The sequence below is a fragment of the Gigantopelta aegis genome, chromosome 8 (assembly GCF_016097555.1).
Source record: "Gigantopelta aegis isolate Gae_Host chromosome 8, Gae_host_genome, whole genome shotgun sequence".
Taxonomy (NCBI): domain Eukaryota; kingdom Metazoa; phylum Mollusca; class Gastropoda; order Neomphalida; family Peltospiridae; genus Gigantopelta; species Gigantopelta aegis.
The window spans coordinates 13107503-13212841 of NC_054706.1; the positions used below are offsets into that span (position 1 = coordinate 13107503).

Genomic DNA, 105339 nt, shown 5'->3' on the forward strand with positions numbered 1-105339 from the left:
AAATATCACAGAATTTTACGGATACTGAATCTTACTCAAAACTTAAATTTTGTGCTGTATTGGTCATTCTCAAAGAGAATGTTACACCCCTGCACCACGGTGAGGTTACAGCACACGCAGGGGAAAAGGGAACCGATGAATTGGAGTATAATTGTAAAAGTATATTTTTCAGTTTTTAATCCTTCCAACTCAAATAACGTGTTTTGTTTTTTTAAACTTATATGTAGTATTGCATTATCGATTATTTCAGTGACAGTACAAGCGAAGCTGCATACATTGGCTTTTGTAGCATTGTATCTCTACCCCTACATTAAAAAAAATATCTATATATATATATATATATATATATATATATATATATATATATATATTAAAGGGACATTCCTGAGTTTGCTGCAATTTTTAAGATGTGATCGACTAACAGAGGCTTTTCAACGACTGTAATTACATACTAAATATATTTTTCTGCATAAAGTATTACTGGCTGTATATTAAACGTGTTTCTGATCGTTCTAATATTTGTACTAGGTTAAATTTCATTTTATTTTCTAAAATATATTTTTTTCGTACGTACGAAATTATTTGAAGACAAAATCCAGTTTAGGCTTCTTATAAATATTAAGACGACCAGAAACACATTGAATATATAGACACCGATATTCTAAACAAGAAAATATATTTAATATGTAAGTTTAATCGTAGAAATGTTTTATTAGTCGGAAACATCTTACAATGTAGTAGACTCAGGAATGTCCCTTTAATATATGTATATAATTTGATGGTAATTTGCTAAGAATTTTTTTTTTTACGTAGAATTTTATTCTCAACTCCCCCCCCCCCCCCCACCAAAAAAAAAAAAACCCCAAGAAAACAAACAAAACAACAACAACAACAACAAAACAACAAACAACAACACATACATAATGGTGTTTTTTTCTTTACAGTCGGAGTCGTTTTAGATTGTTTTGATGATCATCCCTAGAACTATATTAGACCAGTCATGCATCCGCCCCTTCTAAGTGAATATCTGTAATATGTAGTTTTATAGGCGTGCAAATTGAGGCTCATTTTGCGGGTCAAATGGCAACTAGCGTACTACCAGCTAATTTTGGTATTTCTTGATAGTATATGTCCTGACTATCTCACAGGTGAAAATTACCCGGAATTCCTGTCATGCTCAAATGACGTCATCAAAATGGCGACCGTGTTTAGTATATTTTTCAAGCAGCCCAGTAAAATGATGTAGATGTTTCAGATAAAAACATCAAATTCTGTCCACAAGTTGCCCAATGCCACAATTTTCAACTTTTAATATGAACCACCTGCCCAAATTACATTATGGTGGCTAAATTGGATTTTCAAGGTGGCCGCCATAAAAAAAACACACATTAGTACCAATATCTCAGCACCCATGCCACCTAGGATCGCAATTCTTTGGTCTAACCTAACACTTTTTAGGGGCAAGGAATGCAATGATATAATTACAAATATTACTAGCTAGATTTGTATAAAAGGAATGAAATATAGAGAAATATTATTGAGGACAACAAACGTCTGTTGTGCATTTCCAACTTCTTGCTGTATTATCGTTGTTTTGGATAGTCTTTAAGAAGAAACTGTACAAAGAAAAAGGAAATGGTTTGTTTAACAACGCACAAAACATTATGACTTCGAAAATATAGTTAAGAACCACAGAGATAATTAGAGAAGAACCCCGGTACCGGCTCTATATGGATTACCTTTTTTGATATGCAATCAATTAATTCATGAGAACTTACTTGAAATAGAGAATATATTGTAGTCACGGCATAGATTAACACAATTAATAATTTCAGTATGCAGAGGTATATAATATTGAAGATGCTTTGTTGATTTCATACGCCACTGCACGGCATAGATTAACACAATTAATAACTGCAATATGCAGAGGTATATATTATTGAAGATGATTTGTTGATTTCATACGCCACTGCACAGGCATTGTATTTTTATTGAAACCATAATCATCACAGTTACAAATACATTTCAGTACACTCCAATGCAGCACATCTGTTACCGTATCCCTTTAGACTTGAAATTATACTTAAAGGGACATTCCTAAGTTTGCTGCAATGTTTATGATGTTATCGACTAACAGAGACGTTTTAACGATTGTAATTAAATATTAAATATATTTTTCTGCATAAAATATTAGTGGCTGTATATTAAACGTGTTTCTGATCGTTCTAATATTTATACTAGGTTAAATTTCATTTTATTTCCTAAAATTTAATTTTTTCGTACGTACGAAATTATTTGAAGACGAAATCCAGTTTGGGCTTCTTACAAATATTAAGACGAGCAGAAACACATTGAATATACAGACACTGATATTCTAAAAAAGAAAATATATTTAACATGTAAGTTTAATCGTAGAAATATTTTATTAGTCGAAAACATCTTACAATGCAGCAAACTCAGGAATGTCCCTTGAACGGTTCACTTCCATTTGGTTAAAATACCATTTGGTCGAACAATAAAATAAATTATAAACGAAATAACGAGTGAATCGCTACATCCGTTTGGACCAGTCAATATTTCTTTAACAGAACAGCGAGAAAGATATAACAATAACATTTTATAAAACTATTAGAAAATATCACATTTTAATTAACATTTTAGTGAATAATACTCGAGGAATAGTTTGAATGTCATTGCGTGATTAGTGTCAATGTTATCAGAGTTTAATATTAATATGAGTTAAAATAGTACTGGAATACACCTTTCTTAACATCATTATTAATCAGTCACAAGGCATTTTAAAGGGACATTCCTGAGTTTGCAGCAATGTTTAAGATGTTATCGACTAACAGAGACTTTTTGACGATTGTAATTACATATCAAATATATTTGTGTGCATAAAATATTAGTGGCTGTATATTAAACGTGTTTCTGATCGTCCTAATATTTGTAGTAGGTTAAATTTCATTTTATTTCCTAAAAACTATTTTTTCGTACGTACGAAATTATTTTAAGACAAACTCCAGTTTGGGCTTCTTACAAATATTAAGACGACCAAAAACACATTGAATATACAGACACTGATATTCTAAACAAGAAAATATATTTAATATGTATGTTTAATCGAGAAATATTTTATTAGTCGAAAACATCTTACAATGCAGCAAACTCGGGAATGCCCCTTTAAACAAATGCTAATCAAATTAGAGATATCTCATTTAATATATTAGTTACTATAATTAAACACTTTACCTATTTTACTATTATTACTAACAGACCCAAACGAATAGAAGCTTGGTCGTGTAATTTTAAGTAAATCCATTGATTAAGCACCCAAACGTCCGAAGTAAAGATTGTACCTACTTGTCCATTATTACGCAGGTAATCCTATGATCTTATCTTATAGACCAACTGCAATGGAGACGTAGATGTAATGGGACGTCAGATCATGACACCCACTTAACTTACTACAGGCCTTGGAGGCCACAGGTGGAAAGTCTGTTTTTATTAAAAGTCCATCCCCACCCCTCTAGAGTGGGTGCATTTTGGTAAACGTTCACTGGTGAGTCATAATTCATCTTGGTAGACAACCTGTTTTTGTGTGCTGCGGTCGGGTATCCTGGTGTAAATGAAATGGTTTCCAATATCTTCCCCTTGCTTCGCTGACAATTTTCAGGTCGTTGAACGTATCATACAAGATAACTGTAATGCGTTTCAGTAGCTGTAGATATGGACCATCTGCATCTGCTTTGGTGTAAGAGTTGAGCGCCATATTGGTAAAGATACAGGTCACATTAATGTAGCTGTTCCATGCACACCAGACTGGCCATCTAGTTTTTTTGTGTGAGGAGAGCAAAGTGGTGTAACGTCCTCTGAAGATGTTTGATGAGCGGCAGGGCCTGGGATTTCACTTTAACCAGGATTCCTGCTTCCTTGAATACATTTTCTTTGATTTTTTCCCGTGGATGCTTTGATTACTGTTCATGATGTATGTGTCCTATACCAACGCAAGGAGGTCGGCATCGGGTGCAATTATGGATTTCTCCCGAATGTTTGACCCGACTTGGAGAATGATTACTCGACAAACACTGTAGCATTCGTGTATTCCGGGCTCGGGTAACACTGAGATAGCTCATCTGACAGAGAACATGGGACACGGTCCTGTCAATAGTCCCATACCGAAATGGAAGTACTGTAGATTCACCATTCATCTTATCGTCATCCATATAATTATGTTTATGTCAAAAAAGAAAAAAGAAAAAAAGAAAAAAGAAACAGACATGGCCAGCATACTCATGAAATGTCCGGTTACTGGTAAAACAAAGTTCTATGAAACTGGACTGACATTTTACGTGACCCAACCAACAAAAAGAAACTTTTTGTATTCCACACTACCAAGATTGCCACCGTGGACTGTCACGAAGAGAAATAACCATTACGTTTGGTGACACAGTTATTCTTCGAGAAAATATTCGTTCAATGCCACCATGTGACTACGAGGAATCAGACACCACACTTTTAATTTATGTGTAGGATTTTATCATGAACGGCGGTACCAACTCTTTTGTGCTCACTGTTAACACAAATGTATATATCGTCCCAATTGACAAGTTCCATGATTTGTTTACCTTGGGTAAAAGAAATGTGAGAATATGGTTTGCCTGTGGTACAGGTAAATACTTTACATATCATCACATCAATGGTATATATGACGTCCTGGGTAAAGAGATATAATTTCTTTTCCATAGCTTAACAGAATATAATACTACCTCTGCTTTCTTTGAAAAAAGATAAAAGTACCGCACAGGGTGCATGGAACTGCTACCCTGGTGTGACCAGTGCCTTTACCTAATACCCGTGTCTTTGCCTTACACCGAAGTATATGCAAATGATCCACCTGGAACATGTTGACGTAGCAAGGAATGTGTTGTACTGCCAGAATGGAACAACGATGAAACCATTTCATCACCTTAGGATGCCTTACTACAGCACCCACTATTGCTCAACCTGTGATTCATCAGTGGATAGAATGAATAAATTGCATATACTCCAGAGGGTGGGGGTGGTCTTTTGATAAAGGCAGTCCTGAGTTCCTATATGCAGTACCAAACCTGAGACCCTCAAATACTGCAGTGTTGTTACAATAGTCTAGGTGGACGTGGCACTAGATGTATACGATAAAATAAGCCCGGTGTGTGTGTGTGTGTGTGTGTGTGTGTTGTGTGTGTGCGTGCGCGCGTGCGTGTGTGTGTGTGCGTGCGTGTGTGTGTGTGTTTGTGTGTGTGGTAATAGTACATGATTGCATGTGTGAGAGTGTTTGAAAGAAAGTTATTTACATACATAGTTAGATATCTTCAAAAACACAATTAAAGAAATTAACACCAGCATATTTCTTGTGAGGATTCAATCAGACTAAATATCAGGATCAAAAATATAAAGCAATGTTTTTAAAGTGAATTTGTATTGGTAATCAAGGCATTGCATTAGCTATAATCAGACAAGTTGCTAGATGCAAAAATATCAAAATCGAGGCGGCCATATTGATGACGTCATTTGACCATGTTCCCCCACAGGTATTCTGGGTAATTTTTATCCGGGAGCTAGTCAGGACCCATCCTTTCATAAAACCCATAATTAGCTGGTAGGACGATAGTTGCCACTTCGATACTTTTTAGAGCACTTTTGGGCCATCTCCTGCACGCCTATTACCAATGGTTAATTAATGAACTAGGCAAGACTTCCGAACGTTTAGGCTTAGGTTTAGGGTTAGGGTTAGTGATAGTACATGTATTAGCATACACGCTGGAACGTTCGGACTTTAATAAGGCTCACTTATGTTTTACTATCCATGCATTGGAAAAAATATTTGAATCCTACTGTTGTTCAGACTTTACTGACCATGGTATACATGCAAGTGTGTAAAACGTTGGTAACACAACGATGCCTACATTGACGAATATGACTAGGGGAAAAGTTGGACCGGTAAACCAAACTCCAACGTCATGCTCAGAGAAACAATGACAGGTGTCCGTTATAGTGATAAAATACTTCATAGGCAGGCGCTATATATACAACTACGTGGACGTCAATGGCTGCCACGCTAGAGTCGATAATGACTATATTCAACAGAAAACTTTAGTGCATCAGTCCAATTGAACATGTGTGAAACAGCTAGATTTAGCCACAAACGATTTTTGTATTTTTGTAGGAATGAAACATTCCATAGTAGAATTTCCCAGAATTGGAAAAAGGCCTTAAAATAGGTTCAAGGTGAACCCATCTGCTATACTTTTTTAATTAACATTTTTAAATAGCTTAAATATTCAGAATCAATGTTCAACTGGTCTGCAAGTCAATTTATAATGCGAAAAATAAATATCCTATGTGGAGTGGAGGCTGGTAGGCTTCAAAAAGGATAATATTACGCATTTGAATTTAATTTTGTTTTCTTCACCAAATTGTTAATTCTTAAAATAATAGCATGAAACTTTCGACACCCATAGAAAACATCATTGAGAACATTTTAAAAATGAAAAGAACTCGAAATATTTCCTGCATCAATAATGGCGGCCATTTTCCAAGATGGCGGCTGTGGAGTTTTTCTTAATATTCTGCCGGTTTTTTTAGAAAAATACTATGAATGTCATATGAAATGTCATGAACAATGTCCATGCTGTTAGTGCATTATATACCAAATAAAATATTATATGGCACCACCTTCTATAACCCATACGGGCCATGTAATTCCAATATGGCCACCATTGGTAAAATGTTACATTTTACATATATTCAATTTTACGTCTAAAATCTTAAAACATCACGCTTTAGTTCTTTCTATAATTGAAACAAACATTATTTTCATATTACAATAATGTATGGTAAATTGTTTATGATTTTTAGTCAATTGTGGTTTTTTAGGCTACACTTGTATGAGTATTTAATAGTAATATAAATTCAAATGGCACCCCCCCCCCCCAACTATAAATACTACATGCATGTGTTTATTATATTAACAACAAGACTTTTAGATACATAATAATAATAATAAGATTGATTGAAAAGCATTTACATTTTTAACTCCTTACTTATTTTCCATTTAAGATATTATTTTTACTTTTGAATGTGAGAACAGTTGTCTTAACATTTTGACATTTTGATTAAAGAAGAAAAGTTAAAAGCAACTCAAATAGCATATAGGCCAGTATTCCCTCAATCTCCTACAGATCCTGCCGTTGTTAATGCATCCTGGATTATTGCATAAAGGTTTCTCAGAAAGTTGGGTAAGACAAAGCTATTGTCACCTATGACCAAGCTATTTATGAAATAGCATTAGCACGATAGAAGCTTCCTGAAACGTTTGATAGACTCATTCTTCGAATGGGTGGTTTTCACATTGCCTCCATTTTTCTAGGTGCTATAGGATTCTTCATGCAATCAAGTGGTATAGAAGATATACTTGCTCAAGCTGGGGTTTCTTTTCCAGGAACAGCTAGAAAAATACTGTCTGAAAAAGATTATTACTTAATGCTCAGGGCACACAGCTTGGTGTACACGGCGCAATTTCTGCTATTTTGGGAGTCTTTTAAAAGCTGGTTATTGCAACAATCATCTGATCTGGAAAGGGAAATGTCTTCATCTGTGTACCTGTGCAAAACAAAATCTAAGATGTGCCATTTCATGTCTTTGTGGTGCAAAACCAGAGAAATGTGAACGAACTGCAGCTTTGACTATCAGTGAGGACTCTAGTGATGATGAGTAACATGAACACATAATCTGTAAAAACAAATATTAGTTTTACAAGTAACAGTGTATTTATAGGTTCAAGAAAGAAAACTATTCTACTGGATGTTAAGCCTACAAAATGACAATGTTCCTTGTATGATCCTTCCATTTTCAAACCTATATGCAGATCCAAAATATATTGATCGTAAATCATTTAGAAGCAAAGTTATGGTAATTTCTTTGTTTCATGATCATTATGGCAGCCTTCTTCAATTTTTACATTTGATCAGTGTTCTAAATATGATTACATTATTTCATACCCATAAAAACATGATATAGATCTAAAAATAGTTGTCCTGCAAAAATGAAATATAAGTAATTTGGAAACAAAGTTATGGTCAGTGATTTGTTCCATGATAATTGTGGTGGCCATCTTGAATTTATGCATCTGACATTGTTCTATATATTATTATAATATTCCCTACCTCTTAAAATATAGGTCTAGATCCTAAAATATTCATCCTAAGTGATTTAGAACCAAAATTATAGCCACTTCTTTAACATATGGCTATTATGGCGGCCATCTTGGATTTTTACAGGAAGTGTTGAACGAAAAAAATTGAAAACATTATTTTTGCTTAATTATTTATATTCCTAGAAGTGAAAAATCTATATTTTTTATTTGTGCATTCAATTCAGATGGAATTCTATAATCTAATAGTCGAAAATGCTGAAACAGCTCGTCTCAGAATAGTTGTTGGGTCCCCATAGTATATACGTGTTTTATAAAATTCGCAAAGGAATTCGCAGAGCAGACAAGCTTTTCCTAACACCTAAAATGATAAACTTGCAATAAAAAATGCTTTAAAAAGTATAGCAGATGGGTTCACCTTGACCAAAATTTTCAGTCTTGGGTTCCAGACTATAGATGTTCATTTAAAGAATGATTAAAAGAATAAGACGATAATAATGCTAGTCTGTTGTTGTGGCAAAGAGGTTCTCACACATGATACGGACATTATTGTTCATCAGTCGGGAGATTATTATTATTATTGTTATTCCTCATGTGTACTGATATTCAGATGTGATCGCCGAAAAAAAAAAAAAATCAGGGGTGCGTTGAGCCGGTCTTGCAGTTTATTTCCCACAGTTTGTGACAATTTTTCATTCATCAAACATTAACCTTTCTCACATTTGTAGTATCTGGCGATTAATGTCAAAACAACCGCACACCCTTCACTGCTGGTATCAGTGTCTAAAAATTCCAACATCGTCCAATACTGCTGGTACCAGCGTCTAAAAACACCAGCATCATTCCAACACTGTGCCGATTCCGACCATTTAATCATTGTTTTTGCTAAACATGATAACACAAGTTTGTAAGTACCAGTGTTTCCAATCACAGGTCGCATCACATCTTAGCTTCTTCTATATTTCAACCTTTATGCTGTGCACCTTGTCCAACTGCGTCATCCCATATAACACCCTCCATTTACCATCGGCTTAGTCCGACCATTTCGTGGAGTATTCAGTTGATTTTTGCACGGTTAATGTATGGGTCGGGGGCCGACCATTTCGTGGAGTATTCAGTTGATGTTTGCACGGTTAATGTATGGGTCGGGGGCCGACCATTTCGTGGAGTATTCAGTTGATGTTTGCACGGTTAATGTATGGGTCGGGGGCCGACCATTTCGTGGAGTATTCAGTTGATTTTTGCACGGTTAATGTATGGGTCGGGGGTTGATGTTTGCACGGTTAATGTATGGGTCGGTGGCCGACCATTTCGTGGAGTATTCAGTTGATGTTTGCACGGTTAATGTATGGGTCGGGGGCCGACCATTTCGTGGAGTATTCAGTTGATTTTTGCACGGTTAATGTATGGGTCGGGGGCCGACCATTTCGTGGAGTATTCAGTTGATTTGTGCACGGTTAATGTATGGGTCGGTGGCCGACCATTTCGTGGAGTATTCAGTTGATGTTTGCACGGTTAATGTATGGGTCGGTGGCCGACCATTTCGTGGAGTATTCAGTTGATTTGTGCACGGTTAATGTATGGGTCGGTGGCCGACCATTTCGTGGAGTATTCAGTTGATTTTTGCACGGTTAATGTACGGGTCGGTGGCCGACCATTTCGTGGAGTATTCAGTTGATGTTTGCACGGTTAATGTACGGGTCGGGGGCCGACCATTTCGTGGAGTATTCAGTTGATGTTTGCACGGTTAATGTACGGGTCGGGGGCCGACCATTTCGTGGAGTATTCAGTTGATGTTTGCACGGTTAATGTACGGGTCGGGGGCCGACCATTTTGTGGAGTATTCAGTTGATGTTTGCACGGTTAATGTACGGGTCGAGGGCCGACCATTTCGTGGAGTATTCAGTTGATGTTTGCACGGTTAATGTACGGGTCGGGGGCAGACCATTTCGTGGAGTATTCAGTTGATGTTTGCACGGTTAATGTATGGGTCGGTGGCCAGTTTTAATAAACATCTAAGTTTACGTTTGCGACTAGCAGTTATACCGAGCATACATTTACGTGTTTGGCATCTATTTCATGCAGAAAATTACATCATTACAGAAGATAGAGCATTTTAAGGACCAAAAGAAATGAATTGTGTGTATTCCCAACTATATTTGTTGTACTATAACAGCCGTAGGAATTGTTGTTTTGCCGTAGATTTACGTTTACGTGCAAGACTAGGCTTACAATATTTTGTGAAACTGGGTCCTGACCAACAAAGGATGTGCATGCTAGGCGGGTATACGGATTCTGTACCCATTGAGGAAGTTGAGATAGGTAGGGGATGGCGTAGACAGATGAAAAAGAGAGAAATGGGTCGAAGCAGATTACAATCACCGTTGTCAGCTTGGCAGTCTAGCAACTTATCCAATGGGCCAAATGAGCTCACCAACACAAACGCATTTGTTAATATAATAATTCATTTATTTTATAAATATATAGAATGCACATAAAAGTAATCCATCTATGTATATACTTGGAATATAAATATATCCACTAAATGACATCTTTTATTTTATTCTGCATAGTCCACACATCTGTCATAACAAACAATTAACAAGAACCGATCCCCGGGGTCAGTAACACCATTTAAATGATAAATAGAGCTAGGGCAAACTTTCACCTCATTGAAGATCGGCAAAAAGTCGAAGAGTTGCTCTGCGCTTAGAATATGCATTAGACCAATTACTATGCTTAATCATACTAAACGATCTCTCCGTAGTCAATATAAATCATATCTTGATGGTAATGGCATGAAAAGGTTCATGAAAAAGAACCGGTATGAAGGGAATAGACAAGACAATCATAAACAAAAATTATAGCCTTTTGTACTGAAATGTTATCACTGATACTGTATAAAAAAATATTTTAAATGTCAAAGTACTAGTGTTTCATGCTTAATATCGAGGACAGACGATCACAAATGGTCGTGTTCAGTCTTTGCAAACAGGAGAGTAGTCCATTGTTCTGAATTATTTTTCATTTTTTGAGGGTTTTTTTGTTTGTTTTTTTTTGAAAAAAGAAAGGTTTTATTTAATGACACACTCAACACATTTTATTTACGGTCATATGGTGTCAGACAGATTTTGAGAGGAAACCCACTGTCGCCACTACATGGGCTACTCTTTCCGATTAGCAGCAAGGGATCTTTTATTTGTGCTTCACACAGGCAGGATAGCACAAACCATGGCCTTTGTTGAACCAGTTATGGATCACTGGTCGGTATAAGTGGTTTACACCTACCCATTGAGCCTTGCGGTGCACTCACTCAGGGTTTGAAGTCGGTATCTGGATTAAAAATCCCATGCCTCGACTGAGATCTGAACCCAGTACCTACCAGCCTGTAGACCAATGGCCTAACCATGACACCACCAAGGCCAGTTTCTTTCTTTTAGGAGAGAGGCGGGGGAACACATAATAGGAGCAAAACTGGGCTACATAATCACAATTAAAAAATAGCATTTGGTTGTTTTTTTACACTTTTTTTGGTTGTGATTATCTGAAAAACATGATTCAGACAGACAGTTTTGATAAAATATATAAAGGGCAAATTTTTATTTTAGACAAATTTTCAATTTCACCAACTGCTTAGACATGGTTCAAAAACACTTAAACTAAATACTACAATTAAAGAAATCACTAGAAAAAAACATATTTCTTTAATATATGTATATATATATATCTATATACATGTATATCTATATATCTATATATATATTTTCTTTTCAATTCTGAGTTGTAAATAGACAATTAAAATAAGCTTTTGTTTAGTTAACATATTTGAAGGTTGCCAAATTGTTTTGTCACCTTGAGTTTGTACCGATTGTACATGACTATTTCTTTGGCCAATAAAGCATTTGTCTAATTATTAAAATTAAATATAGTTTGGTTGGAATACTTCAAAACATTTTTGGCAATAGTAATATATTATTATGGATTTTCCTTATAATAATTTCATACATACTTTTTTCTTCCATCTATTTAACAAATGTATACTTTTTATTGATATAATATATACTGATGGAAAGAAATAAAGGAACACGCGAGTAGTGACATCAAATGTCGACTACAACCAAAATCCTCGTCCACAAGTATCAGGAAATTAACTGTGTTACTGGACGTCAACCACACAGTACTGACATGCAGTGCCACAATACATCTCTATATTTTATACAGACTTAACTACTCCAGTGGTGAATTACATTTGGTCTCAAATACCATGCGTTCCCTTATTTCTTTCCATCAGTATATTATATTTGAAACTTTTTGAAAATCATAGTTACAGTACAGTAGTATCCTATTATGGAATTTTCCTTATAATAATTTCATACCTAATTTTTTCTTCCATCTATATTTTATTTGCAAATTGTGAAAACCATTTTTTTTTAAATATGAAGCCCAAACTCGATTTTGTCTTCAAATAATTTCGTACGTACGAAAAAATCTTTTTTTAGGAAATAAAATGAAATTTAACCTAGTACTAATATTAGAACGATCAGAAACACTTTTAATATACAACCACTAATATCTTATGCAGAAAAATATATTTGATATGCAATTACAATCGTTAAAACGTTTCTGTTAGTTGATAACATCTTAAACATTGCAGAAAACTCAGGAATGTCCCTTTAATGTTCAAGCACACTGTCCTAAGCACACTGTCCTAAGCACATAGCTCAGCTATCTGGGCTGTCTGTCCAGGACAGTGCGTTAGCTGATAGTTGTTAGTGAGTGTAAAGTGGGTGTAGTGGCCTTACACCTACCCATAAAGTTGTTAAAACTCACTCTGGGTGGAGCCGATACGAGCCTGTACCTACCATCCTTAAGTCTGATTGTTTAACCACACCTAGTGGTGTGATTTATTACCTGCTGGTCAAACGAGAATCTACACCAACACCAAGTACAGTGTACCACACAACACACTGAACTAAATTCTCAGTAGATCACCTGTCCTCATATAAATGACTTATCGTGGTAAAATACCGTCAAATAATCCAATCCAAGAAATGCAAACTGGTCGGATTCCATTTGTGCTAAAAGCCTAAGACCATTTGGAGACTAGGGTCAGCCATCCAATAAGCTATTTATGACTCATTGTGATGTCTTTGACCTTTATTTCACAGAACTGTGAAAGGATCTTTTGCAGATACATTTTTGTAAGTCTGCTGTATATTATGTTCAGTGACGTTATTTGTTCCTCTCCAACCCCACCAGAATGTAACATAGTAAATGAATAATGGTATGTTGTAGTCTTTTTTGTTTCGTTCCTCTCCCACCCCTCCCAACCAGAATGTAATATAGTAAATGAATAATGGTATGTTGTAATCTTTTTTGTTTCATTCCTCTCCCACCCCTCCCAACCCCAACCCCACCAGAATGTAACATAGTAAATGAATAATGGTATGTTGTAGTCTTTTTTCATGTGCACATACAGGTTCATGTGTGCATACAGGTACATGTGTGCATACAGGTACATGTGCGCATACAGGTACATGTGCGCATACAGGTACATGTGCGCATACAGGTACATGTGCACATACAGGTACATGTGTACATGTACATTATTATTTCTTTTTTTGTTTATTCCATTTTGCACCCAAATCTAACAAAGTAGCAAATGAATACTTATTTATTTATTTGTAAAACTTTATACAATAAAAGATGTTAATGTCTCCTGGTAAAGTCAAAAAGTCATGATTCTTTAAAATATAAAAAAAATAGTAATAAAAATGGTGGAAATACCTACTTCATTTCAAATGTTTGCTTTAAATACAATGCACAGTTGGTTCTGCCACACACCAAATTTGCTAACTGCAAATTTTATGAAATTATTTTAATTTGGGGGGGGGGGGGGGAGCAAATTGTGTAATAATTAATATTTTGTTGTAAAATAACTTTAGGTTTTGCATTTTTGCGAACATTTGGTGAAATTTTCTGATCTAATTATTAGAGAACAATGGACTGCTCTCCTATTTCCAACACAGGTGGCCTGAGCATGGATCAAAAGCTATGTCTAGATGAAAAATAAACATTATTAAACTTCTACCATATATTAATAATTTGTTAAAGATGTTCATGATTTGTTAATGCATGGAGAGAGAGAGAGAGAGAGAGAGAGAGAGAGAGAGAGAGAGAGAGAGAGAGAGAGAGAGAGAGAGAGAGAGACAGAGAGAGAGATAGCAACAAATTTCATAATTTTTCATACTCCTAATTTATGTTGATGAGATATATGTAATATATAATATTACACTCTATAATGAAAAAAAAAATTCACATTGCATAATAAATAACATTTTTTCTTATGTATCTGGCTAGAAACATATTAAAATCAAACATTAAGTAACTATATTCACACAAACTTTTAACACACAGATAAAAACTATTAATCTGAAAGAAATCATATCTTAACCATCCCAATGACCATTAATAAATAGATGCATAGAGCCATCATATGAAAGGTCATCTGGTAATGGGATTAACATCGACTTTGCTCAGATCTATCAAGACAAAGAGCGTGGTAAGATCTGACACCAATAAGATTGGCCTCATGGGAAATAAATATTTACACATGATTCATTTGAAGAAAATGATTGGTAACCCCCCCCTCCCCCCCAAAAAACCCCCACTGTTCTTTGGAACCAAAATAGAAAGAAAGAAATGTTTTATTTAACGACACACTCAACACATTTTATTTATGGTTATATGGCATCAGACATATGGTTAAGGACCACACAGATTTTGAGAGGAAACCCGCTGTCGCCACTACATGGGCTACTCTTCCGATTAGCAGCACGGGATCTTTTATTTGCACTTCCCACAGGCAGGATAGCACAAACCATGGCCTTTGTTGAACCAGTTATGGATCACTGGTCGGTGCAAGTGGTTTACACCTACCCATTGAGCCTTGCGGAGCACTCACTCAGGGTTTGGAGTCGGTATCTGGATTAAAAATCCCATGCCTCGACTGGGATCCGAACCCAGTACCTACCAGCCTGTAGACCGATGGCCTACCACGACGCCGGTCTTGGAACCAAAATGTACATGTATTCAAATAAAAGAAACAAACACCATTATTATGTGAATAGAATGGTCATAAATTAAGAGGTTTTTTTTTGTTTAGTTTTTTTGTTGTAAAACACAAAAAAGGGCTAATTAATTTTGTCTTCACCTTGTTAAGCAATAAAGGAATGAGTTTTTTTTAATGTCATTCACAGGGGTCGAAATACTGCCATTCTGACCAGATTTTTTTACCTGTTGTATTGTCGAATTGGCAGTTATGTTTACATTCACAGCTTAGTTTGAGTCAATCACATTTGGCCCGGCAGATTTTGTCTGTATAGCTAGCCGAACCAAATGTCTGCAGGAATTTCATTCAATTTCGACCCTTGCTTGAGCACATTTTAAACAACAGTTATTAAATCTCTAACATGTTATTACTGTAACACTTGGTCTAGAGTGAAAGAAAGTTAAAAGTTTGTTTTATTTAACAACACCACTAAAGCACATTGATTTATTAATCGATGTCAAATGGTAATTTTGACATATAGTCTTAGAGAGGAAACCTGCTACATTTTTCCATTAGTAGCAAGATCTTTTATATGCACAATCCCAAAGACAGGATAGCACATACCACGGCCTTTGTAATACCAGTCATGGTGCACTGGCTAGGACGAGAAATATAGGCCATTGTGACCACCAACGGGGATCGATCCTATATCGACAGCACATCAGACTAAACTCTTTACAACTGATCTACGTCCCGCCCCCTGAGTGAAAGAAAGAAACCTGCTGCACAACATAGGTTACGCCCACTGACTAGCAGCAAGTGCTCTTTTTGTAAGCACTTTCTTAAAGATAGGACAGGGCGGGACATAGCCCAGTGTTAAAGCACTCGCCTGTTGCACAGTGGGATTGATCCCCATCAGTGGGCCCATGCATGCATTGGGCTATTTCTCATTCATGCCAGTGCCCCACGACTGGTATATCAAAGGCCATGGTATAGGTGCTATCCTGTCTGTGGAATGGTGCATATAAAAGACCCCTTGTTCCTAATGTAAAAATGTAGCGGGTTTCCTCTCTATGATTATGTCAGAATTACCAAATGTTTGATATCCAAAAGCCGATGATTAACAAATCAATGTGCTTTAGTGGTGACATTAAACAAAAGAAACCAGTGTTATTATTTGATAATAAGGAAATGACTTGTAATTAATGACAAGAAAATATGCAATTCATGACAAAACAAGACTACCGGTGAGGTACATGATACGCCCGTCAGGAGTTTGATGGAAAACCATATGATGTTCAGAATATAGACAAATTATTTGATTTATTTGTATCACAGAGATCAATTGTATGTGACACACCACCATCCTAAGTTGTTCATATATGTGAGGTTTGATGGTCCTGTATGCATCTGTATGCAAGATATGGTCCAGACAAGGATTTACTGTTATGTGCAGTAAACCATGAAAAGTAGGTCACAGTGACCTAGTAATAGTATGCGACACACCGCCATCCCAAGTTGTCCCTAAATATGAGGTTTGATGGTCCTGTATGCATCTGTATGCACGATATGATCCGGACAAGGATTTACTGTTATGTGCAGTAGACCATGAAAAGCAGGTCACAGTGACCTAGTAATAGTATGCCACACCGCCATCCCATGTTGTTCCTACATGTGAGGTTTGATGATCCTGTATGCATCTGTATGTAAGATATGGTCCGGACAAGAAAAAGTTAACAGACAGATGTACGGATGGACGAACAGACAATGCCATACCATAATACGACCCATCATAGATGGGCATATAAAATGACTAGTAATTCATGACAAGTAAATAACTTGTAAATCACAACTCATGACAAGTGACTTCAATTCATGAAAGTGACTTCAATTTATGATATTTACATGACTTGTAATTCACTTCAAAATACTCTTGTTAAAAAGATGCATAAAAAAGAAATAATCATGTAAATATTAAATAAATATGTACAACAGACGTATTTCACTATATACAGATGTGATGTACAGTCCAGTTACACATACAATGTATATTAATCAGTTGAAAAGGAAGGCAAGCAAGTTCAAAACATGAGACCTCAACACAATGATTATTACTGGCCATCAGAAATCAAACATATAGTAACAACACCCCTATTTAACCCTTTCACCCCTAGGCGTTTTCGCTGTGCTAATCTTCGGCTTCTGTTGTAGTTTCCAAAATGGTTTACAGGCCTGAACGAGTTGATGATGCCCATTCCTTCCAGCATAGGGCCTTCTATATCACTTTCCAAGACAGGACAGCACTTACCACATACTTCAGTTGATGTGTAAGTCATGTAGCAGTAAATGGGATGGTCAGAACAGAACTGAATGGATCAATAACACAGCCTATCAATTCAAACAAGTACCCTTGAGCTACATGCAGCTGCCATTTCTAGTTGGAAGGAAGGGACATTTTATTTATTTATTAATATAATTATTATTTTTAGAGCTGTGCTAAAACTGATCACATGGGGCAGGCTGGCTGCACCATAATTATTACTGTATGCCTAGTGTGTCTGCTATATCTTTTTCTCTCCATTCGTTTAAATACAATTTTATTTTGCGGGTGATGGGTACATTAAATTTTTTTAAATCTAAACATTTAATCAGTTCTAGGCGAGCCTTTCCTAATAGGTTTTTCACAAATGTGCATGATTTTATGATACAAAATGAAATGAAAAAGTGGGGTTGAATACAAATTTGAAACACAAAACTTTCTGCAAGTCCATCAGAATACTGCAGATACATGTATATCAGGAATTATTTAGAATCAGTATATCTACAACAATAAGCTTTCAGTAAATACAGGTACCTGTAAGTTCTTCTAGGTTCGACTAGAGATAACAAGAATATATCATAACTAAGCATTATAAATAGTACACCAGAGATGGTGGAAGTCTTGTCCTGATGACAAGATTTTCCCATGCATGCAGTCCCCTTCACCCATTCCCCACCCCCTTCACCCATTCGCCACCCCCTTCCCAGTCAAAGTTCAACCACCAAGGGTCTACGTTTCATATACAATTTCATATTCAACCGTCGTTCTGAGCTGACCCAAATGAAAAATATACCGGAAGTAAAATTCTCGTATGACCTCATGAGCAACGGCAAGATTTTATCATATTTCCCTGCTAGGATTAATGTGTATAATGCTAGCCTCTTGCAACATATATTTTTATGACACATCCAGATGTCGGCCACGTGGGTAATAAACACTGTATTCCACATGAACCGATTCCATCTTGCATAAGCAGGTACGAAAGAAAAATAAATGAATAATTATACAGAATATACACAGCACAGGAACGTATGAATATGACAATAAATAAATAAAGAGTCATGGAAAGACAGTGGGTCAGCTTGCTGGGCTGTCACTTTCTAAATGCTCTCCTCCTCCTTCTTCCAGAAAGTCCTGCAGTGGTAATGGGTCAATTTCTGACTCCAAAAGCTTCAACAACCTGACAACGACGCTTATTTCCTTGCTCATTTCCATCAGTCTTCTGCTGACACTGCGGATGGAGAGCTCCGTGTACTTTCGGCGAGCGGCGGTGCCCGTGTCGACGGTCGACAGCAGATGCATGAGGGTGCCCTGAAGACGTAACCGCCGCTGCTCGAGATCGCGGCGAGAGCTCCTTGCGTAATCGCGGTTCCTGCGAATGCAGGTGACAGAGCAGACGGCCAGTGCAGCCTGCAGACGCAGCTTGTGATTGGAATGCTGGAGGACAAACCGGATTAGATTAGGAAGTGACATTTCAACGCTCCTGGGAAACACAATGCTGTCAGCTTTTCTGAAAAAGAAAATAGAAGAAAGTGAAAAAAAAGAAAAAAAAGAGAAAGATGTATATACATCATTAGGAACAAACAATTTCATTGATTTATTTGTCCCTTGGCAAATCATTTGATTGGTTAGTCAATTCTTTTAGGGATAATTTGTTGTTGTTTTTCACTTATTAAAACAATTTGATTGAGTGTTTGATTTTGATTTTTTTAAATATCCTACTCAGATCAAATTCCAAATGAGCTGTAGCTTGAAAAAACAAGGTTTGTGTAATGATGGACACAGGGTTGAAAATTAGCAGACGCCCAGTCGCTCATGGCGATCTTTATTGGCTAAGGGCGACTAAGAATTTTACAAAGGTAGTCCATTGGGCGACCATCGATTTTAGGGTCTGGTGAGTATACTACCAGTTGAAAAAGAAATGCACTGACACTGAATCGAATGTGACAAAACACATCACGTCTCTGCTGGCAGCAGAAGATTCAAATTATAGAACATGCTCTAGATTTCGACAGCACCTGACTGACCAGTCTAAGCTCTAGATTTCGATAGCACCTGACTGACCAGTCTAAGCTCTAGATTTTGACAGCACATGACTGATCAGTCTCAGCTCTAATTTCGCCAGCGCCTGACTGACCAGTCTAAGCTCTAGATTTCGACAGCACCTGACTGACCAGTCTCAGTTCTAGATTTCGACAGCACCTGACTGACCAGTCTAAGCTCTAGATTTCGACAGCGCCTGACTGACCAGTCTAAGCTCTAGATTTCGACAGCACCTGACTGACCAGTCTAAGCTCTAGATTTCGACAGCACCTGACTGACCAGTCTAAGCTCTAGATTTCGACAGCACCTGACTGACCAGTCTCAGTTCTAGATTTCGACAGCACCTGACTGACCAGTCTAAGCTCTAGATTTCGACAGCACCTGACTGACCAGTCTAAGCTCTAGATTTCGACAGCACCTGAATGACCAGTCTCAGCCTCAACTTCTGCAATTTTGGCCCGAGGCTTTCTAAACATAAAACTCACAACGTAGTGCAGACACTGCATGCATTTTAAAAAAACAAAATTTGAAGTCGTTGGCTTTTTTAAATGGACTGTATCTAGTAGACCTTTTTTTACATTATTCCATGTTATGGTAAAAATGAATCATATTTAATTAGCTTATATTATTCTAGGACAAAATCAAAATCTATCTGTAGTTTTAAATCACATTAATTAATGACTAAAAAAAACTGTATAGGATACAGGTTTTAAGGCAATTAATGGAACATACAAAATAATCAGAATGAACAAACTGCAATACGTCGAATGGGCCTTTGTGATTTTTGTCATGGGCTACATCCCTAGGGATGAAAAATTAATGATCGTATTGCAGGACTCACAGCTTTCTATGTGTATCCACCCATTTTGTGACCCTACCCCCATTTCCATGAGTGTTATATTTTTACAGAATTGCTAAAGGGTGACTATATTAAAATCAATGTAAAATCAATGTAAACTAGAATGGGGCTCAGATCAGTCTACTTTATTGGGTATCAACTTTTCAGTAAATTTAGACTGAATTATTGAACTAAACTATGAATCGAAAATAATAGAAATGGAAAAGTTAACCAAAATATGGTCAGTTAGAAAGCTTACTGTTTTAGGAAGGATAACTGTTCTAAAAAGTTTAATAATTCTTAAAATAATACACCTATTTATAGTTTTACCTAACCCAAGTGAGCCACTAATCAAATATTTAAATACATTATTCTTTAAATTTATTTGGCACAATGGTATTGAAAAGTTAGCACGCAGTTTAATAACTCAAAACTATAAAGATGGCGGAATTAAAATGATAAACGTAACTAATTACATTATAGCACTTAAAAATGCATGGATTCGATGAATGATTATTAATAACCCAAAGTGGACTAATCTCTTTAAATCTATTACAGGTATGTCTATACTCGATTTAATTATACATGGCGACTATTTCATTACTTTTAAACTTGAACAAATACTAAACAAATTTTGGAGAGATACATTACACAGCTGGTTACAGATACAACAAAAACAACAACCACATAATATAGATGACATTTTGGGTATTAATATTTGGTACAACAGTAAAATATGTATAGATAAAAAAAAAAAATTACATAAAAAATATCTTAAAACTGGTATCATATTTATAGGTGATCTATTGAATGAACAAGGAGACTTCATAAAATACGCAGATTTCATAGCAAAATATCACATACCTACACATTGTTTGCAATATGCTTCATTAATAAATGCTATTACATCCTTTATACATAACTTAAACAACTTAAATGATGATATTTTTACATCATTAAAAAATCCCATTTTCCCATTTAAACTAAGCATGTTGTTAAACGACAAAAGTGGCTGCAAACATATATACGATATACTAAATACTAACATAATAATATCAAAAGGGTTTATATATAATATACAGGAATGGGAAACATTTTATACTCTCCCTTTCCATATAGCGTGAAAGATACATCCTTAGCATGGTTTCAATATAGAATTCTGCACAGAATCCTGGCGACTAACAAATTCTTACATGCGATTCATTATATTGATTCTAATGCTTGAAGCTTTTGTAGCAATTATCCAGAAAGACTAATACATTTATTTTTTAAGTGTGAAAAAGTTCATAATTTATGGAAAGAAGTAAAATCATGGATTTTATGTAAAACAGGAAATGATCATATTTGGTATAACTAATAACAAAAACAGTAGCTTCATAAATTGGTTAACTATAAATATCAAGTATTATATCTACAGTATGAAAATACAGAATTAAAAAAAAAAATATAAATAGCGTTAAAAATATGTTAAAAACTAAATTTGATATCGAAAAATATATTCTTTTTAAAAATTGTAGCTATGAAACTTTCCATAAAAAATGGAATCCTTGGTTTGACCTTTTTATTGAATGAAACTTAACAATACCACTTTTTACCAACAGAAAAAAGCAGAAATTTAGCGTATCTCGAAATATATTTTGTCCCAGGCAAACCTTCTTAATTGTTTTAGACAATACTGCCTTCTTTCAATGTTTTTTCTTCTCTTCCATACACAACATATTTCTTACCCTTCCAAGCACTCTTTTTTTCCATCCTCTTTTACTATTCTGTTTTGATTTTAAGTTAAAATACATCTTATACATTATCCCTATACGTGTGAAATAATAATACAGTAGTAGTAATATGGTAATGATGGTAGTGGTGATGATAATAGTAGTAATGATACATGTACTATTTTCTATTGCAAATTAATTTAATTTTCCTTTCCTTCAATCTTTCAGTCTTCTTTCTTTCTCTCATTCCTTCTCTTTATTTCTATTATTTCTAGCTTCTCTGTTAACCCCATAAAACTATGAACTATGTTTTATATGTATCTATGTCCATTATTACTGTTTGATTAATGTGCTATATACATATATATATATATATATGTACAATGTTTAACATATTATCCGATTGTGAAGTAGCGATACCAGGGCCCCAACCCTGGCACTACTATATTTGTTTTTTGGGGTCAATAAACTTTATTAAAAAAAAAAATCAATGTAAAATATTTATCATGGCATTTAGGAATACAAAACTTGGGAGGATTGGGAGTTAATGGATTGGAGAATTCAGGTGTGTTACCAATATTGAAATCCTTTGAGGATTAGGGTCTCATATAACACTTTTTCTGTAACGTTACAAAATACAATTCACAGTGTTTTATTTTTCAGCAGAAATTTAACAAAGTTTAGGCACAGCACCTCAAATATTCTTTTTGAAGGATCATATTGCAGCAGAAGCTTGTTTTGACATCTAGTTAAATTTATATCCTATATATAAAGTTTTCTTGAAAGCGGTTTTGTGTAACGACCCTTTTGATAATGCTATCCCTTTTCTCAAAAGCAGTATTTCAAAGGAATTGTTAACAGGATAACTAAATAAAAACATCATACAATATTTATTAAGATATACATGGCAAACCTAAATGTAGACGAATTAATGGGATATAAATCTGAAAAATAGAAGCAACAATGACATCATAAGAAGGTTAGGGTCTCACATAACACTTTTTGTTTAATGTTAGGTAATGCAATTTTGCTATTTTACAACAGTAATTCCAGTTGAAGCTTAGGTTTACACTTTTTCAGGGCTTTAATGTATCTGAATGTTTGTTGGACTCAAAAGCATTATTTAGGTCTTCCATAAAGCATTTGTTAAGCTATTTGCTGATGAAGTTATTAACATGAGCATTAATTCATATGGCTTTACAAAAAAAATAAAATATTACATATTAATACAAATTTTATTATTTTCTAATATAAACCCATTCCTGTTCCTGTTAACTTAAAATGTACTTTGATCACATATTTTTTGTTACATGCAGGTAATAATAAGATTATTGTTTAAAACCATATTGTTGTACAAGACAGTCAAAACAATAAATCAGTTGGAAATGCATACATTGCCTTGATATATTAAAAATGTCATGATAAAGATGGATGCATATTTTGCAGATATCAAACTTTCTGTGCTACATTGCCATCACTGTTTTCAACCTGGTTGTCACAGTCTTCAATTACCGACATTATACCAGTCTATATAGATGCTATATATAGTGTATTCTTCTGTTTCTGGGGCAGGATGTAGCCCAGTGGTACAGCACTCGCTTGATGCGTGGTCGGTCTGGGATTGATCCCCGTCGGTGGACCCATTGGGCTATTTCTCGTTCCAGCCAGTACTCCACAACTGGTGTAACAAAGGCCGTATGTACTATCCTGTCTGTGGGATAGTGCATATAAAAGATCCCTTGCTGCTAATCGAAAAGAGTAGCCCATCTGCAACAAGGTCCATGATGGAGGTACCAATGAAAGTTAAAGGATATCTGGGAATTGTACCTTGTGTCAGCTCAGTGATGCACTCAAACAGTGATTGATCTTCAATTCATTTTCCTGGCACAAATGGCTAATGTTTCTGCTTTTCATATTCTGATTTTGTCATGATATTTATTGTTATATATAGTCACTCACCCTTGAAGGTTGCATAAACATTGTTCTTCATCAAGTCAAAAGCAGTATCCACTGAAACTGCCTATACAGTATGGATATTCTCAGCAAATGCATTCAATCAACATTGAATGAGGCTGACTACCAGTACTATGGAATATATTCATAATCCCTTTAAACGTTTAGCTTTGAAAACCTTTTGTGATGACACATTGATGTTCTGCTGTATCTTTTTAGCACCAGAATTTAGCGTTAACTCTGTTGTGACCTCTGGAGTCCGGGCATCTTTGTTTACGTTAACTTAGTGGTTTTTTGGAATGCATCCACAAATATTGTTGTCAGACATCTGATAAAAAAAAATGTTGCCAATCTGAAAGGCTTCAAACATATCAGGGTGTTCAATTGGAAGATGGGTTTTATGCTTAATAAGTTGGTGTGTATTTGCCATAATACAGCTTGTCAAAGCAGAGCACCGCGGAATCACTAACTTAATAGCCCAAAAGTGCAAATTTCAGATGAGATGCTCATAGAAGGCTAAGCAATGCATCTATGTAACTGTGAGGTATTAAAAATGCTGAACAAACTTCATTTCTGTGGAACAGACATTTGAATAAATCTTTCCAGAGATTGTTTAACTAAGCTAAAACTTGGCAAACTGTTAGGCTGTCAAATTCCATTTGGCGCAAGTCTTTAACTATGCTTGGTCTTTTCTTTGGTTCGCTTTTTGCCCAAATAGTAAACTGACCATTCTAGTCTCATACGACTTTTAGAGCTTCATAATATACTTGTACATGGTTATACATCTTAACTTTCAAGGACTCAACTAATTTCGTCTTCAGCAATCCTATAACCCTATACCTATGTACAAGCCTTGAAATCACCATCATATGATGCCTATATAGCATTAAAAATGATTCCATTCTTAAAATAATAATAATAATAATATAGCCATCGTTATGCCTTTGGAAAGTGATTGATTCATCAGTACGGCAATGGTTTGTAAAGGTAGTTTTATTGTGATATATGCTCTGGTTCACAACTGCAGATATAATAGTCGGCTCGGAACATGATGTATTGATAGTATGCAGATATCTTTGAGATGATTCATATTGAATTCTCTGGTACTCATACTGAATTTGGTCCAACTTTGGATTTTCCATTCATCTGTGTTTGTCTGCCTTGCTAGACGTCAAATGAGGTTATCTGTTTTCAAGCAACTTTAGCTAAATGTTTGGGGTTTTGCTTTATCATCGGTACAATCCATTATCAGTGACTGTGGCCCAACACATGCACCAGAAACATAAAATTTCAAATATTTGCTCCACCAGTGAATGCCACCTCCAGTCTAAGAATGTTGTCTAAAGCTAGATTCGTCTGTATTAAGCTAAATGGTGGTTGACACATACTGAAGTGCTAACTCGTGGTAGCCTCTAGTTTCAGGAGACATAAAGCTCTGTCATTTGTCTTCAGCAGGGAGTATGTTATTTTCAATGTCTGGAATAGTTCAACACAATCATGAAGGTAGTAAGGCATTAATATTAAATTTTATGAAACGTATACAGCTGAATCACTTACCAGTGTATTAATGCAATTAATAAATAGGTAAACTTGAATATAATAGAAATGTTGTTTTGATTTCTTAAGTTGTGGAGTCAACAGTATGCCTATTTGGGTGTGGTCAAGTTATAATATGTTAATATCTTCCATGGACTCTGTATAAAGATACAATTTTAAACAATAATACTTCTGTAGTCATGGTTATATTACAAAGATAACAATAAATACATTATCAATATGGGCTGTAAATCAATAACGTAGACTTTTAATAAGTTTAGTCTAATGAGAGATCATTTTAATGGCTTCTCACCAACATATAACGTCAAATTCACTTTAAATGCTGGACCTAAGTAGTATTTAGCAGCCTAATATGGATTTGTGTGCAATACAATTCCTGAAACAGAACATTTGAGGATGTTACCCTAAACTTCAAGTGAAATTACTGTTGAGAAATGGTGGAAATTGTATTATATGTAATATAAAACAAAAGTGTTACTTGAGACCCTAACCCTACAGGGATTACACGATTGCTTCTATTTCTGAAAATCATATTCCACTAACATGTTTTTCTCTTATTTTTGTCTCGCCCATCCTAATAAATATTTGTTGTTTTATTTAGTCACTGTTAAATATTGCTGTTGAGTAAATAGGGGTAGGGTTATAAAATGTGTAATTTTATAGCAAATCTTGCAACAAAACTTTATTTATAGGATGTAAATAATAAATGGATGTCCAAATGAGCTTCTATTATAATTAGAACATTTAAAGATAATATTTGAGGTGCTGGGCCTAACTTTATGTTAAATTTCTAGTGAAAAATAAAACTGTGTGAATTGTATTTTGTAACGTTACAGAAAAAGTTATACGAGACCCTAATCCTAAAAGGATTTCAATATTTGTAATATATCTGAATTCTCCAGTCCATTGTTTCCCAATCCTCCAAATTGTGTATTCCTAAGTGCCCTGAGAAATATTTTACAATATTTTTAATATAGTCACCCTTTAGCAATTCTGTAAATATAATATAGCTGTTGAGGAAATAGGTGTTGGTTATAAAATGTGTAATTACACAGCAAATCCTACACCAAAACCTTATTTATAGGATGTAAATAATAACTGGATGTCCAAATGAGCTTATGTTGTAATTAGAACATTTAGAGAGAATATTTCGGGTGCTGAGCCTAAACTTTATGTTAAATTTCTACTGACAAATAAAACTGTGTGAATTGTATTTTGTAACTTTGCAGAAAAAGTGTTATATGAGACCCTAATCCTCAATGGATTTCAATATTGGTAATATATCTAAATTCTCCAGTCAATTATCTCCCAATCCTCCAAGTTTTGTATTCCTAAATGCCGTGACAAATATTTTACAATGCTTTTCATATAGTCACCGTTTAGCAATTCTGTAAAAATATAACTGTCATGAAAATGGGGGTAGGGTCACAAAATGGGTAGATACACACAGAAAGCTGTGAGTCCTGCAATGCGATCATTAATTTTCCATTCCTAGGAATGTAGGCCGTGACAAAAATCACTATGAGCATTTGTCCCCCAGATGGTACCGACCGACCCCTCTGGCTCATGGACTAATTAAGAGTAGTTTATTAACGTGGAGTTCTACAATGCCAGTGAAGCTGTATACAGGTACCTTACAGGTAGCTGTTCTAGCATTTTGTTTTCACCCCTGTATTAAAATGAGATTTAATTGGTATAATTTAATGGTAATTTGTAAAGAAACTTTTTTTTATATTTATACTGGATTTCCTTCTGGTGGTTTTTAAATTGTAATTTGAGTTGGCATGAGTTTAAAACTTAAAAAATATGGTTTTATATGAAGTTTAACTTTATTCATTATGAAGTTAAATACCAATTCATCGGTTTCCTTTTGACGCAAACAGACTATGTACATGATTATTATTCAACGAAGAACATTGTACATGTAGTTTTCATTTTGGATGTGCAGTTAAATTAAAGGGCTATTTGAATTTGAGAAGGGCCAGTAAGATGTTTCGTCAACTGGCCCTGCTGGTGACCATTGTTTTCATGTTAATGTTCAACCCTGTGTATATGCATTAACACACTGCTTATTCAGCAACTAATAGTACTAGCTATTTTAAGCCTCTGGATTTCATAGCAACGATAATTTTCGGTAGTTGGTCAGTAGCATGTTGGCAAAATCATGTAACCAAATGAATGAATGAATGCTTAATGACACTCCAGCATGGAAATACATCGATTATTGGGTGTTAACAAAACAAAAACTTGTTTTTGATGGGTTCTGGTGATCATAGGGCACAAAACTGAAATTGTGTTGCCCACAAGATTTAAAAAATAAATAAATAAATTCTGGAGTCTACTGTCTAACATAACTATATTGCTACATCTGAAAATTAAATATTAAACCCATCATTTGTATTACTCCCAACAATATTAGGACGGGACGTAGCCCAATTAAGTGCTCGCTCAATGCTTAGTCAGTGTTCCCTTGCTACTAATGGAAAAAATGTAGCAGGGTTTCGTCTCTAAAGACTAATGGGGGCAGGATGTAGCTCAGTGGTACAGCGCTCGCTCAATGCGTGGTCGGTGGGCCCATTGGGCTATTTCTCGTTCCAGCCAGTGCACCACGACTGGTATATCAAAGGCCATGGTATGTGCTACCCTGTTTGTGGGATGGAGCATATAAAAGATTCCTTTCTGCTTATCGAAAAGAGTAGCACTGACCAGCATCTTCAACCCAGTCGCACTTGTATATATCACAGCAATCTGACAAGATAAGAAATCTCCAAATTCAGCACTGACCAGCATCTTCAACCCAGTCACACATGTATATATCACAGCAATCTGACTAGATAAGAAATCTCCAAATTCAGCACTGACCAGCATCTTCAACCCAGTCGCACTTGTATATATCACAGCAATCTGACAAGACAAGAAATCTCCAAATTCAGCACTGACCAGCATCTTCGCACTTGTATATATCACAGCAATCTGACTAGATAAGAAATCTCCAAATTCAGCACTGACCAGCATCTTCAACCCAGTCACACTTGTATATATCACAGCAATCTGACTAGATAAGAAATCTCCAAATTCAGCACTAACCAGCATCTTCAACCCAGTCGCACTTGTATATATCACAGCAATCTGACAAGATAAGAAATCTCCAAATTCAGCACTGACCAGCATCTTTAACCCAGTCGCACTTGTATATATCACAGCAATCTGACTAGATAAGAAATCTCCAAATTCAGCACTGACCAGCATCCTCAACCCAGTCACACTTGTATATATCACAGCAATCTGACTAGATAAGAAATCTCCAAATTCAGCACTGACCAGCATCTTCAACCCAGTCGCACTTGTATATATCACAGCAATCTGACTAGATAAGAAATCTCCAAATTCAGCACTGACCAGCATCTTCGCACTTGTATATATCACAGCAATCTGACTAGATAAGAAATCTCCAAATTCAGCACTGACCAGCATCTTCAACCCAGTCGCACTTGTATATATCACAGTAATCTGACTAGGTAAGAAATCTCCAAATTCAGCACTGACCAGCATCTTCAACCCAGTCACACATGTATATATCACAGCAATCTGACTAGATAAGAAATCTCCAAATTCAGCACTGACCAGCATCTTCAACCCAGTCACACTTGTATATATCACAGCAATCTGACTAGATAAGAAATCTCCAAATTCAGCACTGGCCAGCATCTTCAACCCAGTCACACATGTATATATCACAGCAATCTGATTAGATAAGAAATCTCCAAATTCAGCACTGACCAGCATCTTCGCACTTGTATATATCACAACAATCTGACTAGATAAGAAATCTCCAAATTCAGCACTGACCAGCATCTTCAACCCAGTCACACATGTATATATCACAGCAATCTGACTAGATAAGAAATCTCCAAATTCAGCACTGGCCAGCATCTTCAACCCAGTCACACTTGTATATATCACAGTAATCTGACTTGTGTGCAAAAAAACATTAACACTGTATGACCCAAAAGACATGATTTATTAGCCAACCATAAAAAAGTTTGCATGAAGTATAGAAATCTCGCCACTATAGGTTTCAATCATGCTAAAGAATTTGTTTTGAAAGAAACAACTTTTTCAATCTTTCTACAGTAAATTGACTGTCAGTGCATCATGATCTATGAGCGGGACTGTGGGCAGATCTATCTTGATGCTGGTATTACAGATTTTAATATGCAACCATTACTTTCTAGATTACAGATATGCACCAGCTACAGGCCCAACTGAGAGAATTTTAAACTATATATATAGGCAGTTGGGTGTGTGGAGGATATACATGTATATACGGACAGCACATATGATTAATATTGATAACAGAAGATGTCAGCAGGTGGGGCCGATGCTATTTCCTCTTCAGTGTTTAAATTACAGAATGAAGAAGAAGTTTATTTTGTTTAATGACACCACTAGAGCACATTCATTAATTAATCATCGGCTAATTGGATGTCAACCATTTGGTAATTCTGACTCGTACAGTAGTCATGAGAGGAAACCCACTACATTTTTCCTAATGCAGCAAGGGATCTTTTATATGCACTTTCCCACAGACAGGAAAGCACATATCACGGCCTTTGACCAGTTGTGGTGCACTGGTTGGAACAAGAAAAACCCAATCAGTTAAATGGATCCACTAAGGTGGTTCGATTCTGTGACACAAGCATCTCAAGCGAGCACTCAATCGACTGAAGTAAATCCAGCCCCAAATCACAGAATGATGCTCTCAGGTACATTCTTGGATATCTTAAATTGGCTTTAGGTTCTTTCATTTGAAAACCGAGATGAGGCAGGGCAAAGGGATATGATCGAGGTACACAACAACTACATCCCCCTATCAATGTAAAGTTAAAGTTTGTTTTCTTAAACGACACCACTAGAGAACATAGATGTCAAATATGTGTTAATTGTTTACCGGTTCTCATAGTCTCTGAGGAAACCCGCTATATTTACCCATTAGTTGCAAGGGATCTTTTATATGCATTTTCCCAGACAGGACAGCACATACCACAGTATGATATATCAGTCATAGGACGGGGAAAACCCAATCAGAGAATGAGTTCACTGAGGTGGTTCGATCCTACAATGCATGCACCTCAGGCAAGCGATCTACTGATTGAGCTGGATCCCGCCATCCTCACCCCAACCCCCATCAATGTAAATTAATTACATGTAAGTAGCACTGTTTAAGAATAAGATGCTGCTACAGTATTGTAACCGATACTCCATATTGTTTGATAAAATATTAAATACATGGCTACTTCAGGTGCCTTGTATCTGTTGCAATCTCGTTTTGTAATTAACTACAGGAAATGAGATATATAGGGCCGGAGTCATTCCATGCAAATAGCTAGATGTCGTGCAACATGTACAATATAGAATCGCCCCCAACCCCTAACAAGGAAAGGACAATTTATGAATCTTAAAACATTGTTAGATGCATTTCATTTTAACTTATTTGCATACTTATATCCAATTATGGTTCAAGCATGCCATCCTAGGCACTATCTCAGTGGGTTAGTTGTTAGTGGTTAGTGAGAGAGACGAGGGTATATATAATAGTGGTCTTTCACCTATATCCACTGAGTCGTTAAAACTCGCTCTGGGTGGGAGCCGGTACCGGGCTGTGAACCCAGTAACTACCAGCCTTATGTCCGATGGCTTAACCATGATACCACTGAGGCTTTGTTACAAGCAGGGCTCAAGATACATGTAGCTGCCTGATAAAAACAAACAGCAGTACATTTTTTGGACCTAGCAGGTGGAACAAAAAAAACATCTAAAAAATTGCAGTTAATTTTTCAAGACGGATGCAAGTACAATTATCTCATACATGTATATCTGCTACTTCCATGTACAATGTAGCTTGTGATTTTGTTATAATTTAATTCCATTATATTCCATTATTATCAAAAGTACATCTCAAAGGTCCCAATTTTTCACACACTATCCCTCACTCCTCACCCGGCCTGTTCTTATTTCCAGCAGGATATATATAATTTTTTTCTGGCATATTTTAAAAAGAAATTAACAGCAGGTCATATTTTACTTCCTGTTTAGAAGCCAGAGATGTCATACATAAGATGACTGGGACACAGTTCAGTGTCAGAGTAATAGAACACAATTACATACATTAATAGGCTAATCTGATTAGCATACATGCATCCTCCAATATATCAAAGTTAAAGTTTGTTTTGTTTAACAACACCACTAGAACCACATTGATTTGTTAATCATCGGCTATTGAATGTCAAACATTTGATAATTTTGACATATTGTCTAAGAGAGGAAATCCTCTACATTTTTCCATTAGTAGCAAGCAGAGGTGGGAATTGGTGAACTGTAAAAAAGAGAAAATCTAGAGGGGTCCCGGAAAATCTTGAAATCCTAGGTTAAAATCTGTGCCATCTGACACATTTTGGAGGAAAGGACGATTAAAATGTGAGAAAATGCAATGTTCCATGAGAGGAAAACAGCTGATCCGAGGAGAATTCCTACCCCCGAGCAAGGGATCTTTTATATATGCCATTCCACAGACAGGATAGCACATACCACAGCCTTTGATATACATGTACCAGTCATGGTGCACTAGCTGGATCAAGAAATAGCCCAATGGGCCAACTGACAGGGATCTATATCGACCGTGCATCAGATGAGCCCTTTACCACTAATCTGAGACCATGGTATTGAAGCGGCCCCTGCCAGCTTTAGCTCTTGCTGTGTATTCCATGTAGTTTAACATGTTCATTTATCACCTTTAAACACTTGTATTCTAATTATGAACTATTAAGGATGTTTCGTTGGAATATAAGGAATGACGGAACGTATAAAAGTATTAAAACGTGAGTACTGTTCTCTATATAATAAAATAATAGAAGGTTTTTACCCATGCAGCTCCGAAGACTGGAACTAACAACAGCAGAGTGGAGACCAGAATGCAAGGGATGCAGCACAACGCAGTGCTAACGCAAGGGACGCAGAACAACGCAGTGCTAACGCAAGGGACGCAGAACAACGCAGTGCTAACGCAAGGGACGCAGCACAACGCAGTGCTAACGCAAGGGACGCAGAACAACGCAGTGCTAACGCAAGGGACGCAGAACAACGCAGTGGTAACGCAAGGGACGCAGAACAACGCAGTGCTAACGCAAGGGACGCAGAACAACGCAGTGCTAACGCAAGGGACGCAGCACAACGCAGTGCTAACGCAAGGGACGCAGCACAACGCAAGGGACGCAGCACAACGCAGTGCTAACGCAAGGGACGCAGCACAACGCAGTGCTAACGCAAGGGACGCAGCACAATGCAGTGCTAACGCAAGGGACGCAGCACAACGCAGTGCTAACGCAAGGGACGCAGCACAACGCAGTGCTAACGCAAGGGACGCAGCACAACGCAGGGTTAGCGCAAGGGACGCAGCACAACGCAAGGGATGCAGTGTTAACGCAGCACAATGCAGCGTAACACAAGGGACGCAGTGTTAACGCATGGGACGCAGCGTAACACAAGGAACGCAGCGTAACACAAGGAACGCAGTGTTAACGCAAGGGACGCAGTGTTAACGCAAGGGACGCAGTGTTAACGCAAGAAACGCAGCACAACGCAGTGTTAATGCAAGGAACGCAGCACAATGCATGGAACATAGTAGATGTTCAGCGTGTATATGTGATATTGTTTTGAAATATGTTAGCATCTGGGAACCCCTTACTTTCTTGTACTTTGTAATGTCTCAGTGTCAGTCATCAGCAGCAACGACTACCTCATCACCATTGGTATTCTAGGATTGTGAACTTAGTGTATTCTATAATCGTGCTAGTGTATTCCAGAATTGTGGAATTAGTGCATTCTAGGATTGTGAACTTAAGTGTATTCTAGTGTTTTGGATTACAGGTTGAGGTTTCCCTGAATTCTCGCTACAGCTCGTGGTGAGCTGTGACGGAGGAGCGGGACAGGAACTGGAGGTAGATGCAGGTGTAAGGCGCGGCGACGCATCCATAAGGCATCCAGGTAACTCGCATTATCGCTGTCACTCCTCAGAGGTGACTTTGATGTACCGTATATCTTCGCCTATAAGTCGAATTTTTTTCACCCAAAAATTATTTTATAACTTGGGGGGTCGACTTATAAGAGGGTTAAAAAAATTCACCAAAAAATATTACTGTATTGGGGATTATTTACAAGTTTTATTGTTGAAGTATGCCATGTATTTATACTCAAATATGTTAATTTGACACATTTATTTTTTATAACCTATTTTTTTTGGCATTATAACGGTTTTGGTTATGCGAAAAGGCGTACGATCTCACTCGCATGCCAAGACAACAGTCCACTTAGTTAAATTAACAGTCATCACTAATAGCAAAAATGTAAACAATACTAACTACCTGTTGTCCGAGTTTATTTTGAAATCTGGTCACTGGCATTAATGGTTGTTCAAACAATGTTTTGTCGGTGATTAACTTCATGAATATTATTGAGCTTTCCCTTAAAATAGACTGATCTCTGCAGTTCACTAGAGTAATAGGGACACAGGGACACACATCATTTGGTACAAAAACCAGTGTACTTTCGAGAGTTATCCTCCTTACATGTATTAATATGGCGGCAAAACGTGATACTTTCAGTTTTATCGTAGTGATCTGTTGTCAGTGTTTATAAATAAAGTTGTTGTCTGTGCACAAAACCATCTGTACAGTGCCATACAGTAACAGTCAAACAGCTTTCACTCTCTACTAAGGGAATATTTCGTTTTGATGCTATGTAATAATGATAGTTTGATTGGAATAGTCTGATTATATTGCGATGTACAAAACGTGAAAACCGAAGTTTGTAAAATAATTTTCTTTTGTTCAAATATTGTACATTATTGTTCTCATGTGCTAAAAATAAGAAATATTTCAATATTTATAAGTTGTTTTTCATGGGTCGACTTATAAACGGGTCAATAAAAAAAATATGTTTTCAGGGCTTGAAATTAGGGACTCGACTTATAGCCGAGATCGACTTACAGGCGAAGATATACGGTACTCCAGTTGTTGAAGACCGTCACCACTCTGTTGTTGGATGTTTGACCCAGACCGGTACTTCTGTTGATGTTTAATTCCCACCAGAGACTCAAGACCTCTTATATTCTCGGAGTGGACCCACAGGGACAACAGCTTGACTACGGGCACCAACAAGGTGTTGCCTTCTCTCCTTGTTAGCTTCACTAGGATATTAGACCTTGGACCTCCTGTGGTTCGATAACGTTTCCAGTGTACCAGACCGATGCCCCACCCCAGACAAAATCTGAGTGGATTTGCACATGGCCAGTGCAGTTCCAATACACTGTAAATGAGCAGTGTATACTATTAGACACAATAATTGGACAATAACACGCGTCGCGAAAATAACGCGATCGATCAATTCCATGTCAACCATTTGCTTTATTTGTGTTTTGTGACATAAATGTTTATTCTCCAACTTCTGTGTTGTGTTTTAATTTGAATTTCTAGTGTTATCTAGTATCTTGTTATATCTGCATTTTAACTGGACCTTAACTCTTCTAAGACCCTGAAGAAAACGCTTCCTGCTCAGTTACGTTATTTCAAATTATCACTGGCGGGGCTCGGAAACATAATTGTTCATGGTGCCCGCTACCAAATTTAAAGCGCGAGCAATTGTGGACATGAGCCGCCCCGTTACAGTATAATATGCTGTCCTGTGGGAAAGTGCATACATCGTAAAAGATCCCTTGCTGCTATAATGCACCTGATATGGCATTTACACGTGATTTGTGAAAGGGTACACTTAAGAGAGATGTACATACATGTACATGTAGCTTCCTGTACATGGGTGAATAAGTAGTTCTATGTTTTCTGTCAACTAGAAAGGAAGGAAGGAAATGTTTTTTATTTAACGACACACCCCAGACATATTTTATTTATGGTTATATGGCGTCAGACATATGATTAAGGATCACACAGATGTTGAAAGAGGAAACCTGCTGTCAGAACTTTATATGCAACTCTTTTCGATTAGCAGCAAGGGGTCTTTTATATGCAACATTCCACAGACAGGATAACACAAACTACGGCCTTTGATATACCAGTCGTGGTGCATTGGCTGGAGCGTGAAATAGCCCAATGAGCCCACTGACAGGGATCGATCCCTGACCAACCATGCATCAAGCGAATGCTTTACCACTGGGCTACGTCCCGCCCCCAAATGGGGCCAAATATACAAAGCCTGTTTTTAAGTTCATGTAGCTATAGATATATCTACAATGCTTAAACACCTACTTTTATAACAACAGACTTTGTAAATTTGACCCAACATGTTTAATTAACTCTTCACTTCTTCACAATACACTATTTATTCTTTGGCAACTGTCTAGTCTGTGATTCAGTTAACTGAAAGAGTTAACAACTAATTATAATAGCAGATGATAAAAACAATGTCCTGAGGTGTCAATTTCCAAACATTCCCTTCATTTCCTTCAGCCCTCTCTTTGAACTTTACCAGTTTCAGGAGGCAGGTTGTCAGGATCAATTGCCATTAATACATTCAAGGTTTTTCCACTCTTAACCCTTTTCTTTTGGAGTTAATACTCTAAAATGTCCCCTTAATTTATTCTGTCCTGGTTCGGGTCCCTGGCTATCCAGGGACGGGACCCGGGACAGACATGCTTGAAACCTTAGTGGTATAAGAGCATTTTAAAATATATCTGCTCCGCTCCAATCCTAACCATAAGACGTTGTATGTACTGTCCTGTCTCTAAGAAAGTGTATATAAATGATACCTAGAGAGGAAACCTGTATTGCCACACAAGTTACCAATATACAAAAACCCAGCAGAAATAGTTCTTTTATATGCCTATTCTTGCAGACAAAATAGTACATACCACAGCCTTTGATGTACGAGTCAAAAAATAAAATAAAAGCCCATTGAGGGCAATAGATCCTGTGACCCTTCATACCTCAGGCAAGCATGCTAACTCACTATCAGCCTAAAAGTTCAAAATAATGAAGTTCTGTCCTTCGAAAACAATTAAGTTAGTGCTTTATTTTTCCTGCCCAAGTCTTTAGGGAGCCACAAAACTCCAGTAACTGCACTTTGCCATTAAAAGCTGCATATTTATAACATGAAATAACCTTTGGTCAACCACCTTGGGTTTTAATTTGTTTTGTGGAAATGAAAGGAAAGGAGTAAGAGAGACAGGGATACACAGAGAAAGAAGGGAAAGGGAATTTAAAGCAAAGTTAATTTAACCCCTGCAACTAAGAAAAGAAAAGTCAAATGTAGTAAACAGCAAAAAAACGTGCTGAAGAGAATTAAATCTCCATTTCATATTCTCCACAGCACTGCAACCGTGGTGTTAGAATAGTAGGGACTGGAAAGAATGGAAATGAAATGGAAAACAGAGAGTGAAGGAAAATGGAAAGTGATAGTGAGATTTAAAAAGATTAACAGGAAGGAAAGTGAAAGGAAAGGTACAAGTATAAGAAAGGGATATAGAAAGGAAGTGAAAATTGAAATGTTAAAGGGGTTGGGGGTGGGAGAGGGGGGGGGGGGGGGAAAGGGATATACGCAGAAAGGAAAAACAAATTCAGAAGGGAAAATTTTAAAAGTGAGACTAAAATGGAAAAAAATAAATGGAAGGGGAAAAATAACAATGAATGGAATACATGTAGGTGAGAAAACGTGAAATGACTTTCAATTTTGTGCCATTATAGGCCATTTCTCTTTCCAGCCAGTACTCCACAACTGGTACAACAAAGGCCATGGTGTGTGCTATCCTGTCTGTGTGATGGTGCATTTAAAAGATCCCTTGTTGATAATTAAAAATAGTAGCCCATGGTGTGGCAGTAGCAGGTTTCTTCTCTAATTATCTGTGTGGTCCTTAACCAAATGTTATATGCCAAATAACCGTAATTAAAATGTTTTGAGAATGTTGTTAAATAAGACATTTCTTAGAATTAATTAGTACCATCAGGAATAAAAACAAGTAATCATGAGCATGGGTTCTTTTCAATCTGATTAAAATTAGCTCTACTGGTCTGCCAGTAGATCTAACAGCATTGTGTGGACTCCCATGTCCAGGTGACATTTCATCTATAAACAACAATTTAAATATCAACCAATTACACTTCGCCTTTTATAAAGTTTATTCGGGAGCATACAAATTCTAAAAATATTGGGCAAGACTATTTATGATAGAGGCGAACTTGTTGGTCTATTTCAACATTGGGAAAAACAGAGGGAAAAGAGCAGTAATAAACTCTGGATTGTACACTAATATAAACAGATTTTATGGCTATACCATCACAGGTTTTGTTTCATCTTGAAAAATTTTTATATAAAATTTTATATTGCAATTACTTTCCGGCATATTTCGTAATTCACGTGAATCATTTTGTATACCCTCGGCATAATCCTAAATGTTTTCAAATTCTTTTCAAATCACTGGCATGATTTTGCAAGTAAGGTTTTGATTGGTCAAATGAAAGGTCAATTGGACATGAGCTCTAACGGGCTGCTGTTAGATCCACATGTAATAGTGGAGCTCATTTTAATTAGATTGGGGGTTCTTTCATATGCATTATCCCATAGAGATAACAAGGACACAACATCAAAACCGATTTTGTTCCAAAAACAAAAACTGTAATTATACATTAATGTATACAAATTCAAACATTACTTTTGCATCAAAATAATTGAATTGGGGATAAAAAAAAACCAACAAGTATCCAGGGATGAAAATCAACTTGGATATAAATTAAAAAACATTATATAAAAAAACATTAGTGTCTCAAAAACAGCAGTGGATTATTGCAAGCTTTTCATCCCAGAACGAGAACATAACACTTTTCTGGCTATAATGCTAAAAATAAGGAATTTCAAGAAAAATCCCAAAGCTTTTTCATCTTCCAACCACCATCTCGGCATACCAGTAATAAACAATCCCTCATGACCTATTATCTGTTAAAGCACCATGGCTTCCCGTCGTCTAAGCCGTTCCGACAAACCGCTTGTGACTCGTCTCTGAAATTTGTTCTCGATGAAACGGGTCCCTACAGACGCCGATTAACCCTGCCGAATACATCCTTCACGTCATATCGGGCGACGCGGGTCAACATGGCCAATAGCATCATATTGACTCGCGTAGAATTTATCAAGTACCAAGAATATACACATTTCTCTAAAGAAATAAAAAAAATTCTATACTCGGCTTCATTAGACGAAACATTAATTGGCAAAGAGTTTGTAAGTTTAGCAACTTGAAACCCAATATTTCTCACGGGAATGGAGAAAAAATTGCCTATGGCTGCGAGCTTAATGTAACAATTGTAATCGACATGCCACACGGATCGAAGAAAGTTATCAGAGGAGTTAGATAAATCATATGATAAATTACTGCTTTATTCTGTGCAAATGTTTATCTATAAGAAGATTTCAGTGTAAAATTCACATTGGCAATATATGTATCAATAAATCAAATACTAAATCAACAAATCGTGTGGAAATGTTTATGCATAAAGGAAAGGAATGTCAAACATTGTTTGTTTTGTTTAACGACACCACTAGAACATTGATTAATTAATCATCGGCTATTGGATGTTAAACATTTGGTAATTCTGTCACGTAGTCATTAGAGGAAACCCGCTACATTTTTCCTAATGCAGTAAGGGATCTTTTATATGTTTTTTCCCAAAGACAGGAAAGCACATACCATGACATTTGACCAGTTGTGGTGCACTGGTTGAATTGAGAAAAAACCTCAATCAGTTGAATGGATCCACTGAGGAGGTTCGATCTTGCGACGCAAACACTTCAAGTGAGCACTCAACCGACTGAGCTAAATCTCGCTCCACGATATTCAACAATGCTTCTGCTATCTATGATTAAATTGAATTTGTTACAACTGAAAGAATTTATTTTACATAATTCTAGACGCTAGAGGTTTTTAGTATTAATCACCTATACTACTGTTCTCTTCAGTTTTAATTTTCAACCTTTTATTCCATTTTAATTTATCAGAGCTAATATCCAATTAAAGGGACATTCCTGAGTTCACTGCATTGTAAGATGTTTCCGACTAATAAAATAGTTCGACGATTAAACTTACATGATAAATATATTTTCTTGTTTAAAATATCAGTGTCTGCATATTCAATGTGTTTCTGGTCGTCTTAATATTTGTAAGAAGCCCAAACTGGATTTTGTCTTCAAATAATTTTGTACATTGTACGTATGAAAAAATTATATTTTAGGAAATAAAATGAAATTTAACCTAGTACAAATAATAGAACGATCAGAAACATGTTTAATATACAGCCACTAATATTTTTTATGCAGAAAAATATATTTGATATGTAATTACAATTGTTAAAAAGTATTAAAGGTTAAAGCACGGTACTCTTAGCCCACACCACAGATATCTAGACTGTCTGACCAGGACAGACGTTAATGGTTACAGTTGTTAGTGTTAATGATAGATCAATGGCAGCCAGTGCTTACCACAATTACGTGTTTCAGGTTTGTGGGACAGGACTTAGACTGTCTGACCAGGACAGACGTTAATGGTTACAGTTGTTAGTGTTAATGATAGATCAATGGCAGCCAGTGCTTACCACAATTACCTGTTTCAGGTTTGTGGGGCAGGACTTAGACTGTCTGACCAGGACAGACGTTAATGGTTACAGTTGTTAGTGTTAATGATAGATCAATGGCAGCCAGTGCTTACCACAATTACCTGTTTCAGGTTTGTGGGACAGGACTTAGACTGTCTGACCAGGACAGACGTTAATGGTTACAGTTGTTAGTGTTAATGATAGATCAATGGCAGCCAGTGCTTACCACAATTACCTGTTTCAGGTTTGTGGGACAGGACTTAGACTGTCTGACCAGGACAGACGTTAATGGTTACAGTTGTTAGTGTTAATGATAGATCAATGGCAGCCAGTGCTTACCACAATTACCTGTTTCAGGTTTGTGGGGCAGGACTTAGCCCAGTGGTAATCTGCTCGCTTGATGCGCGGTCGGTTTGGGATCGATCCCCGTCTGTGGGCCCATTGGGCTATTTCTGGTTCCAGGCAGTGCAACACGACTGGTGTATCAAAGGATGTGGTATGTGCTATCCTGTCTGTGGTACATATAATATTATAAAAGATCCCTTGCTACTACTAAAAAAAAAAAAATGTATCAGCTTTCCTCTCTAAGACTATATGTCAAAATTACCAAGTGCTTGACATCCAATAGTCAATGATTAATATATCCATGTGCTCTAGTAGTGTCGTTAAACAAAAACAAAACAAAACTGTTTTAGGTTTAATCAGTGCTCCACACAACTCGTATATCACAATCAGTTCTCTGGTATATGCTGTTCTGTGTGCGGTAAATTTTGTTTTGTTTTAACACCACCACTAGAGCACATTGCTTTATTAATTATCGGTTATTGGATGTCAAACAGTTGGTAATTTTTACATAAGTCTTAGAGAAGAAACCCATACATTTTTCCACTAGTAACAAAGGATCTTTTATTTGCACTATACCAGACAGGCTAGCACATATGATGGCCTTTGATATATACCAGTCGTGGTGCACTAGCTAGAACGAGAAATAGCCCAATGGGCATGCGGACGGGGATGATCCCAAACTGACTGCGCATCAAGCGAGCACTTTACCACTGGGCTACATCCCGCCCTGTGTATGGTAAAATGCATAATAATTATAAAAGATAACATGCTGTTCGACAAAACAAAGGTCAACCTGAATAGCAACTAGTTTTCTCCTCATGATTTAGACCAATAAAATGCAATTAACATACAGTAGACTCCCAACAGCACTGATTAAACAATGTCCTGGGTTGTCATTAAATAAACTTCCCTTTGATCATTTTAGTGTTTCTGCAACTAAAGAGTTAATGCACACAAATTGAGTAGCTTTATGCAAATGTATAATAGTGCCCTGTTTGAATGAATTAGTTTTAATGTGTCATTAATACCTCAATAGCATTATGCGCTATATACAAGTATAGTGAAATCCATTTTAAACAGCCAAGTACATAACAATAATTGTTCTGATCATGACCCAACCTACTTTGATATCCTTTAGCTGCAGTGGGTAACTTAAGTCACATAAAAATGTATTTTAAACCCACTATTTACTCATAACATGCAGGACAGTTCTCCACACATGTCAAGTGTGGCAATTAATGTCCCTGGGCCATAACATATAATGGGTAAATGCCCATGAAATCAAAAGATGATTTGTAACTCTACATGGTAAAACTACACATGTATATATACAACATTTCTGCTCACTATCTTGAGGCTTTGCGGACAAAATGTCTGGAAAATAGTATGTGGCACAGATAGGCCGACACATGGATGGACAGACAGACAGATAGGCCGACACATGGATGGACAGACAGACAGATGGAGACAAAACTTATAGTCCCATCCGGTTGGACTGGTAAGGGACTAAAAATATGGTGACAGCTTTAATTCTTTGTTGTTTCAAAGCAGTTGATGATATGATATGAAAAGTTTTTTTGTTTTGTTTAACGACACCACTAGAGCACACTGATTTATTCATCATCGGCTATTTGATGTCAAACACATGATCATTTGGACACTCACAGAGATGAAAGCCACTACATTTTTTCATTAGTAGCAAGGGATCTTTTATATGCACCACCCCACAGGCAGGATAGCACATACCACGGCCTTTGATATACCAGTCGTGGTGCACTGGCTGGGATGTGAAATAACCTAATGGGCTCAGTGACGGGGATCGATCCTATATTGACCACACATCAACGAGCGCTTTACCACATCCCGCCCTGATATGATATGAATATAAAACAAACATGAGTTTATTCAAACTGACACTGTGTTTGTATTTTGCATTAAAAACCAATACTGTTATGCATACGCCTCTCTATGACAGTTGCTATAGTGCTTGCCTAATACCAGTGTTCGAAATAAGCACTTGTCCGTTTGTCCTGACAAGTGAAAATCTATCCGGACAAACGGAATGTACCTTGGTGCTTGTCCTGTGGACAAGTGAAAATGTTCAATGCAGTTTCATTTTAAGCAATCAAAAACATCATCCTTGTACTTGAATAAAACAATCCATCTAAATTTCTAGATGTATTTGTCTGTTGGACTAGTGAAACATTCTGCTTATTTCTATCACTGAAAGATGATGATGATTTAGCTTCTAAATTTCTAGATGTATTTGTCCGTTGGACTAGTGAAACATTCTGCTTATTTCTATCACTGAAAGATGATGATGATTTAGCTTCTAAATTTCTAGATGTATTTGTCTGTTGGACTAGTGAAACATTCTGCTTATTTCTATCACTGAAAGATGATGATGATTTAGCTTCTAAATTTCTAGATGTATTTGTCTGTTGGACTAGTGAAACATTCTGCTTATTTCTATCACTGAAAGATGATGATGATTTAGCTTTATTATTTCTTTCTATGATTCTACTTGTTAACATGTGTAGAAAAGCTCTAGATCTGTATTTGAAATCTCCTTTCTCAAATTATTATCAAGAGAACTACAGGTTACTTGCCTGCATTCTGCAAATGGCATGGGCTGCATTACATGAGAGAGTGAGATTGTACATGTACCTGTGTAGCTCTAACAACAACAACAAATGGCATGGGCTGCATTACATGAGAGAGTGAGATTGTACGTGTACCTGTGTAGCTCTAACAACAACAACAAATGGCATGGGCTGCATTACATGAGAGAGTGAGATTGTACGTGTACCTGTGTAGCTCTAACAACAACAACAAATGGCATGGGCTGCATTACATGAGAGAGTGAGATTGTACATGTACCTGTGTAGCTCTAACAACAACAACAAATGGCATGGGCTGCATTACATGAGAGAGTGAGATTGTACATGTACCTGTGTAGCTCTAACAACAACAACAAATGGCATGAGCTGCATTACACGAGAGAGTGAGATTGTACATGTACCTGTGTAGCTCTAACAACAACAACAACAAATGGCATGGGCTGTATTACACGAGAGAGTGAGATTGTACATGTACCTGTGTAGCTCTAACAACAACAACAAATGGCATGGGCTGCATTACATGAGAGAGTGAGATTGTACATGTACCTGTGTAGCTCTAACAACAACAACAAATGGCATGTGCTGCATTACATCAAAAAGTGAGATTGTACATGTACCTGTGTAGCTCTAACAACAACAACAACAAATGGCATGGGCTGCATTACAGGAGAGAGTGAGATTGTACATGTACCTGTGTAGCTCTAACAACAACAACAAATGGCATGGGCTGCATTACACGAGAGAGTGAGATTGTACATGTACCTGTGTAGCTCTAACAACAACAACAAATGGCATGGGCTGCATTACACGAGAGAGTGAGATTGTACATGTACCTGTGTAGCTCTAACAACAACAACAAATGGCATGGGCTGCATTACATGAGAGAGTGAGATTGTACATGTACCTGTGTAGCTCTAACAACAACAACAAATGGCATGAGCTGCATTACACGAGAGAGTGAGATTGTACATGTACCTGTGTAGCTCTAACAACAACAACAACAAATGGCATGGGCTGTATTACACGAGAGAGTGAGATTGTACATGTACCTGTGTAGCTCTAACAACAACAACAAATGGCATGGGCTGCATTACATGAGAGAGTGAGATTGTACATGTACCTGTGTAGCTCTAACAACAACAACAAATGGCATGGGCTGCATTACATCAAAAAGTGAGATTGTACATGTACCTGTGTAGCTCTAACAACAACAACAACAAATGGCATGGGCTGCATTACAGGAGAGAGTGAGATTGTACATGTACCTGTGTAGCTCTAACAACAACAACAAATGGCATGGGCTGCATTACACGAGAGAGTGAGATTGTACATGTACCTGTGTAGCTCTAACAACAACAACAAATGGCATGGGCTGCATTACACGAGAGAGTGAGATTGTACATGTACCTGTGTAGCTCTAACAACAACAACAAATGGCATGGGCTGCATTACACGAGAGAGTGAGATTGTACATGTACCTGTGTAGCTCTAACAACAACAACAAATGGCATGGGCTGCATTACACGAGAGAGTGAGATTGTACATGTACCTGTGTAGCTCTAACAACAACAACAAATGGCATGGGCTGCATTACATGAGAGAGTAAGATTGTACATGTACCTGTGTAGCTCTAACAACAACAACAAATGGCATGGGCTGCATTACACGAGAGAGTGAGATTGTACATGTACCTGTGTAGCTCTAACAACAACAACAAATTGCACGGGCTGCATTACATGAGAGAGTGAGATTGTACAAGTACCTGTGTAGCTCTAACAACAACAACAACAAATGGCACGGGCTGCATTACATGAGAGAGTGAGATTGTACATGTACCTGTGTAGCTCTAACAACAACAACAAATGGCATGGGCTGCATTACATGAGAGAGTGAGATTGTACATGTACCTGTGTAGCTCTAACAACAACAACAAATGGCATGGGCTGCATTACATGAGAGAGTGAGATTGTACATGTACCTGTGTAGCTCTAACAACAACAACAAATGGCATGGGCTGCATTACATGAGAGAGTGAGATTGTACATGTACCTGTGTAGCTCTAACAACAACAACAACAAATGGCATGGGCTGCATTACATGAGAGAGTGAGATTGTACATGTACCTGTGTAGCTCTAACAACAACAACAAATGGCACGGGCTGCATTACATGAGAGAGTGAGATTGTACATGTACCTGTGTAGCTCTAACAACAACAACAAATGGCATGGGCTGCATTACACGAGAGAGTGAGATTGTACATGTACCTGTGTAGCTCTAACAACAACAACAAATGGCACGGGCTGCATTACATGAGAGAGTGAGATTGTACAAGTACCTGTGTAGCTCTAACAACAACAACAAATGGCACGGGCTGCATTACACGAGAGAGTGAGATTGTACATGTACCTGTGTAGCTCTAACAACAACAACAAATGGCACGGGCTGCATTACATGAGAGAGTGAGATTGTACAAGTACCTGTGTAGCTCTAACAACAACAACAAATGGCACGGGCTGCATTACATGAGAGAGTGAGATTGTACAAGTACCTGTGTAGCTCTAACAACAACAACAAATGGCACAGGCTGCATTACATGAGAGAGTGAGATTGTACATGTACCTGTGTAGCTCTAACAACAACAACAAATGGCATGGGCTGCATTACACGAGAGAGTGAGATTGTACAAGTACCTGTGTAGCTCTAACAACAACAACAAATGGCACGGGCTGCATTACACGAGAGAGTGAGATTGTACATGTACCTGTGTAGCTCTAACAACAACAACAAATGGCATGGGCTGCATTACATGAGAGAGTGAGATTGTATGTGTACCTGTGTAGCTCTAACAACAATAACAAATGGCATGGGCTGCATTACATCAAAAAGTGAGATTGTACAAGTACCTGTGTAGCTCTAACAACAACAACAAATGGCACGGGCTGCATTACACGAGAGAGTGAGATTGTACATGTACCTGTGTAGCTCTAACAACAACAACAAATGGCATGGGCTGCATTACATGAGAGAGTGAGATTGTATGTGTACCTGTGTAGCTCTAACAACAATAACAAATGGCACGGGCTGCATTACACGAGAGAGTGAGATTGTACAAGTACCTGTGTAGCTCTAACAACAACAAATGGCACGGGCTGCATTACACGAGAGAGTGAGATTGTACATGTACCTGTGTAGCTCTAACAACAACAAATGGCACGGGCTGCATTACATGAGAGAGTGAGATTGTACAAGTACCTGTGTAGCTCTAACAACAACAAATGGCACGGGCTGCATTACATGAGAGAGTGAGATTGTACATGTACCTGTGTAGCTCTAACAACAACAACAAATGGCACGGGCTGCATTATATGAGAGAGTGAGATTGTACATGTACCTGTGTAGCTCTAACAACAACAACAAATGGCACGGGCTGCATTACATGAGAGAGTGAGATTGTACATGTACCTGTGTAGCTCTAACAACAACAACAAATGGCACGGGCTGCATTACATGAGAGAGTGAGATTGTACATGTACCTGTGTAGCTCTAACAACAACAACAAATGGCACGGGCTGCATTATATGAGAGAGTGAGATTGTACATGTACCTGTGTAGCTCTAACAACAACAAATGGCACGGGCTGCATTACATGAGAGAGTGAGATTGTACATGTACCTGTGTAGCTCTAACAACAACAACAAATGGCACGGGCTGCATTACACGAGAGAGTGAGATTGTACATGTACCTGTGTAGCTCTAACAACAATAACAAATGGCACGGGCTGCATTACATGAGAGAGTGAGATTGTACATGTACCTGTTTTGTTTGACAACACCACTAAAGCACATCGATTTATCAATCATCAGCTATTGAATGTTAAACATTTGGTGAATCTGACACACTGTCTTCAGGAGAGCACATACCATGGCCATCAGTCATGAAGCACTGTTTGGGACAGGGAAAGGAAAGGAAATGTTTTATTTAGTGATGCACTCAACACATTTTATTTATGGTTATATGGCATCAGACATATGGTTAAAGACCACACAGTTATTGAGAGAGGAAACCTGCTGTCGCCACTTCATGGGCTACTCTTTTCGATTAGCAGCAAGAGATCTTTTATATGCACCATCCCACAGACAGGATAGCACATACCACGGCCTTTGTTACACCACTTGTGGAGCACTGGCTGGAACGAGAAAAAGCCCAATAGGTCCACTGATGAGGATCGATCCTAGACCGCTTTACCACTGGGCTACGTCCCGCCCGGAACAGGAAAAATGCCCAACTGGTCTACTGTGGAAGTTTAAACCTACAACCCATTCACTGAATGAACAAAATCCCGCTCTATGGGGATATATAGATGGAGAAGTTAAGCAATTTATCATGATTACAACAAAACCCCCACAGAAAACCCAACAACATTGCAACGAAGAAAAAAAAAATCTAGTTCACAGAGATTTATAAAAGAACCGACACATCTAGCAGAACGTCTTCAGTATAACTCCTTTGATTCCCAACAGCCGATATCATTCTCGGTGGCTTTTCTTGTGTCCGTGCTAGACATCCTCGCAGTCCGTCAATACTTTGTGTGATAATCATTGTAACTACTTTCAAATTGATCATTCAAAAGTGAAAGCTGCTGCCAACCACCCATAAATAAGCCGGCCGTTATTTGCAGTGGTCTTGTCTCCGTGATGGATGGGGCTGCCTCACTAGCGCTTTCTACGACCATTATGACAGATTCGTCTCTGTCAGATTTGATAACCCTACGGCCATACCTCACAGCATTTATGAAACGTCTTAATAATACACTTTAAAAGAAAAAAAGCATTTTCTTAATTGAGGGTCTTCCATGTTAAGTCAATGATACTCACACCATCAGGACAAAGAAGAAAAAAAAACCTTTCTAAATTGAGGTGATCATACAAATTTTGGTCAACTGTCTGAATTAAGCTATCAGATTTTGAGTAACTGGCAACATCATGCAGCTTGATAGGTATATTTTACACTTCCTACCAGTGAAAGTGGGCTCTAATGGTGAAAATTGCTGAAACAGTTTTCAGCTTGAAGTAGTACATATATATTCCAGAAATTATCACATTACAGTGACAATTGTGATAAAAGCATATTGTCACAGACCATGTTTTACCTATTTAATGGTCTAACAAAGTATTACCTGAACAAAAATTATTTGATTTGTCCCTAAATGTACTTTATTCAATCATCTTCATAACCACCATACTCCATTTATTAATGATATTTTATAAATAAAAAAAAATGAATTATGGCAATGGTCCATAATTCAAAAACTAAAATTGCCGGATTGACATGGATTTCACTTCATGGTTCAGTTAAGGTGATGCGATAGCTAGATTTGGTTTCCAACAATTAATGTCATTTTTATTTATTATCCATTTTTAGAGAAATAAATCCATGACAGTATGCCTTTAAAGCAGCCATCAAAGTGAGTACGGTATCAAAAAGTGGCCTTTTAAGACATGGCTTTAGATCTCACTTATCTGGGCACAATTCAGTCTTTTCTGAGTGCAGGAAGGTTGTTTTAGTTCAGTACTGTCATTAACAGCTGCTGTAGAGTTGTCAATATTCAGAAATGCATTAATTTTAATGTGAACAGTACGGTAATGCATGAAAAGAAGGTCACAGTGACCTACATGTAGTTATGTTACTCTTATTTTCATTTCATTTCAACTTATTTTCGTGCTTATATCCAAGGTTCAAGCATGCTGTCATGGGCACATACCTCAGCTATCTGGGCTGTCTGTCCAGGATAGTGGGTTAGTTGTTGGTGATTAGTGACAGAGAAGAGGGTGTAGTAGTGGTCTTACATCTACCCATTGAGTGGTTAAAACTCACTCTGGGTGGGAGCCGGTATCGGGCTGCAAACCCTGTACCTACCAGCCTTATGTCCGATAGCTTAACCACGACACCACAGAGGCTGATGTTACTCTTAAACACTGCCATCCCAAGTGGTTATTGCATACAAGGTTTAATGATCCTATATGAAGTGATAAGAAAGAAATGGCCCAAAAACAAAATGTTTATGGACGGATGTACGTATGGATGGACAATTTAATGTCATTCCATATTATAATACTATAAGATGGGTGCATAAAAATGAGTAGACAATCATGGATACAAAGTTATCTCCCCTGATTCATTTAGATGAACCAGATCTAAATGTAAATGAATATCATTATTTTAACAATCTGTAACTTCACAGCTACACATTTCCTGCTTGTTATTTATCTCTGGTCACTTACTTCTGCATTTGTGTGAGATATATTACACCACTAATTAACATGAAACCAATCGGGCATAAACTCAATTGAAAGTGTCAACACTCGGTAAAAATAAAAGCGTTTCCAACAACTGCATCCAGTGAGCCAACTAACAAAATGACTCCAATTATCCTCGCAGTCACATAGTTGTGAAGATAAAAGCTGTTATTATCAATAAAGTACAAGCGTAAAATAACAGGACGTGACAACTCGGCTTTCAACTAATTAACCAATCAACTCTAAGCAACAATCAGAAACACAGCCGTCCCTCGATGTAGCGATCTGACTACGATACACCACCCCCCCTGGGAACCAAGCGCCATATCAAATGAAAGCTTATTTACACAAATTACCGTCAATGGCAGTTTACAAAATGAGGGGGATTTCGAAATCATCAGCAAGAGCAATAAAGGTGGAAAATATGTTCAAGTTGTCTAATAAGACGATGCAAAGCATACAGAGATAAAGAATAACACGTTAAGGATTGTCGGTTACTGTTTTTAGATTGATGGGTAGTTACAGTACAAAATTAGATGAAAGGAAAAGAATGTTAGTTTAATGCCACTTCAGCCCATGTATAAAATACAGATATTTGATGATTATTAAATGTATGTGCATGTAATTATTTTCAAAGAGACAGAGTAAGAGCAAGAACTAGAGCAGGAGAGAGACACAGAGAGAGAGAGAGAGAGAGAGAGAGAGAGAGAGAGAGAGAGAGAGAGAGAGAGAGAGAGAGAGAGAGAGAGAGAGAGAGAGAGAGAGAGAGAGAGAGAGAGAGAGAGAGAGAGAGAGAGAGAGAGGAGAGAGAGAGAGAGAGAGAGAGAGAGAGAGAGAGAGAGAGAGAGAGAGAGAGAGAGAGAGAGAGAGAGAGAGAGAGAGAGAGAGAGAGAGAGAGAGACAGAGAGAGAGAGAGAGAGAGAGAGAGAGAGAGAGAGAGAGAGAGAGAGAGAGAGACAGACAGACAGACAGACAGACAGAGACACAGAGAGAGAGAGAGAGAGAGAGAGAGAGAGAGAGAGAGAGAGAGAGAGAGAGAGAGAGAGAGAGAGAGAGAGAGGAGAGAGAGAGAGAGAGAGAGAGAGAGAGAGAGAGAGAGAGAGAGAGAGAGAGAGAGAGAGAGAGAGACAGAGAGAGAGAGAGAGAGAGAGAGAGAGAGAGACACAGAAAGACAGAGAGAAAGCAACAGAGAGAGAGAGAGAGACACACACACACAGAGACAGAGACAGAGACAGACAGTCGGTGAGAGAGAAAGAAAGATACAGAGTAAGAGCAAACGAATGAGAGAGAGACCGAGACAACAAACAGAATGAAAGTGAGAGCGAGGATGAGACAGACAGACAGAGAAAGAACAAGAGGCAGAAATGGTTCAGCTAAAAAATACCCATAATGCATTTCACTTCAGACAAGCATTCTATCACAAGTGCACACTACCCTGCCCAACTGACTCTCAGGAATTAAATGAATCCGGTCGGCTCCTATGTCGGCGACTGAGACCTGGTTTCTCCATACTTTCTCCCAGTCGTCAGGTTTTATACATTAAAGTGGTGACAGTGTCTGTTGAATGATGTAACGTTTTTGTTCTCTTGGTTAACAGAGAGGCGTCTTGGTTCTTCAGGATCTACAGAATACGTTTCACCGCCACGACCTGCCAGACACAAAACTTTCCAAAACAACAGTACATAAATCGTATCTTCTGCTTCCAGTGTTAACTTTGTTTTTTTGCATATCTGTGTCCCTCTCCTAGGGATACCAATCAGGGCTTCTGGAATGTTTGTAAAATCCACTAGCCATGGGATCAGTCATTTACAAAATTTACTAGCCATGATTAAAAATCCACTAGCCATGGCATCAGTGATTTACAAAATTTACTAGCCACGATTAAAAATTTACTAGCCCTACTTTACTTTAAGTTAATACAATTTTACTAAATAATAATAATAATCAGATATGTCACCTAAAGAGGGAGATAGAGCTTAAAAACACTAACATTTGGGGGTTGGGGTGGGGGCAGGATGTTCATACATGTATTTACAAAATAGACTTAACTGCAACATTTAACCAAAAAAATTCACTAGCTGTCGAGCATGGCATTAGTAATTATTTACTAGCCCAACATTGAATTATCACTAGCCATGGGAGTGGGGCTACCATAATCTAGAAACCCTGCCAATGCTGGATTCTATCTTTGAGAAGTGCTGGAACTGGAGGGCACAACAGCTGGACGGATGGGGGTGGTTGGTTGGGTGGTAGGGGGGATGGGGGTATTCCACCAGAAATACAAGGTTAGGGCACTTAGGCTTAGGCGGTTTCGGCCGTAGGGTGTGCTTAGGTTAGTTTGGGGGCCTGCCCCTTCCCTCCTCTTTCCTGCTTCCCTCCCTTCCTTCGGTCATGCCTAAGTTACCGATACAACCGGTACCTTCCATTTTTCTCCTTTGAACCCACTAAATACAGAGCCTCCTGTGGCTTTGGCTTAACCTCCAACCTGCCTCCTTCTCCCCTCTATTCAGGGCTAAAGATAAAATTCAAATTGTTATTTTGTTTTTTGATAGCCCGTTCAAAAATTGGTGTCTAAAATAATAATGTGGTTGTTTTATATTATATTTTAATGTAAGTATTCTTTTTTAGGACTACACCAACAAAATTTATTATTTTAAAGTCCCTTATTTATATTTAGAGTAAATATTCAAAATTGTCCTTATAATTTCTGCCCCAGAGCAGACTTTTGGCTATCCAGAGCTCAGCCCCAGGACAGACATGCTTGAAGCTCTAGTGGCATATGAGCATGTAAATAATATACCCGAACCCGAACCCACAGCTGGTCGAACAATGTTGATAAATGACAGAGGATGGCGAAGACTCACTGACCTGTCAGCTGGGAAGAAGATGAGAACCGGATATGACTCCACAGTTAGCTCCCATGGAAGATCATTCTCGTCGGCATTGAATCTGAAATATTACCAGCACCCAAGTTGTTCATCAGCAATCAAGAATATATTATATGTCTAGTAATGAACAATTTGTGCAGGGTTTTTTTTCTTCTTGTTTGTATGCTTGAATTGCAATACATGTATCTAAAATGAGGACACAAAATCATCAAATACAAAGTGAAGAAAAACTGACACAAAATTAAATATCAAACATATTTTATCTATAAACATTTTCATCTCATTTTATAAAATATTTACATTTTTGTCTCACCAAAAGGGAAGTTATAACATTTATAATAAATATAATTAAGTACTAATCTTTTTATTGTGTGGTGCACGATTTTAACAAAAGTATTGTAAAATTGCATACAAAGTAATATTATAAAGTAATGTATGCTTTAAAACAAGAATCAGATTAATTATATGTCTTGCCCACCATAAATTGATGCCATGTTGACGCCATATCACTGACAGTTGCATCCATAGATGTTATCTCAATGAATGTTAAAACAAAACAAAAATAAAAAAATTAAATAAATACAAAATAAAAATTAAAAATTCAATTAAAATTTTTATTTAATTTTTTTTAAATGTCCACATGCATTGTAATGAACATTCATAGGTCAGGGTTTAAGCTATCATTTGCCAAATGGCAAAATTTGAATTAAAGTTGAATTTGGAGAATTTATTTCATTATTAGTTTGCCAAAAAGCTAGCCCTTTGTACAATGTACATGTACATGTAGGTCTACCACCATTTTTGGATGTTTGGCTAAATTGAATTCTGCTAGTCTTTTTGACCAAATTCGCCAAGCAACTAATAATTTCAAGGGTCCAGCTTAAACTCGGCATTAAACCGCATTTTATTGATGTAAAACTGAATAGTTTGTGAGAAATTAAGTTATAAACATGAAACTTTAAAAGTATTAATTAAAAAAACCTAATTTAATGAAAACATTTATTTAATGAAAACAATTTTTAATGTGCATTGAGATAACATTCATAGATAACTATATACCAAGTTTCATTGATGTAGACCTTACAGTTTATGAGAAAAGGACGATAACATGAAAACTTAACACTGAGCTATAAATGCTATTTCAATTAAACATTAAAATTTTATAACATTTTTAACATGCATGCACTGAGATGAATATAAACGTGAGTGCAACTATACACCAAGTTTCATTGGTCATGTAAATGGACTTAAATGTAAAAAAGTAATGTTAGAGATAATTAAAACAGTTGACGTTACCATCGAAAAAGTAATAAATATTATTTATCCACTTAGTTCAAGATATTCAGGGAAATATAACCAGTATGACCTATGTGTGTCATAATGATTTCATGTGCACATCAAAAGACATAATTTTGTGAAGCGATGTCATAACTTAATGCGGTCTCCCCAGTGTAAACGCTTATTAAAATTATGTCATTTCAAAAACTGACGTCCTTTCATCATCTCTTTTTAGTTACATTTAAAAAGTTTTGACATAGTTATTAATAAAAATAATATTTTGGATAATGTGGATAATAATTTTTTTTATTACACTCGCGTTTGAATTGTACTGATTTTACGAAACCCAAGTGAATACAATAATCCTGACACTTGTTTCATAAAACCAGTACGACACACATGCTCATATAATAATCTCTATATTGATCTCGCTTTTCGGCTTTCTTATGGCTTGACAAATATAAGAATATTCAGAGGAATGTTTTTTTACTCTTAACATGTTATATGATTAAATGATTTACATGGTCATGTAGTGTGTAATGTGATCCTTTATGCAATTCACACTTCAACGGACTTTAAAATTTATCAACTTCACTTCTTAAACGAACTAACACGCTGAAAGTGGTACCCACATGATATTTACGACGGAAATCAATATTGATATTTCAAGATGGCCTTGGATATTATTGCATTTACTGGTGAATATTGAATCATACCTCTGACTCATAAAGTTCACAACACTAATTGAATAATATGTCATGTCGGCTTCAGTTTTCTTCTGGGCAAATTAACTACAATTACGAAGTGTGATTGGGTTATATTTTTTCTCCATCTCCCCAGTTGGAGTGTAGATATGTCACTTTACACGAGTGTAGATGTATCAATGTACAGGATTGTTGTCGAAAAAGAACTTTCAAGTTGCAAAACAAATTAATAAGCTCCACGGGGACATTTAAATAATTAATATTAATACCAATACGTTGTATTCTGACATCAAAATAAGCATTCATGTTGATATAAATAGATACTTGCAGTCATAAAAGTTACATGTTTTTTTGTAACCAATCCAGATTATAAAGCATATGTATGTAAAAGATATTTTGATGCTGTTTCCCAGGACATATTAAAAAAACATTCCAGGACATGAAATGTTCAATCATTGCAGAGCTTCTAGATTATGGTTGCCCCACTCCCATGGCTAGTGATATTCAATACTAGGCCTGTAAATAACTACTAATGACATTCCCGATGGCTATAGTGAAAAACTAAAAAGTTGTCAAATGCTACATTTAAGTCTATTTGGTAAATATGAATAGCCTGGCCCCTCCCCCCAAAGCTAAGGTGGGTTTTTTTTAGCTCTATCTCCTTTAGGTGATATACCTATTAGCAAAATGGTATTTACTTAAAGTAGGGCTAGTAAATTTTTAATCATGGCTAACCAATTTTTAAAATCACTGATCCCAAGGCTAGTAGACTCTTATAACATTCTAGAAACCCTGCAATGAATGCTCTTATAACATTCTAGAAACCCTGCAATGAATGCTCTTACAACATTCTAGAAACCCTGCAATGAATGCTCTTACAACATTCTAGAAACCCTGCAATGAATGCTCTTACAACATTCTAGAAACCCTGCAATGAATGCTCTTACAACATTCTAGAAACCCTGCAATGAATGCTCTTACAACATTCTAGAAACCCTGCAATGAATGCTCTTACAACATTCTAGAAACTCTGCAATGAATGCTCTTATAAAAAAATTGTTGTCTGAATTTGACAGGTTATGAGGACAACAAAAGTAAAGATGCAAAAAAAAAAAATACGTCACCAAATTTTTGGCCTAAATTTCCAGGACATTTCCAGGACACAATAAAATTTAATGTTTATTCCAGGACATTCAAGGCCTGGATTTTAAAATGACAAAATTCAAGGACATTCTAGGACTTCCAGGATGCGTAAGAACCCTGTGTTTAGTAAGAGTTGCTCATGTGGCAACATCACATTTCCTTTCTCACTATCTAGACCAAGTGTCGTTAAACTGATAATTAATTAACAGGCAACATTTTGCTCAGTATCGTGTTGCAATTCACAACGCAAGTTTTAGAGATCACTACATAATTTTAAAACATTAAACAGTATGGTTGCTAATCAATTTTCAAATGACTAGAAATATCGCTAATTAATCAAGATTTTGAAAAAACTAAATGTTCCCCGATTAAGATACAAAATATGTACTTCAGCGGTATAACAAACACTGCAATAACAACAGGGCTTTGAATATTGCCTATATGCCATTTGTAGGTTAAGCAAACACAAACTGAGGTAACGGTAACCCATTTTCTTTTCTGCATAACCTGTTATGACCATGTAAATGGATGAATATGAACTTGCTTCAGCAACATGCATGCAAATGAAATTATTGTTCTTGTAATTTTCAGTCCTGAACGAAAACTATTTTAAACTGCTTGATAACTATAGGGTCAGTGTTTGTTTGTTAGGCACAATTTGACTACTTCCCATTTTCCTTTAAAAAATAAGTAAAAAGTGAGTTATACATGTAGGTTTCATCAATGGATAGCAGGAATGGCGACTAAATTAACCACTACAAAATTCAAAACCCGACTGCTAACCTCTAATTGGAAAGGAAAGTAAAATTAGTTTACTTCAATGACACCTTAGAAAATGTCAAAAAGTCACTGGGTATTTGGAAGAAAGGAAGAAATGTTTTATTCAATGATGCACTCAACATTTTTATATACAGTTATATGTCGTCTGAAATATGGTAAATAATTACACAGATAAATAAGAGTGAAAAGCTGCTGATACTATTCCTTGGGCTATTCTTTTTCATTTGCTACATGTGAGATTTTAAAAACACCATCCCACAGACAGGACAGTATATACCACGGCCTATAGGTACTACCTGAACTGTGGAGCACAGTCTGGAACAAGAAATGCCTATTTGGTAAAATTGTAAAAAACCCATCAAGGGTGATCGATCCCACATGTATGACTCATTGCATCTCAGACGAGTACTCTAACACAGAGCTACATATTCCCCCCACTACCCTCCCCCCACTGTTAGTGAGTTCTCACCTTGTGAACAAAATGCTACTTGCAGTCTGGAAGTAGCGGCTGAGAGTTAGATAGTTGTGAGCCATGGAAGCACAAAACCCACACCAGTGCGAATACATTAACACCATGACATCCTGAAAAATACAAACATTAAACAATATGTACCCGGTATTACAGATTACATTGTAACGCAGTAGTTACTTTGTTTTACCATATAAAATTAAAGTTTGTTTTGTTTAATGACGCCACTAGAGCACATTGATTAATTACTCATTGGCTACTGGATGTCAACACATACCATGGCTTTTAGAGCTAATGGATGTTCACACATACCATGGCTTTTAAGGCTATTGGATGTCGACACATACCATGGCTTTTAGGGCTAATGAATGTAAACACATACCATGGCTTTTAGGGCTAATGAATGTAAACACATACCATGGCTTTTAGGGCTATTGAATGTAAACACATACCATGGCTTTTAGGGCTATTGGATGTCGACACATACCATGGCTTTTAGGGCTATTGGATGTCGACACATACCATGGCTTTTAGGGCTATTGGATGTCGACACATACCATGGCTTTTAGGGCTATTGAATGTAAACACATACCATGGCTTTTAGGGCTATTGGATGTCGACACATACCATGGCTTTTAGGGCTATTGAATGTAAACACATACCATGGCTTTTAGGGCTATTGGATGTAAACACATACCATGGCTTTTAGGGCTATTGGATGTCAACACATACCATGGCTTTTAGGGCTATTGAATGTAAACACATACCATGGCTTTTAGAGCTATTGGATGTCGACACATACCATGGCTTTTAGGGCTGACACATACCATGGCTTTTAGGGCTATTGGATGTCAACACATACCATGGCTTTTAGGGCTAGTGGATATCGACACATACCATGGCTTTTAGGGCTATTGGATGTCAACACATACCATCACTTTTAGGGCTATTGGATAACCATCTTATACCATCTCTTGTAGGGAATATTTCATTCTGAATTGTGTCACAATTGCAGGAATGTATCCAGGATTTTTTGCCAAGGACCCATGTCTGAGGGGTTTCGAAAAATTAGCGCGAGTAAATTATAACCATATTATTTCTGACCACTGCATGATGCAGTACACCACTGTTAAATTAATTTATTAGAAAGTACATAATTAAATATATATACTGTGAAGTTTAAGCATAGAAATTGGTAATTTTCACTGCCACTTTCTTTTGGGAAGTGGCCAACATTTGGATCCACAGAATGCCTCGATAAATCCATGAATTTGCTAGCAAGTTTTAGGGACTGCTACACAATTTCAAAACATTAAAGAGTACTTGCTATTCAATTTTCAATTCACCAGACATGTCGCTGCCATATTTGACAGGAAATTGACTCATGTTTTTAAATAAGCCCCTCCTTTTTGACAGCATTTAAAAAATTAGGCCTTTATTTGTCTGAGACCAAGATCTAAATAAAAACTTGAAATTCCACATATTTAAATGTCTCGTCTATCATAAATTTATTAAGTGTCACTCATTGTTGCATCCATAAATGTTCGTCTTAATGCACATTAAAATAATAATAAATGATTTTTTTTTAAATGAAAACAAAATTAATTAAAAATTAATTTAATAAATTTAAATTTAGTTTTAGAATGCATTGAAATGAGCATTCATAGATGCAACTACAAACCAAGTTTCACTGATCTAGATATTATAGTTTGTGAGAAATAGACCTAAATACACACATACATTTAACTGATAGATCAACTTCCACTGACAAGATTTGAACTACAAACCCTCTGTGCAAGTCCATCTCTATATACACAGCAGATCTAATTGGAAAAATTCCCACCAGCTACATGTATATACTGCTAGCAAGGAGACTACATTACATGTAATGCCAACACTGCTACATACACACGGACGCACATGTCAAACACCTAATTTATCAGGACGCAATTCACTCGCTCATCATCTGACACATTCCCTTGTGTAGATAATCAATCGGATAGGGTACAAAGCTGCAATGTAAACTGTCTCAAAGAAAAATCTCAATCATAACAAAATGTATTGATCTCTCCCGCCCATGTTTACAGCCGTTCATTTCACACGTGAGTACGTCTTAACGGAGTAGTCCAGTGCCTCCATCGCTGCGATGTCGTGAAATATGGAGCACATCAGTGAAAGAGACGCGGATCTATTAGAGCAGTCTGCTAAGGCAAGAAGCCCAGACAAGCTTGCAAATTAATCACACAGGCAAGAATATGCAATTCAATTAGGCTTGAGAAACTGAATGGAAAAGTATAGAGACGATATTTTTGGACATATTAGGACTGGTCCTAAAAATGTCTGTGGAATGATGTACATGTGCTTAGGGTGGGAGGAGGGAAGGAGGTGAAGATTGAGACTTGTTTTTTTATCTTGAACAGCCATCATAAAGAAATTCAATTAGGCTTCATAAACTTAATGAAAAAATAGAAGAGGTGGACATTTTTGTACATATATAGGCTGTGTAAAGTAAATGGGGAGTGATTAGGGCGAGGGGATGGGTGAAATGGAGAGATTTTCTTTTTAAAAGCATGACTGAGAAAATTAAATTAAATCAATAGGTGTTACATGTACATGCATCGATTTATTAATCATTGGCTATTGGATGTCAAACATTTAGTAATTCTGACCAGAACTTCTACCCTATGTTATCACAGACCTCACTGTTGCAGGGGACAATATTTCAAAATCTTAGGTTTACAACCGGAAGTCAGTTCACGTGAGTTTTACTTAGGTAATGTGTATGTGAATATAGTTCTCTTTCATTACTGATATACCGGCCTCGGTGGCATCGTGGTTAGGCTATCGGTCTACAGGCTGGTAGGTACTGGGTTCGGATCCCAGTCGAGGCATGGGATTTTTAATCCAGATACCGACTCCAAACCCTGAGTGAGTGCTCCGCAAGGCTCAATGGGTAGGTGTAAACCACTTGCACCAACCAGTGATCCATAACTGGTTCAACAAAGGCCATGGTTTGTGCTATCCTGCCTGTGGGAAGCGCAAATAAAAGATCCCTTGCTGCTAATTGGAAAGAGTAGCCCATGTAGTGGCGACAGCGGGTTTCCTCTCAAAATCTGAGTGGTCCTTAACCATATGTCTGATGCCATATAACTGTAAATAAAATGTGTTGAGTGCGTCGTTAAATAAAACATTTCTTTCTCTTTCTTTCATTACTGATATATGGTACTTTTAATTTTAGAATGTAACTGTTCACCACGTAACCGATAGGCAGTTCTCGTGATTTTAAAGTTGCGTAATTGACACGCGAACAGAACAATGGTTCTCGTGAAATACTGTTCCCTGCTGGTTAAGGGGAGCTATCACTCTCGCTCTCCATCACTCCCCTGAGACTAGTTCAAGGAGAGTCATTTTTAGCTCCCTTCTATATCAGGTGAATGTACGTGTACAATGTATATGGCATCAGTATGGTAATATCTTAATAATGTCTCCCCATAATCTAAGTTGGGGAGCAATTAATCACTCCCCTCAATTTTGTTTCATGACGAGGTCCATTATTATTACTGGCACATCCCTGATTTTTTATTTTAAAAATTCACAAATGTAGCAAATATTCAGATTAAAATAAGAATGAAAAAGTATTATTTTTAAATACTAAATATGGTTTGATAACAAAACTGGTTTTGCTTTAATCTTCAATACTGCACATATCAATTTGCCAATTACATATATAGCACGTAATCAGTTTTACTTCAAAAGCTGACAATAGCAGCTGCTGAATCCAATAATGACCTGTGCTATACAATACAGCTTCCGCTGTAAGTTCAGCATTAACAGAACTACTTCTATCATGCCTTGATTGAGTGAAATCATTAATTAGATTGATAGTTTAAACCTGCAGTGCAAAGTTAATCAAAATAAAGTGATTCCATAAAATAAAACTGTCTGCATTTACAGATGAATTGAGTGTGACTAAAAGAGAACTGTCTTTTTATCTGGGCCCGGTTGTTTGAAACCTGGGTTAGCACTAACCATGGTTTAAGTGCCTAACTCAGCTGAGTTAAATTTAATCACCGATTGAAAAATGTGTTGTTCGAACATTGGTTAGAGCTAACCATGAGTTAAATATACCCTAACCCTGGGTTAAAGTTAAAGCAGCTCTGACCTGCGGATAAATGTCTAACCAGTGATTAAGAGTGGCAAATTTGATTCCATTTGTATGTTTAGATGCATTTTAAATGTAAAATTGTGCTGAAATAGAATATCGGCATACATTACATTGATGTCAAATTCCCGCGAGAAAATGTTGAATGACGTAGAATAGCTGGTTGGTTGATTTTATTTTCGCATTGGGAGACTGGAGAGTGGTCAACACATCGGGAAGCACGTCTCTTATCATTGAATTGTCCATTAAATAACAGTATGAATAACTAAAAACATGATTTGCAAGACTGGTTATACTTTACTGCTGGGAGTAGACCCAAGTCATTCCTCAAAGGTACTAGACGTTTCGTCCCCAAGCCAGTTCGTCCCAAGTCAGTTCGCTCCCAGTTTGACTAGGATCTAGCTCAGTCGGTTGAGCGCTCGCCTGAAGTAGTTGCGTCGTAGGATCTAATCACCTCAGCAGTGTTCGAGATTTAAAATTTTGGGCAGTATCCCAGTTGGATACTAACATTTCAAAATCTGGTATCCCACCTGAGAATTTAGTATTATATGGTATCTTATACTGGGTTCTTGAAGTCTGGTATCCAAAATTAAATTCTGGTATCCCCAGGATATCGGGATACCGTTAATCTTGAACACTGCCTCAGTGTACCCATTCTTTGATTTTTATATTTTGCTATTCCAACTATTTCAGGGTTCACACACCCCCCCCCACAATTAATATGTCAAATACTAAATAAAGATGATTTTGGTGGAAATTGTTTGTTCATTTTACCAAGGGGATCAAGAAAGGGGAACAGATCTAGTCGGTTAAATATTAAAATTAAATTAAATCCAAAAGGGATTTATTTAAACTGGAACAAAAACAAACTAGGTTGTTGCTTTGATGAAAAGACTATTATGCAGGCCTCATGCGAGGTCCAAATAGAACGAAGTTCTCAAACAAATTTAGAAAGGGCAAAGTTTTTAACAAGAGGGAGACTCGATTTATTTTCCGTTTAAAAATAATAACAAAATAAGCCAATATTATGTTATAATTTCGACATCTTTATATGTTGAATTTATTCATCATGAGAAAGAGCGCAGCTAGTGCTTCTAGAAACTGTTTTTAATCCACTAACCCATGGGATCAGTGATTTTACTGGGCGTAAAACCAGTCTCCAACAAATGAAGTGTAATCCATGAAACTTAATGTACCTGTAATCCCTAAAAAGTAATACACATTCAAATGAAAACAGTTAGTACCCAAACGAATACAGGAAATCTCTTTGTCTACCATTTGAATGGTCATATCATGGCCAAAGGCTTATATTTTGATGAACATGCAGGCACAAATAACTTGCTCAAAGTCTTATAAATAAAAGTCTATTTTAATGAGTTCAACATACTTGTATTTCTGAAGTATGGGATAATAATACTCTGTTCTGGTTTTTTCAGTTTTTTTTATAGTTTTTTTTTTTGCCTTCCTCATATGAAACAGACCAATTCTACTTGCTGGCGATAATGATGTTCAATGACATAGTTACAGATGGTGTAAATGCAATTATTTAGTATAATTGTAGTACACAGTCATACCCATATTGTTCTTATGAGATGTGACACTCATAACAAAGTGAACCACTAGTATTTATAATACTTATTAATAACAGAACAAACAACCAGCATTAATAAAATGACACGAATGAGTAACTGTTTGACCGACGTCAAAATTCAAAGCTTATCACCGGCCATTTAGCTACATGTATGTGTCACGAAAACGGTACTCGTCGCGATCAAGTAACAGTTTTATAATTATTAGTGCAAAATTTTTTTTGTATTTCTATGCTTGTTCTTTGCTAGTGAGATTAACGAATGGGGTCATGTGGTAATTAGTAATTAAGCATCAAGAAGATAAATGCCATCTGGAAATGCATACAATGATTACAGTTAACTTAATATTTATATGCATGGCGGTTTGATCACCGTGTATCAAAGGGCTTTTGACTTAGTAGCATCTGTCGTGTCACAGCCATAATGACCAATCTCTCATTCCAGCTTATTAAAGCTGCAGTCTCTGGAATATTTTTTATTATTTAAGCATACAGAACAGATGATTCAGTTCTGTTTGGTACATAAAAGGTCCACCACATCGCTATAGTTTCGCAATGCTCGCTTATCTACATTATCTAGGTCAACTACAAAGACATTGGCCAACTTTGTTTTTCTTCATTTAGCGGGACACCAGTAGAACTGGGACTTTACATGATTTGTGCAGGCGCGGAGCTTCTCACATGATTTTGAACAAATTTAACTGTCTTGATCGAGGGGTCATCTCATATCTCCAAAACATATTTATATCCATAGAGGTATGGTACAACACCTTTCCAGGGATTGGTGGGGGATTTGCCTTGAAATTTTGACAGTGGCCAGCGGTTAGCATATGCATTACATGTAAAGGGGTGATAATAATTATGTAATGCTCTAGGGGTAGAGGAAGAGGGTGTTGTGTTCGATTTATGTCACATTTTTCAAGACTATATGTTATTTTTATTCATTACTTAAGATGTAAAAGGTGTTTTTTGGAAATGCACGGTCAGTCTAAGATCGATCCCCATCGCTGGGTATATAAAAGGCCATGGTATGTGATATCCTTTCTGTGGGATGGTACATGTACATACAAACAATCCCTTGTACATACAAACAATCCCTTGCTAAAAAAAATTTTTTTACTGTTTCCAAGGCGCGTGTGCAGGGATTTCAGCGGGGTTGAGGCTATAGATTGTGTTGAGCGAAGTTTATATGGGGCCATGCTCCCCCAGAAAATATAAATCAATTTTTTTAAGCTTGGGCAAGTAAGGATTTCGACCTCCAATACTCTCCCCCTGCACATGCACCCGATTCCTCTCTATGTCAAAATTACCAAATGTTTGACATCCAATTGATGTCGTTAAACAAAAAAACAAAAAATAAAAAACAAAAACAAAACCCCCCCAAAAAAACTAACTTTACCCTTTCCAAATGAAAGAATATTTATTTGAATTTGTCGATTTTAACACACGTAAAATTAAGAAGTGAAAACATTCATTGTCTACTTTAGTACATTTTATTTCAAAAATATATACATGATCAATGTGTTACTAGTATATAAACTAAACTTTAAAAGTTCTACTAATACTTTATAAAATATTAATTCTGAAATAGGAAGGTACGATTGTCGATAATACATTGTCAAGATCAAACCAGTTTTAACGAAAGACTCTATAGTACTGTATCCTAAACCAAACGTTCTTCGTACAGTGCAAGATTTCTCATTTAATTTTTTGAGACCCACCCTACAATTTGAAATCGGCAAATGCACATGTTAACTGAAACTGGCAACAGGCTGTCGTTTGTCCTTTGCCGAGCAATGGCGGCACATGCGACATATCGAGCCTATACTTTTGACGATCTCCGTTCATAACGAACACACACAAGTTTTTTAAAAGTGCATTTGAGCTTGTATTTCATATTTGTACATGATGTTATAATATGATAACCAGAGATTGTAACTTTAAAATCTGCATTACATAAACGTGTACTAATATATGAATGTTATATTTTTTATTTAAAGTAAGGACCAAAATATAATTTGATTTTTGTTTCTATGTGAATCTGAATTTCCTTCCACTTGAGTGACATTAAACAATACAGCTGTTAGTGACCACATAACTTATTTGACCTAGTTGTATAATACACGTAGTCTGTTTCATGTTTATTTCTTATTATCATTGTTCAAGAACAGATACACCAAATCCCAAGTAGAGGCAAACAAGACATCTTCTTTTTTGTTGGGTGAACTGGTAATGTGTATGTTGGGGTAGAACTGGTATAGGGAGAACTATCTTGGGGGCGAAACATCAGGCATTCTTAGCTCAAGGTCAGCCTTTTTTCACACAATATTAAACATCTTACCATACTTTCACTTCAGGTCCATTTTTAGCAAACGGTATAATTTCTAAAATTATTGCAGCTTTTTAATTACAGCCATATGTATTCATAACTATTGCACACACATACAAAAAGCAATTTTACACTGAAAGATTTTGAGCCTTTTAAAAATGGAAATATCTAGATTAGATTATTATTATTATTATTGTAGGAACATGTAAAGTGATGACATTCGAATACTGACGACATTGAAATTAAAAACACATGTGAATGATGGGACATAGCTTTTTAGGTAATCTTCACCCCCTGTCAAAACAATTATCAGATCCACATTGATCAGACAAGGACGCTTAGTATATTTATATTTTTCCTAATGTATATAAAAGCTTAAAAGATGAAAGCAAAAACTATACAAGCTGCTAAATATAACATATAAAAATATTACAGTAACATGTGTTTTATTTACCACTGTGCTAAGCCCCGCCCCCATTTAACATATAGTTATCTTGACACTTGGTGTAGATGGATAAAGGGAACTCTTACTGCTACTTAATTAGGCTATGCTTTTTTTTTTAGCTTTTTTTTTATAGAAGGATGCACGAGAGAGAAAAAAACTAAAACATCCTGATGGATCCACTGAGGATGCTTGAACCAACAATTCACTGCACCTCAGGCAAAAGTCTGACAGAATATCTTTACAAAGAGCAACAGGCTGTCAACATTGATTTTAATATTTATATTATACAAAGTTTACCAATAAACAAATTTAACAGTGTGCAGATGTTTAATACATTTAAAGGGACTGACCCTAGAGTAAAATATTTTCAACTACATGTATTAACATTTACTTATAATTTCTTGTTTAAAGGATAACTTATTCAAAACATTCTGTTGTTCCTAGTGTTTGTAGAACTATAGTGCCTTAAAATGCAACTGGAAAAAAATACTTCTTATACACCCATTGACACATGTATGTCATCAATTTGAAGACATATGATTATCTTCTCTTTCAAGTAAATGACCCAGTTGCTACATCCAATGAAATAAGCATCATTGAAATTGATTGAAAGTAATATACATGTATAATGTTAATATGAAACTGACTTTTTTGTGATGCATTTATAAGTTATCTGCAACCAAGTGTTAGCTCCGTTAATATATTTTAGCTTCAAAAGACATTTAAATTTATTTTGAGGATATGTAAGAAACGAAACAGCATACTTGTGTGTCTGTTAGATACAATTTATCTTACAACTTACTGTTTTGAAATAGCCTGCTGGACGATAATTAAATGGTATCTAACGGCCACTCATGTTCAGCATTTTTATTTGACTTGTTAAACATTACAACCTCAAACATATATGCCTAAGAAACTAGAGTCAGTGATATTAATGGAGATGGAAAGTAATTTTTATCTCTAGGCTGTTACATGTAAATCCATTACCACAGTAAAAAAAAAAAAAAATCCATAATGAACAGAACCATTCAAACCATTGTTAAAAGTACTGAATCACCTCCCAAGCCGTATATAAACACACATGTAACAATTACTGCAATACCACCCCTGTTAAAAGCTGAGATCTGTCCCTAATAATTCTGCTTTGTAAATTGCTCCACTTAAACTGACTTAACTATTTAAATGAACGGGATTCAGGCAATATATCAAGGAGTCAAATAAATGTTTGAGGTTGTAATGTTTAACAAATCAAATAAAATCGCTGAACACCGACGAAAATAAATTTAATGAATAATGCAATGAAACGTCTGTAAGAGCAATAAAAACATCTCACGAAAAGACCAAATGACTCACGTCACTTTTTATATTTTCTTCCGTTTATCATCAGACACGACTTTTATACACAAGCTAGATAATTGCTGTCCACATAAAACAAATTCTTCAGTGAATTGTAAAACACAAAATATTCCGTTGCTAAAAATATTAGCAAAATTGGTTACGCATAGACAAAATATTCTTTTATGATCATGTCACAATGATCAATACGGTTTAACTACCATCTACCATCTATTATTGCAATCCATGTTAAATTACCCAAAAATCAAATCAAGATTGCTATAAATAGAACAGTTTCTCATTGGCTCTAATGACATAAACCATTCTATAGATACATTATATGTCTTCATTTATGTTATTTTTAAACTTGAGAACATTTATTATGTCTAAGGTTGGGGTTTTTAACTGTTGGCTGTAGTTTCTGTCCTTACAGGTGGTGAAGGAACCGATTCATACTGACCACCTGTTCAAAAGGTCAATGTAGAAAGCCAGAGAGCTTACCATTAAAAAAAAATACATCTCGTTTTTAATATTCTCCCAATTACTAGAACTGAATATGGGAACAATAATATGTATCACAATTAGGATGAATGAATGAATGAATGAATGAATGAATGAATGAATGAATGAATGTTTAACGACACCCCAGCACAAAAATACATCAGCTGTTGGGTGTCAAACTGGTGAAAAATGAATGAATATAAAATTTACAGGGTTCATACAGGTCTGAGAAAATAAAATTCAAGGACTTTCAAGGACTTTTTCAAGTACTTAAATTCATTTTTCAAGGACACAAAAACATGTTTTAAACAAATTTACCTAGTAATAAAAAGTTGACTGTCATTGCACATATAATTATACATTGCTTCAAGTGTCAACTGGTTAAGTGCAATTCGTCACTGAGAAGGGGAACCATCAGTTTATCAGTCTGCATATGCAACAGGTAGGGATGGACTTCCTTAGCAACCGAAACGATAAAGTACAGTTTGGAAAATTTAGTAGGACATTACAAATATCTTTTACAACAGTAAATACTTTGCTAGATGGAGTTGATGCGTAAATAAACCTACGGAAGCGATTCAGTTTTGTTACTAAAGCTAGGAAAGACATGTTTCCTATTTTTTCAGGAGGGGACAGTAAAATTCAAGGACTTTCCAAAGACATTTTCACAAAAATACGATTTTTCAAGGTTTTCAAGGCCTTGAAAATACATTAACAAAATTCAAGTACTTTCAAGCACTTGAAGCACCTGTGTGAACCCTGAATTTAAAAACACAATGTAAAGAGCTGTGTAAAGTATCCATATAAACAGGAATGTAATCAAATAAAAAAAATAGAAGAAAAAAATAATACAAAAATAATAATTATACCAAATTAATAATATCTACCGGGTATATAAAAAAAAATGAATAAATAATATTAAAAAAATAAAATAAAAACAAATTAAAAAAATAAATAAATAAATAAATAATCCCTAGTGTTGTTGTCGGCTGATAGGTTTCTCAACAGTGTACTTTACTTTCAGATATCTTTTGGGTTAGCTTTGTCATAATATAGCACCATACTTTTGGAAAATTGTAAGTACTAACTATCTATATGGCCAATATATCCCACTTTGCATAAATATACTTTTCAATATTTCTATTATATTTTATTATACTTATAGCTTCAGAAAATTTTGGATTTCATTTGACATATTTACAACTACATACATTTTTTTTTTTTACCTAAAACAATGATGTGGTTTAGTAAGATATTTTGTGAAGGATTCCCAAGTAATATGAAGTACTGTTTATAAATAACTAGATCTGTGCAATCCTTTTTCAGATGCACAAGATCAAATACAATTTTGGGTGGTTTGATACACCAAGGTGGCAATATGAAATATGAAGGTGTTTCCACAATTAACTAATGTCTGTTAAATCAATGTTGGAAACAGTTAGAAACTGCTTTATATGAAGATTAAATGTGAGAATGGCATTTTCACCCAGAAGTGAACTGTGTTATGAGTCCTAAACTATAATTAGAAACCAAAAATAAACTGCTGGTTCAGTACCAACCCATTCCGGTTGGAAGACCCATGTTTGGATAGTGTAATGTGCTTCTGTGGATGTCTGTTTCCACTTACGTTACGACCCTTAAAAGGGAACTTCTCTACTGCCATTTCTTTCAATTCATTTCATTCTATTAACGAGCCTATATCAATTTAATGTTCAGGCACGTCCAGTTTGATGGCAAACAATCTATTGGCAAGCATTCATCTGTCATTTAAATACACGTGTGTGCAGCTTCAGTATTTTGATGTTGACCATCACTAAGTTTTGCCTTTACCATAGTTTGACACCCAATAGCTGATGGATTTTTCACGCTGGGGTGTCGTTAAATATTCATTCATTCAGCTTCAGTATTAGTCTTCCTGTAAATGTATGGCTTAATTAGTGGCTATCTTAACTACAATCTTCAAATGATACTTTAAAGCAAGATACATTATATATTCAATAAAGGATTTCTTTCTTTTTATTTTTAAAAATAAATTCAAATCCACTGCAGAGAATATCTGTCAAATCAGATGATGTTTTTAGTTCAGAAATGAATCCAGTCCCACCAACACATTTCATTTAAGGATTGTCTGTTATTTCTTTTACGTTCATTGGGGTATGAAAAAATCATCCACAAACTGTATGAATCAGTGAAGCCGTTCTCACATAAGTTTGCGTATAATTTTTTTGTTCATACCCAGACGAAGGTGAAAGAAATAACAGACAATATTTGTAATTAAATTTGAATCATACTTGCTAATGATAACACTAAAAGTTAACATTTTATTTTGAATTATTTTCTGGTTCTTAAAGGGACATACCCTAAGTTTTAAACACTAAGACACATTTTTTTACTATCAGAGCCGTTTTTAATAACTGAAATCATACTATACTTAGATTTTATTGTTTAGATTATCCATATCCATACATTCGAAGTGTTTTTGGTCATCCTGGTGTTTTTAATATCACAAAATGCATATGTCATACTTTAAAATGCATGTGCGTCTGAAAAGTAACAGTTATGAAGTTGATTTTTAGTCTATTTTTACAGGGTATTTTACCATTTCAAAGTCACAGACTCATGTTTCTCTCAATTGTATATGTTACAAATGTTTTACAGGTGTGTAGATTAACTACACGTTAGTGTTAATTTTCATGGGTTAAAACTAAGGTCTGTCCATTTAAAGAAAAATGCTCACTAAGATAAAATACCAATACAAAGTGACATCACTACATATGACGTTCATCGAGAAATACCAATACAAAGTGACATCACCAGATATGACGTTCATCGAGAAATACCAATACAAAGTGACATCACCAGATATGACGTTCATCGAGAAATACCAATACAAAGTGACATCACCAGATATGACGTTCATCGAGAAATCAACAAACTCGCGTTGCTAAGGCTGGACCAATAGAATGAATGTCGCAGAAATTTAATACATGTATTTGCATTTTAACTTGACTTTCATGCTTTCATTCAAGGTTCAAGTATGTTGTCCTGGGCACACCTTAGCTCTATGGGCTGTCTGATAAGACAAGGGTTGATTAGTGATCCAGACAGATGGTACTGGGATAATAACCTTAATGCTGATGGCTTATCCACTATACCACCGAGGCGAGTCAATCACATCTGATGGTTTATCAACTACACCACCGAGGCAGGTCAATCTCAGCTGATGGCTTACCCACTACACCACCAAGGTGACTCAATCTCAGCTGATGACTTACCCACTACACCACCGAGATGGGTCAATTTCGACTGATGGCTTACCCACTACACCACCGAGGCGGCTCAATCTCAGCTGATGACTTACCCACTACACCACCGAGATGGGTCAATTTCGACTGATGGCTTACCCACTACACCACCGAGGCGTCTCAATCTCAGCTGATGACTTACCCACTACACCACCGAGATGGGTCAATTTCAACTGATGGCTTACCCACTACACCACCGAGGCGTCTCAATCTCAGCTGATGACTTACCCACTACACCACCGAGATGGGTCAATTTCAACTGATGGCTTACCCACTACACCACCGAGGCGGCTCGATCTCAGCTGATGACTTACCCACTACACCACCGAGATGGGTCAATTTCAACTGATGGCTTACCCACTACACCACCGAGGCGGCTCAATCTCAGCTGATGGCTTACCCACTACACCACCGAGATGGGTCAATTTCAACTGATGGCTTACCCACTACACCACCGAGATGGGTCAATTTCAACTGATGGCCTACCCACTATACCACTGAGGCGGCTCAATCTCAGCTGATGACTTACCCACTACACCACCGAGATGGGTCAATTTCAACTGATGGCTTACCCACTACACCACCGAGGCGGCTCAATCTCAGCTGATGGCTTACCCACTACACCACCGAGATGGGTCAATCTCAGCTGATGACTTACCCACTACACCACCGAGATGGGTCAATTTCAACTGATGACTTACCCACTACACCACCGAGATGGGTCAATTTCAACTGATGGCTTACCCACTACACCACCGAGGCGGCTCAATCTCAGCTGATGGCCAAGGCCTCCAATTCTTCAACCTACATATAAGCATATTTCTCCTATCTCTAGCTATGCAAGACAGACCCATTCCATGATTTCAGCCCATAATGAATAAATCTGTCTTGTATAGGCTATGACGTCACTGCGTTTAACACGGGGAGTATTACTTCATTTGGTAATATATGACATCATATTAATGCGAGTTGGTAAACGTTTTAGATCAATATTTTGTTATTAAAACCTTCATTATTAAAGCTGTCTTGTTGATTTGTAGTATTTAACACATGAAACAGACACAGCAAATATGACAGTGTTGATTATTTATGATAAAGTGGTCAAAACCATCTGTGTTTGTTCATGTAAAAAATAATGGCTTATTTATCAAAAGGATGGTAGAAAATGTGGTCATGTGGGAGAGAAAAAGTACACCCTCGGTGGTGAAAATTTCGACCCTGGGACTTGGCAAGCTTCATCCGAGGTCAAAATTTCCACCTGTCATTGGGTGTACTTTTTCTATTCCACATGGCCACATATGATGGAGTCTATTAGTACTGTACTAGTACATGTTGTATAGATCTGTAAACTTAATCCCACTCCCTGTAGTAATAAAGAGCTTTTAGGCTAACACAGGATAACCAGCTTAGACACATGCACAGAGTCACTCTGCCTGATGTTTACCCCACACATGCATAATCACATATGTTGGCCCTTCAATGCCCTCAGCAAGGTCAGAGTTCAACACGAAGAGGAAATGAATGGTTCACATCTCTGCCACATTCGTGGAATTGACATCCATCAAAATGGCGCCTGTCATAATCGTATCAGCGGTGGGGTGTTGAAGCATTTACACAACATACTATAACTGTCCTGGCTTAGATGTAAACATTACTGGTACTGCAATTACTTCAGGAATATATTATCGGATGGCGTGGTTGGGGTGATTTCTTTTTGATGCCCTTTGCCTAGTAACAAAATTGTCTAAATAATAAAAAAAACTAATAATTTATTAAAAAAAACAGTCCGTGATTGTGTTTGTATTTTTTAATAATAAATATAAATCTGTTATTACTATTGTCTTTTCATTTTAAAACAAGCATTATGAGAGTACTGCTATAGCAAAACATGTCCTCAACCAAACTCAAATGTTTTTTGTATCTCCTAAATTCACGGGCTATACTTCCGTGAAAAGAGGGTAAATCAGCATAAAAGTTAAACTTGATCAGTAACTACCTGATAAAGGCATATATACAACATTTCATATCAATATCTTCAGGCATTGCAAAACAAAAGTCTGGAAAACAAATTTTTATATCTCCTAAGTTCAAGGGTCATAATGCCATCGGAAATAGGTAAATTTCCCTGAAAGTCAAACTTGATCTGTAACAGTACATGATAAAGCTATACACAAAATGTCAGGTCAATATCTCAAGACTTTTTAGAAAAAAAACCATCCAGACATATGTGGGATAGACGGACAGACAGACAGACAGACAGACAGAAGGATGAAGATGAAACCTATAGTCCCCTCCAGAAAGAAATGCAAAGTAGTAAAGACAAACACCATTGGGTAAAATTACTTCAAGGCTTTAGATTGCTTCAAAGTCAAGGCGATAAACGTGCCAAAATACATACATGTATGCTCAAAATAATGAATGAATGAATGAATGAATGAATGTTTAACGATACCCCAGCATGAAAAATACATCGGCTATTGGGTGTCAAACTATGGTAAATGTAAACTCAAAATAATCATGCCCAGATTAACTACAAACATGCTAATGTCAAAATATCTCAACTCAAACCCATTGAAGTGTTAAGTTTAATTAGATTAAAATAACTTGAAATACATTTCTGAATACTGACAACTCTCCACCAGAGGTTAATGACAGTACTGAACTAAGCCGACCTTCCTGCACTCTGAAAAGACAAAGGTCCCTGTTGTGCGCAAATTAGTGAGATTTAAAGCCTTGTACTTATACTGATACTTAGCAAGGCTAGATCGCACTAATTTGGGCTCAACAGGTTTCACTGGTCTGAGCATAACAAAGACCGTTTAATACAGTAATGTTATCAATAGCTGCATGCAGAAGGTTTGTGAATTTTCATAAATGCATTTCAAGTTATTTTAATACAATAAAAAATTGAGATTTCAGTGGTTTTGACGTGAAATGTTTTGAGGTCTGCATGTTTGTACCGGCATGTACTTCATTAGGTCATATGAAATGTTTTGAGGTCTGCATGTTTGTACCGGCATGTACTTCATTAGGTCATATGAAATGTTTTGAGGTCTGCATGTTTGTACCGGCACGTACTTCATTAGGTCATATGAAATGTTTTGAGGTCTGCATGTCTGTACCGGCATGTACTTCATTAGGTCATATGAAATGTTTTGAGGTATGCATGTCTGTACCGGCATGTACTTCATTAGGTCATATGAAATGTTTTGAGGTCTGCATGTCTGTACCGGCATGTACTTCATTAGGTCATATGAAATGTTTTGAGGTCTGCATGTTTGTACATGTACTTCATTAGGTCATATGAAATGTTTTGAGGTCTGCATGTTTGTTCGTGTACTTCATTAGGTCATATGAAATGTTTTGAGGTCTGCATGTTTGTACCGGCATGTACTTCATTAGGTCATATGAAATGTTTTGAGGTCTGCATGTTTGTACATGTACTTCATTAGGTCATATGAATTTTGGATATACACATTTTGGGCAAAACATTTACCTCCTCGACTTCAGTGCATTCTAAAAGACCTGCTTAGAGTTCCATACATTTTTTAAATAAATTTAAACATGAAGAAATTTCAGTGTTTCTGCCAGAAAGAAATATTTGGGTATGGTGCTATGGAATTGAATGCAACCATAGTCAACAGAGGGTATGAGGAGGTTCCCCTAGAAAGAAAATGGGTTAAGTTTAGGGTTAGGGTTAAGAAAATCATACAGTAATAAGAGTAATTAATTTTGTCAAAAGGTTAACTTAAAAAGAAAAAAATCTGCAAACAAATTTGTGTATGGCACCAAACCCATTTTACCCTCTGGCAGAAACCCTGACTGAATGTAACCAGCAGAGTTTGCAATAACTGACAGTTACTAACCAGACAGCTGGCTGAAAATAAACAGACTGTGTATTTTTGACAGATTCTGAACATTTTCTCTACAAAAGATATATTAGAAAATAAACTGATTGTTATGTGTTTTACTCAGATGGAATATTGTTGTTTATTTGCAGACTCAAAGTGGTGTATGTATGAAAAAACCCCTACAAAAAACCCCCATGAAATCATTATCAATTCCTAGTAGTAATAAACGTGGGGCTTCAACTGTCATTTATAATTATTTGTGATCCAAGCATTCTCCTTATTTAACAGACTGAGTTCATTGTTTTTAAGATTCTCAGACGCTGGGGTGACTATTGTGGTCAGTTTTACTATTGCAATTGTGACAGAAAAACCAAGATAACTTAATCTCTGTGTGTGTGACCGGCCTCGGTGGTGTCGTGGTTAGGCCATCGGTTTACAGGCTGGTAGGTACTGGGTTCGGATCCCAGTTGAGGCATGGGATTTTTAATCCAGATACAGACTCCAAACCCTGAGTGAGTGCTCCGCAAGGCTCAATGGGTAGGTGTAAACCACATGCACCGACCACTGATCCATAACTGGTTCAACAAAGGCCATGGTTTGTGCTATCCTGCTTGTGGGAAGTGCAAATAAAAGATCCCTTGCTGCTAATCGGAAAGAGTAGCCCATTTAGTGGCAACAGCGGGTTTTCTCTCAAAGTCTGTGTGGTCCTTAACCATATGTATGACACCATATAACCGTAAATAAAATGTGTTGAGTGCGTCGTTAAATAAAACATTTCTTTCTTTTTCTTTCTGTGTGTGTGTGTGGTTGTGTGTGTGTGTGGTTGTGTGTGTGTGTAGTTGTGTGTGGTTCTGTGTGTGTGCGTGTGTGCGCGTGTGTGCCCAGGACAGTGTGCTTGAACCTTAATTGGATATTTAAGCACAAAAATTAATTCCTTTTGTGAGACACCCAATAGGATTTCATAAAGTGTTGTTTTTGCAGGCCAGTAAATTAAGATATTTTTATTTAATCAAAAATGAACCCATCTAAACCAGACACCCACTATACCAACTAAAAGGTCTGCTTCTAAGGGTTATTTAATTTACAAAGATTCTCATCTGTGATATTTAAAAAGGAACTGTAAAAATTTACAGTTTTTAGGGAATTCCAGTTTAATGAGGGTTTGGTTTCAAGGGGTTGCACTGTAGTATTTGCCACAACTGCTGTGCTTGAAACATATGGAGTACCATGCATTAAAATTAACATGATAATCTTTATGACGAACTAGGACAGTCCAGGATGCGTCTTAATTGTTTGGTTTTAGGTTCATCCAAAGTAGAAGAAGAACAAAATGTTTTATTAAGGACGTACTCAACACATTTTATTTATGGTTATATGGCGTCAGACATATGGTTAAGAAAGAAATGTTTTATTTAACGACGCACGCAACACATTTTATTTACGGTTATATGGCGTCAGACATATGGTTAAGGACCACACAGATTTTGAGAGGAAACCCGCTGTCGCCACTACATGGGCTACTCTTCCGATTAGCAGCAAGGGATCTTTTATTTGCGCTTCCCACAGGCAGGATAGCACAAACCATGGCCTTTGTTGAACCAGTTATGGATCACTGGTCGGTGCAAGTGGTTTACACCTACCCATTGAGCCTTGCGGAGCACTCACTCAAGGTTTGGAGTCGGTATCTGGATTAAAAATCCCATGCCTTGACTGGGATCCGAACCCAGTACCTACCAGCCTGTAGACCGATGGCCTGCCACGACGCCACTGAGGCCGGTAACATATGGTTAAAGACCACATAGATATTGAGACACGAAACCCGCTGTCACCACTTCATGGACTACTCTTTTCGATTAGCAGCAAGGGATCTTTTATATGCACCATCCCACAAACAGGGTAGTACATACCATGACCTTCGATATACCAGTCGTGGTGCACTGGCTGGAACGAGAAATAGCCCAATGAGTCCACAGACGGGGATCGATCCCAGACCGACCACACATCGAGCGAGCGTTTTACCACTGGGCTACGTCCCGTCCCCACACAAAAGGAAAACATGTACGTTACATTAGGACAGAGCATATAAATATGATTAGCAATTTCACAAATTTGGTCAGAAACTCTGAAACGCTAACACAATATAAAAAATGATAAAAAAAACCTAAACCCATTTTCTAAAAATGTTTTTATTTGATTTTCAGCTAACTTTTTGGTAATTTAATAATAAAATTTATAATATACTGCATATTTCAGTACAGTGAAAATATAGAAATCATATTTACTTTTTTGTAAAAGATCATGATTAAATTATCTCCCTTTATCTCATTTCTTCATATTTCAGTTTGATGATTATCAATGCATCTGATTGTATTTGAAAAAAAAGAAGTAATTTAAACAACTGTACCTATCAAAAAGGGATATGCGAAGAACAATTACGATAAAATATCTAAAACAAACTGAATACGAAGCTAAATAATGACACAATGGTCATTGAGTACAACTTAAAATTTAACAGCAGGTTTTTTGGAGGATTGCTTTGTCAGGTACATGTGTATGTTTGAACAGCAGTATTAATGAATAAATGTTAATTTAATAATTAAATAAAGATAATTTGTATTCAAATTTCTTATAAAAAGTCTATGGTCAAGTAAATTTTCTGGATAAGTTCCTTCGGAAGAAATATATCATGGCGTTATGTGTTTTCGATAGGTTAAGTCAAAGATATTAACATAAAGCAGAAGATATTGTTAAAAATTAGGAAAGATGTATATAATGAATAGACCATTTCATTGTGTTTTTTCAAATACAATGTTTATGTTAACTCGTAATGTGTAAAAACCACATTATAACTCATTGCTTTGCAATTTGGGAAAATATGTTTTTCACACATAAAAATAGTATTTGATAAAATAGCATCTATATATCTGCCAAATAGAATTTCTATTATCATTTGACAATTTGGTGAATGATAGTTTAAATCATACATACAGAGAAATTTCTTGCCTATTTTTTTTTTAATGACCCAGTCTTCTTGGATATTTTGCATCCCCGACCTCTGAATGTATTGAGATTTGTAACTGTAATAATGTTGGCTAAAAGTGTCTGTACTTGACAGTACTGAGTAGCTATGGGGAGGGATTTTTCTATTAGCTCATTTGGTAGAGCACTGGATTCTCATACAGAGGGTTTTCTGGTTCTAATCCCCTCAGTCTAGGTTGATAAATCTCTTATATTTGGAACCCACATAGGGACTGGGTGTGTTCTTAACAACAGAATATTAACAAGACTCCATCATATGTGGTCATGTGGGACAGAAAAACTACACCCGAGGTGGTGAAAATTTCAACTCAGGACAAATTTCCACAATCGAGTGAGTACTTTTTCTATCCCACATGACCACATATGATGGGGTCTTTTTCTCCTATCCATTCTCCTATCCATTCGATAAATAAACAATTATTTTACACAAACAAAGATGGATGACAAAATATCTTCTTTATTTGACCATTTTATCATAAATAAACAACATTATCATATTTGCTGTGTCTGTTTCATGTGTCAGATACAATTGTAAACTGATGGCGAGTGTGTATTGTGACTGGTTAATGACATTCTTTTTCCAGGATCAAATGAAAATAAAACCCGGAAAGCTAATGACGTCATTAGAAAGGGACATCATTAGCAATTGGTACAGGCAAAGTTGATGATTCAAGGGTCTACAGTTTGATTGTAGCCAGGTATTTCACAGTACTTCTGTAGAAAAACGATTCAGTTTACAATGGACATAACCATATAGTTTTTAGATTTGCGGGTGTTATTGTCTATTTGATGCCCGCAAATGTTTCATTTTTGACCTTAGGCAAACGCCTTCTGTCAAAAATGACATTTGCAAGATCAAATAGACAATAACACCCACAAATCTAAAAACTTCATATGGTTATCTCCTAATTTAACACTACAAATTAACAAGGTAGCTTTTATAATGAAGGTTTTAATCACAAAATATTGATATAAAACCAACAAATCTCATTAATATGACGTCATATATTACCAACGATGTAATACTCTCAATATTAAATGCAATGACAATAGCCTATACAAGAGATTTATTCCTATGGGCTGACATCATGGAATGGGTCTGCCTTGCATCGCTAGGGATGGGAGAAAAACCTAGTCTGGAGTGTAACACTTCAACTACCCATGATCCATAGCTCTGGAATGTAGCTTTACTTGAGGGAGGAGTATGTACTTAGTAGTAGTGTTGATATAAAATGTTCCTACTGGCAGTAACTAAAAACAATTAATGAATACAGGGACAGGAATAGCAGCTTGTGAAAAGCAACCAGGGTACCAGTGAGGTACATGATATGCCCATTAAAAGTAGGTCATGGTGACCTAGTTATGGTATGTGACACACCACCATCCCAAGTTGTATTTGTATGCAAGGTTTGATGATCCTATGGCTTAGACTAGCATTTCCTTTAAGGTGCAGTAATGTGTGAAAAGTAGGTCACTGTGAACTGTGAGCTAGTTATGGTACACGATACATTGCCATCCAAATTGTACATAAATTTTCCCTATCAACTCAGACCAAGGGTCTCTGGTTCCCATCTCTCGCTGGAAGTTATTTATCTGATGTATTTCAATATTTTGGGGGGGAAATGGGTTTATTTGCAAACTCATACACCATTTAAAAACCATTCCTCATACAAATTTACTTCGCAATATGTTAATATTGTTTACATCTTAACATAAGAAGGTTTTATGAGATGAATATAAAAATAGCACATTTGTTTTATTCTTAGAAATACAAACTTTTGGAGGATCTCTTTAGCTCAAATTTACTAGTTAACATAAACAGCATCGTTGTCCTCTGCCACTAATAAAGCTGGTCTGACTCACGGCACTAACTAACGACCGCCGTGTAGCAGGGGAGCATAGTATGTGGTTACAAGTGCCTCTTAACAATGTCAGAAGTAACCACTGAACACTCTCCGAAGTGGTCAGCCTACACCCACAGCTAAAAGCTGATGGGAAATGGATACGTGTGTGGCACTGATAGCCACAAAAAACAAGCACCTGTCGCGGTTCGAGAGACAAAGACTGGGATGTGGAGGTAGACAGTGAAAGAAGTTGAAAGATAGGAGTAGTTACCAGATTGGGATAAAAACTAGATGGAGAGAAATGAAAGGGGGCAGTGGAATAAAAAAAAAAAAAAATAAAAAAAATTACTAACCAGGTCTGTCTGCATTTCGATGTAAGCCAAGCATTCTGAGAGTACTGCTAAAGCAATAAATATCCTCTGCAAGGCTCTAACAAATATTTAATCTCCTAAATTCAAGGGCCATAACTCTGTGAAAAATGGGTAAATATAGCCAAGGAAGTCAAACTTCATCTGTACCAGTGCATGATAAAGCTACGCCCAAACTTTCTGTTCAATATCTTGAGGCAATGCACACCAAAAAGTCCGGAAACATATATCTGGGTGACTGACAAACAAAACAGATTGACAGATAGAAGGACAGAGACTAAACTTAAACAGTCCCCTCCAGTTAAACCAGTAGTGGATTAAAAAGAACACTATAGAGGGCTTCTAGATTATGGTAGCCCCACTCCCATGGCTAGTGATATACGGTAACTACTATTGCCATGCCCGATGGCTAGTGAAATTTTGGGGTCAAATGTTGCAGTTACATGTAAGTCTATTTTGTAATTATATGAATATCCTGCCCCGCCCCCACCCCCCCACCCACCCCCCAATGTAAGTGTTTTTAAGCTATATCTCTCTTTAACTAACACATCAGAGTTTTACTATTATTTAGTAAAATTGTATTAACTTAAAGTAAAGTAGGGCTAATGAATTTTTAATCATGGCTTGTACATTTTTAAAATCACTGATGCCATGGCTAGTGGATTTTATAAACATTCTAGATGCCCTTAAGTTCAGACTTTCCTAAGTGAAACAATTTTAACTTTGCTTTTTCATGTATTAATGTACCAGTCATGGGGAACTGGCTGGGATGGAAAAACATTCAAGTCCATTGCGGGCAACTGAATCCAGGACCCAGCAGTGTTCTCGCTGGGTGAAAATTGAAGGAGGGCGGCCGCGCGGCACCACACCATTAAAAAACAAACCCCAAAAAACAAACAAACAAAACAAACAAAAACAATAAACGAAAAAAGAAAAGAAAAAGGTGGGTGAGGGGATCTTGGTTACCATATTGTTGTGTGTTGGTTGACTTTGTGGAAAAACATACTTCTTATTTTGCCTACAAAAAAGTGCAAAAATGTTTATATGAAATACAAGCACACTCGTCTTTTAATTGAACCGAAGATGTTATCGATCTGATATTCACGGGCAGTTCCGGTTTTGCTGAACCGATCAAAGTTTTAATATTATTATTTTTAATAAAGATTATAAGATATACGAAAAACAATAAAAATGTTTGTAAAGTGATCCCCTAATGTCAGATAAATTTTTTGTTATTTCCATCTTCATCGAATGAATCGATCGCTGTGATAAAATATTATCGCCAGTTTTGTTTTTGTACAGACGGTGTATATATTATTTGGCACCCAAGATAAATTATTTTAATGATAAACACTACCACTTCCATTGTTTTTAAAAGCGGTGATATCACCCCAAAATGAAAAGTTTATAATATTTTATAAAGAACTGCTGAATAAACAGAATGACGGAAATGACAGAAAGTAAAAATCATCAGTTACAACCAATTATATCTCCAATTGAGGATGACCGTTCTGATCACGTAACAAATTTGGCGCAACTGTTTTCATTGCTCAAATAAAATATAACTTTTCTTGTTTGTATTAAACATACAAATGGATACAGGTATGGGACAAAATAGAGGCTGTTAAAAATACTGTTAAATTACGTTGTATGGTAACTGTCGTAAATGTTTCGTCAATTGCTATTTCGTACAAAACGCGGCTTGTTTCCTTTGATGTCCAGTGTGCAGACTGATCGTTGTTTTTTTGTTTGTTTTTTTTATGTGTGGAAAAAAGTGTGCATTTAAAAAATAGCGGAGATAGGTGCAAATATAGTAGGGTGCTGGAAAATAAAGAGGGGCGCAGAAAAACAATGGAGGGCGGAGAACGTAAAAGGAGGGCGGCAAAATGCAATAGCGGGGCGGGCCGCCCTGCTTAAATGGAGCAGCGAGAACACTGCATCACACCACCTTCCTCATCCCACCTCCATTATAAAATAAAACTAGTGTTTCAGGTATGAAATTAGCTGAAATCACAGTTTACTGGGGAAAAAAGCAGTGGCTTAACTACATGTATAAAATTATGATAAACAATATTAGCTGCCATCACAGTTTGTTGAAATGAACTCAAGTAGTTGAAATATAAAATTACAATATATCTTATAAGCTGCTATCACAGTAGCTAAAAGGTAGAATTAATTTAATAATGTACCTTTTTAGCTGCCATCACTATTTGCTGAAATGTTTCGGAGTTGACTTCTGTTATGCACACTTCATTTTGATTGTTATCACAGTTTGAGATCAATACTGGCATCGACCGTAAGTGTCGTCGTATGTTACCCGTTGTGAAATTAATAACAAAAGATGCTGGAACACAAAAAAAGATGTATTAGCTATTACATAATATGTGATCATGAAACCAAGAAAAACGGTGACAAGAACTAAAACAAATCAGGTCTACCTCTGGGTGAGCATAAAATCTCACCAAATTATCTATTTAAAATGGCAGAAATCTAGTTATTTAACAAGAAAATATCAATCATTACATGAAATTATTTGGCAAATTAAAATTTTACCAACATTTTTTAATATTCATACTTGGTCAATTTAACAGGTGGTAGAACCAGTCCTTTAAATTAAATTTATGAAGGTTAAAATGTGTTCTATAGTCAGGTTAAGAAAGGAATACAATTATGTCAATTAAACTCTAAGCAGCAGTCCTGAATACTGGTTAGATGAAAGGAAAGTAATGTTTGTTTAATAAAATCTCAGCATTTAAACCATGATAATTTTGACACTTGATTGAGAAAGAGGAAACGCATGCCGCTACATACATGTATATTCTACAAATAACCAAAAAGCAGTAGAGACTCTTTTATATGTATTTCCTCATAAACAGGACAGTATATATACTGGTCATAGCATTTGATGCATTAAAGGGAAGATTTTGTTCATTATTGCATCATGATTCGCTATGCAAGTTTCAGAATTCTAAAATATTAAAACAGAAGATCACAATTTTAAAACATTAAACAGTATAGTTGCTAATCAATCTTCAGTTGAGTAGAAATGTCACTAATGAACATTTTTAAAACAAAATGGCTTCCTGTACCAGTTATGGAACAATGCTTGAGATTGCCACAAAAACCCCTCAATTCCATCAAGGGACATTGATCATACGACCCATGGCATCTCAGGCAAGTGCTAGCTCTCTAGCACTAAAACATCCCACCCCTGGCTGAAATGAGAACCACCCTTTTTTGAAGTTACAAGACCCACATGCTCATACCATGCTTCAGCCATTTGTATTTGATCAACTATTTTAAAGGCAGAAATCTGATATATATATGCATAAAACCTAGTACTTACCAACACTAGCTGCTGTGAAGTTTTCTTTGAGCAAATATTCTTCTTCATTCTGAAATTAGATTTCACAATGTATTGTAGATTTTAGATTGTGTAACAATGGAAAACAGATGTCTAGAGAATAGTACATGTCATGTGTGAAGGGAGGTCCGTGCAAAGCAAGAAAGGTGGGAGTTGAGGACAGAAGAAAGGTGAACTTGGCCGAGATCAGGAACATGGTGTTGGACTGACTGACTGAATGTATGAATGGGAGAAGAGAAATATTGGTGGTAACAAGTTTACATTGGTGGCAGCGGTGGGATTATTAGTTATATGAGCGGTGTGTGAAATAGAAACACAGGTTATTATTATTTTTTTCTCTTTCTCTCTGAACGGACAGAATGTGTATTATGTGTCACTGTATTAACGGCAGTGTGTAACCGCCGAATGCAATCGATGTGTATTTGATTAGTGTTTATTTATCACAAGTTTTATGTATGAATTTGCATAGGAAAAACATTCATTGTTTTTTAATTTGTGATTCACAGGGTCATAATTTTGATGACTGTCGAAAGTATGAGCATCCTAAAGATATTAGGATAGAGTTTGTTTCTGTGCGTGGATCGCAAATAGATAACTTGACACAGCTTGCTTTGGACCATCTCAAACGTACTGTTGAAATTGGAGAGATTTTGTTTATAAAACTAGCGGCTGGTATTAATGATTTGTTGATACAAGATTTTCACCAAGGAGGAAAGGAATTTGATATCTCTTCTACATCAGCAGAAGAAATTATTAATAAATTAAAACATTTAAGGAGAAAATAAAACTATCCTGACAGTCTATGTGGTTTTGTAACTATACCAACTGCACATTTTCAAACAGCTTATCTGATATATGCAAATCCTCAGTTTTCAGATTTTTCTGACAGTGAGACATGTTAAGCAGACAAATTTGAATGAGAAGTTACAAGAAATAAATTCTTTCATACGACATGAGAATTCTAGTTTGCAAGATAGACATTTGAAAGTCTGTTATACAGTTGACTGGGCTGAGACCATAGTAAAGTCATGCTTAAAACGCAGAAATAAACATGGCCCACCGAGACGTAGTTTCAGACACATGTATGGTAAATTGTATGATGGAAATTCTGATGTTAAGCATATCTGGTTTAACAGGGTAGTGAATGCATTCAGGAGTGAGGCTACATACACTGAAAGTGATAGACAGATTGAAGGCATCTTGTCGCAGTCAGATGAGGAGCAAGAATATTGGAAATGGCAAAAGCGTACCAAGCACAATTGAGTTTTGTTTAGGCAGAGGTGTCACTGTGGATTGTTTTTGTTTTTTTAAATTGTGGGTTTTTTTGGTGTTTTTGGGGGTTGTCAGGAATTGTGTAAGTTAACTGGCTGTTGGGCGGTATGTTACTACTTAACACCAGTTATTTGGGGACAAAATAATGGCTTGTTGACAAAGAGTGAATGTCGTCAACAAGCTCAACAATAGGAGGTTCATTCAAAATTTAGCAAATATTGCTACTCCTTTACAGAAGTTGACTCAAAAAGATGTTAAATTCTTTTGGTCGGAGGAATGTGATACAGCTTTTCGAATTTTGAGAGATTCTCTGGTCAAACCTCCAATTTTGGCTTACCCTGAGTTTCAAAAAGCCATTTGTATTGTATACAGATGCATCAAATGCTGCTGTGGGTGCTGATGGAAGAGAGAATGTTGTGGCCTATGCCAAATGGAGTACATTTGACAGGAAGTTTTGGGCGATTGTTTGGGCAGTGCGCCATTTTAGACCTTATCTTTGTAGTCGAATGTTTGATATTTATATTGATCACAAACCTCTTCTTCATGTTAAGGATCTAAAATGTTTCAGATTAAACATCTAGTGGTTCTAGTCATGGTAATGCTGATTGTTTATCTCGAGTTGGGAGATCAGAAGGCTTGTCGGCTGCATGTGGCTGCCAACAGCTGGATAAGTCTACGTTACAACACCAGTCAATAGATTCTACAATTGGCATTATATCTGTTGAAAACATCCAGTCGGATCAAAGAAAAGATGATAATCTGAATTGGTTGATTGAAGCCAAACAACAGGGAAACTCTCGTCCAGACATACCAGCTGCATCTTCTGCTGAATGTAAAAGTTTGTACGCTCAGTGGAATAGACTACAATTGAAAGAGGAGGTGGGAGAAACAGGATGAAAGTAATTGTTATTTACAAGTTTTGATTTCCAAATCACTTATTCCGGCCATTTTGGAATCCTTACATTCAGAACCAACTGGTGGCCATTTGAGTACTAAAAAGACTTAAAGTAAAGTCAGACAAAGATTTTATTGGTTTGGTATGGCTAAGAGTGTTGAGTTATGGTGCAGAGGTTGTCAAATATGCGCAGAGGGGAAACCCCCAATCTCATTACCTCGAGCTCCTATGCAAAGTAACAGAGCAGGGTACCCTATGGAAAGAATGGCACTTGATATTCTAGGTCCATTACCCACCACAAACTCCAAGAATAAATATATTTTGGTGGTGATTGATTACTTTACTAAATGGCCTGAAGCGTTTGCTTTACCAGATCAGAAGAGTGAAACTGTAGCACAGAAATTGGTGGATGAGGTTTTTTGTAGGTTCGGGGTACCTGAAAAATTACACTTGGATCAGGGTAGAGATTTTGAAGCAAAACTCTTCTAGGATGTGTGTAGGTTGATGGGAATAAATAAAACCAGAACAACTCCATATCATCCAAAATCTGATGGCATAGTTGAAAGATTCAACAAAACATTATGTCAAATGTTAAAAATGTTTGTGAATGATAACCATAATGATTGGGATGAATGTTTGCTAAAGGTCATGTTGGCATATCGGTCTAGTGTTCATTCCACTACACCTTTCACACCACATTTTTTTAATGTTTGGCAGGGAGGTTAATCTACCAATTGATATAATGTTTGGTGGATCTAAAGACCGGTTTAGTACACCTGTTGACTATGTTACTAAATTACAGCAACGAGTAGAAAAAGCATTTGACTTGACTAGTAGGTACACACAAACTGAACAGGTTAGACAGAAGAGTTATCATGATAAAAAGTCTTCAAAGCATGAAATTTGTGTAGGCAACAGGGTCATGGTATGTTCTACCTTATTGAAAGGCAAACAGGAGTAAGAAATTCCATAGGAAATGGAAATGACCATATGTAGTTATTAAGAAAATAACTGATGTTGTGTTTCGATGGAAACAAGGTACACGGAAGAAAATTATTAGACACTTTGATACCATCAAACGCTGGACTGTTTCTGATAAAGAGGATGATGGATACAACTGGATTACGCAATGGAAACAGTGATTCAGTTATGCCGACATCAAATGTTGGTAATCCAATGATTCCAAATCCTGTATCTTTTCCTTTGTCATTACCCATTGATGATGATCAGCAAGATCATGATCGTGTTAATCAAAATGAACAACCAGAACAAAATGATGGTCTTGTAGATAGGGATGATGTTGATGATACTCAAGGTGTAGAAATATGTGAAAGAGATGTCCTGGATCCCCAACTTGGTGATGTCGGGGTGCCTAGGCGTACACGGTCTGGGCGAACCATAAACCGTCCAATTTATTTGAAAGATTATGTGTCACAGACATGTATCTGTACATATTTTGTAAATAAAATTCATGTGATAGATTGCATGTCATACACATGTACTTGTACATACTGTTTATATAAAATTGTATACAACGTGTATACAGGTATATACATAATTTAAATGTAGTTGTATAAAGAAATATATACGTTTACACTAAAGATAAAAATTATATGCTCAGTATTTCATACATTTGTGTGTGCAAGCAACTATAACACTGATAGTATAATAGTATAACAGATATATAAGTTATAGTTGTACAATGTACGTATTTAAGAGTTGTGGACACCTCTTATTATTGGGGGGAATTGTGTAACAATGGAAAACAGATGTCTAGAGAATAGCACATATCATGTGTGAAGGGAGGTCCGTGCAAAGCAAAAAAGGCGGGAGTTGAGGACAGAAAAAAGGTGAACTTGGCCGAGATAGGAGCATTGTGTTGGGCTGACTGACTGAATATATGAATGGGAGAAGAGAAATATTGGTGGTGAGTAACAAGTTTACCATAATATTATACTCAGTACTACGGGGCCATGACAGCCCTCCACATTCAGATCATCTTGTGATGGCAATTTAGTACAGATAATATTTAGTAAATACCCGACAGTGATAAAAATGTGGTTACAGATCAATTCTGCAACAGCTTTTTGTGGCAACACAGCTGATTCCCGTCATTAAAATATAAGGGTTGCATCAACCATCCACAATGTCCAAATATTGATTCTGCAAGGGTACTCGGTATATCTTTTTCATTTTTAAATATGTTAACATTAACCCCTTGTCTTCACCATACAGGTTTTTTTGTTTGTTGTGAAAATGATAATTGAAAACATCCCCTACGATAAGAGAAGGCAGCCCACATTTTGAGTGTTACTCAGTCTTCGCCAGGAACCACGAATGTTCACTCACATCCCCCTCAATGCTCGCCGGGAAACTTTTAGATAGCAGCAAATTGATCAACCTTGCAATAACATTTTAAATATATTTTATTTTTTATTAAAATTTCATGTGATTGCTCGCCTAGCACCATTTCAGGAGGGCGATTTTCAGCTCACCTTGATTTTCAGCTCACCTTGATTTTGCTCATGGCAAAGACCGTTAACGATGAATTAATTAGCTATTAACTACATTAGCTATAATATACCGAAAATGCTGCCTTAAAATATGTGATATGCATCTGTAGGTAGAAGAGGCAATTGTAATGTGTTTGTTTTGTTTAATGACATTTTGTCCTAATGCAGCAAGGGATCTTTTATATGCACCATCCCACAGAGACAACTGTAAGTGCTGGTCGCTATACGAGATATCTTGTTGATCTAACAAAGATATTTTATGGATACAGTGCAGGGGGAGCAAATCTGAGAACACATAAATTAAGGAAGATTTCTGCAAATCTATAGATCTCACCTCTTTATCTACAATGACTACAGCTGGCTGACTTGGTAGACTGGAAATATTGACGCCGAGGCGCTCTGCGAAAACAGAATGGTGGACGGCATCCATTGCATAGAAACTGATTGTTTTGTTAGTCCGACAGCCAAGGCCTGAAATGTTACTCAGTATTGCTTCATGATCAAAGTGGACCAAATCTCTGTACGCCCTCACACCCTCCACTTTCTGCAGAGTCAACTTGCTACACAACCGCTTGGGGTAATTTTCTAAGCTCTGCCACAAATATCGGTCTGTGAGCTTTCTCTTGTCAGAACTGAAAGACTTGGGTGAAAAACTATATACAACCGCGTTCTGATACAATTCCGTGCAGTCTCTACAGCACAAACTGTGATATTCGAAAGTATTGTAATTTTCTATTGAATTCTGACAAATGTTCGTCTGTAAAGTAGTCCATTTAGGAAGCTGTCTATTGTCGAAATTTAGCGAACAGCCATTAAGACTGTTTAGCGTAGGACTCTGCCTGTGGACACAGTATTCACAAATATTTTTGTGTGACGACTGTTCTAGTGATGTCACCACGGTTACGCAGCAGTTCATCTTGCTGAGATCAGTATGCTGCTGCTTGCGATACTTGTCGCAGAACTTGACAACTTCTTGATAGCTAACTGCAGCTCTTAACGCTTGCTGTCGCCATCTCATAATGATGTCGGAAATATTGGCACTGTCGCTACAATTCCTGAATTGCAAGGCAATATCTTTCATCTAAAAAATACAAAATTAAATACTTTAACATACACAAAATATTAAGGTCGTTTGATCATAACATGCCCTTTTCAAGCAAATAATCATTTAATTAGTCTGTCTGCTTGTTATGACATTTCCGAACCACACAAATCACATTAGATTTTCTAATAATTGTGCATAATTTTGTGAATGAAATTCATTTAAGTAAATAACTTGCAGAAAGAAAGAAAGAAATGTTTTATTTAACTATGCACTCAACACATTTTATTTACGGTTATGGTTAAGGACCACACAGATATTGAGAGAGGAAACCCACCATCGCCACTTTATGTGTTATTCTTTTTGATTAGCAGCAAGGATATTTTATATGCACCATCCCACAGACAGGGCAGTACACACCACAGCCTTTGATATACCAGTCGTGGTGCACTGGCTGGAACGAGAAATAGCCCAATGGGCCCACCAATGGGGATCGAACCCAGATCGACCGCACTTCGAGTGAGCGCTTTACCACTGGGCTATGTCCCATCCCTTGACTTGCAGATAACCACATCAACATCCATGCACCCAGAATGCCAGTTCCTCTACATGGCAACATACACACATTTCAACTGACATGACTATGTAGCTGGTTGAACTGAATACTTTCTAGAACACTTTGTTTAACATCAAGGGTTGTCACAAGGTTAATGAAATTAGGGTCTGTTTTTTAAAAAAAAGTAAAAATAGTTTATTTATCAAAGTCGTCTTTTTAAAGGTAATATTTTGATGGGTCATTTAGCAGGCTACATGGCTGTGGCACTATGCCTTTAATATACCTTATATTACAAATGGTTGTTCACAAGTGAAAACAAGCATTCTGAGAGTACTGCTAAAGCAATACACGTCCACTACCGGGACCTAAATATTTTGATATCTCCTAAATTCAACTCTCTGAAAAATGGGTAAATCGCCATGAATTTTAAACTGGATTTGTAACAGTATATGATAAAGCTATATACAAAATTACATCTCAATATTTTCAGGCATTGCAAATAAAAAATAGTCTGGAACACAAATGTTCGTATCTCTAAGTTGAAGGGCCGTCAAAAATGGGTAAATTGCCATGAAAGTCAAACTTGATCTGTAAAAGTACATGGTAAAGCTATACTCAAAACGTTCAGCTCAATATCTCAAGTGATAAAAAAAACCATCCAAAAAAAACTATATGTGAGAAGGATGGACGGACAGATGAAACCTACAGTTCCATCTGGTTGGACTAGTAGGGAACTAATAATTTCAGTTACGTTTACCTACCACATGAAATGGCTGGTTGGTGTCAAAGAGAGAATTGTGGGAGTAGAATCCAATTACAGCTGGACCTCTGGAAATCTCTGTCGACATTGCCAAACTCTTGACACCCAGTGGAGAAAGCCACTTGACAATCGGCTAGAAAGATGAACAAAACCCAGAAGAATAAGAAGACAATAAATTGTTATAAATATAGAAATAATTTTCCCTGTAAAAAGAGGTTGTTATATTTTGAACCATATTTGTTTTATTGACTGGACTAATATCATGTGATAATACATACATGATTGTTTGGTTTTAGTTTATTAAATTATACAAAAAAGGTAAAATTTTAAAGCACAATCTAATATAGTTAAGGATTGACCAAAGTTTTCCATTCTTGCACCTATGCGGTGGGGTTAAGCTAAGAATATAATTACACTTTGGAACTGCTAATTTAAACCGAATGGGTAGTGGTCATTGTCTACTATTATCAGCTTGGCTGCCTATTTTTTATGTTTTAGATCAAATCTTAGTAAAAACTTTTTGTCATGGGGGTTGGGGAGAGGTCCTGTATTTCATTTTAAAATGATAAAGATGCATTGACATATGTAACTAGATTTAAAATTAATGTCAGAAATGAAACTGTTTTGCATCAGGCATAAATATGAAAAGAAATTAAAAGCTACATACAGGATAATTTAAAGGCTAGTTGCACATAAGGTGGAAAAAAATAAAATATCAGATAGACTACACAGCTAACGAGTCTAAACATCATGAACACAGCAGGTGATTTCTGCCACCTATTATTTACATCATAATTATGCTATTAGACAGTCTCACTTTTTGTCTATTGATCAAAGACCAGGACACCAGTTGAGTGGAGGTGAAGTTGGAATCCCTGGAATATTTCTGAAACCAAATAATTATATGACTGTATAATATTTTTTAAAAATACACAGAATAAAGTATTGGATATATTGTACTTAAAATAATCTTGTAAACTTTGATTAGTGAGAACATTAAAATTAAACTTCCTTCTGGTTCAATTAGAGTTTGTATTATCCACATGGTTCAATGTAACCTAGTTAATAATAATCATACAAAGCACACGTGTAATAACAGTGTGATGACGTAATTTTGGAAAGCGACGTCATAACATGACATTGCTTGCCAAGGCCTAGCTCAGACCGTGCATTTGAAATATGATGTCATTTTGTCGTCTCCTAGTTGTGGCTGAAACATTCTGAGTTGGGTCTTGCTATTCATAAAAAAAAAAACAATAATAATATGGATAATAAATTTTTTATTATACTCGCGTGCAAGTCATACTGATTTTACAAAACTCGTGTCAGGATTCATGTATTGGCCTCGCTATCGCTCGGGCAATAAAAAAATCCTGACACTCATTTCATATAATCAGTATGACACACAAGCTTGTTTAATAATCTCTATTTATGTTTATGTTTTATAATTATCTTTCAAAGTACAAGGCAGCTTTATTCTAATTAAGTGGCTATTAAGTACCTTTTTAAACAATTAATTTGTAATGTAATATATAAAATGTATTTGGCACGGAAGTTAAATTCTCTGGTATAATTTGTTAGTTGCCCTTTAATTTTGACACTATTACAGTGTCAGTTTTACTGCAAGGTAAAACATATAACAAAAAAGGCTTACGTTATCTTGAATGATCTTCAAATTGGATTCTTTACATTCATTTTATTTCTCCCTAAAAAAACCCACCTACCAGCTGAACAATTGCTCAAATTAAGCCTAAATACTTTGAAAAATGCAAATTTATTTCAAATACTTAGCATACCTTTTGCTACTGTCATCTATTATTTACCTAAAATGTAGCCAAATGGAAGAAACCAACTGTTGACCAGTTAATATTTCAACTGTATAATGTAGGGAAATGTCTTTATATAGACTATGCTTGTTGACCAATCCCATCTGTTAATATAAACAGAAATAAATATAGTTTAAACCACAAGAAACCAACTGTTGACCAGTTAATATTTCAACTGTATAATGTAGGGAAATGTCTTTATATAGACTATGCTTGTTGACCAATCCCATCTGTTAATATAAACAGAAATAAATATAGTTTAAACCACAAGAAACCAACTGTTGACCAGTTAATATTTCAACTGTATAATGTAGGGAAATGTCTTTATATAGACTATGCTTGTTGACCAATCCCATCTGTTAATATAAACAGAAATAAATATAGTTTAAACCACAAGAAACCAACTGTTGACCAGTTAATATTTCAACTGTATAATGTAGGGAAATGTCTTTATATAGACTATGCTTGTTGACCAATCCCATCTGTTAATATAAACAGAAATAAATATAGTTTAAACCACAAGAAACCAACTGTTGACCAGTTAATATTTCAACTGTATAATGTAGGGAAATGTCTTTATATAGACTATGCTTGTTGACCAATCCCATCTGTTAATATAAACAGAAATAAATATAGTTTAAACCACAAGAAACCAACTGTTGACCAGTTAATATTTCAACTGTATAATGTAGGGAAATGTCTTTATATAGACTATGCTTGTTGACCAATCCCATCTGTTAATATAAACAGAAATAAATATAGTTTAAACCACAAGAAACCAACTGTTGACCAGTTAATATTTCAACTGTATAATGTAGGGAAATGTCTTTATATAGACTATGCTTGTTGACCAATCCCATCTGTTAATATAAACAGAAATAAATATAGTTTAAACCACAAGAAACCAACTAGCTTTTACTGCTAGATACACAAAAGAGCTTCTTCAGTACTGACCACAGTGGTGTTGGCAACTCGAAGCATAATGACATCTCGTGACTCTGTTAGGTTAAACACCTCGGCAAGTTGCTTTTGGAAGGTAACACCAAACTTCACAGGCTGATGTGGATCTAAACAAAATGTTTTAATGAAATAAACAAAATGTTTTAATGAAATAACAAAACAGTAGAAAGATCCATTAGCCAAAAGGTGTTCAGGAGGTCAATTACTCATGATCAATATATAATATAGATTGCCAGTATGAGCATTTACCTTCCTGAAAACACTATTTCTCAAAGGAAACAAATGTTTCCATACACCTCAGCACATTTAAAACTATATATAATAGCAATTTTGTGTCTAATATATGATTATTAACCATGAGAGAGGAAACCCACCCTGTAACCACATATGCTACTTTTTTATAAGCATTTTCCCCATACACTGCAAAATACATATCATGGCTTATTACATACCAGACACAGGATACTGAATGTGATGGGATAAACTTAAAGTTTGTTTTGTTTAATGACACTGCTAGAGCACATTCGTTAATTAATCATTGGCTATTGTAGTGTTGGGAATCGATTGGAATTTCACCATCGATCATCGGTTATAATCAGTTTCGACCATCCAATCAATTTTCGATTACACAACAGGGCTCGAAACTCACCAAAAAATATGGTGGCCCAAAAAATGATAATGGATGTTGGCAAATTAAGGTAAGCGAACCATGAACCACTGGCAACTAACGACATTATTTTTTAATATTTAAGTCACCCAAACAGGACATTGGTCGTCACAATGGTCGCATTTGGTGACCTGGCCACAGGCCATTTCAAGTCCTGCACAATCAGTTAGAATTATATGAACATAGGAAGGATTTGAATTGTATGGACCATGCACCTATTGTTGTGTTCAACCTACCTGTACAAAAGGCTGATTGTACCTTTAATAACTTGTTTCTCTACTTACACATGAAAACAAACCCAAACCACAGCATACATTGTATTTACATCAATTCTATTATCTAAATTAGAGGAACAATTACAGTTTAAAACAAATTCCACACAATTGACTATGGATTTTTACAATCGATCATCATATCGGTTAGAGTCAAACTGATAAATGTTTGATTATAATTAATTGATCAATGAAACATCACTAGGCTATTGGATGTCAAGCATTTGGTCATTGACACAGTGTTCAGATAAAGCCATTTTTCCATTAGTAGCCAGGTATGGGTATCTAAATAACATTCAGCTGATCAAAATGTAGGTGGTTTACTTTTAGCTTAATAAGCTCTTGTAGAGATTTTGTGTAGAACGAAGTACTGTTCTCGACTTTCTTAAGACATGGTAACCTCCTGGTAACCAGAATAACCATTTTAAACTTATTTAGGCCCCTGCCTGTGCTTTTAGTGCTGTAAATTTTGGTCTAAACTTGAGACTGCCATAGAGTCTGAGACTTTAACGTCATGGCAACTCCATACAAATTGCATGCATGTAACATCATTAAAGATTAAGTTTTACAAGCACAAGCACAGGATTTTAAAGATGCAGGTTTGGACAGAATCCATTATATTTATCTCAGACAATTTTCTTTTCTTTTATTAGTAGGTGCCAGTGTTTCTGCCAAAAAAGAAAATTTTGGTTATGGCGCTATGGAATTGAATGCAACCAGTCAACAGTGGGTATGGGGGCCTCCCCCACAAAGAAAATGAGTTACATTTAGGTTTAAGGTCAAATAAATAAAAATTTGGGTATGGCGCCATACCCGTTTTACCCTCTGGCAGAAACCCTGTGCACTGCCTCACAACCAAGGCCTTTTAATATTTATCAGGTTCAATTATTTATTAGACCTACACATGTAACAATGAGCTGAATTTGTGACTCACATCCATTGTTGGTCATCAATTTAGTGGAACAAGAAGCCATGTCCTTACAAAAGTACCCAAAGGCAAACATTGTACGAGAGAGAGAGATAGAGAGATAGAGAGATGGGCGGGCGGGCGGACGGACGGACGGAGACAGAGAGAAAAAAATGTTTTATTTAACGACGCACTCAACACATTTTACTTACGGTTATATGGCATCAGACATATGGTTAAGGACCACACAGATTTTGAGAGGAAACCCACTGTCGCCACTACATGGGTTACTCTTTCTGATTAGCAGCAAGGGATCTTTTATTTGCGCTTCCCACAGGCAGGATAGCACAAACCATGGCTTTTGTTGAACCAGTTATGGATCACTGGTCGGTGCAAGTGGTTTACACCTACCCATTGAGCCTTGCGGTGCTCTCACTCACGGTTTGGAGTCGGTATCTGGATTAAAAATCCCATGCCTCGATTGGGATCCGAACTCAGTACCTACCAGCCTGTAGACCGATGGCCTAACCACGATGCCACCGAGGCCGGTGAGACAGAAAGAGAGCGAGTGAGTGTGTGTGAGAGGCTCAGAGGGCAAGAAATAGAGCAAGTAAGCGAGAGAGAGAACGAGCCAGCGAGTGAGAGAAAGTGAGCATGAGAGAAAGGGTGAAGGTGAGGGCGAGCGAGAATGAGAGGACGAATTAGCGAGAGAGTGTGTAAGAGAGAGTGACTGCAAGAGTGGGAGAGAGACAGAGTGAGAGCTAGAGTCAAAGAGGAGACCAAAAGATAGAAGGAGATGGACAAAACCTACTGACACCACACAAATAAGCGTAAGCCACTTCTAGCGAAATCCAGCAAGAGATAAGAGGCTATCTGTGATCCCTTAATACAACACAATACAATTGCACATAAATTGCAGGTATGTCTACACACCATGTTCCACAACTCTCATAGAAGCCAGGTAAAACTGCTGAAATCCAGGTGGCTGTGGGGAAGCATTGAAGTCAAAGTACCCAAGAACAGCAGACTGAAAGTTAAAAAAAGATACTCAATGAATGTTACGTAAAGACATTGATTTATCAATCATTTACCCCCCCCCCCCATAAAAAAAACAAAAAAACATATGAACAGTATATACCTGGTAATATAAGAAGAGTTTGGTAATGGACTGTAGCAGGAAGACATCTCAGAAACCAATTAAAAGTGGCTACTGACATACACGTAGCATATCAGACCGTTGGAAATCGACTAAGGTCAAACAATTTATGGTGCTGAAGTCAAGCAGTCTGACCATGACTACTGCAACTTCACAGAACAGCATGTCGAGCCTGGTTTAACAATTATCTTCAATGGACACATGCTCAGTAGAGAGAAACCTTGTCCACAGATGAGTCACACTTTACACTGCAGCTTAGTGACAGTCGAATTCATGTTTACTGCTATACTGGTGAAAGATATGTTAACATCAGGGAATAAAGTTTGTTTAACGACACCACTGGAGCACATTGATTTATTAATCATCGGCTATCGGATGTCAAACATTTGGTCAATTTTGACATATTGTGTTAGAGAGGAAACTCGCAACATTTTTCCATTAGTAGCAAGGGTTCTTTTATATGTACCATCCCAGACAGGATAGCACATACCACAACCGTTGATATACCAGTTATGGTGCACTGGCTGGAATGAGAAATAACCCAATGTGGATCGATCCCAAGCAAGCGATTTACCACTGGGCTACGTCCCCCCCCCCCCCCCCCCCACCCCATCAGTGAATACATGTTTGTTTGGGGCAGCTAGGGACCAAGTCTTGATTATCGATATTTCTGGTCAACTGAAAATTGATCAGCAATTACTGTTTAATGTTTTAAAATTGTATAGCGACCTCTGTAACTTGCGTAGCGAATTGTGACGCGATACTAAATAAAATGTTCCCTGGCAGCATCACCATCAATGGTGGGATATCTTTTCACCACACGACTCCTCTTTATGTCATCATCATTAATAAGAAAGAAAGAAATGGTTTTATTTAATGATGCACTCAACACATTTTATTTACAGTTATAATGGCATCAAACATATGGTTAAGGACCACAGATAATGAGAGAGGAAACCCGCTGTCACCACTTCATGGGCTACTCTTTTCGATTAGCAGGAAGGGATCTTTTATATGCACCATCTCACAGACAGGGCTATACATATCACAGCCTCTGATATACCAGTAGTGGTGCAATGGCTGGAATGAAAAATAGCCTAATGAGGATCGATTCCAGACCGACCGTGAATCGAGCGAGCGCTGTACCACTGGTCTACGTCCTGTCCCTCTGTTAGTAAGTTTATCAGACCTTTCATCATCCTACATCTTCAGAATATGGGCAGTGATGCAATCCCACAGGTTAATAATGTCAGACCTCTTAGTGTCAGAGTAGTGACAGACTTTCAGAGGCTGTAACAGACTGCAAGGATGATTTGTTTATTTGTTTGTTTCTTTTGTTTAACGACATCACCAGAGCACATCGGCTAGTGGTAATTCTGAAAACTTGATTATGGTTTTATTTGTCACAAAATAAATAAATAAACTTGTGGTTAAATTCAGCTTTTACATATTGGGAGTTATTTTTATTAAATTAGTTGACCCGTATCTTGTTCTCAGTAGAATATGTATTAATCAATTGCTTTGGACTTAATAACTGTGTTATTTTTATTGATACCATCCAGTAAAACATCCAAATGAACTCACATCATGGCGTGCAATAAAGTCTAGGATCTCTGTTTTGCGATGAAATGAAGTCAGAGGATACATGATATTTTCTAAAAACTTCACCATGTGATCAGCTGACAAGACACCTGTGACAAGATATGAATAATAGAATATGATGACTGCTCACCAAACGTAAAAACTACATGGCTAGAAACTGAATAACAAATCTATATTTTAAATCTATACTCTGTGGCAATCTTCCACTCAACAGCTGATGTATTTATGTTGTTGAGTCATTAAACATTCATTCTCTACCAACCACCACTTCAAACGTTGTTTTTTGTCAATAAATCCATATTGGTTAGACATAAAAAGAAAGGAAAGCTGTTTTAGAAATAACAAAAGCATTTTATTTCTATATGTAATTTGTAAAACAATGTTCAAGATATATATATACTTATGAACAAAACATAAGGGAACACATAAATACACTGTAGTAAGAGCATACATTTTGTATACTGACTTCAACGAAAACCGTTACCCCGCTGTGTCAGGAATTTAACCATGTTAAGTACTAGTAGTCTATCCCACTGTACTGACATCAATCAACAATTACATATCTGTATATCATACAGGCAATAATTACTTAACAGTGAATTAAAATCTGGTCTCATATACCACAAGTTTTCTTAATTTTTGCCCTTATCAGTATTAAGGTTAACAGAAATATTTACACAAAGTGAAAAATAAGGTTTGCTCACAGAGTTTGGAAATCATATTTTCTCTTCTTTTTTCTATCATACTTACATTTAAAAAAATGGATCTCCAATTGGTAAAAACAGATAACAAAAGAATAATAAAAGATAGAATTTACTGAGAGCAAGATTGCAGCTTGAAAAGATGAGCATTAACATTTAAAGTCTAATCGGATATGAAGTGAAACCCACCCAAATACCGGTAGCCGTCTATGTTGAGGTAGTACACAAACAGAACAGGGTACATCAGAAACTTGTAGCGCTTGCGACACTGCCCATCTGGCCACCAGCAGTTCACTGCTACAAACTTAACCTGCAAAACAAATACATATAGAATACTAAACGAGCTTACCTGTCATACCATTTCTATGAAACGAGTGGACAGTTTTGGTATCTGAAGAGCGAAAGCGAGTCAGATACCAACACTGTTCACAAGCTTCATAAAAATGGTATGACAGGCAAGCTAGTTTAGTATTTTATTTATTACAAACCAACTCCAAACAAGCTGCAATGCAGAAGTAAACAGATGTCGAGACCTACTACACGTTATTTTTTTTTACGAATTGGGTCAGCAAGTGATCTACATCACATGAACATGGGGACTTATGTGCATACTGTATATACAGAATTCCAAAACAATTTGCAGTCTTTTTTGGTTAAAGGTTGCTCAATAAAATATTGTTTGAATATTATATTTCTCCCTAAATATGTTTACAAATTTACAATGGGATGTGTATGGTGTAGGATTGCAAAGTTTTATTAATAATTAGCATATAATCATGTAGCCCATGAATGATATTATTTTTCTCCCTAAATAAGTTTGTATTTATAAATTAAAAATGAGATGTGTGTGGTGTAGGATTGCAAAGGTTCATTAATAATTAGTGTACATGTAATCATGTGGCCTATGAATGACATTATTTTGGCAAGCAACATCATCTTCACTAGCGTCAGCTCTGTCCATTGATTTATACCAGTAATGGCCATAGCAACTAGTTCATTACAACAGATATTCTCAATGAAAAACATTTATATCTAATTAGTGAAAAGAACTAAAAACAGTTCAACAAATACATTTAACTCAAAATCTGTTGTTGTTTTTTAAATTCATCCCTTTGTTCCATGTAACATTTTGTAATGCTGACCGTTCCGCCTCCACCCCGCTCCCCACATTACCTAATACTTTCATCAACAACCCCTCCAGTTCATTATCTTTAACAAGTCTGAATATATACATGGAATATAATATTTAAATTTTTTATATAGTAAATCAAGATTAAACAAAGTTCTGACTAACCTGGTTCTGTAGATGTTTGGCTGCTTTGTTGAACTCCCAGCGGACTGCCATTGACTTGGCACACCAGGGGGCGTAATACATGAGGAAAATCACTTCTTCCTGACCCAGCAGCTCAACAACTGGATCCAGCTCACCATACGGGAACTCGAGCACTGGCGAACCGAGAGGGAAGAACCTTTTAGGTGGCCGCGGAGGAATCGTGATCGGCTTAGACTTGAGGCTGAAATACATACTGTGCATGTATGCATGTGTCGGTCATAGATTACTTTGATATTTTGGTTTATTAAACCATTTAATATGTACCTATTGCTGTCAATGGGTTATTTGTTAATAAGCCAACAAGAGCTGTACACCAGAGCATTATAATGTTTTGATAAGATTTAGTTTTCAAAAGTGCCTGATGTCAAACTACACTTGTGCCAATTGTGATGATGTCATATTACTGATGAAGGCAATCAAGACTGTCATTCATTATAATTAAATGTCAAATTAAAATGTTATTTCAGAAGTGTTATAGGCTAAAACAGAATTCACTGCCCATGTTTTTTAATATGTAACACGTATCCAACTCATCTATTTGTAGTTAAAATCAGTATTTGTTTCGGCAGGGCATCAACAAATACCACTGACATATATATATATTCAGACTTGATATATTCATGGAACATTTTGTTAAGCATCACATTGCAAGTTGCTACACAAGTCTTAGAGATCGCTACACAATTTTAAAACATTAAACAGTAGTTGCTAATCAATTTCCAACTGAATAGAAATACCACTAATCAAGATTTTGAAAACAAAATGTTCCCTGATTTTCCATATTAAAAAACACTCAAGACAAGTACTCTATGCATGTAAATAAATGACATCAAGAAATAATGAACGGTAATTTTACATTCTGACAATAAACTGAAATAATAGTTTTATTTACATACAAGCTTAATTATTTCAATATAATGTGTAAAATATGCTCAGAGTCCAACAAATAAATACCATAGGGCTTCCAGATTATGGCAGCCCCACTCCCATGGCTAGTGATATTTGATCTAGGGCTAGTAAATAACTTCTATTGCCATGCCCGATGGCTAGTGAAATTTTGGGGTCAATTGTTGCAGTCACATGTACGTCAAAATCTGTGGTATGTGCTATCCTGTCTGTGGGATGCTGCTTATAAAAGATATGTAACTAATAGAAAAATATTGCAGGTTTCCTTTCTACCCTTTCTAAGACTGTCACTATATGTCAAAATATCAAATGTTTGACATCCAACAGCCAATGATTAATAAATCAATGTGCTCTAGTAGTGTCGTTAAACAAAACAAACTTCTTTTTTTTATATTCCAAATTTTCCAAGTTCTATTCAAAATGTAAACAAACATTGCAATATCACACACGTGCATCTGAGACTGAAGTCAAAATCTGTTGTAAAAATTATTTGTATCTTAATAAGAGATATTTGCACCGGTTTACCTGTTTCCATATCGAGATATGACAGTGACTGACAGTGTTATAGCCAGAAGAAACAGTTCTGGGTGTCTCGTCATAGCTCTATACCAGACGCTGGGGTGTGCAACGTGTGATGTTGGGTTCGCGACAGCGCTCTCCATTGGCTTTAGTCCACGTCACATTTCGAAAGCACGCTTTCCAAACCAGCATCTGCCGGTTGTTAAAAAATGTTCAGAAAGCTTAATTGCAATAATTACAGACATGTAAAGCAATGAATCCGACAAAAAGAATTTAAACACGATAGATTACTTTTTACTGAAGGAAAAGAAAAAGTTTATAAAAATTCTAACCCCCCAAGGGAGATAAGTTTGTCAAAACAGGAAGTCGAAGTAGTCAGGTTTATTTTGGGGGCCTTCTTTGGGTGTGTCAAATATTGCACAAGTATCGGTATACTCATCAAAACATTTTTTTTTTTTAAATCACATTTTTGTCAAGGTGCAACAAGAGGAACAGCAAAACGATGAATCTTTTACAGCAAATTGGGTGATATCAAGGGCAGATCCAAAGATGAAAACAGGGGGACCTGCTTTTTTTTTTAAAATTGTTAATTGTATGTGTACATTGGTAGATCCATTGACTTGGGGTTTTTTTGGTGTTTTTTTTAATTCATCATCCACAGTAACTATGGTACAACTAAATTGGCCTAAAAACAGGTATCTAATAATCTTTTCAAAAATATCCGGGGAGCATGCCCCCCACCACCCCCACTTCCTCACTAAAGATTTTGCTCCCATTGGGAGTTTGGCTTATTTACCTTTGACCAATTCAAATTGCCCTTTTTAGTATTTTGCACCCCCCCCCCCCCCCCCCCCCCCACCTACTGAGACAAGCCCCACCCATACCATACACACATAGGCCAAATAAGGCACAATATTTCACACGAACTGGTGTTTGCCATCAGTTGAGATGATTGCCTTGCAGGATCAAACCACCTTGGTGGATCCATTCAGCCAATTGTTTTTTGTCGTTCCAACCAGTGCACCACAACTAGTCAAAGACTGAGATACGTTTTCCCCTATGGGTAAGTGCATATAAAATATCCCTTGCTGCCAATGGAAAAATGTAGTGGGGATCCTCTGATGACCATCAGAATTACCAAATGTTTGACATCTAATATCTGATGATTAATTAATCAATGGGCTTTAGTGGTGTCGTTAAAATAAACTTTATCTCTTTGCAAGTTGGTTATGCAAATTAAAATCTATGTGAAGTTGCCACTGAACTACCAGTTGGTATTGTAATGAAGTGTTACGTTCTAAACGTAAAATTTGCAAACTTCAGGATCACTGGAACCGATTTGTGTACTATTATTCTACAAACATCTACTATCCAACTGAAAAATACCATCTCAATGCAAAATTAGTTGGTTTTAAATACATTTGCATTTGAAATTTTAGTGTACCAGTAGTACATGAACATGGCACAAATATGCAACCAAATACATGTATGTAACTGAAAAATAGGTAAAAATCATGCAAACGGACTTCGTTACCTAAGACTTTGAATGTTTTGTCCCCTGCTGCATACTTTAATCTACCGTACCTAAAATAATACTTTCTGCCAGGCACCTTTTCACATGTTTATTTACAGATATTCTACTTAAGTATGATGGGTCGCTATCAGCCCCCCCTCCTCCCCCAACAATACACACACACACACACACACACACACACACACACTTCCCACCAACACTACCTACAACCTACATAAAATGGCAAATACTATTACATTTCCAATTAAAACATATGCCCCCTCTCAACAACACAAAAATAAGTAAATAAACAAACAACAAACATCGTGAACAATACACACAGTTTAATAAGAATATATCTACACATGTAATGGCTAAAATGTAAACTGTCAGCATGTATGGAATGCAGTTTTAACAATGAAAAATGTACACAATAAAAAATTCAATAAATGTCATCAAATACAATATACATTGATACATGTTTTTAATATAACTTGTCAAAAAGGTCTCAAAAGCACACTCACACATGTAATTTAGTTATTCATATAATGATAGTTGGGCCATTCATCATCATCAGCATTTTAACAAGTGTACAAAGCATAATCTTTGTGGCTACCATCCCCACCGTACTCCACCTTCAAAAAGGTGTCCATGAAAAATGTTGATTTTGCTAATGCTACATTCATTAAAAACTATTTTTTTTAAATGTTTTGAAAGATAAGATGACACACACCACACACACACACACACACACACACACACACACACACACACACACACACACACACGTACATTGGTTAAAATGTTGATAAATATAAATGGTCTGTGTCACTCTCAAAAAGCAATTCAGGGTAAAAAAGAATCAATACAGGATTAAAAATTAAATTCTCGTTTAAAAAAAAAGTAATATTAAGAATAATTTTTTCATATCAATAATTAAGTAAGTAATTAAGTAATAGAATAACATGGTTCATGTTTACTTAATGTATACTTGGAATGTCGAGTAGTTTATACGGTAAGAATTTACAAGTAAGTCATGGAATTTCTTTATACTAAATGCTAACAGTATATATTTATGTATATACAAACTTGCCATTATTTTGTTATTAATAAAAAAATAATTAATTATATTAATAAGAACTACCAGTGGACAAATAATTTTAAGTCTGTAAAAGACCAAACGTAAGGCACGTTTTGTATGTTTTTTTAAAGCTGTGATGGTACATGTAGTAACATGGTAGCAACTGTGAATAAGAGTTAAAGTTCTGCAAGAACAGCTAAAAGTTTCTGAACCTATAGGGAACGCCTTTTCTCATACTATGGAATTTACTACAAGTTATTTACAAGCTGACTGATTTTTTACACACAAGAATAGTAGAAAAAACTTTATTTCCAAAACACTTTTATTTTTCTTCTTACATCACCAAACTGAAATTATTTCCCAAAAACCTTTTTGTAGGAGGGGACGGACTATAGTTTGCGAGTACATACCATTTCTGTTTCAAATAAAACACATTTTGTGCTACTATAAATATTGGTTTGACCAGAAACACATCAGCTTTTCCAAAATTGATGATTTAAACAAGTAGTTGTAAATACATGTGATTTGTAATTTTATAGCTGTAACATCGGAACATTCTTAAAACTGGCTAACTAGGGTGAGTGTTTTTAATTTTTAACCATTCTAGTTGTTCGACCATTAAATATGTTCCATTTTCTAAACTAATTAGCTGTTAACCAACCAAACTCTTTGTTGATGGTAAAATTATTATAAGAAAATGCACCTTAATTTGATCAAATCAATTTATGTTTGTTGTCCACTTTTCTTTGAAACATTTTTTTTTTTTTTTTTTTTTTTTTTTACAAAACTAGAATGGTGCTGAATCCATAATCTCTAATATTATAATTTCTTTGTATACTCTTCAAAAAAAGTAGGGGAACTCTAATAAGAATTTACAATTGCCAAAATTGTAAGGTACAATGTATATTAGCTCTTGAAGGACGATTGGGGTCAGAAGTGAAATTTGACAGGTTTTTTATCAGTAAATCGCAAATTCAAACAATAAAAATGACTAAAAACAAAACAATAACAACTGTATGATCAACAGAATGAAAAAGACTGACAGAAATAATGTTCCACAGTGACTAATGGACCTTCCTGGAAATTGTTAAAATTGAGAATGACACCCCACGCATGTCTACTGGGGAACTGCGTGATGCATGTGCAAACTATGGAATGTGTTTCAGTGTGTTAATAAACAGACCTGCTGAAATGTATGTTTTAATATTTCAAGTTCCCCTACTTTTTTTGAAGAGTACAAATAAATCTATTTTCCTGCATATTAGTTGAAAATTGGTAATAAAAAATCTCTATAAATAAATACTTTTGATATGTACACATATATATAATATAACTTTATGATTCAAAGAATAATAAAAAAAACATTTTTTAAAAAGAAACCCCTCTGCATAAATAGTAACTTATAAAATACATGTATTAGTAACAACTGTTATAATTAGAGTGGTAATTAGTGTGGTTGATTAAAGTACATTCACATGTCAGGGTTCACAATCATCGGAGGCACATGTAAGTTAAGGAATGGGGAATGTCGATTGTAAAAAGCATTTTAGCAATGAGCAAATATACATTGCAACTCTGCAAACAGTAATGTTTTAAAATCACAAATATAGCAAATAAAATACATCTATACACATCAACAAATTGCATAGCTTTATAATACACTGCAAACATACAAGATACAGATGTATCTGCAACCAATAAAATGTATCCCACTGTTGTTATTTTTTTTTAAAACTATTTAGATACATAATTTTCTGTATATACAGTATATGTTTATACATACAATCAGTACGCCTACCTATTTTCCAGGATTTAATAGTTACATTTTTAAAAATCTTATTTGAAATTTGACCAAGCAGACATTTAATATGTAAAATCTAATAGA

At 36.3% G+C, this 105339-nt stretch overlaps 1 protein-coding gene across 1 annotated transcript; it reads right to left on the reverse strand.

Moving 5' to 3' along the window:
• Positions 1 to 16937: 16937 nt before the first annotated feature.
• Positions 16938 to 101266, reverse strand: LOC121380245 (thioredoxin domain-containing protein 11-like). Its single transcript, XM_041509074.1, has 14 exons — positions 100867 to 101266; positions 99397 to 99616; positions 98292 to 98412; positions 97384 to 97490; positions 95577 to 95670; positions 92792 to 92904; positions 90829 to 90897; positions 90013 to 90144; positions 87988 to 88734; positions 82956 to 83004; positions 81799 to 81953; positions 56843 to 56955; positions 52449 to 52529; positions 16938 to 19075 (listed from the first exon to the last, which is right to left on the reverse strand). The coding sequence occupies exons 1-14, from the start codon at positions 101001 to 101003 to the stop codon at positions 18643 to 18645; spliced, it is 2571 nt and encodes an 856-aa protein (XP_041365008.1). The 5' UTR covers positions 101004 to 101266; the 3' UTR covers positions 16938 to 18642.
• Between the last annotated feature and the right edge of the window lie 4073 nt (positions 101267 to 105339).

What these genes read in the sequence shown, in the direction of transcription:
- LOC121380245 (XM_041509074.1), bottom strand. Translation starts at nt 101,003, where the DNA reads ATGGAGAGCGCTGTCGCGAACCCAACATCACACGTTGCACACCCCAGC. An exon ending in GAGTTGCCAACACCACTGTG is followed by an intron (nt 90,898 to 92,791) that starts GTCAGTACTGAA and finishes ATTTGGTTTCAG; the next exon opens with AAATATTCCAGGGATTCCAA. An exon ending in TAGTCATTGTAGATAAAGAG is followed by an intron (nt 83,005 to 87,987) that starts GTGAGATCTATA and finishes ATCTAATTTCAG; the next exon opens with AATGAAGAAGAATATTTGCT.